The sequence below is a fragment of the Phoca vitulina genome, unplaced genomic scaffold (genome assembly GCF_004348235.1).
Source record: "Phoca vitulina isolate PV1807 unplaced genomic scaffold, GSC_HSeal_1.0 scaffold2, whole genome shotgun sequence".
Classification (NCBI taxonomy): Eukaryota; Metazoa; Chordata; class Mammalia; order Carnivora; family Phocidae; genus Phoca; species Phoca vitulina.
Window position 1 is genome coordinate 4,549,086 of NW_022589705.1, and position 122,037 is coordinate 4,671,122.

General features: G+C 49.5%; 1 protein-coding gene across 2 annotated transcripts; it reads left to right on the forward strand.

Annotated features, from left to right (window-relative positions):
- Positions 1-27,047: 27,047 nt before the first annotated feature.
- IGSF3 (immunoglobulin superfamily member 3) lies at positions 27,048-118,013 on the forward strand. Of its 2 annotated transcripts, XM_032420755.1 has the most exons (11): positions 27,048-27,188; positions 27,860-28,541; positions 79,173-79,550; positions 81,595-82,005; positions 86,298-86,687; positions 90,601-91,002; positions 94,448-94,852; positions 105,740-106,150; positions 108,811-109,218; positions 112,578-113,051; positions 114,810-118,013. In XM_032420755.1, exons 2-11 carry the CDS (start codon positions 28,499-28,501, stop codon positions 115,058-115,060), a joined length of 3,573 nt encoding a protein of 1,190 aa, XP_032276646.1. In that variant the 5' UTR covers positions 27,048-27,188; positions 27,860-28,498; the 3' UTR covers positions 115,061-118,013. The 2 variants fall into 2 exon arrangements, with proteins under 2 accessions (XP_032276646.1, XP_032276656.1); XM_032420765.1 differs by lacking the exon at positions 27,048-27,188 and having other exon boundaries at positions 27,568-28,541.
- Positions 118,014-122,037: the final 4,024 nt, after the last annotated feature.

Genomic DNA, 122,037 nt, shown 5'->3' on the forward strand with positions numbered 1-122,037 from the left:
GCACACCCCTTCCCCCGGGCCTCTGCACACTGCTGAGTGTAGCCTTCCCTAGGTACTGGTACGGGATGACACCAGGCCAGACCCAGCTGCTGGGCAAAGACCATAAACCCCAGCATTGGTCTTGGTGGATGTTAATGTGTCACTGAACACCATCGTACCAGATCCATGTGTTCGGGACAACAGCTGAACAGAGCCCACAAAAGCCTAATCTTCAGTGTACTGGGGCCTCCACTGGCAGATTGTGAAGACCCTGGGGGCAGAGCTTGATGTGCATACCTATTTGCAATGCACAATTTCCTTTTTTACACATTTAGTCTAAATTAAATTCGTTTTGGAATTCTCCAAGTTCTCGCTTAGTGACTTCTCTCCGCCTTACTTTACGTTCTAGGTACGTTTCCCCAGAACTGAAATCTACTCCCATCTTTAGCTCCCTGGCTGCCTCAGATTCCTGGAGAGGTCCTATCCCTCCACAGTTTGTTAGGATTAGTTAACTCCTTACTTCGCATTAATTAACTCCTTAACTGCTTGGAAATTAGCGAAAAAAAGTACAAATAAAATCTGCTCTTTTGCAAACAGGCAAATGTGGTTAGAACTTCCCATTCTCTCCTGTACCTCTAATACATGCACACACACACACACACACGTGCTCGCGCACACACACGTGCACTCACGCACACCGGTCCTGGCTGAGAGCAAAAAGCCCACCTCCCACCACCCCTTCTGCCGGCAGAAATGCTGGCATTCGTAAGCTGTCACTCTGAGGAAGACAGCAGCTGTGTTATTCTATGATTTATAGAACAGATTTGCATTTCCTTGCCTTTGAAGCTTGCCTATAATCTGCCACATAAATATTTGAAAGACAGGATGGTGGAAACAGACCTAAGCAGCTTAATCGAACACTTGGCAGGTAGAGGACTTGTGCTGGTGTTCATTTCAAACGCCCCCATTGCCCTAGGGCCTCTCGGTGTGTGTGTGTACAAAATTGAAATTCAATGTTTAAACCCAATCCTACAGTCAAAATCCCACTTGAAGGAAAGCCAGAAGAATGCCTGTCGGAAGACAGGCTTCATTTCATGTCTCGTCTCCTGGGCCAAAAGCCCAGCTGGCTTCCTTAAACTCTGTTCCAGGAAGTGGGAAGCAGGGAGCAAAAATGTCTCAGGCCCTCCAGAAGCCCACCTGTACACACAGGGTGATCTGGGCTCTGCCCTGCCCCACAGCAGCCCTGAGGCCACGGAGGTTGTAGGAACACCATCTCAGAGGCTAGCCAGAGCTTTGGTGGTCCCAGGAAACCAGAAGGTCCCAGTGGGGGAGCAAGGAAGCCTCCGATTTTCCATGTACCCACCCCACACAGCATTTCCTCAAATGTGGCACCGAGTGTGCCTTCTGGAGTTATTATAGGCTCATATCAGGTGGCCATCCTCACAGCACCCTTTAGCCTATTAAAAGCTCTAAGTTTTGCAGCAAAAACAACAATCTAAGTTTGCTTCACCTAATTAGGCAGAAAATACACATTTATTTTTCATGGCACTCCCGTTAACACACTATAGAATAAGGAGAAAATGGGAAATGATGCCATAATCTGATCCCATAAATACATGTTGATCCCCCTCTATGTGCTAGAAGGAAGAGCACCAAAGGTGGTCTTTGTCTTCAAGACAGACCAGGAGGGCCACTCATGGCTGAGGCTCCTTATCAGAGGTCGTACAAGTTGGAGGGGGGGCGGTGTATGGGGACTGAAGGAGGAGGTGTTCCAATCTAAAATGACCTTTCATAAAACTCTGAACCTGGGAGGGCAGAAGATCCAGTGAACAGAGACCCAGATTGAGAATCAGGAGACATGGGGAACCCTGCTCTGCTATGAGTTCTATGGCCCATGTCCTGGGCTCAACGGTTTTGCCTCTCTGGACCTTTGCTTTCTCATGTGCAAAATGAGCTAGTTGGTCTTGACCTCCACACTCCCTTTGGCACTACTATTCTATAGCAGGCTGGGGAGAGAGCTCAGATTTAGATACATGGGATGGTGGAGTGACCTCTTCTCCTACCCGCTCCCACCTGGACTTCTGGAGCTCCAGAGGAAGAACCTCACTGTGTCCGCAACTGGAGTTGCTTGCAGACTCAGGACAGGGAGAGGAGGGAGGTGGGGAGATTGGTGGCAAAAGTCAAACATGGAGCTCCCAGGACACGGCTCACCCTTAGAGAGAAAGGACTTGGAAGCACAGCCCCAAGTTAGAAGGAAGCAGGGGTCCCGGCTAGTGTGGTGACCTCCACCACAACCAGCCACCTAGAAGCCAGCAGACTGCTGGGGCATCTCACTAAACTCCCAGTCCCCCGGATGCTGAGCGACTGTGCTCTAAGGCCCTGGGGTATTGTCACATGGGGCAGGAACCTGTTCTCGTTCTTCAACTCTCCAGCAGGGTGCCAGGAACCAAAGGTCCAGGAAAGCCATGCAATTTGCAGACATGGGTGAGACATTCCCAGGGACTTGCAGAGAGGCTGTGGGCCTGAGAAACACTGAGCAGGTGTCGTGGGTGGGGTAGTGAGCCAGGGGCAATGTGAATCTGACCTCATCTGGGCCCCCTGTGAGCTTACTCTCCTTTCTCCAAAGCTTCAAAGAAAACCAAGACTTGAGCTAAGTCTGCTGACCGCATTCTGGGAAAATGGCTGCCTAGAAACAGGAGGGAAGGCAACCTGCCTTCAGAGGAAGCCTGATGAGCGTGCCTGGTGTCCCTGCTGACAGAGGAAGGAAGGAAGGAAGGAGGAAGACCTCTCTGCTCTCTGTGCTGGCCTGGCCAGGCTGGGATGCGCAGGGCTGGTTTGAACCTGGGACAGGTGTTTGCTGTAGACAAGGGGAGGAAAAAAGGGGAATGACCAGTCTCAAAAATGGAAGAAGAGTTGGGGACCCCATTCATCAGTCAATCCTTATGTCCACCCAGCAGCTAGGTTATAGAAAGGGGTTAGTGGTCGGGGGTGGAGGGGCGGAGATTACTATACCAACAGCCCAGAACACCAGCCCCCGGCCTTCTCAGAGCCTGGCAGAGCTGCCCTGCCCTACCCCCACAGGAAAGCGAAGCAGCTGGCCCAGCCTGCCATAATGGGGGAGCTACCAGGGAAAAACACATAAAGACACGCAGAGAAAGTTCCACGGTTACCTCGCCCCTCTCTTTCTATACTCCCGGGTAGATGTGGCAGAAGAAATGGCTGCTACCTAAACTAGGCAGTGCCCAAAGAAGCCTTTGACCCCATTAGTGTGTTCTTCATCAACGCCGTGGTGGCTTTTCCTCTCTTCACAGAGTTGAGCCCACAACTGAGCCCATTGTCCTGTGGACTCCACAGCTGTGCCTCTGACCTGGGGTGGGGCTGCAAGTCTGGGCAGGAGAGGCTCCGGGAAGCTAGAGTTGCTGCCAGTGATCTGTTTCCAGCCTGGGGCTGGAGCTGGGCTAGGTTCCAGGAGCAACTTTTGATCAGTCATTAAGCACAGACTTTGCTCTAGTCACACAGCCACCTCCTTCCCACCTCAGGGCCTTTGCACTTGCTGGTCCTTCTGCCTGAAATATTCTTCCTCCTAATCTTCACTTGACTTGTTCTCCATACTCCACCAAATGTTACCTTCTCAGAGAGGCCTTCCCTGACCACCCAGGTTAGTGTCACCCCTGTTCGCTCTCTACTCATTTCCTTTTTGACACTTAAAACAATCTGTAGTTATCCTGTTTATCTGTTTCTGTGTTCACTATCTCTTTCCCCCCAGAAATGTTAGTTCCTTTAGGGACAGGGTCTATGTTTCTTGTGCACGGCTTTTAGCACAAAGCCTAATGCAGGCTATGTACTTAGTAACTATCTACTGAATGAACAAATGAGCAAGCTGTGTGGTTGCTTATTCAAGATAACCTTACCCCCATGCTTTTCCCTTTGTAACAGAACCCCAAATTTTGGTTTTTTTTTTTTTTGTTTTTTGTTTTTTTTAAGATTTTATTTATTTATTTGACAGAGAGAGAGATAGCGAGAGCAGGAACACAAGCAGGGGGAGTGGGAGAGGGAGAAGCAGGCTTCCTGCCGAGCAGGGAGCCCGATGTGGGACTCGATCCCAGGACCCTGGGATCATGACCTGAGCCGAAGGCAGACGCTTAACAACTGAGCCACCCAGGCGCCCCAGAACCCCAAATTTTGTTTGGCAACCTGTCCTACTCATGACCGTGTGTTTTACTGAGCCATTCATAGTATTCCCTTTCCCTGTGCTCATAATTGGTTTCAGAAAGGACACACGACATAATCCTAGCCAGAACCATCAACAGAAGTCCACTGGGTCAGGGAAGGGGGTTCTTAAAGAGTTTTTCCCTTCATAAAAAGAGGAACAGGGGCGCCTGGGTGGCTCAGTCGTTAAGCATCTGCCTTCGGCTCAGGTCATGATCCCAGGGTCCTGGGATCGAGCCCCGCATAGGGCTCCCTGCTCGGCGGGAAGCCTGCTTCTCTCTCTCCCACTCCCTCTGCTTGTGTTCCCTCTTTCGCTGTGTCTCTCTCTGTCAAATAAATAAAATCTTAAAAAAAAAAAAAAAAAAAGAGGAACAGACATTGCCTTTTGATCTGGATACAATGCCTAGTACAGTTGAAGAAACTGGGTCATCGATGACATTACTGAGGAACTATACTTCTTGTTACCAGGCCTAAGAAGTGTCCTCATTAGTAAGCCATTGTGAGTTGTATCTTTTGTTACTTGCAGCCGAAGGCATCTGAACCATCGAGACTACAGCATTTGCTGTCCCTCGGTCTAGCGGCTGCCACTATGACTAAGACTGACAGAGAGAGCCTGACAATCCAGGGCACACCAGCCCAACAGAGGGGTATAGAAGGTGCCCCGGCAGAGCGGAAGGTCGGAGGAAGGAGTGCCTAAAAGCAGGGAGCTAGGAGGGTAACTGAGCAGTTTCACAAAAGAGATGGGACCTGAGCTGAGTCTTACACAGAAAGCAGGCGTTGTGCAGATAGACACACTGGTCAAGATTCTCTCAGACAGAGGAAACAACAACATCTCATGTTCCAGAGAAATAAAAGAGTAAGCAGGATCACCTGCTTATAAGCACCTGTGTGCACCAGGCACTGTGCTAAGTGATTTAACATACGTCCCCCCACCTCTAATCCTTAGGATATGCAAGCAGGTAAATACTGTTATCCCATTTTTTTTTAACATGGAAACCGAGGCTCCAAAGAGCTGTGACTTGTCCAAGGTCATATAGCTGGAGAGTGGCAGAGCCAGGCTTTGACCACAGACCATCTGGCTCCAGAGCCCACAATTTCCCTACCACTCCAGCCCTCGTATAGAAGTAGACCCTGTTTGGGAAGAAGACACCTGTAGACTGACCCAGTGTCCTGTGTGTGGAAGATAGCAGAGCTCCGTGAGCAGGAGAGAGATGCGTGTGAGCAGAGAGTCAGGAGAGCGTGTGCCCTGGGTGACGTGGTGGAGAGCTGCGTGGGTGATGGAGACAGGGGCAGGCGAGAGAGGATGTAGGTGGCCCGAAAACACCAATCTCTCTTGCACCGTGTTTATTTTAAATGGAATGACTGCCCTCTCTTACCCATTTCCTTTTGCGAGACCCTTCCAGCTAAATATTATCCTAAAAATTTATCAGCCCACAAATTTTTGTTAACCAGCCTGCTAGAAATGTTATACAGATGGCCAAATAAATAAAACCCATCAGTAGTTACGACTGGCCTCCCCGAAATGGTAACTGGCCTCGGGCTCACAGGAACTCGGCTTCGAGAAGTCGGCCTTAAATAATGAACAAGAAGATGAAACAAGCGTTGGGTCTCTGGGCACCGCGTGGCACTGTAAGTTGGCACCCCAGATCCCGCAGACGCCTTTGGTTTGCAAGCTCTCTTTCACAAAACCAGGGGTATGGCAGACACCCATCACCATAATAAAATAACGGCGCAAGCTAATTTCCCCAGGCTTCTATCTCAGCAGGGAAGGATATAATATTGCAAGCCGGCAGAAGCCACCCGAGTGGTGATACAGTGGTTCTGTTTTACATTACATTAAATGTTACTATTTCTGAAGGGAATATCTGTGGAGCACTGGTGTAACCCATAGCAACCAGCTAATAAATTGTAACTTACACTGCCTCAGCTTATTGTAGGGGTGGAGAACAGCAGGGGAAAAAAAACAAAAAACAAAAAAAAAGGCAAATACTGGCAAAAAAAAAAAACAAAAAACCCACCACATCTCCCCCCCCACTACCTCCTCTACACACACACACACACACACACACACCCCACACCACACCACACCACACCACACATACAGGTGCACCAGCATTCTCTAATGAAATTATTTCAGGTGAAGTGGGACAATTAGCAGCCAAGCTTTTAGAATTCTTCACCTTCATGTTTATATATATTCGATGCCTCTTTGAGAGCTCCGAAGGGGTATTCTAAATGCGGCTGGCCGGCGGCCCTGCCCTCCAGAAGGATGACCCTCTGCATCACTTCACAGCCTTTAGCGAGGGTGACAGTCTCAGAGTCAAGCCTGCACGTGGAATGGGGCCGCTGAGCTCACCTTTTCTCCTTCGGTCTGCAAATAGCTCTTGACTAATTGCTCCCATACTTCAAATTCACAGCAGGCTGGTGAGCCTTGCTCTTTGCTCCGCTGAGCTACTCTCTGGCCTCAGCCCCCATAGATTCCTCCCCTCCATTAACTCCTTGTTCCTCAGGCCCGTCTGTTTTTTACACAGTCCGTCCCTCCGAAACGTGGGCATGGATCCGGATTTACAGGAATTATTCATGGAGCACTTTGTGGCCTTGAGACAGTCTGTTCATCTGTTTGGGCTGATTAACCGTGCACACCCCCTATCTGTCTCTGTGAACAGTGCTAGACTTGAAATCGCTCCCGATTCTGAGATGCCCATCACTCAGCGGGCTTTTGAAGGAAACGACCAACACTTATGCCACCTGAGTAACTGTCCCTGGGCATTTTTCTTCTGTCTAGCCATGTCTGCTTCGGTCCAGAGGAGGGGAGTAAAGAGTGCACCCAGGCTCAGTTTCAAGGGGCTGGCTCTCCTTTCCTCCTACACTAGGAGAGTAACACTAGCCACAGAGATGCGTGGGACTTGGAATCGGGCACTCAGGATCAAGAACCTCCTGGGGCACTTACTAGCTGAGTGTCATTTGGAAAACTCATGCTGCTGCTGGGGACTTAATTTCCTTACCTGCAAGGCTAGGCCACTATGAGCATACTCAAGGGTGCGTTCAGCTGCGATGACAAAAAGCCCAGCTGGTGATGCTTTAAAGAGGAGGAAATACATTTTTGCACCTGGTAATGGCTAGGGCAGGTGGGAGACTCGGCTTCCGCTTCCCTGTGAGTCTCTCCTGGGGGGGGGGACGCTTTTATCCCCACGTTCCCCCCACCGGAGCGAGTCCCTCCACTGTTATGCTTGTTATGCTGTGCTGTAGTTTGCATGTCTGTCTACTCACTGGATCCGATCCCCCCTCTGGCTCAGCGCCTGGCGTGTGGTCAGGAAGAATGGACGGGTGAATGAATGAGTGAAGGATTCTAAGCCTCCTGCAGAAGGAAAAGGAAATTTGGGAAAAATAAAAAGCTATAATATGGGCAAAAATGCTGTGCCAACTGTAAGATGCTACAGAAGCATTAAGAAAGTTCTGAGTATTAATTATGACAGTCACGAAGCCTCCTGCTGTAGGAGCCACCTCTGGGATGCTGGTCTGAACTCGAAGGCCCACCCTGAGGGCAGTGGGAGAGTTTGCTGGGACAGTGGGAGAGAAATGGTTTTTCCAAGAAAAGCTGAGGCTTTTGGCCCCTAAGAACAAATAAACAAACAAACAAAAACACCCACAATGTAATTATTAATTACAGAGGTCAAAAGCTGTCTTTACAATGGAGAGATCTGAGGGACATTCCTTTAACCAAATAATGAAATTTGGCATCACAAACAATGAGATCAACTGGCCCTACAGCTTCTTGGTATGCGCAGTGGGAGGCCCACAACCCACCTATGTGGTATTTTTGTCTCCAACACTCAGCCTGAATATAATCACGAGGAAGCAACCAGCAATCCCAGATTGCAGGACATCCAAGAAGACAGCCAGCTGAACTCCTTAATACTGTCGGCGTCATTAAGACAAAGAAGTCAAGGCAGGGGACTCTCCTAGATTAATGGAGACTAAGATAAAGCAACCAAATTGCAACAAGTGAATTTGATTGGGTCCTGGATTACAGAAATGCTACAAAAACAAATTTTCAGATAATGAAACTACATATTGGATAATTCTGGTGCATCAATGTTAAATTTCTTCAGCTTGATGATGATATTTTAGGAATGTGTCTTTATTCTTAGTAGTTACATAGTGAAGTGACATGATGTCTGTAACTTACTTGGAAATGGTTTAAAAAAAAGTACACACACACACACACACAAATATACTCCTGTATACACACACACACACAGACAGAGACACACAGAGAAAAAGCAAATGTAGCAAAATGCTAACTAGTGCATCTAGGGGAGGAGCACATAAGTATTCATAACACTATTCTTTCAAGTTTTCTGTAGTTTTGAACGTTTTCCCTATAAAATCCTGGGGGAGAAGACATTGACAGACAGCATGAATATCCTATTTACTCACTTAGACACTATTCCAATTAGACGTTTACATTTTGTCCATTTTGATTCTCTCAGTTTTTATTATTATGCACTTGCCTTCCGACTTCTCTTACTTAGGCTAAATTAGAAGAATCAGGGTAGCATATGAGTCCACGCTCCTGTAAGGATGCATCGTGTTTTCAAAAGCATCATTTGGGCTCCTGCTATGTATTCCTACTGTGCCTCTTTCTCTCTCTCTGTCTCTGTCTCTCTCCTCCCCACCCCGACCCCGTCCCTTGTCTCCCCACCAGTGATCTCAAATGCTCCATGCATTTAGGTGACCTTGGTCCTTGCCCTTCGGCCCCGCATACCCTAGCTAAGACTTCCTTTGAGCCGAAGCAAGGAAAAGAGCATCGGTCACAGCCCCAACCCCCACCTCCCATAAGCACACACCTGAGACTTTGACAAAAAAGGACAGCGGGATTAAAATCTAGCTTTAGTTTATCCAGTCCATGATAGAGGTGGCATTTGGGGCAGAGTCTTGGTGGAGGAGGGGCTCAGAGTTGTGGAAGGCTGGGTCTGGCCCTGGCCGCCAAAATGTAGATCAGGCCAAGCCCAGGATGCTAGACCATCTGGCAGAGTTTCTAGAGAGGGCAGGTTCCTGCTGCTTACTGTCCCCGAAGCCAGAAAGGCCAGCCTGTCCCATTGACCATTGGCAAGGGGCCCTTTGCCTGCCTGAGTATCCAGTCCTGGCTGTGGTCACTTACCAGAGACACACACCTCTACAGTCTTTGGCCAACGTGTGACTTTATTGCTTCGCCTCCTCTAATACATGCCTTGCTCTCCCAGCAGGGCCAGACTTCTCCATAGGCAGAACCAGTGAGTCGGTTATGGTGACACAGAGGTCTTCTGGGACCTCACCTCACTGGATGCTGCCCAGATCTTCAGACAGTCTGGCCTGCCTTACTCACTAGGCATCACAGGCAAAGCACGTTAGGCCCCCAATACTTTTAGGGGCCCACAAAAATGTGTTAAGTTCTTTTAACATCACAAGGGGGGAAGGAACTATTAGGGATAAAGATTATATTCTTTTTTATGCCAACACAATCATAAAATATAATTTGTAATTTGTTTTGTAGAAAAGTCCCTGCCGCCCCCCCCCACCCAATGCCCTGGGGAAATGTGCCGAGGCCGTGGGAGGCCACAACGAAGCCCTGGGGTCTGGTTGGCTCTGCCCCTCCCTTGCCCCAAACCCAGGGTACCCGGATGCCTCAGGACCTCCCTCCCTGTTCCTTTTCTCTGTTTGTGGCACCTTCCCCAGCCTCTCTCCCAACTGCAGCTCTACGGTTCACATTTTCTGGAATCTGCAGCCAAATAGGACAATTCAATGCGAGGAGCTCTTCCCAAAACCGAATTTATACCAATGAGAGGACCATTCTTTTTTTCTTTCTAAAATGATGTACTTCTCCTTTCTTTTCCTTTTGGTACTAAAATGTCCTTCCATCTATAAAATTGCGGTAATGTCAGATGATATTTTGAGTGGCAAATATGTCACAAATTGTAGAAGTCGGTGACCGTCTGCTGGTCCAGCCTCGACCTCCACTTCTGTGAACATTGTCCTGGCTGTAAAACCCCACACTCTGACAAGTCCTGGCTTGGAAAACTTGAGTTGATCTTTCTTCCAGACTGATGTCTCGTGGCTCCTGCTCTGTGAAGCCCCCTCTGGCCCCAGGCTCTACACTCCGCTCTGCTCTATAAGGCCTATCACACTCACTTCCCCTTGTCCTGTTAGCATTTTCTCGTCCGCCCCCCCTCCACTAGCCATCTTCCTTCGGGAAGGCAAGACTTCGCCTTACTTCCTTGTGTCTCCTCCGCTTGGCACGGCGCCTGGCACCCGGTAACTGCTCAATCAATCTTTGTTGGATGAATGAAGAAATATACCAATTCCCAGAAAAAATTAAGTGAATGGATAGAATTTCTCCAGCTTTTAGTTTTTTTTTCCCTCTCTCTACATTTTTATTAAATCTTTGGCACCTGTTTTGCTTGTCCACTGGCCAGTGCTAGCAGATGACTGAAAGAATTAGCAAGTAGCAAATGAATATTAATGGGCCCAGACATAGCCGCCAGCAGTTAGTTTGACAGCTTGTTTTTTCTGTGGACAGGTGTTTGGGCTTATGGTTGTGGTTTTATATTGTGTGTCAGTGCCTGTAAATTTAATTAAATTTAACATTTCCAAGCAACTTAAGCATACAATAGCTAAATATGTAATTTTATGCTAAATCGGAGACTGTATTTGGACTTAAATATATCAATATTTCATGGTGATCTGCAAAGGGTACCATGACTGATAGGAACTCCGTTGTATGAAAAAAAATAGAGACCAGAGGATAGAGAACCGCTGTCCTGGTGCAAATTTGGGCTCTGGAGGCAGGTTTTAAGTGGAATGGGGGCTCTCAGTGGTTACAGGGAGCCTAAAACAAGGGGGCGGGATGCAGGAAGTAGGGGTGGAGAAATTTGTAGGAGGCCAAGGCTAATCACTGGTCCCTATTCCTCCCGCCCATCGCTTGGGCCTGAGAATGTAATTCTCTCTTGCTTATTCTTGCTGAAGCTTTAGGTGGGTCTATATGAGTGTGTGTGCATATTGAGGGCATGGCAAATAACTAAAACAGTTATTGTTGGGCAAATGAAGAAATGCCTTTGGTCCCTCTGCTAAAGCTGAATCTTCCCATGCTCAGCTCTGATAGTGTTACCGGCCTATTAAGAAACTCTCTCAGGGCTGCCGTTCCAAGCTGAGTGAACCCTAATTTATTGGCCTCTCAAATCCCGACCCGATGTAACTTTCCACCATTAAGCCCACCATCCTCTAGGCACGCTCTGCAAACCAGCTGAACTGAACTTACCATGTGGTTTTCCAGAACAGTCTACCTTCTGGCCTCTACCTTTGTTATCACAGTTCCCTACTTCCTACACCTGGGCAGTCCCCCACTCCATCTCCATCCCCCCACTTCCCACCTACTTTTCAAGACCCAGCTTACATTCTAATTCCTTGATGAGACTACTTCCATTTCCCCAAATGGATATTATCACTATTTCTCTGACCTCCTGTATCTTTTTTTCAAGGCACTTATGTTCTGCTCTTTAGAATAGTAATTTCTGTATTTTATTATCTCCAGTCCACAATCCAGACACACACAGATTTGTTATAGGACATTCACAGTAAAGGAGTTTTATTCATCGGGGTATAATACCATGCCTGGTACGTTGTTCTCATTTTATCTATATTGCACTGAATTGAATTTGTGTCCTCAATAAGGCCAAGCTGAATTCGGCATGCATTTTGCTGATAATCTGTGTATCAGAATTCTTCTAGTTGCAAATCACAGATGAACCAACAAAAAAGGGACATAGTCAACAAGGAAAATACATAATAATGTCACAAATACTAAGAAATCTGGAGGTAAGGAGGAGGCTCTGGGGTTGGGATCAGTGATTCAGTGATGTCATCAAAGGCCTACCTTCTCCAGTGTGTAGCCCCCCGCCCCCCCGCCCACTTAGACCCGGTCACAATGTGGCTGCTCAGATCTGGATTCTACACACACATACAACACTGGGGAGCAAAGAAAAGACATCATTCCTTCTACAATCCTCTTTTTATCATAAGGGAAAATCTTTTCCCAGAGACTGCCAGCAGACCTCTTCTACACATTATCGATTGGAATTGCAACACATGCACATGCCTAAAACAAGTGCTGACAAACAGAACAGAATTACCTTGATTGGCTCAGGTTAACCAAAATTCACAGCCTTGGTCCAGTAAAAAGTTCAGACCCTCCTAAGCACATGGCCGCCACGTCATTGCACAGACTTGGGTTCCATGTCAAGGTGGAAGTAAGTGGTGTCTTTGTCTATGCACAATAGTGCCAGTTAAAGTCGTTCTATATTATAGGCTGTTGTAAAGACGGGACGTGCCGGAACAGGAGTCCTGAGCTCTTGGGTAGTAATGGGTAGGATGGGAACCTTCACTTCCTACAGGGAGATAATAATGATTAATGCTAGCTACCATTCATTTCTATCCCCTTTCTCGCGCACCTTCCAATACTACCTCCCCCCCATCCTCAAGCTCAGCCAGTGATCCTGCTGAGAAAACCTAAGCAAAGACATTCTGTGTTCTTCTACCTACACCTACCCACCAACTTACGTCAGTGCCCACATATTCTGCCTTTCCTCCCACATTAAGTGTGCCCCATCCTTGCTCCACTTATACCCCAGTTCCCATTTCCTCTCACCTACTCGAGGGCATCATCCAGCAAATCTTTCTGTTTCCTGCACCACTTGATTTGCCTCTGTCTTCAAGATCATTCCCATCCATAAACAGCATGCTCCCAACCTTAAAACATCCCCTCGTGACTTCACATCCTTCTACCACTATGGATCCAGTTCTCTATTTTCCTTTGTAACAGAATCCCTCAAAAGGGTTACCCAGAGCTGTGACTAAACCCATTCAAGGCAACCAAGGATGTTCATTGCCTAACTCCAGTGTTTAGTTCTCAGTCCTCATTTTATTGCCTCCCTTAGCAGTATTTGACATAACTGGTTTCTTCTTTGTACCAGGAACACGCTCAGTAACTTGGTTCCCAGGATGTCTCACGTGGCTGGTTTTTCTCCTGTTGCACTCTCTGGGACTTCTCGGCCACCCTTGTAATTCCTCTTTCTTTCTAAATGTTGTGGTATCTGGGAGCTCAGTCCTTGGACTTCCCTGCCTCTACTCAACTCTCTGGTATCAGTACCATGGCTTTAACCATCATCTATATGCTGATGACTCCCGAGATGCGTTTTCAACCTGGACATATCACCTGGATGCTAGACTCAGACATCCAACTGCCTACTTGACATCCTAATCTGAATGTCCAGAAGACATCATCAAATGTAACATGATTGTAACAGTTATCTATCGGTGCAGAATAAACCCTAAAGCTTCAGGGCAATTTGGGCTGGGCTCAGGTGGAGGATTCGCCTGGCCTCGCCTCGGGTCATTCATGTGACTAATGTCCTCTGGAGGCTTTACTGTGACAGGATGGTTTAAGACGTCCTCATACACATCTGGCCATTAGCTGGAGCTATTGACCAGGACACTCTGGTTGTCCTCCATTGATAGCTACAGAGGACAGCCGGGGGTCCTTACATGGGGGTCCTTACATGGCTGAGGCAATGTTCTAAGAGGTCAAGCCCCCATACGCAAGTGCCAATGCATGACTTACTGGGTGCTGTGAAGGTAACAATTTCTCACAATGACCAGAACAGAATTCATAGCATCTACTCTCCCCACCCCCCCGATCTCCTCCAACTATAGTCTTTGCCATCTCAGTAAACAGCCATTCCATCCTTTTGATTGCTCAGGCCAAAAGCCTTAGAGGCACCCTGGAACTCCTTTCTTGTCACACTCCCCCTTAAATCCATCATTACACCCTGTTAGCAATTCCTTAAAAAACATATCCTGGGGGGCGCCTGGGTGGCTCAGTCGGTTAAGCGGCTGCCTTCGGCTCAGGTCATGATCCTGGGGTCCTCAGATCGAGCCCCACGTCCGGCTCCCTGCTCAGCGGAGAGCCTGCTTCTCCCTCTCCCTCTACCTGCCACTTTTGCCTACTTGTGCTCTCTCTCTATCTCTCTGTCAAATAAATAAATAAAATCTTTAAAAAAAAAACATATCCTGGGCGCCTGGGTGGCTCAGTCGGTTAAGCGACTGCCTTCGGCTCAGGTCATGATCCTGGAGTCCCGGGATCGAGTCCCGCATCGGGCTCCCTGCTCAGCGGGGGGTCTGCTTCTCCCTCTGACCCTCCTCCCTCTCGTGCTCTCTGTCTCTCATTCTCTCTCTCGCAAATAAATAAATAAAATCTTTAAAAAAAAATAAAAAAATAAAAATAAAAATAAAAAATAAATAAATAAATAAATAAAAAACATATCCTGAACCCAGCCACTTCTCACCACCCCGCTTTCTACCACAATCTCTCACCTGGATGATTGCAATGGCCCTTAGCTGGTTTCCCTACGGCCACTCTTGACCCCTGCAATCTGTTTTCAACACATCAGCCTGAGTATTATGTTAAAACATTAATCAGATTATATCACTCCTCTCCTTAAAAATCTCCAAGTTTTTTACAATGGCCATCAAGTTCCTACACGATTGTTCTCCCTGCTCCTACCCTCCCCTCCTACACACATACACCATTACCTCTCCGACCTCACTTCCAGCTACTCTCCCTTCCTCCCTCCCTCAGCTCCTCACCTCGCCTGCCTCCTCGATGCTTCTCACTTGGACCTGGTGCACTGCTGGCTCGGGGCCTTGGTACGTGCAGTTCCCTCTGCCCAGAACGTTCTTCCCTCAAACATCTGGGACCTGGCTCCTTTACCTTCTCTGGGTCTTTATTCAAACACCACAGCGGGGGAGGCGCCTGGGTGGCTCAGTCTGTTAAGCGTCTGCCTTCGGTTCCGGTCATGATGCTGGGGTCCTGGGATGGAGCCCCGTGGGGTCCTGGGATGGAGCCCCGTGTTAGGCTCCCTGCTCAGTGGGGATCTCCTTCTCCCTCTCCCTCTGCCTGCCACTCTCCCTGCCTGTGCTCTCTCTCTCTCTTTCTCTATCTCAAATAAATAAATAAAAAATCTTAAAAAAAAAAAAAAGAAACATCACAGAGGGGTTCTGACTGCTTTATTTAAAATCACAATCCCTCCTTCTGCGGCACAACTTTACCCCCGTCCAGGATTTCTTTTTCTCTTGGCGCTTTCCGTCACCCGATATACTATGCCCTTTACTTATTTACTTGTTTATTGTCTGCCTCCCCCTCCTAGAATGTGAACTCCCTGCAAGCAGGATTTCCTTTTTGCCTGTTTTGTTCACCCAGCTCCTGGAATAGAGCCTGGCATTTAGGAGGTGTTTAATTATATTTGTGAAGTGACTGAATTCATTGAGCACTGCCTGTGCACTCCAGACCTCACCCAGTTTATTCCCCTTGGATTCCCCACGCTAGCCCTACGCAAAAAGCCCTGCAATAGGTCCTCCTATGAAACAGGTGCAATTGTCACCATTTTGCAGGGGAGGAGACTGAGGCTGTTTGCTTAAATAAATGATCTGAGGTCCCGTAGCCAGGGAAAGGGGAAGTGTGGTTTCGAGCTCTTGACCAGCAAGCTAAACTGTCATCGCCTTCCTCGAGTTCTCTCGTGGCCGAGGGGCGGGCAGCTCGGGGGCCCTCCGGTCAGCATCTTCGCGTGGTGGGACTTCGGACTGCCTCGCTGGAGATGCGTTGCTGATCCAAATTCCTGCTTGTGAAGGAGAAGGAGGAGCAGGAAGAACGGGAAGAGAAGACAGTGAGGGAAGGGCCAGTGGTGGAGATGGTGGGGTCTGGAACTGTCCAGCTGCCTCCTGGGGTTACTGTGGGCGGCAGGACCCCCCGTAAAGCATCCCTGGGAAGAGGACTAGGGTGTGTTCCCCACCATGTCCCCCAGCTCATGGGTGCTCCTTTCAAAGCCTGCTAGGAAGTCTGTCCTCTTTCTCCTTCATGCTAACAACTGGATTCACAGGCTGAAAAGAAGTAGCCGTTGCAGATAACCTCATCTGCTCTCCGCCCCCAGGAGGCTTTGCTCATTGCCCTCCCCCCAGCTGGCCTCACCTCCCTCAGACCTGGGGCCCCGGCTCAGCAGTGGCTGGGACCCCCCGCACTACACAGGCCAAAATGGCTCTGCAGTGGGTGAGGAGGAACTGGGGCCCCTGGCTGACACTGGGCGGCCAGGAGCGGGCTGGGAGGGTCAGGGCTGAACGCCACCCGTTGGCCATTGTTGCAACAGAGACTACTTTGGTCTTGTGACTGACAGACGAATACACCTAGTTTTTTAAAAAAGGGTTGCTTTGTTGTTGTTGTTTTCTTAAACAGTCTAGGACCAAGACAGACAGCTGTGGTTGATAGTGTCTGGAGAAAAATAGAACTACTGTGTTTGGGTTATCATATGATAGCTCACAAAGAAAAGGGCTTTGTTCTATGATTGGTTTCTCTAGTCAATTAAACGTTTAATATCTGCCATGAGGTCCCTGCTGTTTAAGTAGAGATACTTCAGATATATTTGGCAGCCACATGCCTGCTTACTTAATGTAAGTTTCCATCTCTTTTCCTTTCTTTCTTCCTTCCTTCCTCCCTCTCTCCCTTCCTTCCTTCTGTCCTTTCTTCCTTGTTCTTTCTTTCTTTTTTTCTTTCTTTCTTTCTTTCTTTCTTTCTTTCTTTCTTTCTTTCTTTCTTTCTTTCTTTCTTTCCCTCTCTCTCCCCCCCACTTCTTTCTTTTTTCTTTTCTTTCCCTTCTACTCCTTCCTCCATTCCTTCCCCCTTCCCAATTGTCCTCCTTTGGTTCATCCTCTCTTTTCTCCCCTTTCTGCTCCTCTTCCGTGGATAGGAAATTATCCATGAGGAAAAGGAGGGAAGGATGAGGGGGTCACAGAAGTGTTGTAGAAATTACAAGTGAAAGAAGCCTGTCACCATCCATGTATTATATTCTGTGCTGGGAACTTAAGGCACACACGTGGCCTCCTACAGCTTGTTAGCTTCGTCCAAAGCATCCGGGGAGATGCTCTCTCTGATGAAGTCCCCAGGGCTCTGAGGTCTGGGCTGGGGTGGGACTCAGGGATCCCAGGGAGATGGGCTGCATTGTGGAGGGTGGAAGTTCCTTGCCAAGGACCTTTGCAGAGGGAACTAGAGGATGATCACTAATGAAGGCTCTTGGGTACAAGTAGAAACAAAAAACCTGCCCTCCTACTTGTTTATATGAACCATCTATCCAAAGCAGCTTGGTGTCTGCTACACCGGGGACTAAATTGCCCAGGGGAAGTCATGAAATACCCCCCATCCCCTGGTTGCTCGAGCTCCCTGGAGTCCAGGGCCTGGAGGTTCACTCCTTGGGCTTGAGGGTAGAGTCCAGGGCGTTCACTTAGCCTCACCTTCATTCATTCCATAAAGCTTTAGGTGAATGCCCGCTAGGCACCAGGCATAGTGTGGGGAGCAGAGGACACTGTTACGTCGGGAAGTTTCTGGCCCCAAGAAACCCACTAGGTAAACATACATGTAAACAAATAACCGAAATCAGTAAAAAAGCACTGCCCTAGAGTACTGTACTAAGCACAGAGCTTTCATTGATGATTAACTCAATGTGGGGAGGAGGAAAGCAGGGGGGAGGTGAGGAGGGGTACCATAGAGAAGCTGGTGCTTCAGTTGCTCCTACAAGAAGGCTGGAATTTTGCCAGGTTGATGGGTCGTGGAAGGAGACAAAGCATACCAGGCAGACTAACAGCATATATAAAGGCCCATCCGGAAAACCATAGGTAACCGGGTAAGACCAGATCGTAGTGGGAAGAATCAAGAGCTGAGAAAAGTTGGAGCAAGATCAAGGGTAGTCAAAGGCATGCTTGTAACCTATTCTAAGGAGTCTGAATCTTTCATAAGCAATTGGCAGCCCCGGAAGGGTCACATCTACACTTTAGGAAGATGTGCCCTTTAGAAGGACGGATGGACAGAGAGTGAGATCATCACCTGGGAGAGCAGGTGGGCAACCAGGACAATAGTCTAGAAAGAGGTACTGAAGCCTGAGCTAGGGCAGAGGCCACAGAAACAGAAGGGAACCAACAGCTTCAAAAGATGTGAAGAAGATAGAATTGGCAGCTCCAGTTACCAATTGGCCGTGGAAAGTGAGAAGTCTAAAATTAATCTGAAGGTTCTGGCTTATATGATTGAGTGAAAAGTGTTATCATTAATGGAGATAGGGAATTGAGGAGGAAAAAATAGATTCGAGGGAAAAATAATGAGCTGCGTTTGGGGCATGTTCAGTCGAAGGTCTGGTGACATCCAGGTAGAACATTTCAAAAAGCAGTTAGCTCTATAAGTGTAAAGTAAGGAAGGACTGGGCTGAAAGTTCCAGTAAGAGTGGTCCACTGAGAGAGAAATAGACACCGTGTGGTGTCGGGGGGAAATGGGGTCATACAGAGAGTATATTGGGGTGGGCAGCTATTCTGGCCTTTGTCTTATACCCTATGTCTAATCCAACAGGAAGAGTGGTCAGCTCACCCCTCACCGTACATCCTGAATCCACTTCTCGCCGCCTCCATCACCACCTCCTCGGGCAAAGCTTCCATCATCTCTCACCTGGGTTATGTAATAATCTACAAATTGGTCATCTTGTATCTGTTTTTGCTTGCCTATAGACTATTTCCTATACAACAGCCAGATGGGCCCTTTTAAAATGTAAATTAAGTCATGTCACTTTAATCTTCTAAACCACCCAGTGGTTTCCCCTGACACATGAAATAAAACCCAAATTCCCACAAGACTCAAGATCTGGCCTTTGCCTTCCTTTCTGAATTCACCTTCTACCTCCCTCTCCCTCATCACTCTGTTCCTGCCACACTGACTTTCTAGCTCTCAAACATGCCAAGCTTGTTCCTGCCCCAGGGCCTTTGCACCTGCCTGCAATGCTCTTCTCCTGGATCTTTCTACAGATTCAATTTCTCCGACAAAATTTTCAAGTTTGAATTCAAGTTTGTATTTCTTTGAACAGAGTAAGCATAGGTGCTCCATTGACTGTGTCAGATAACTCCAATATCTCAGGATTTTGTGGACCTGTTCCAGTTTTCTGGTGTTTCTGCTGGCTCTCACTCACCTTGTTTTATTTCCTGGTTATCTCTGGCTGTGTGCTGGAAATTTTCATTCTGGAATAATTTGAGGCCCAGGGTGATAGGCTTTTTCTCCTGAAAGGATTTTCATTTACTTCTGGAAGGTACCTAGTGCTACTCCCAGTCTGAACCCACTTTAAGCCAAGTTCTAGGCTCAAGGTCTTCAGATGACCTGAAGCCAGGTTGCATGTCTGAGTAAGAGCTAATTCTGGTTCACAGTTACCCCAAGGACATAGCTCTTGGAGGATCCCAGCTTTAGGTTCAGAGCCCTCCACCTTCTTCTCAGGCTCTGATGTTTGTCCCCTCACCCTCTGAGGCCGCCAAAAGCTCAGCTCCATTTTGCAGATATTTACTGCATATCCATAGATGTCCTCGGGACAACAATGGCTCTATGTGGTGGTCCTTCTCCTAGCTTCTGCCCAGTAATTCTGCACCACTTTAATAACTACCTTTGGCATTATTTAAATTTTGTCCGTGTATTTTCGTTGGCATTGGGAATATTGGTCGAAATTTCCAGGTCTGATGTGTTAACAAAAGCAGTCCCACTTGCCCCATTTCCTCCACGATTCAATTCCTCATTCAGATCTGTGTGCAACTTTCATTTCTTCAGAGAAGCCTTTCATGCCAATTCCATCGAAAATAGCCACCTCTATTCTTGCATTCTCTGCTTTATTGTTCTTTATAGTGCTTAATCACCATCGGATATTTGGTTGCATATTTATCTGCTTACTTGTTTATTGTCTGTCTCCCCAGCTAGAAGTTATTTACTCATTCATGCATCAAATATTTATTGCACGCATCCTATGTGCTAAGCATTATTCTAGACATTGGGCATGCACTAGAGAACAAGGCCGGTCAGATACCAACCCACAGGGGGCTTACGTTCTCATGGGGAAGACAAACAATAAACAGGAAAATAAACACAGAAAGTAAACTCCATGAGGATAGGAAGCTTGCCTGCTTTCTTTAGCACCTTGGGGTGTAGAACAGTGCTTTATGCTGACTGAATATTTGTTTTTTTTTTTAAAGGAAAAAAATCCTTGTCCCAATGTTATTTTTCTGTATTGTTTAATCCCTAGTGTTTCAACTGTATCGTTGGCTTGCTGCCTTTTCTCTTAAAGGATTAAAAAGACTTGTGTGTCAGCCTGGAAATAGAATCATCATCTACTATATTACGGTTACGGGGAAATATGTTCTGAGTTCCAAATAATTAACTTCCAAGTGAACTTTTGGAAACTGTCAGCTGGGCTCATATATATTTGGGTGAGATTTGCCAATGTCTCTGCACTCTTTTATAGAAAGAGGCAACACGCCAGCCAGATCAGGCTAGACAGCCCTGGCGATGAGTGGGATAACAGATGTCTCAGAAAGAGTGCCCTCACATCCAGAAGGCTCTCTTCTGTTATGAGCTCATGGGTGTTTGGATTCTTAGAATCTCAGATCCGTGGTGACACCTTCCACTGTGCAGGGGCAGAAGTTCTGTGATTGAACTCACATTTTTTTCACCAGAGGGGCCAAGCTCAATTCTTGAGAGTCCTCTACCTGGGCAACAGCATGGTTGAAAGTGGCAGCCAGCCCTGGCAGCCAGCCCCACCACCCTGGGACACTGAGAGAGAGCGAGGGATGGGGGGGTCAGCCAATCCAACTCAGAGAAGTCGCTCCGACATGACAGTGTCATGGCATTCAGCCTGAGCTCGAAATCTTTGCCTATGCACCTGCTCTAGGTTGGTCCATTCATTAGCAAGGGGAGGCAGCCCAGGGAGGAAGAGCACAGGTGGCGAGCCAGAGCTGAGTGTAGGAAGAATCAAATCTGAGGCTGTCGTTGGGTTAAAAAAAACCCCAAAAACCAAAAAACAACCAAATCAGGATTTGCTGAGATTTTGGGAAAGAAAATGGAGAGTAACAAAATGCTCAAGGTTTGGGCTGTGAAGGATGGGGAGCCTCTTGAGTGTGGTCAGGACTAAGTTCAGAAGGGAATATTGATGGAGAAATGAGCTCTTCGGATTCTTTTGAAGTGGGTGACAAACTATACAGTTGAGGGACCCATCAGAAGTGGGCTTGGAGCGAGGACATGGATCATGAATTTGTGAAAAATCTATCCCAAGATTTTGAGCTGGAAGAGCCCTTAAAAGTCATCTAGCAGGGGAGGGGAGGTGGCGTGGCAGCCATGCTGTTGTGAGTCTCTGTGTGTGCGCTCCACCCCCCGCAGCCATTACCTGCATGGTTCCAAGAAGGAGGAGGAGGAGAACCAGGAGGGTGGGGGGAAATTTTTTTAGTCATCTGGTTCAGTCTCACTCCAACGTTCAGAAACCAGATCTTCCAGATGGGGCCCGGGAATCTACTTTTCATGCTTCTGGAGTAATTCCTGCACAGCCACTTTGGGACCTTCTGACTACTCTCACCAACCTCACTTTACAGAATAAGAAACTTGGGTCCAGAGAGGTCAAAAGACACCATGAGCAGCAGAGCCCAGACGGAGAGCTAGAATTTCAGGCTCCTAGTTCCTTGCTTCTTATACTATGAGAAGTTCATAATCAGCCCAAACAATAGCCAGTGAGTACCGAGAACTAGTCCCAGGCATCTTGTTAAGTTCTTCCTGTATTTCAGCTCATTTAATCCTTGCAAGCTCCCTATGAAGGCAGGTGCTATCGTTATCCCCTGTTATAAACGAGGAACCCAGACGACAGGTGTAGTACCTTGACCAGAGTTAAGTGTCAGGGGCTCAGATCTGACCTCCTTCACCAGATGCCACCGTTCTCTGTCAGCCAGAGAGCAGGAGGATCAGCAAGCACAGCCCTGGGGCCTTGTGGAGGAGGAAGAATGTTAGCTCAGTAGATTCTTATGTCCCCCCTGGGATAAACCAGTCTTCAGAGTTCCAGGGGGGCAACTCCAGATCCTTCCCTGACGCCAGATGGCGCACCTCAGATTCTGAGCACCCACCTTGTGGGGAAGCCTTAGGGGTCTCCTCTACTCCCTTGCCACCTTGATCTTGAGATGTAAGAGTCAACTCTATTTTTTTTTTTTTAAAGACAGATGGTATCCTGTGTAAGCTATTCCTAGTCTTCAGCTCTGGGGATCCTCGCCCATGTAGGAGGGTAATCACCAACAAGAAAGCTTGCTATCCGAATTGTTTAGTGGCACGTTTAGCTCTGACTTGGCTGTTCTGTGGGGTAGGGAGGCTTTGCTCTTTCCACTTGGCATTTTGCGTACATTAAGGGCAATTAACACTGGTACTTGTGAGCACAAGGCGTCAAGCTATCTTTGGACAAAATGCCTTGCCCTCAACTTGTTTTCGGCTGACAAAAGAGAACTTGGCTAATGCCTTCTTTCCCCCCTAATTTTTAAAAACCGTAACTTTATGTCCCTTGTGGTTTTATATTAGCCTTTTGATTACAGCTCCAGTAGGTTTGGAGACCTCAAACTGATAGAACCACTTGGTCATATCTTATCTACAAATTTTGTGGTATTGTTCCCCCTACAGTGTTTATTTTGAAACACTAGCTTCCAATGGATAAAATTAGGGAAAATTGAATGAAAATCTGGATCTCCGGCTTTTCTTGAAAAGTGAGAAAACCAGGCAACCCTGGATCTTCGTTCCTGACTACAACTCTTTGCTGAAGCTGTGCTTCAGTCTGGCTTTATAGGCTTCTGAATTTAACTCCCCGGGGGAAGAAGATTAGGGAGTCTTCTAAAATGTCCAAGATATCCACCTGATCCCAGGCCAGTCCAGGAGAGGTTTCAACATTCCAACGTAAGTTGTTTTGAAGCAAGCTGCTAATGTTTAGCCCAGACACCAGATGCGTTTGCTGACTGGGGTCTTCTGTCCCCTCCTCTCCTTTGACGCTTCTCCTTCCCTTAAGACTCACTGTCTGTAGATGGTCTCCTGAAAGGGTCACCGTCATGCCACTGTTCAGCACTTCATTTAATGCTTTCTATGTCTGGAGGGCAGAGACATTCTTTCACTGTACAGGTGCGCCCCAGAGATATTGAGGTTAGGTTCCAGACCACTGCAATAAAGGGCATATTGCCAGAAAAATGAGTCAAATGAATTTTTTGGTTTCCCAGTGTCTATTGTAGTCTATTGTATTGTTGTAGTCTATTAAGTATGCAATTGCATGATGTCTAGAAAATAAGTGCTCACCTTAATTAAAAAATACTTTATTGCTAAAACATTCTAACCATCATCTGAGCTTTTAGCCAGTCATAATTACTGATCACAGATCACCATAACAAATATAATGAAAAAGTTTGAAATATCGTGAGAATTACCAAAATGGGAGTGACACAGAGACACAAAGTGAACAAAGGCTATTGGTAAAATGGCACCAAAAGACTTGCTCTGAGCAGGGTCGCCACAGATGTTCATTTTGTAAAAAACTGCAGTAGCTGCGAAACTCAATAAAGTGAATCGCAATAAAAGGAGGTATGCCTCTACTCTACTCTCCCTGCCCTGCAGTTAGCACAGCCCTTTGAAGATCTTAGATGGTCCATCCATGAGAAAATTAGAAAGATGCTATGCTAGGAACCAGCCATAGCATGTATGGGGTGATGATGGGGTCAAGGGTTGACAGACCATCCAAAAAGCTGCAAGGGGTCTAGGTGGTAGGAGGTGGGGTAGGTGGAGAAGTTTAAAAGGAGAAGGGATATTGAGTACAGGGTTCAAGGATGGAGGAAGTGGCCCAGGCGGAGGCCTGGGGACTAAACGCTTAGGAAGTGTGGTCTTGGATAAGAGGTCGGGCAATTTGTTGGGGTCAGAGAGCTCTGACACAGGCTGAGGTAGTTCTTCTTGCAGATCCCTTGACTCTCCTCTCTCTCTCCCTCTCCCTATCCAATTCTCCAGAACATTCTATTGAACATACTTTCAAAATGCTTCTAGACTCCACCCATATCTCACAACCTGTATCATTATCATCCTAGTCCTAGCCACAGTCATCTCTCACCCGCACAACTACAAGAGCCTCCTTTTCAGTGTCCCTCCTCCACTGGTACCTCCCGACGCTCTATCCTTCTTCTGCAGCCAGAGGGACCCAAACTGCCTGCTAGCCCATGAGGTCCTACAGGATTTGGCCTCTGTGACCTCTCTGATCACAGTTCTCCTCCTTTGCTCTCATGTCCCTTCAGGTACGCCAACACACCTTATAGTTTCTGAGCATGTTAAGGGACTTTGCACCTGCTGTTCCCTAAGCTTGAAACGCTCTACTTCCAGAAGTCTCCAAGGCTCACTCACTCCTTCTAATCAGGTGTCGTCTTCCCTGGTCACCCACCTAGAACAGAATACTCCTCCCCACCCCACACACAAGCACACGATTCCCTTCTCCCACTTTTCCTAAGAACACATGTCATGTTATGTTCTATATTTATTCGTTTCATTGTTGGCGTTTTCCACCAGAATAAGTGCCACGAGCGAGAGCAGAGACTTCTTAGCACATAGTATATGCTTAACAAATAAATGAAGGAGTCTAGCAGATAAGAAGTGAGAGATGCCAGAGTCAGGGTTGTCTTGGGGAAAAGAGGTAATATTTAACACACAAGAAGAGATTTTCCATATAACACTTGGTATAGTGATAAATATTTAATTCAATTCAATTCAGTTGAGGTATTTATAGTGCAATATGCAGACTGCAATGCCAAGAGACGTTTGGGATAAAGGTTAATTAAAGTACAGGTCCTGCCTGCAAGGAATTTATAGACAAGGAAGAGGGGCGAGGGCAAGTGAGACCCCTTAGTAACTTTTTTGTATCCCCCATAGCATGTTCTTCATTGCCTTGCCCACTGGGGGAGTGGGTAACTAACTTTTTTTTTTTTTAAAGTTAATTATCAGTATACTCCTTCCCGAAATCCTTTCATCACCATACCGTCCATTAGAGTGAAAAACATCTTACAAACCCACAGTCCCTTTCTGAGTTCTGAACTCCACACCTCGCCCCCCAATTGTTTTTTGAACATCTTTACTTCTATGACTCTTGGGTATCTCCAACTCAATACATCCAATCTCATCCTATGTTTCTTGATCTCAGTTTTTGAGGTGGAGCTGGCTTTTCTGCCCCATTCCTCACCTTCAACCTGGCATTCCATGGAGTCTACCTCCTGACGTCCAGGGGACCTGCTCATTTCTCTCCCTCCCTGTTGCTACTTCTGCGGTCCTGGTCACCGGATCTCTTGTCTAGATTTTCAGCAACACCCACTAACCTCCTGTGGAACTCCCCTCCCACCCATTTTCCACATCTAGGCCAGAGTGGTCTTTCTAAAATGTACATCTGAGAGCAGCACTGCCTTGCTTGGAATCTTCAGGGGCTTCACTATGGCCCTGGACTAAAGTCCATCCCTCCCCCCTTTTTGGGAGAGATTTTATTTATTTGTTAGAAAGAGAGAGCACAAGCAGGGAGAACAGCAGGCAGAGGGAGAAGCAGGCTCCCTGCTGAGCAAGGAGTCCCATGCGGGACTCGATCCCAGGACCCTGGGATCATGACCTTAGCCGAAGGCAGGCGCCCAACCGACTGAGCCACCCAGGGGGTCCCTAAAGTCCAAACCCCTTAACACACCATACAAAGCCCTCTAGGTTCTGGCACCAGATTTCTTCTCTGCTCTTTCTTGTTACTTTCCTACAGCCTAATTTGTGCCCAACAGAGATTTCTGGTCCTCTGACTACTCTCTCGTCCCTCTAGGTCTTGGAGGATACTGATTCAGGGTCTGGACTCAGTTACTCCTTGCCTCCCTCCTCTCCTTCCTCTGGAGCCTCCTTCTGCTCTTTTGGATTCTACCTAGTTTTCATTTCCTCTAAGAAGCCTTCCTGACACCTGACCTGATCTGACCAAATCCCTCCTCCTCATGTCCCAACCCCGAAACACAGGGTCCGGGTCCTAGCACCTGCTTCCTCAACACTTTGTTCTTTTCTTGCGGTACCTGTTTTATAGTCTCCCGACTAGACTGCAAACTCCAGGAGGGCAGGACAGTCTTGTTCTACCTTGGTTACCTTTTGACCGTTCCTACCCAGAAGGCATGTGTATTCATTAAGTATTTAATGGATGAAAATGCACTTGTTTGGGTAGGGCTGCTCCTCAAAAAATAATTATATCTTACATTTATGGAGTGCTTAAGATGGGGCAGGCTCCACTCTAAGTGCTTTGCAAGTGTGCCATGGACATCTCCCATAACCCTCTTTAGTAGGGGCGGGCTATTTCCCCATACAACAGATGGGGAAACTTAGGTACAGAGAGGTGAAATAACTCCACCAAGGTCGGCAGCAAGGACGTGGAAGAACCAGGGTTAGAACCCAGGCTGTGTCCAGAGTCCAATTTGGCCACAACTTCTAGGAAGTTCTGCTCTAGAATGAAGCACAATATGGGGTTCCACTACATGAACAGATTCAAATCTCCTGCTAAGGGCTTTGTTTTTGTTTTCTGGAGAGAGGACACGCTCCCTTGCTGCCCTCTTCAAGGCTCGTGGATCCTTTACTGGGCTTTGGGCGGGGCCTTGTGCTTCTTGCCCACGGCCCGGCAGCCTGCGTACAACGCCCTACTTAACTTTCAGGGCTGCCCAGCCACACGCCCCCTGTGCCCAGGTCCCGGGTGGCTCTTGCCCTCGGCAGGTGCGCCCGGGAGAGAACCTCGGCCCCCGCGTGCCCCCCACCCCCCAGCCCTCCGGGCCCGGCCGCGCGTCTCCGGGGGCGGGGGAAGGGGCGGGTCCGGGGGCGGGTCCTCTCGCCCAGGCCACCGCCCTCGCCCGGCGCGCGGCTCCACCGGGTGCTGCGGGCCGAGCTGGAGGGGCGGGGCCTCGGGAGGGGCCGGAGCGCGGCTGCCGGTGAGGCTGCGGGGGGAGAAGGAGAAGGCGGTGCGTCCCCAGAGGCGTGCGCTCGGACCGCCGGCCGCCGGACAGACGCACAGAGGGAGAGGGCCGGGGGCGAGGTCAGTATCCGGTGGGAGCGCGGGCGGCGCGCGGAGGGGCGGCGGCGCGGGCAGCCGGGAACCCGGGGCAGGGGGCGGGGAGGGCGGCGGCGGGCGCGGGGCCGGCTCCGCTCGGGGGTCGGGCCCGAGACCCTCCCCTTGGCTGGTCTGGCGCGCGGCGAGCGCGCCCCGGCAGCGGAAAGCGCAGCCGCCGCTCGCTTCTCCCACCGTCTCTTTTCTTTCCAATCAGCGAAAAATAAACACCCGGGAAGGTAAAACAATAGCGGGGCCACCTGGGACGCGGCGCGCGCGGAGCTCCCACGTTTGGGGCGGGGGCCGGAGGTGGAACGGGGAGTGGCGGCCCCACGGCGGAGCCCCCTCCCGCTGTGCCCCCGCGGAGGGTGGGGCTACCCGCGGCGCCGGGCTCGGCAGGAGGCGAAGGGAATTCCCTGGAGTGAGGCGTGTGGGCAAAGTATTGCAGGAACAATCGGGCTTCCCGCAATTGCCCTGCTGTGGGCAGGGAAACTGAGGCCGGGGCCAGTGTAGCGACTTGCCCAAGGTCAGAACGCACGGGTTGACTGTCCTGGTCCGGGAACGGGACCCAGGCGGCCAGCGCAGCCCAGCGCTCAGCCCCTCTCGGTTTTGCGGCGCTGGTGTTCGCCTTTGATACATCTCTGTTGTGTTTGTTTTAGAAATCTGCTGGCATTGTGGGACCGGCTTCGCTTCGGAGCCGCTGAACGCCAACTTGCTTCGTGTGTTCTGGGTAGGTGTGGGGCAGGTGGCAGCTCCGTGACCTACCGACATGGATGGAGACGGACTTTTTGATGAAGAAACCCAAACAGTCGGTGCCATTCCGGGGCGATTTAGCTGTCAGAGGTTTTGACAAAACCTGCCCTGTTCCCTTTGGGGAGTCCGAATGAGGGAGCTTACAGACACCTTCACTGGGAAGCCAAGGACATTTCTGTATAATCAGTGGATGAAAGGATTTTCTCAGACTCTTTTTTCCCTTCTCCTCGAGGATTAATTCACTGCAATCTACAATTCCAGTGGAAACCGCAAGGCACGGGATGTGGCAGAAGCCTAGAGGGCCTTCAGAATTGTTCTGGACCCTTCTTTTAGCATAGGGGAGTTCAACGCAAGCCACCGGCAGCCCTCGCTGCGCCCCCCCCCCCCAATCTCCTGATCTCTTCTCTTTAACGTGTTCTCATTTTTTGAGTTAAGTTCTGTTTCCAAAACTGTCCTCTGGAGCTATAAGTGGATTGCCAGAAATGAGAGATTAAGTGCAAGAGAAGAGGGAGCGTCCTGTGTTGTGTCTCTTCTCTGCTGCCGACATGAAGTGCTTTTTCCCAGTGCTGAGTTGTCTGGCTGTGCTGGGTAAGTGGATCTGCTTATCAGTGCGATCGATGGGCAAGTTTAACCTGCTGTTGGTTCCTGTAATTCCTTGTGGTTCTTTCCCATCAACACTTGGCTTTGGGGGACACCAGGACACCGCCAATGTGTATCACAGGTTGGAATAGGGTACCAAGAGGCCCATTTCTGACCCAGGAGGAACGGTGAGCTATTGTTTGGTGTCTTTAAGAAGGAGCATCTGCTGTCCTTGAAGTGTCTGCCCCCGGCCTTGCCTCGCGGTGAGATCCTCCCATCTGCATGTCGGTGGTTTAGGGGCTCCATGTGGCTTATAAACTTCAGTGTCTTCGCCTCTGTGTTGGTCCACCTTAATTCCTAACTTGAAGTGGCAACGTTATTCTTACTGTGGGGAAAGTTGGTTTAGTGGTCATGATGGTCATTTTTTGTTTTGTTTTGTTTTTGGGCAGGGGAGGAAGTAGGCATGAGTGGAATAGGGTGGTGAAGGGACCTACCTAAGTGGTCTGGAGACTAAAAATGTTTGAGGATACCCGTCTTATGACCCCTCACCAAGGAAACTCAGAGCATAGTTCCGGAGGAAGAGGGACTGGAGGAGGGGAAGCTGCTTGTGAGGGGATGTGTTCGGATTGGTTTTGGTGCCCCTACAGAAGGCCAGAATGCTTAGAGCAGGATGAAGAGCTATTGTCCCAAGAGGTAAACCCTTGACACCTGTCCTAGGGATTCTCTCCCCATTGCAGAGCCCCCCCCCCCTTTTGCCCATACTTTCTATGCCATTGAGCACCGTCTTATGTGTAGTATCTGAGGACACATCTTGGGTCTAGGATAAACTTCCTAGCCAGGATCTGATGCATCCTCTCTGTCCATCTCGTCAGACCTTGCACAGCAGCATGCCCTCTGACCTCTCTGTATGGTTCCGTCGTGGTTTCTTCCTGCGTGAAGAGGTCATCCCAGTTGCCTATGGAGTCTGCATTTCCGAGTCTAGATATTTTGCATTTACGGAGTTTATTCATGACCTGCTTCTCTTTAGAGAGATTGCTCTCATGCATTGTCCGTACCCTTGTAGGAGTTCACAGTTGGGTGGAAAGAACGGGTTTTGGAGTTCGAGAGCCTGATTCGAATCTCAGCCTCATGATCGCCATATGAACCTCAGCAAAAAAGGGATGATACCTCCAAGAGCCGTCTTGACAGTGAAAGGCTATGTAAGGTGTCCTAAATATCTTGACTGCTTTGAAAAATGTCTGGAACACATAGTAAATGTGTCCAGTCGGTGGTTCTCAAACTTGCGTGCATGTTGGAATCACTGGGGGAAGCTTCTAAAAAGTCCCGATCTCCAGGCAGCAACCCCAGCCAGACCAATTAAACCAGATTCTCTGGGAGGGTGACCCAGGCATCAGTCTTTCTGCTCTCACAGGTAATTCCAAGTGAAAGAACCAGTGTGTGAGTTCATTAGTGCCAGCCCTCCCCGCCCCAGCACACACGCAGACACCGGGTCCTGGGGCAGGTTAGTCAGTGTTGTGCCCACGTGTGGGTGAGGATACAGTGTCCCCGTGTCTCCCGTCTGTTCAGGCAGAGTTAAGAAGGCAGATAGCTCTCTGTGTGCCAGTCCTGAATATCCCGTTGATATTTGTTCATACTGTATTTGTCATTCACTTAGTGTCTGGGTTTAAATCAGTAATTAGTGATTCATGTGGATTCAAGAGGACAAACAAGGAAGGCCCTGGGGAGTCAGAGGAGGGTGGGATGGCTAAGGCCGGCTAGAGGGCTGGGTGGAAGGGTGGGGCCCAGGGCAGGAGAAGGAGCCACCGATGGCAAAACAAGGAAATGGGGACATTTGTGCCTTTTGTTTCTTCTGGCTGCTCTAGAAATGGGAGGCTTCCTGCAGGTCCCCCTGCTGTTCACCCTCTGGGCCACTCTGGAATGGAGCCTGGGCCCTGACTCTGTTCTCCTCCCTCCACTCCCAGCCTCCCTTATAAACAGGTGCCGGGGAGGAAAGGAGCATCAAGGTGGCGGTGCAGGGGAGTACTGGCAGCCCGCCAGACGTGGGTGAGGGGGGGAAGGTTTAGAAGTGCGGTGTGCCTGTTTTTTTGCCCCCCGCCCCCAAAGTCTCATCTGCTCCCATCACCTGGTAACTGTCAGCAGGGCAGGGAGGGGCTCTTGCTACTCTGCTGGTAACCTTGGAGAGCTGGGGGTGTCTGAGGAGGGAACAAAACCCAGGTTGGGGGTCTTATTTCCTGCTTGCAGTCTGGTGTGGGCTGATTCATGCGTCAGCATTCTTGCTGTGTAATGTAAATTATTGTGTAATGTGAATTTCAAAGAGCAAAGAATCCCAAGGTTTTATGCTCATGTGGGTCACACACCTAGAATCAAATTTTGTTTGTATAAAGTAGGATGAGGCAAAGTACTCTGCAAAGTGGTGCTGATGCAGCTGCTGCCAGCCTCCAGGAAGGGCAAATTTGAGGCAGAAAACCCTACAGTACACAAGGGTGTACCCAGGGTAGATCTCCCACATGCCAGCAACGCCCTCCACATCGCTGGACCTGTGTTTTCTGCTCCCTTCCTTTGCCAGCAGCGTCTGGGATTTGGATCAGGTTCCTCCTTTTCTGCCTGTTGGGTGCTGACTCCTGCCCTTGTCTTTGTCCTCCCCGAAGCCACAGTGACCACTGTGTCTTGTCTCTTCCTCTTGCAGCGCCGGGTGCCCCACCCGACTTGGGAGCCCTGGGCGGCCACGGCCACCCTTGTTCCAATTCCAGAGCCATCTGAAGCCCGGGCCCGGTTGAGCCACGAGGGTTAGTGAAGTCTCCACTGCTGAGAATGGGTGGAGCCAGAGGGGCAGAAGATGAGAGAGCGAGAGCCGGGGCTGGTGTGACCGTGGCATGAATGTGGCGTGTGTGTGAAAAAGGAGGGAATGAGGAGAGAGGGAGAGGTGGCCGGGACTGTGCCTGGCAGCAGCCTGCATGAGTGACAGTGACATGGAAAGATGACAGCAATGTGGGAGAGACAGCATAGGATTTGTGTCTGCAAGAACAGGAAGGGGGCAGTCGGGGAAAGAGGAATATAAACTTCAGGCCCATAGAGCACATTTCAGTTTTGCATATAGCCATGTGCCTCCTAGGCCAGTGCTGATGTTGCAAACAAGACGAAATAGCTTTAAAAGTGTTAGCCAGGGAAGATGTAGGAGACTGGGACATCTCTGGATCAGCACTGCTTAGAACCTGTAGCGGGCTCGTGAGCATTTGTGAGCCCCCCAGCGGCAGAGAATTTCACGTGTAGAGTTTGAGAAGCCTCTTGCTTGAATAGGATGGGACTGAGGCAGTGATCAGTTACCTCTCAGGGAGGAGGCCAGAGGCTTCTTCCGAAAGAGACTGAAGGGAACTTCGATGTTTTGATGAGAGTGAGCTCAGAGGCCGGACTCATGCTCAAAGGCAGAAGACAGAAGTGAAGCTGCTTGGGGCAGTCGGGGGAAGAGTTCTGAAGATCGTGATTTATGGGTGAACAAACACCGTCCCCACCAGTTGTCGCAGAGGTGGTACACTTTCCCTTTCCTGGGGACCATTTGACCGGGGTGCCGGAGAAGGGAATTCTTGTCAGGAGGACTAGACTGTCTAGGATGCCCTCCACCTGTGTGAATTATTGAGCCACCACTGTGCACCCAGGGCTGTGTTAGGACGCCCCTTTCCCCTGCATTTTGCATTGTAGTAAGAGAAGAACAGTAACGATACCACCTTTTCTAGCTCTGGCTTTTGCTGTGAAGCGAGCCCTGTCTCATTAAGTCCTCCAGATATACTCACTGGATAGAGGACTCCCATCATCACCTTTCTGTAGATGGAGATATCGAGGTCCCGGGAGTTTAAGGAACTTGCCTCAGGTAGACTACTGTACCTGCTGGATATGGTGCTCCACAGTGGTAGGGATCCAGGCCGCTTCTGTCTTGCCCCACGTGCCTGCCTCCATTCCCAAGGTCATGGCATGGTCCAAGATGGCTATGCTAGTCCCAGCCATCACGAAGGAGGTAAAGGATTGGCGAAGGGCAAGACCTCGCAATTTAAGGACATTTCCTGAAGGTTGCACACATCTCTTCTGCTTATATTCCCGTTGGCTACAACTTGAGTGCATGACCATACTTGGCCGCAAGGCAGGCTGAGAAATATCATCCTTAATTCTGAGTGTCCCGCTAAAAACTGAGGGTTCGGAGGAGAGAACAGATTTTGGAGGGACAGCAACGGGTTGCTGGCCGAGTGACAGAGCTAGTAAGTGACAGCACAGGGTTTTGAAGCCAAGGTCATTTGGTTCAAATCCTGTGTTCTTCCATCTCGCCAGCAGCCCCTCTGCGAGTGTGCGGCCCAGCCCCTCCCCGATAAGGGAGGGCACGAGCCAGATGAGCCAGCCATTGTTACAATGGGGAGCAACATAAATCCGCATACAATTACACAGGCAGTGTTGGGGTCTTAGCAATAGTGGCCGTAGTATTTTCAGAATGCTTATGTGCCCGTGACTGCTAGACCCTTTGCAGAGCAAAGCCCTTCCGTATGAAGGACCCTCTGTGTCGTGTTCACTGCTTAGCCCCAGAGCTCAGCCTCACGCCTGGCACAAAGTAAGTAGGTGTTCGGTTAATTTTTTGACGACTAAATGGTTTCTATATTGGCTCCCTTGACCAAGACAAGGAAACTCAAGGCTCAGGGAGTTTGAATCATTTTGCTCAAAGGACGAGCACTAGAGATTGGCAGAACCTGGATTTGAATCCAACTTGGACTCTAGAGCTTGTCCCTTTATGTCACCAAACAGGGGTTCTTAAACCTATTTTGGGCCCTGGATCCTTTGGGCAGTCTGGTGAAGCTTGTGGACCCTTTCTTTGGAGAACATTTTGAAATGCGCAAATAAAAATCCATCGACTAACAAAGGAAATCAATTATATTGAAATATAGTCATCAAAATATTAAACAAATTGATGATTATAGCAATATGCCTCTTTAGTAACGCATTAAATAACAAGCTCTAGCAGCAGGTCTAACCATTATTGTAATTACGGCATAGTGAGGCACGAAAACGGTATGTTGAGATATCTGTGTCAGCTGTGATGTGATATGAAAGCGTGTGTGATTTCTGTTGTGACAGAGTCACAGGTCCTGGAGACATCGTCATGATGGCTGCCTGCATTCATAATGAAACAGTCCGCATTCACAGAGAGGTTAGTTGAAAATAAAGGTGTAATTTTTTTTTTTTTTTCCCATTCAAGTTCACATAGCTCCTGAATTCTGTTCAGGGACCCCTGTGAAGTGCAAAGTAAAGTTCAGAGTAGGCGGGGGTTGCTGGGAAGACACTGTGTGAGAGGACTTCATTAGCTTTCAGAAATGGGCAGGGTTTCCGTGTGGGGAGGCATTCTATTCCCAGTAGAATCCTGATAGTGCAGAGGAGACAGCAGTCATAATGGTGGGAGAGTGGCCCTGTAGGGTCTGGAGAAATGACTGTCAGTGGTTTTAGGGCCCAGTTCACCTGGGATGATGAGGACGCAAAGAACCAGCTTAGACTGTAATGAGTTGGGGATTTGGGCTTAGACCGGGTCCCCAAGAGCCCAGGCAGACCACTTCCGCTGAGCCCTGGCCTGGAAACTGAATGAAGTGGCTCCGTTGCTGGCATCCCATGGTCCCTAGCCTCGTGCATCCTCCATTATGGCTCCTTGATTAATATTTTTAGGTTCCTTCGGGAGCTCTTCATTTGCCATGATTGGACACCTGTTTCTTTGCTGCTTGAAAGTGAGCACAGCTAACTCCTTGTAAAGGGTTGGTTTTTAATTTAGGGAAATTTAGGACACCTGTGCATGAATGCCCCCTGATTTTCAAAGAAATGAGTGGTTGCGTCAAAATCAAGCTTGCATTTGTAGAAAATCACATGTTGCCAAATTCCCTCATCAAGAACGCTTTATTAAGTGACTAATTGTGGGCCACAGTGGTGGGCACTTAACAAAGACCATGGCAATGAACCTCCCTTAACTGGAACCTTCAATTAAGTGGGATTTTGTTTTTATTTTTGAACTCCACTTTCCGAAAGGCGAAAATCACGAGATGTGGTAGCAAGGATTTATTCTAGAAATTAGCTTCCAGGCCACCATCCGTCCAGTCTCTACATCTTCCGCATCTATAATTATAGTAGCAGAAGAGAATGATGAGCCTCAGGGCACTGCAAGATCCTAAATCAAAGATTAAATTATATTAACTCTACTCAGGCTGGAAAGTGGTCAGATATATTTTAAAAACCTTTATAACAGGCTTTGTAATAACGAGAGTTGAAGCAAAGTTTCTGTCTAATCCTCTATTACCCCTTTAATTAAATTCACCTGAGTACGCTGTTCCCTGTCACCCAAGTGACCCAGGCTTTGCTGAATGTCCCTGTTTTCTAGGCGATGATCCTCTAAGGCCAGCAGTAAAGCAAACGGTAAATCACTTTGCACATGGACAGGAGGACAGTGGTATTATGTGCTCTCCAGAGGACAGGCGTCTTTGGGGGAAGGAGGGACTGGGCAAGTTTGTTCTTGTTTTCAGCTCAGCAGGAGTAGGGAGGGAACTCTGTGCAGGAGAAGGATGAGGCTGGAGTAGCTTGTGAGTGGTCAGTCTGGAAAGGCTTTCTGGTAGAGCTGCAACGGTAGGCATTTCTTAAGTAATAGGAGAGTGAGGTCCTGGCAGAACTGTGGGGCTGGAGGCCACCCTGGGCACCTTGGGGCTGCTTTGAGAAGGCTCCTCAAGGAGTGGAAAAGCCTGAGGGTCAGTGGCCGGGGCCTGAAGGAGCAGTCAGTTGGCATGAGGTCTGGGTATTTGGGCCCGAGACAGAAGGAGGATACCAGAGAGCTATAAGCGGGTGTCCTGGAGGACCCCTGGAGAAGTGGCCAGGGAGGGTAGGAGGCATTCCTGGAGGTGGGGGGTCTAGGGTGGAAGTGAAGGGGACCTGTTTCTGTAGCAAGGAAAGAGCTTTCGTGCATCAAAATATCGTCAGGGCAAAAACATTCTAACAAAATTGTGAACTCAAAGAAATGGGTGGCCTCTTCCCCTTGACTTTCAGGTCCCTAGGCCTTCCCTTTATTAAAATGGTGGTGGGGGGCGGAGGGGCTGGAGAATCTGATACCAGTTGTGTGTTCTTTCCCCAGACCTGATTCTTTGATGTATGGGAGCATGTTCAGGATTGCCTCCAATTGGCATTATTTTTGTGTATTTAATAGTGTTTTTGTTTTCCCATTCTCGAGTGCAGTCCGTGCCTCCTTTCTCTGGGTGACTTCTGAGAATACCCTCTTTGCCCTCAGGGCACTGGATCCCGGCCTGTGGCGTGCTGGTGACCAGAGACATGTCATGAGGCAGGCTGTTGACCTCCTTCTCATGGACCCCTTTTATTAACTTACCTTCCCTCAGGAGCCCCATCCATTTGAAATCTTCTGTCTCTCAGCATTAAGTAGTAATTAATCTGTTTTTACTACGTGGTAACCAGTATGATTGCTCGCTCTTGCTCTAGTGATGTAGTTCAGCTCTAAAGCAAAATGAATCTGGCACTCTGCATTGCCCATGACCCACAGGACATGCACGGCTTTACCGGGTAGGTACCTTAGCCCTGGATCTGCAGTGTAGGGGAAGTGGTGGTGGTGTTCGGTGTTTTGAAATGTCTGAGGCGGCCAGCTTTCCTACCCCACGTGTTACTTTAAGAGCCTCAGGGCACTTGGATAACCTAGCTGGTGTGTGCCCATTCGTTGATTGCGTCGGTGACCTTGATTGACTTTGCTAGGAAGGACTTTCAGTAGGAAGAGCGATAGGAGCCTGGACCTGAGCACCCAGCCAGTGCGGCAGGTCAGACCACACCTGCCCTGTCCAGGGACAACCTCCTCCTCTTTTGTTTTTTTTTTGAGACTTCCAGAGAAGTTTCACAACCGCTTAGATGTTATCAATCCCATCAATCTTAAATTTCACTGAAGACTTGATTGGAATTAACTCATAATTTAAAACAACAAAGTGCTTCGCAGTAAAGTGTTGTATAAAAGTAAGATCATGGGAGGGGCGCCTGGGTGGCTCAGTTGGTTAAGCGACTGCCTTTGGCTCAGGTCATGATCCTGGAGTCCCAGGATCGAGTCCCGCATCGGGCTCCCTGCTCAGCTGGGAGTCTGCTTCTCCCTCTCCCGCTACCCCCTCTTGTGCTCTCTCTCTTTCTCACTCTCTCTCTCAAATAAATAAATAAAAATCTTTAAAATAAAAAAAAAAAAAAGTAAGATCATGGGAGATTGGTTTCAATTTCAGATGGTAGCTTATATTTGTTTGCTTTGTTTTTTTGGATTTTAAGTCATTGACAGAGGTAACAGGGGAATGTAGTTGTGTTGTAAAAAATCCAGACAGTGCAGATGGAGAGTAAAATGTGAAAGCTTCCCTCTCTGCCCCATGCCCCTTATTAGTCTGATACATATTCTTTACAGTTTGATATATATTCTTCCAGATCTTTTTCTCTAATTTTTATGCATATATTCACACCAATATAGATTTTTTTTTTCTGACATAAATGGAATCATACAGAACATATTGTTCAACAACTTGATTTTAAAGGGGGTAATTTACCTCACTATTTTTTCAGGCTTAATTTTATGGTCATATCAGAACTGATTTGGTTATTTTATAGCTAGTCGAAACTAATTTGTGAAATCATTGGGGAGTAGTGAGCCTCATTCAATAGCTATATCATGGAATAATTTTGTCTTGCCATATCAAGAGCAAGAGTCATAATAAAAACACTAGCCTTAAATTTTAATGTACTTAATGAAAATAACTGAGTTGTTTATTCTGAGTATTTTCTCCCCAAACACATAAACTTAACAAATTAGGTACACATTTTGTTGACTGTTTTAGTTACAATTTCGAAATTATGTTGAATTCAAATGAAGCCTATTTAAAACTTGTTAAGAGGATAACCATAAATACTGGGTTTGGGGTCTAATTCAGTCAAGTTTCGTATTTGTTCATAGACTAGGGGAAAAAAAGAAGTTTGCCTGCATTTTCAATTCCCAAATGATTCTTCCATTTAGAATGAACTGGACTAGAGTAACCGCTGAGGTTGCCGGCTACCAGACATTTAAGACCTTAACCCAAAAGAGCCCTTTTTTTCCTCTAGTCCTGAAGAAGCAGCTATTTCTGTAAAAAAGATTATCATTTCAAAGTGTTGGGTTACCTCTCAGGTTCACTGGTATGACTTTCTTTAAATCCCTGGGAGCAAATGCAGGTTTCTTGGATCGGTCACCTTTAGACCTGATTTTTAAAAATGTTACCATTTTGAAGGGATGGTGGTTGGATTCACTTTTAACATAGTCGACCCTTCTTCAACATCAGTGTTTGACCTGCTCCTCCCCATCCCAAGACCACTGTTCTGCTAGAAACTACTTGCAATACTTTCCTAAGAAGACTTATCGTCTGTTCATTCAGCAAATATTCGAGTGCCGGCTCCAAGCCGCTCCTCGTTCGGTTACCTCACATAACCAAGAACTGAAAGGTAAAATCGTGAGAAACATTTTAAGAAGTCACAGGATCTGTATTTTTAATCTTAATAAATAGAAAGATTAATTAAAAACACTCTGACATGGGGGAACTCTTTTCTGTCCCTGAGGTATATCTTTTCTCTTACTGTTACTTAACATCTTTTCCTCCTGGTTTGTTCTCAGCTCTTCTTTAGCAGCTGTGAATTACACATACCCCCTCAGCCCTGACGAAGGCCTTTGAAGGAGTAAGACATGATGAATACCACTGATCGGGGGAGATTGGGGTGGGTGGCCCGGCGAGTGCAAATTCTTTCTTTTGAAAATACACAAATTTCCCAAGTCCTGGCTATGTGAAATGTCCTTATTAACTGCTGCGGATATTGTCTGTCTCTGGGAATTGGGAATTTTGTCCTTAGCTCTGAATTTCTCGGAAGCCAGAACAAAAGAGAAATAGAGCAGTCACATACTTCCCATCAGATCAGAGGCGGCATCCACACCAGACTTTCTCCTCAGGACCCTTTATGTGGGGGCCGTGGTGGTCCTAAGGTTGACATGTCTCCTACCTTATATTCTACATCCCTACTTCCCTACAGAGTGGCTCCCCTCAGGGAGCCTTGGGAGGGGAGCCTGTGGGGACAACTCAGGGCCCCCTCCAGTATTGGACCTGGGTTCCAGAAGCTGTTGCGTCCGCTCAGTGGGGTCCAGGCTCTTCCAGGCCCACACCTTGCCAAGTGCTGTCCCCTGACCCAGGGCTGCTACCCCTAAGCACTCATCCGATCGGTGCTTCCCCTTTCTCCACCAGTCCCCCAGGTCTCAGATTCCAGGCAGGTTGGAAGCTGCGCCCTGTGGGAGTCACTTCAGCTGGTAGTTGCTGCTCCCCAGAGCGTCTGGATGGAGCCATCCTTCTCCCTGCAAGCAGCACGTCTCAGAGGCCTTTCTGGTGTTCCTCATCGGCTTTGTTCTGTGGTGGTTTTGTGTTGGTTGGGAGTTGGCTGTTGGGGATTCTGCTTCCCAGATGGACACGTCTGTTAGTTTATCAGAGACTGGTAGGGGGAGTCATTCTAGGCTCATCCTGAATCTAGACCACCCTTTAGGACCTGGTTAGAGATGATTTGCTGAATAGTTTCTTAAGGTCTTCTGATATTTTAGTACCCAAGAAAGCATGCTGGACAGTTTTGTCATCTGTCTTCTAGTCTTTCATTACTAACAAGCAAGATCGCATCTGAGTGTCCTGCCCAGCCCTTTCTCCGTCCCTCTGTCAGAAGGGGCTGTGGCCCCCAGCTGGCTGTCCCGGCCCCTTTCTGGCTGGAGGAACAGCGTCTGTAACTCCTTTCTCACACGTATGAATCCAGCTCTTCTGAGCAGCTCCCCGCCGCCGGAGGACTTCCGGAATGGAGGAAGTAGATTGAGAACTCATGTACCTCTAGGCTTGAATGTATTTGAAGAGAATCCTTAGGGATCTCATGTGTAATCCTCTTCTCTTAAAGGGGAAGTATTCTGGAGGTGAGGAAAGGGCTGCCATAGGCCTGGGTTGGGTTGGGGGAGAGTGGAGGGACTGGAGAATGCCCCTCACAGAAGAGAAAGGGACTCTGGTATATGAGGTCTTTGTTTTAAAATGAAAACATGATGTAATACAAACACTTGCCTTTCCACTTTCACGCCCCACCACCACAGAAGAGCTGTAATTTCCCATATTTGGAATTTGGGGAGAGCCAGGCCTCATTTGAGGACAAGGCCAGATTCAATCTATGCTTTGGGGGAAAGTAAGTAAATATGAGAGCCTTGAGGGCTGCGGTATTTATGGTGAATCTGTGATTACTGCATGTACCTCCTTGTCATAATTTATTCAGCAGCCCCCGATGTCCTGGAGCTGGTGCTGTGCCCATCAGTAATCTGACTCTTGTTTTCTTCTGCATATTTTCCCTTTTGCGAATGTATAGGCATTCAGCTTTAATCAAGTAGGCTTTTACTCTGTCATCTGTAACGGGGATGACTGAAGTCATGTGGAGGATTTTAAGTAACTAATCTCTTAAGACATTCAGAGCATAATCTCCTCCAACTCCTGATCATCCTGCCTGCATCCGAGAGATTTGCGAGGTTCTGCAAAGGAGACAAGATGGGGGACTTTGGCATCCTTCGGAGAGACCGGGCGTCCTCCTTGCTGGCGACAGATTTTTGTTTGCTTTTGGCGTGGGGACAGGGCCTGCTGATCATTTGCCATGTCAAGAGAGTTTGAGATGCTCCATGAATGTGAGCAGTGTGTTGGTAAATCTCAGAGCCGGTGCAGAGGACAAGAGGCCAAACATGCATGAAGATGCCGTCCAAGCTCATTGATGTCTGTGCAGTGCGTCCGGGCCTGGCTCTCACAGAGAGGCTGCAAAATAGATAAGAGGTCCGTTGGTCAGTGCTGTTCACTGACATTTGTCATTCTGTTATAGCAGATCAATCAAAAGATCAGAGGTGGAGCTTCTAAAATTTCCATGTGCTTTGCTTAGAATTGGAATGTGACTTCATGTGTGCGTCATTTATTAGACTAAATTGGATTACAGTCACTCTTCAAATTGTCCTTTCTTGATTTGCTGTTTTCAACCCCTTTTGGAGATTAGCTCAGGTTCTTGCCATCAGAAGTGTCCTCCTGCAAAGGAATTTGGCGAATATTCCTGCAGGTGCAGACTTTGGTACTGTCTCTTCATGTGATGGTAGAATCCCTAAAAACGTAGACTAATGAGGAGAATTGGTTTGAATTAGTGAAATGTTTGAAGTACCAAATATTTTTCAAGAACTTCACTGTTAATACTTTTAAGTAAATACTGTAACTCAAATGAGGCTAATAGAGAGCCTAATAAAGATCCTTAGGGGATCCTGCTTTAGGAGAGAAATAAGAATGATTTGCAATTAGCGCACCAATTGTTTATGTAAATGGAGTTTCTGAAAAACTGGATTGTGCGTGGAAACAGTTTGTTCTCTTAAGTATTTTAAGTAGTCCCCATGAAACCCTGTGTATGTACGCTGCCAGTAGATTCTATGTGGTATAAAGACCTGTTTCGCAAAGACCTAATTCAGCCCTATTAGCAATATCAGAACTCCCAAGCTAGTCAAGTCCCTGATCTTACCCCCCGCCCAGTGCTGCCACAGCACCTGCACTTACCTATTTTAACATGAATTAATAAGTTTAGCAAATATCTAATATGTTCTGCCATGTGCTTGGCAGCGTGTTAGAAAAGACAACAGTCATCATCCTTGTGTAGCTTATAGGCTAGCAAAGAAGTCAAGCAGTACACAAATAAATACACATATAATTAATTACAATGGCAAAAATCTAGACGGTATATTACTTTTTAATGCATGATCTAATGCATTAGACTGTAAACTCCATGAGGACAGGAATTATGTCAGTGTTGTTGGCCATGGTGTCCCAAGCCCCTCCTTAGCCTGTTGCCTGGCACGGAGGAGATGCTGGATTGAGTTGTATGACATTGCCACATTTGTAGGTCAGCGACGGTTGAATATCAGCAGTGCCATAGGGGTCAATGTAAGAGTTGTTCTGTCAATACATATTGAATATTGAATACATATTATAATCCGTGAGCTTTTAGAGTACGCTGCATTAACACAGTTCTCTTGAGCCAAGGAGGAGCTGTAAAATTCCGAAGAGCCAAAACTCGCGGACCTGTGATGTCAGGGAGAGATGGTGCGTCAGTGGGACTTCGGAGCCCTGTGGTCTGTATATTTTCTGTGTAGTTCTTGGCACATTTCCCAGCCTCAGGGGGAGGCTTGTGTATTTGGGGCCTGGAGTGCCGTCCGTTGCCCAGAGACTCCGGGAGAGGGTGCTGGAAAGCTGAGATGAAGACAAAGATCTGAGTGGGGTGGCCCAAGAGGAATGAGGGACGAGAGACCCGTCGGAGCAAACAAAGGGGCCGTCTCTTTAGTCCAGAGGGAAGGCAGCCCTTGCTTTTACAGTGCAGACCTCACGTGTTCTCATAGTCACCAGATTGGTGGGTGCCCACGAAGTGCTCGGTTGCTTGCTAGGCACGGACAGCCTTCATTGTGAGCCTCCTTTGTGCCTGCCAGAGTGCGGGCTGATCTCGTAGATCACTGGCCCATTGGAGGCAAGGGTTGAACTGAGGAGAAGGCCCAGCTGGGCCCTGCTGGGAGAAGCGCAGGGCTCTGGCCCGAGGCCTACTCCCTATCTGTGGAACTGGGACTTGGGCCCAGCCGAGGGCTGGGACCAGAGCTTCCCAAACCTCCTCTGCTGAGTACTTTTTTTTTGCATCTGTTTGGATTTATTGGCCTTCTTTCCAGTTTCTCTGCACAAATGTCCAATTGTGCCACTCTATTATAATGCTCACTCTTTTCTCACACCCACAGGATAATTTCTAGTTCAGCTCAATTCCACGGCTTGTGGTTGAGCGTCTTATGTGCCAGCACAGGATGGGGTGGTGAGTTCGGGAAACACAAATGTGTGACGTTGGTCCCAGCCTATGGCAGACACTTGGTTGCCTCCACAACAGCTGTTCTTTTCTAGATGGCAGAGCCCTGATTTGGTTTGAAGGTCGTGTCTCTCTCCTGGTACTGCTCGAGGAAAAGTGACCCTGCTTTTGGCCTGAGTAAAAGCTGACCAGTCTAAGCCAGTCATGGAGGCCCATAGTGTAGACATGAGTGAGTGACAGAGTTGTGGCCAGTGAGGTATGAGGAGAAGTCTGCTGTGGCGATTCTGGGAAAAATGTCTTCTCTTAGAAGCCCAGAAGGAGGACAGCTCCTTCCACTGGATTCTTGGATATGAGGCAGCCATCCTGTCACCACGAGGAAAGTAAAGCTGTTGAGCCCTCAGAGGGGTGGAACCAGAGCCACTGAACACTGAGCAGGTCGACCTCCATACTTCCTGTCTTCACTGTTTCAGCCAGTTGACTTGATGTTTTCTGCTCCTTATAGTTGAGGGCAACCTGTATTAGACACTCCCTCAAAGGATTTATTCTTATAAAACAGTACAATTCAGCTGATCGTCAAAAGGCACACTCTTCAGAGCCAGTGCTGAGCCCTGGGGTAAGCCAGAAAGGAGAGAGCTCAGTGCATTGGTGGGCAAAGCCGGAGCGAGGCAATTGTGTTTGGAATGGATCCTGAGGTCGGATTAGGATTTGTGTGGGAAGAGCAGAAGGGCATTCCGAGCGGCGGACGGCATGAGCAGGCCTGCCGAGACAGGAGTGGACATGGCACTGTCAGAGAACAGTGAGATTATGTCCTGACTAATTCCACACGCAGATCCTAGAGCATGGCCAGCTGCAGGCATGCAGTGGAAAGGGTTGTGAGCAGGGGGGACGCTGGAAAGGGGACCCTGAGGGGCATGGGGAGGCAGCCATGTACCAGGTCGGTCAGCAGGGAAGGAAGACAGGAAGAGCTGAGTGGAATAATTCAGTTCCAGGTGGAGAGATTCGAGGTGAAAGGAGTAGGCAATGGAGGAAGATGTCAAAGGAAAATTGGAAAGGAATAAAATAACTGCTAAGAGAAGGGTTGATTAAATGTGGAGAAAAAGGGAAGTCTAGAAGCTGCCTCTAAGTGTTTGAGTGTGATGACTTGGGAAATGACATAAAATGGAAATTTGAAAGGGGGGATCAATTTTAGGACGATGCTGTCTGGTCTCTGTCACTGGGGTTTTGAGGTAATGGTGGACGATCTAAGTAATGGCACCTTGAATTCTTCTGAAAATATGGGTTCGGCCTTGGGAATGAAAGGCCAGGGCTTAAGATGATATGTCTGGGACAACACAGACCTGCACATACTCCTCCAGATTTGCAGTGTTGTGGGGTCATGTGACTAATCTTAGCCAATAAGACGGGTGAGGAAGTAACAGGTGTCATCTCCTGGTGAAGGCAGCTAAGAGCTGGTATTCCTGCATCCCCCCCCGGCCCCCCCCACAGCCCAGAGCATGCTTGGGGCCGAGGGGCAGGGGCGGTGGATATGGCCACAAGGGGAGGAGGGCCTCCTCCCAGCATCAGACTTCGCTCGCTCCACCTTTGCCTGGGAGATCGTCGTGGAAGCCAGATCTGCACTTGTAACAGGGTGGCATTGCTGACTGCTGTTTGTGTAGGGTTTGGCCTTCACGTTACAATTTTTTTTAAGATTCATTTATTTATGTGACAGAGAGAGTGCGAGAACACAGGCGGGGGAGGGGCCGAGGGAGAGTCAGGCTCCCCTCTGAGCAGGGCCCTGAGACCACGACCTTAAGCCTAAGGCAGACGCTTAGCTGACTGAGCCACCAGGCGCCCCTTCAGGTTCCATTTTAACACCGCCTTCTAACGTGGTTTGCTCAGGGGTCTGCGGTGAACGGGCTACAGCTTGCTGGCTGTCTCTCCTTCCACCTCTGGGGCCCTTAGTGTTCTTGGAGGGCGAGTTCACTTCGTGCTCCTGTCCCCCAAGGCCGTTTAGCTTTCCAGGGTAGGGGCTCCCTGCTCAGGAGCTGCGGTGGGGAGAAGGCTGCTCTCTCCACAGGTACCAGAAATGTCAAGCAGCTGGTACCCACTGGTGACCAGCTTCAGTGTCTCAGTCATCAGTGGGGCTAGACGTGGAGCCTTAGGAAGAAGGTCCAGACCTCCAGATTAGACTAAGCGCAAGGTGCCTTTTAATCTTTCCTGTTCTCAAAAGATTGAAAATGTACCTTTTCTTCAAGGCTCAGGAGTGTGGAGCTAGGCCCCTGGACGAGGCCACTCTTTGTTACAGCAGCGGGCTCATTTGGCCTGGCTGACTCACATTAGTTTCCTCAGGGCAGGGGCCGGGATGCGGTGCCGGGAGGCATTTGGCATCTGGTTTTCGTCAGGCAGCGAGTAAAAGTGCAGATGCCGAATCTGATCTTGCTTTAAACAAAGCAGAGTTAGTTGCAGGGGAAAGGCTTTTGTGAGGCGCCTCTCCTGCTCTGGGTGTGATCTCTGGTGTGTCCTGTTTCTCATCTAACTGAAAACTTTGAGCTCACAAATACCCAGAGGAAAACCCTTGAGGCAGGGGGGAGAGCCGCCATGGGCCCCTCGGAACCCCACCCCCTAGAAGTTTCCAGCTCCTCCTCAATTTGAAAACTTAAAGGCACTGGGGGGGGGGGGGGGTATTTCTCTGCCCAATGTTTTTTGTAATTTTTCCTCCTTTTCCAACAACGCAGAGGTGTCATAAATATTTGTCGGTGCCATTCTGTTCAAGGGCAGCCACTCTTGCTTTACCCGTTGCTCTCCCTGCTTCCTCTGACAGGCCTAGAAGGTCCAAGTGTTGTCCCAGGGGGAGGATGACACTGAAGCCATCTGTCAGCCTGGCCTTTCCCTTGTCCATCTGTCCTTCCAGTCACCCTTCCATCTGTCCACCCAGCCAACATTCGATAAGCATTTGTTACTGGGCCAGCAGTAGGATTTGGGGCAAGCTACTTAACTCTTCGAAGCTCCCATTTATTTCCTCACCCGTAAAACAATAGGAGCCACTCCTGGGGGTTAGTGTCAGAATGAAATGGGGCCACGGGAGGAGAGTACCGGCCATGTGCCTGGGGTCTGGTACATGCTTGGGAAACGGTAGTTGGCGCTCGGGGCCTGGGTGCCTCCCTGGTCAGCTGCCTGGCCGCAGGTTGCCTTGGACATGGGTGGCCCTTTGGAGATTGGATTTAGGCCACAGTACATAGTTGCTGAGCCATAAATGCGAGACCTTTGGACCACATTGTCGCATTCCTTGGGATATCTTGCTGTTCTTGTCTCAATCTTGGCGGGGCCACGGTCGCCTGGCTCCAGAAGTCTCCGAGTGTTGACCATGTATGTTGGCCTCAGAGTGTTGACTGGCCTTGGCGTCGTTTGAGGTTGAGCACGTCTCGGCCGCTCCGAGGGGGTTCCTCACCCCGTTGCTGGGGCGGCACTGCCTGGGTCTCGCTGGCCCGTCTGCCCCACCTTTTTTTCCGCCACCTGCCACACCGCTGCCTCTAAATGTTGCCTCCATACGACATGTGAGCCATTTTTACCTCCAGCCTTCTCCATCTGCTCAAGCTCCTGTTTCTGTCGGGGCCACTGTTCTCTTGCCTGTCCTTCAGGCTTCCCTTCATTTTGCCGCCTTTCCCAGGACTTTCGGGGAGCAGTGTTGATGTCATCTCATGCAGCATTGCTGGGTTTTCTGGAAAGAACCTGCATTGGCATTTGAGTGTAAGGGAATGGTAGAGGGTCCTGGGGAAGTGAGTCATTTGTCACCGGAGGGGGAGACACCTGCGTTACCTGGAGGAGGGACATGCTGGTCAGCTTACCAGGCTTTCCTGCTGGTGGCAACGGCTCGTGACCTGCGGCATCCACCGTTTGCTCCCCTACCTTCCTCTGTCGTCCCAACTTAGGTGTCGCCCTTCTCTTTCTCCACTGACAACTCACTTGCTTCTGCCTCTGGCACCGTTGGTGTCCTGTAAATACTCTTTAGTGGCCCCTTCCTGCCCTGTTCCTACTCTCCCCCCTGGTGACTTGAGGAAATTCTCGCCTTCGCTCTTTATGAGCCAAAAACCAACCCTGTCTTGGCTGGTAAGTGTATTGTGCCGGGAGGAACTTTTGAAGTAAAATGAGACACACTGAGGAACGGGCACCATTCGCTTCCAAGCCTCTTACAGTTCCTCGAAGTCTTATGGATCCGTCTTCTCTCTGACCCCACCCCCTAGAAGATTCTAGCTCCTCCTGAAGGTAATGATAAATAATGGCGTTTACCCAGAAGCCAGGCAGAGGAAGGCTCTGTCCTGGCGCCTGTGGGAAGTGCCGGGGAGTGGCTGAAGCTGGTGTTCCGTGTCGCAGAGCCCCAGGGTTCAAACAGCAGTGGGAACAAGCCACAGTGGGTTATAAAGGGGACTTTGTCCTGCTCAGGCTCGGCTCTGTGTTTAAGCCGGCGACGGGAGATGATGCAGTTGTGGGCAGGCTCTTGCCGCACGACCTCTCATTAAGGTAGAGGAAATGAGAGGCCTGGAGGCCCCAGCCAGGCTGGCCTTGCGCAAGACGGTCACCAGCAGTGCAGCCCTTGCCACCCCCTCCGCGCTGGCCTCGGTCCTCTCTTCTGCCCCCCAGCGGCCATAGCCGCGAGCTTCCCTCCGCCCGCGGTGCCCCACTGAGGCTGCAGCCCCCCTCCTTGTCTGGCCGGGCCCAGCCTTCGTCCCTGGCTCTCCCCAGGGGTTCAGTACTTCCCCGAGTCCTCCGGCGCATCCCTGACCCGGGCTGGCTGCAAGGTTTAGGGATCCGGAGCGTGGCTCCTTTGCACTGAGTTGGGAAGCACAAGGGGACGTTAATTGAACTCCCACGTCAGTCCAGGCTCCGTGCCTTCTCTCGCGTTCTCTGACTTCATCCCTACAGTTTCAGGTCTGAGGACTGTCGGGGCGCAGCAGGGTTCATGGGACTTCTCCAAGTCACGGCCCGCACGGGCCACTTCCTGCTGAGGAGCAGGACCCGAGCGTTGTTGTCATCTGCGTTATTGCGGTATCATTAACGTACAGCGGCACTAAGTGTTGAGTATGCTGTTCTCTGAGTGCTGACAGATGTAAACGTTTGTGTAAACCACCGTCACAACTAAGTAGAGACCCCTCCTATCAGCCTAGAAGGTTCCCTCCTCGCACCTCCAGGCGCCCGGCCCTGGCCCTGGTTTCTGTTACTACAGCGTTGCCCCGGCCGGACCGTGGGCCACACGGAATCCTACAGGGTGAAGCCTTTTGAATTTGGCTTGTCTCTCTCCACATAACGCTCTCCCAGTTCATTCATGTGGTTGTGTGGATCTCGTTTTTTGCTGAGCAGTATTCCGTGGTATGGATATATCACCGTTTGTGATGGGCAGAATGTCCCATGGCTGGACATTTGGGTTGTTTCCAGTTTGGGGCCATTATAAATAAAGCTGCTGTTTTGTGTGTAAGTCTCTGTATGGATATAGGCTTTCATTTGTCTTGGGTGAACACCAGGAGTGGGACTGCTGGGTCATACGGCGAGTGTACGTGTAACTTTTTAGGAAAGTGCCAGATTGTCTTCCCGAGTGACTCTGCTACCCCACAGTCCCACCAGCAGCGTACGAGGGGGACCTGACACCGTTGACTTCTAGTCTGGGGGCTTTCTGGTCATCCACCCTGTAGGGTCACTAGCTGCCGTGGGGTTAGTGATGCATAATCATGTTAACGCGGCCTGAGCTTATGCTTTCTCTTTACTTTTCTTTTTCTTTTTAAAGAGTTGTTTGCCTTTAAATTTATTCAGATTAGAGAGCCAATTCCAGAAACCCCAGGACCATTTTAGAAAACACATATTTAAGATTCTATTCTTCTAGAACCATCCTAGGTACAAAAATCAGTATCAGATAGCGTCTCCTGAGAAAAAGAACATAAATATTTATAGCATGAACATATATGTGTGTATGCATGTGTACGTGGATATGTATATGTACACATATGTATGAATGTGTGTATGTACTCACGCAGAGACACACATAAAGAGATTTGAATTTTGGAATTGTTCTTGTGGTTGTGGTGTTGGCAAGTTTGAAGTCTCTAGGGCAGGCCCACGTACTGGAAACTCAACAGGATTTTACCCTGTGGTCTGAGGCTTGATTTCTTCTTCACTAGGATAACTTTCATTTTTCCTCTTGCAGATCTCAGCCGAGTAGCTGAGACCCACCCATGTTCTCAAGGGTAAGATCCTCTAAAGTCAACGGATCATAGATGTGTTTGGTTCAATAACTGGTCGCTGTGGTGGCTAGGTTATAGTAACCAGTTACTGAGAGCCCGCCCTTTTAATGCAGGATTTCTAGAAAAGTCTTCACGTTTGGAGCCAGTTGAGGTTCTAGAAAAGTAGAGAGGTTTTCTCCAGATGGCCCCTGGGGACTCAGGGCAGCCTCCTTTTCTGATGGCTACCCCCACACAGACGTCCTCCTTTGCTGGCTTTCTTCTCTGCCATCACCTCTGTTCGTAATTTGAAGTTGGTCCTTAACAGGTGCCTAGTAACTCTGGTTTCTAGTACTTTCCAGGTAGATCCCTGATGTTTTGACAGCCCCAAATGGACAGGGGCGCTGTCAGATTACAGTTGGCCCAGGTAATGGGAGAAGGAGTTTGAGGAGCATGTGGTTGGGTTCACTTTTCTCTTTATTTGCGATGGCATTTCCTGTGTGGGGACCACTGACAGGTGTTCTTTGGCAGGGGTCCGGATGAAGGAAGCATGGGTCCTCTGCTCTAAGGCATGGTGTCACAGAGTGGAGCGCTGAGCCCAGAAGTGTGCCCTGCAACACACTGGCGGCCGAGCTACCTCACCAAATCTGGCCCCAGGTTTGGGGAGGGCAGAGATCAGCTGGGGAACCTGCCTGCTAGGCTGAAGAAAGTCCTGTGCTTGGAATGGGAAACCTTGGTTTCCTGCCCTTTCCCTGACTCCTGCTAACTTGATGACCTTGGGTGAATCATCAGACCTTTCTGGACTTCAGCTTCCTTACTGAGGAGTAGGAACAATGGTCTCTTTGTGCAGGGGGTTGGTCGGTCAGCCGCACCGTCCATGGGAAAGCTTCTTGTGTACACACATGGCGTCATGAGACTTGGCCTTGGCCTTGGCCACTGCCCCGAGAGAAGCCAAGCTAACACCGGGAAGCCACCTCCACCTCCTGCCCTCCGGGATCGCTGTGCCTGGAGCCCCTGGAGGACCAGGCGTGGATGGGTGTGACTGGGGCAGGCTGGCCCGGGGTGGTGTCAGCTGAGAAGGGCTGGCCTCTGAGCACGGGGCATGGAAAGTTCCTGCTTGCTCCCACAGATTGACAGTAATAAATGCACAAAAGAGGAGAGAGCCGCTGATGAGCAGCCAGGAGTCAAGGACACAAAGGACTGTCAGGGGAGTGAGTCAAGGTCCCTGAAGGTCACATGATGAGTGTCCATCCCAAATGGGATTTCTCGGTGATTCAGGGGTGTGAATACAAAAATAGCTGGATTCTAACCCCAAGGAGAATGGGTTAGAATTTAGGAGGGGGCAGCCTTGTGGGAGAGACAAGAGCACTGATACAGGAATTTGGAGACCTGAGTTCTCTGAGCCCCTTTGTCAGGAGCTAGCCATGTGACCTTGCACGGGGTGACCTCCATTTCCTTTTCTGTGACCGCGGGGGCAGGACGGCATGACCGCGCTCCAGAGTTTTCACATAGCATTCGGCGAATGAGGCCCCACAACCCCAGTGCTGCTCACTGTTCACACTGTGCTTTTCGGACTAAGACGTGCAGGCAGCTTCTGTTGTTACTGGGTGGTAAATCCCTGTGGTTAATGAAGAACCGCTTTAGGGGGCAGAGGTTGGTGGGGGAGTGGAGGCTGCTGGTGAAGGTGGGGGGGACGTGGGTTCCAGAGGTGGATTGATTTCAGGCAGCAGTATATAGAGGAACCTGAAAATGACTTCGCTAAGCAGTTTTTGCCAAGGGCTTGCTGGCAGGTGGCTCTGGTGGCCCCCTGCTGACAACTGCCACCCCGAGCTCCCGCGGCCCAGCGTGCGGTGATTGATGATGGTGCAGCAGAGCCTCTGCCCCCCGAGGGGCTCTGCCTGCTGCCCCCACGCCCTTGGGCTCGGGACACCTCTTCCCTGACAGCCCCGGAGCTCCAGCTCTAAACCACTGGCTCTGATTCTGGTTGAGGCTTTTCCTTTGCCACATTTTAAAAATTTATTTATTTGAGAGAGAGAGAATGAGAGAGAGAGAGTATGAGCCAGGGGAAGGGCAGAGAAGCAGACTCCCCGCCAAGCAGGGAGCCCAACACGGGACTCGATCCCAGGACCCTGGGATCATGACCTGAGCCGAAGGCAGACGCCTAACCGACTGAGCCACCCAGGCGCTCTTTTCCACATTTTCTTACCCACTTGAGTGAATGTGCTTCTTCCTCCCCATGTGACAGGAGTTTTTTTAGCCTTCTCCCTGGACAAGTTTTGCTCTGTCCCAAATCCCACTCTCTGTTTCTTTGAGGTTTATCTTTCACATCCCAGGCCTGGACCTCTTGCCCCTTAAGCAGGGGGATTCAGGTCCTCCCAGCCCTAGCTGCTTGGAAGCATCCAGAATTCTAAGATTCGTCGTCAAGACTACACTTTCACTCAGAAGTGTGCAATACGAGCACTTATTCTTACAGAAGTCACCCCAGACGTCAAAAACAGAAGCTTGAGGACCAATTTCTTGTCATTCTAAAGTTTTCCTTGTCCTAGATAATTCTTGCACATACTAAAAACGCATTTGGGAATATGAAAACAAATGAAATGTTCTGTATTTCAAAGGAAACTTTGATGGAACAACATCTTGAATGGTTTCTAATGGTGACTGTTGTATCCATAGTCCTTCCAAGTCTGGTAACATTCTTTCAGGTTGTGCAGGGTCATCAGGAACACTGACTGCATGAATACTGTTCCTAACTTTTCTGTCTTAAATTACAATAACACAATTCAAAAGGCCTTCTCCCGGCTTCCTTTTGCCCTCTGCTGCCCTTCCAGCTCTATGCTCTGCCCGCCCTGAGGGCTGCCCTCTGCCGTGATCCCTTGCTCTTGCTCTGTGGGCGTCCTTTGCTCTGGATATTGCTACTGCTTTTCCTTAGCTTAATTCTGTATTGCGGGAAACTGCAGATATATCCCCAAGTGGAGAGAATAGGATCACAAACCCCCACACACCCATCACCCAGTTCCAGCCATTATCAGCTCATCACCAGTCTTGTTTTATCTGCACCCTCATTCCCTTTCCTACCCTTCCTGTATTATTTTCCAGAAAACCCCAGGAACACTTACTATTTGCCCACGTGTTTTGGAAAACTCTTGTCCGTCAGGCTGCATTTATTAGTAATTTGTGTTTCCATTTAAAATTCATCTTCAGAATAACAAGGAGGTAACATTTTGTCCCCATCAGATTGGTGAAAATGTAATAGCCAGACAATGCCAGGGAGTTGACAAGGACCTGGAACAGAAGGAATATGTAAACCCTGACCTTGGGAATATAAGTTGGTGTCCCAGTGTTGCAGAGCGATTTGGGCAATGTGTAGCATGACTGGAGATACCCTTAGATGAACAATTACAAGAATATTTATTGTAGCGAAGAGTTGGAAACCACTTAAAAGTTCATCAACAGAAAAATGAATAGATAAAGTAAACATTCATACAAAAGACTGTGATATACAACAGTCAAAATGAGTGCACTGGAGTGACAGATGTGAACAGAGATTACTCTCAAAAATGGTCAAGTAAACATGATGCAAAGTGCATACAGTGATGCCATTTTAAACAATTTGGAAACGTGCAAAAACTCTATATTGTTATACATACGCAGTAGAAGCATAAAAACGCACAGGAGTGGTAAATGCTGAGTGCAGAATGTTGTTGTTTCGGGGGCGGGTGGGGCCTTGGTATGGGGAGCAGGGAAATTTGGACTTGGGCGGCGTCTGTGAGGCTTATTTTCTTGGAAAAAGGAATTTTAAGCAAGTGTGACAAAACATTAAGATTTGACAGTCTTGGATAGGCACGGCTATTTATTATTCTGTATACTCTTCTGTATGTTTCCAGTGCTTCTTCATTCAAAAATTAAATTTAAGAAACGTGTAATTATTTTTCATCTCCTGAGCTTGAGATGACCACTGGTGTCACATGATGTCGTTAGCATCCAGACTGAAGCTAAGACACTCATCCAGTCCTGAGAAAATGCGTATTTTGTCATCTGATGACAGTAGGTCATGGATCCCTTAAATTTAATAGATTTCCATGTATTTTCCAGACACTTATATTGACAGTTAGAAAAAGCCAAGTGATGAAACCCTAATGATTTGACTTAACAAGCTATAGAAGAAGCAATTACGTTGTACTTTCTTTCTCCTTTTGGAGAATGTAGGAACAGTGTGGAGAGAGGGGTGCAGGGGACCCCGTCCTTCCCTATATGTAGTCTGGTCCTAGATGTGGTTTCCTCCCTCTTATCTGTGGTTGGTTAACACCTGTCTCCACACCTGAGGCTTGCACCGGGGGAGGATAGATGGGCTCGGGGGAGGTGGGATTTGTATAACGAGGCCTAGGTGACTAGATGTATGCAGGATGAAGGGCCCATCTTTCCCAAAACACAAACCATGCAGACCTGGTCCCTACTTGTCCATCCACACCTGGGTTCATACTATCCTTCTAGCCAGGGCCCACAGCAGTCCTCCCGGTGAACTCCCACTTTGTCCTCTGGCCTTGCCTGTGTCCTGTCCTCGCGTGTGGATGAGTGCCTCCCCAGACCGATCCCTGGGCTGCCTGCCCAACTCCTGCTTACCTCCCAAGACTCAGATCAAGGGGACCTCCGTGAGATGCCCTCCCTGACTCCCCAGGCTGACCCCACCCTCCCGTGGTCCTTGCACAGGTAGCTCCTTGGCTGGCTGGTGCTTCATTCCATGCCTTTCCTGGACAGCAATGCAGGCGGAATGGTTCAGAGCACAAACTCCCTGTGTGGCCCTGGGCAGATGCCTTGATCTCTTGGCCCGACATTCATCTGCAGACAGGGATGAGAAAGGCACCCACCTCACATTGTTGCTGTGAGGGTTACATGTGCCACACACGAGGCGTTCAGAGCAGGGCCTGGCAAGACCCAGTGCTGAGAATTGCTGGTGCTGCCATTGTTACTTTTCCTTTTCCTCCCTCCTCCTTTCTTCCTTCTACCTTCCCTCCTTCCTCTTCCTTTGTGCTCACTGTTGTTCGCCCACCAACACAGCGAGATGGAAGACATCGTAAGCAGAGCCTCTTGGCGTGAGTGACGAATGGCAGGCTTGTGGGGGGAGGCGAATTCTGGAAGGACTAGGGGGAGATCGGACGGATGCGGGAGTGGGCCCATGCGGGAGTGGGCCCGGGATTTGGACGCCTTGACGACCAAGAGGAGGTGTTTAGACGAGAAGGGAGAGTGGAGCCACTGGAAATAACACATTTTCTTAAAATTTATTTGTATTTTTAATATGTGTGGAATGGCTTAGGATTTGGCATCAAATTGCATTTGTTGAGAATGCGTACTGTGGGTGCCAGCAAGAGGCGTGGTGACACGATGCACTTACGGACAGGACAGGAGCACGGAAGTCTTGTGCCCAAGCACCGCGTTCAGAGTTCTCTGGCTGCTTTAGGGTGTTGTGGGAGTCCGTCCTTGACCTTTCTGCATTCTTCTAGCGAGTTTTGATGAAGGTGAAGGTCATACTCTTTTAAAGTCACTGAAAGGACTTTAAAACAAGAGGAGACAGCATGTATGTTGGTTGGTAAGGAAGATAAAAAACGAGGCAGGCTGATGGTCTGCCTTCTGCTAGAATGGAACTGGGATAAAGGCGAGGTTTGGAATCCAGCTGTACAAGGGCAAGAGGGGGAGGCTGTGGGCAGGATGGCAGGTTGTAGTTGGGCAGGCGCCGACCGTGTGATGTGGCCACCAGACAGAGCTGTCTTGTCTGCACTGAAAGAAATTTGGTGTCTAGAGCCAGGGTGCTGGTCAGACCACAGGTGGGGGGCAGTGTGGGGTTCTGGGCAACACATCTGGAGGGACAGGGACAACCTGGAGCCTGTTTGTGAGAAATAGGGAAAAGAACTGAATCCGTGTCAAGCGTGCAGCCATGAAAGGTCTCGGGCTGTCCAGCCTGCAGAGGAGAAGCTGCAAAGCTTCTAGATGGCAAGCTCCTTGAGCGTCAGGATGGTCGCTGTGCATCTCTCTGTAGCTTTAGTGCCTGTTTCAGTGTTTGGTGCCTAGAATGTGCTCAGTTATTACCCACCGAAGGGGTAAATAAGAGACTGGGCTCATCCTATGTTCAGGACCCCTGAGCCCCATTTCAGTTCCAAGTAAAGAAGAGCTTTCTAACAGAGCTTCCCGACCTGAGCTGGCATCCGTGGAGATGAGCCGCAGGTATGGGGAGTCAGTAGCCAGTGGGCCCCAAGAATCATTCTTTACATCCCTGAGTCAGGACTTTTTGTGGAGGGAAGGAAAAGGAGTGGGTAAGAATCTGTGCTGGCTGAGGGTGGCCAGGAACAAGTAGGTTTGTAAATGAATCTATTGGCAACTTAGAAACGCACCCCCTCCCCCAGACAATGCTTTTTATAATTTCTGGTTAAAATGCCCTAATTTGAAATAACATCGAGTAGAATTTAAGTTAATAGCGTGAATCGCAGTCCCATTTGCTCAGCTCCATGGCCCAGATCTGCAGAGCCATTTGTCACAGTTTGTTTTAAAGCCAGGAAGAAAAACTCCTGGCCGCTGTCCAGAACTCCTTGTGGAGATGCTGTCTTTGGAACATGGAAGGGGTGGGTGGTGAGAAAGCTGGGGTGGGGCAGAAGGAGGGCCAGGTGTGGGGAGGCAAGGGACGGGGTTCCACTTGCTGGCTTGCTGGTGACCTTGGCTGAGTCCCGCAGCCTCTCAGTCCCCCGTGCCTGGTGGAGAGGAGCCCCGGCAGACCGCACCTTCTCCAGGTCAGCGAGCTTTCCTTCTTTCATTCATTCAGCCGATACTTTGAGTTCCTCTTGGGTACCAGGCACCATTCTAGGAGCTGGGAATCCAGTGGTGCCAATACTTTCCTAGTTTTAAGACCTAGGATGCGAAGAACGGCATCCTCCATACTAGAGAGCAGCGTTTCTTCCAGGCGTGAGAACCACGTGCATGCAGACTGTTGTGAGCTCGGGAAAAGTCATCAGCAGGCTTCCTCCTGGTGTGCTTGAGGCCTGAGAGGGGGCAAGGAGGGCCAACTCAGAAGTACATGGAAATCAGGCTGTGGAGATTTGGAGAGCTGAACAGATGCCCCTGAAAGCACCTCTGAGCACAGAAGGAACCGGAAAGCGGGTGTGGGGAAGGTGGTTATGGAGTGGGGCTGTCTGCAGGGCAGGGACCCACTTTGCTGGAGGAGGCTGAGGGGGCTTCAGCTGGGGTAGGGGGAGTGAGGCTCCTGTGGGGAGGGTTGTTCTTTGGAGTGGAGGTGCACTGGGAAAGGTGGTTCCAGGAGAATGAGCGATCGATTCATGCCACGCATGTCCTGGGCACCTGCCGCTGAAGTGCAGAGGGGCCCACAGAGCTGGGGTACGGTGGGGCTCTGACTTCGGCTGCCTGGAAGCCAGCGGGGCAGACGAGTGTGGAAATGTCCCTCCATGGTGCAGCGGGGGCACACCGCACAAGAGTGTGGGAGTAGCTGCCCCAGAGGGCGAGGAGGGCCTCCCAGCAGAGATGACAAATGGGCTGGGCTTTCAGGAGGGACTCGGAGTGGGCTGGGTGTGCGGCAGAGGAAGAGCCATTCCAGGGAAGGGCTTTGGAGTCTTCGGAGTTTGCCTTCATGTTGTGTGTGGAGGCAGAGAGAGACCCCCATCACCAGGCGTTGGTCATTTGATTCTTGGAACGATGGGGGATATATGCTTCAGTGCCCAAAAAGAGGGTGGCTATCACAGTGTTCGAGGCTGAGAATTCTTTGTGCTTAAGCTGCCACAAGTCTTTTCTGGAACACCGTGGGTGGAAAACAAAAAATAGTCCTTCCTGCTCTGTGTGTGGGGAGTTGGAGGGCTGAGGGCTGGGAGGCGGCTGGCGGGCCAGGTGCAGAGCCTGGCAGGTGGATGGAGGTGTGGCTGCAGGACGGGGCCGGGAGGGGCTGACAGTGACTGGGAGTAAACGGGATTTAGGGGCAGTCCGTGGGCCATCCACTGCCGTCCACAGTCGAGGGAGGAGAGAAGAGCAAGGACCACTGTCTGCCAGGAAGAGAGCTGAGGAAGGCAGACATCAGTGGGGATTGTTTGGGAGGAATAGTCAAATATGGGCAGATACAATAAATTTATTTAAACAAGTTTCTGGAATCGACGGCTTGACTCAAGGGCTTAGCCAAGCTCTGTGCCTTAAAACCAGGAAGTGGGAACCTGAAGTGAGTTTGAGATGGGGTCTAGACCTTGGGGCTTCTGTTGTTGAGAGGCAGGTTATCCGTTATCTAGAGCTTTTCAACCAACCACCCTAATCTTAGTGGCTTACAAGAATAATCCTTTTATTCTCTCTCGGGAATCCTGTAGGCCGGGACTTCAGGAAGGGTTTGGCCCGTGCTTCTGGCGTGTGTCCGTGCGACTGCTGGCTGGGGCCCCAGGAGGGGGAGCAGGGGGTGGGGGCCAGCACGCTGGGGGCTGGCGTGGCTTCCTCAGAGTATGGCGGGTTCAGTGCGGTCAGGCTGCTTTCTTGGCTCCTAGGGCTCCCAGTGAGTGTCCTGGAAGAGGCAGGCGGAGGGAAGCCTTTCATGACCTAGCCTCGAAGTCACTTGTGTGGCTGTGGTAGTCAGAAGCCCTCCCAGACTCAAGGGGAGGTCGGGATCGCATCTCTCCATGGGAGGCGTGTCAGAGTCAGGCGAGCAGAGCACGTGGGATGGGAGGGGGCTTCGCAGCCAACTTTGGGTAACACTTGCTCAGGTGGGGAAGTGGCAAGAACAGTTGAACTCCCCAACAGTGCCATAGCGATGTTAGAGGCCAGTGGGGGGGGTTGGCAGCTGTGGTCTGGCAGGCAGCCCACAATACTGGGCACGCAGGGGAGGAGGCAGCGGGTGATTGAGGCGATGGAGGAGGAACGCCAGAGCTGTTCTGGGCCTGAAGCTGCTGTGGGGGCAGGGCGGGAGGGAGGACCAGAGGGACGTGCGTTTGGCCAGAAGCACGTGGCTCTAGTTGATGAGTTGTTTTCTTCACTGTCTTGAGCCCTCCCCCCACCTTCCCCTTAGCTTTCTAAACGACACTTAATTAGCAGAAATTTTAAGTAATCTTAGTCTTTTTTATTGTCTCCAGATTTTACTTTGGCATAGCATGCATTTTTATTCATTTACTTTTGAATAAGCGAATAGATGCACGTGTCTAATTTAAGAAGATACAAAAGGATGTAGACAGTGGAAATTAAGTCTGCTCCTCACCCCGTCCCCCCAGAGACCACCGCTGTTGCAGTGCACTGAGTATTCTCCCCTGCCTGGGGCCGCGGTAATGCTGACTGAGGGCTCCTGCTCTCTGGTCTGGCGCTGAGGCTCTTCCCCAGCTGGTTCCTCCCCTCCAGACGGACCCACCCACCTTCACCAGAAGGCCTGGCCTGTGAACTCAGGGTCAGCCTCAGCCTGGGGCTGTGTTCAGGCTTTTCTGAGCCGGTGATGTTGCTTCTAATTCAAGTCAGATTCATTCCACGTTGGTTCTTCATTTCTGCTTTGTGTGGTTTCTAAGTGTTCTTTTACTCCCAAGATCATGATTTCTGATTTTTTTTGTTGTTGTTTTGTCAGTTACACGTACATTTCCCTGGCAGAGGGAAATATATACAGGTGGGGGAGGCCAAGGGCTTTGAATTTTGGTATCACAGAATCACACAAACTTGGAGCTGAAAAGGGACTTTATGGATTGTCTAGGTGTTTTCCCTTTTTTGTTTGTTTTGGTTAAAAAAAATTTTTTTTTTTTTTGTATGTAGGGAATTCAGCCCTAGAGGGGAAACAGAGATTGTCTAAAGTCCTCCCTGTGCCAAAAAAAACACAAACCTCCCACAAAACCAGCTCTGCTTTACTTCCTGGGATGGATGCTGACCCACAGAGACCCCGAGTCCCTGGTGCAGGTGGTGGGAAGTACCTGATCCAGCTCTGGACAGGAATGCTTGAACCCGGGAGATTCCAAATGGTTTGAGCGTGAGACCTTGGCACTGTGCCCAGGCCTGGAGGCACTTCTTAGCTGGCCTTCAAAGGGACAGATTGCAGCTGAACCCTGTGCAGTACCTGAACACAGCTCGTTGACACCAAAGGCTGTGTCTCTGCAGTGCGCAGCATCGATCCATAGCATTAGAAGCTATTTTTTCTCTCTGAGTGTCCACAGAATTCATTACTTTACAATGAGCCTGTCAGGGAGAGCTGTCGTGAAGAAACTCTCCACTCAGGTCCCCATGTCTCATCCTTCTGGAATTTTGCCTTAGCAAGTAAATCAAATGCTCTGTAAACACACTGATGTCACCAGCCCCACGCATGGGGATTTAAAACTTGTTCAGGGCCCCTTTATATCTGTCGCCTCGCCTGTGCCTGGCTGCAGCCTGTTACTTTTCTGGATTTGGCTGGAGGTTTTGTGAAAAGGTTTTTTGGGGTTTTAAAAAAAGATTTTATTTATTTATTTTAGAGAGCACGTGGGTGCGAGCAGGGGGAGGGGCAGAGGGAGAGAGAATCTCAAGCCGACTCTGTGCTGAGGGCAGAGCCCAACATACACGGGGCCGGGGCTCGATCCCATGACCCTGAGATCATGACCTGAGCTGAAACCAAGAGCCGGACGCTTAACTGACTGAGCCACCCTGGCGCCCCCGTAAAAAGGTTTTAAACAGCAGCTCCTTTCCCCCTGAAAAGCACCCCATGCGCTGGGTCCTGGCTCCACAGGTATGGTGAGTTCATCCCGCCAGACAAGGGGAGCTCTAAGTTAATGAGTACCATCTTTCTTCTCCCTCTTAGAGCATAGATATCCTTTACAATCCTTGTGAGTTTGGGGAGACAGAAAGATATGGCTGAAAAGGGATCGCTGGGCAGGATTAAGCATGAATCCTTCAGCATTCACGTCCCTATTTGCTCCTTCTGGGTTTGCTTTCTTCCCTGCCTCTGAGGGCCCCTCATTGAGTGTGTTGCGTGCTTAATTACTCCACAGTTATCTTGAAAGTGGTTTCTGAGATGCTGTTTAAATCCTGGCGAGGTTGTTGCCTTTCGATGGCACTCTGCTGTGCCGAGGGGCGCTGGCAGCCCCCTGCCCCCCACCACAAACAGATCCATGGCTCATCTGGCTGTATACACAAAAGGCAACTGATAACTCCTCTTATCAGCACTGGGTACGTTGGAGACCTTTGGGGATGGTCCGCGTTTTCTGGTTTTGATTACCACGTAACTATTTTAAATGTGCAGCCCTAGCAAAGTGATAACCTTCACAGCCATGTCATCAGGGCTTTCATTAATGGGATCATTTTCTATTCTGAATGTCAGTTGTCTCTCTCCTCTCTTTTCTCAATCAAGCCTGCATTGATTGAGTTGTGCACGTCTGGAATCCTTGACTGCCTTCCAGGAACAGGCTCTGCTCTTGGTGACTTCTGCTGTGTCTGGACCTTCGTGGTAATGATGCCCATTTGGGAGCTGCGGGGTCTGCAGCTGATGGGGGTTTTGAGGAGGACTGAGTGCCAGGTATTTGGGAGCAGTCTTGAATTAACTATCTTCTGGCAACTTTCTCAAATTGATCGATGGCTTATTTTGGGCTTTGAGGCACCTCCCATCTGAGTGTTTGCCATCCATCAGCTGTGTGACTGTTCTCTGCTCCCTCTGTCCTGCAGAGGGTTGTTGGAGGAGGTGATTTCTAGCTGCAAGTGGCAGGGTGGTCTGGGGAGTTGGACGGGCCCAGGGGAATGGACTCTCAGTCCGATGATGACCTTTTCAACTTTCCCCCAAACCTGCCTCCTCTGTCTTTGTTTTGCACACCCACCCCGTCGCCCAGATCTGGGAGTTGCTCTGGACGGCTCCCTGGACACTCCTTTGGGCTCTTGACCACATTTACTTAGCATCTCTTTTTCCAGACTGCCTCCCTTCACCTCCTGGGATCTGCTCCAGTTGGGTTCTCAGTGGCACTCTTCTGGATCATTGCAAGGATCTTCTGCTAGGACCCCTTCCCCATCATTCCTGCCAGAACCACCTTCCCAAGACATGATTCGGAATATACATACTCTTGTGTACACCCCTCAGTGGCTCTTCACTGCCCTTGGAGCAAAGCCTCTTTAGCATGGCGCCCGAGCCCCACCTGATCTGCCCTGCGGCTGCTTCATCTCCGTCTGACCCCTCTGCGTGCCCGCACCCGTGGGCCCTCCAGCTCCCCCCGGTAGCTCTGTGTGGACGCGGGCTGCTCTGGGCTGAGGGCCTGGTCGTGTCCTTCCAGCCTCACCAAGCAGGAATGTCCGCTCGTCCTAATTAAAACTGGCACCAGGAAGCTCTGTTCTCCGAAGCTCTCCCGACTCCCCACAGTTAGCAGGGACCGCTTGCCCCGTGCCCCCCACGTGTCCTTCGCCGTGCTGCTAGCCCTTCTGCCTTTGTTTACACGTCTGTCTCCCACTCCTCCACGGCTAGGATGGGGGTCTTGTAGCTCATCAGCCTGACACGGGGCCCGGCGAAGGAGAAGCACCGTCCATAGTTGTGGAGTGGATGAAAAAGGAGCATGGGGTCCTGGCTCCACATTCACCGTGGCACTTAATTTCTCTGAGCCTCCATTTGCTCACGCCATCTGTACAATGGGGACAGCATACTTTTCTTGCAAGGTGGTTGTGAAGTTCAGATGAGAGGACACTTAGTGGAACCCGCTAGTATGGGGCAGATTTGACCAGCACCAGGGGTTTCACAGGTACTCCGTCCTCGTGGCCCTTTTCGGATGGCAGGTGCAGAGAAGCATCAGTGTCAGATGAGGTATCTCATGACCACCTCGTGTCTTTTGTCTCCTTTCCCAGAGGGCTTCTCCTCACCCCTCTAGTTGGGAGGGTGTGTCTGGGGGGGTGCCTTCAGCATTTGGGCCGGGGTTTGCCTCCAGGGGGCAGAGGCTTTTGAACCCTCCCTGTGCCTTGTGGGACCATTCAGCCAATGTTCAGAATCCCAGTCCTGAAATCTCTGTTCCTCAAGGCTTCTCCAGGGCCCTTGCTGGTGCGGCCACCCTCGCTCCCAGTGGGGAATCGCGGACAGCCGTGGGTTGTGGGGCGCGTCCTTGGCCCTGGGTAAGCCAGAGACAGCCTGCATGGTAATGCCTGAACTTCTGTCTTCTCAGGACTCCCCCCAGCCAGCTGTCACTCAGGGGCCTTCTCTGTACCCTGGAGGGACAGTTGTCACCAGGGCTCATGGTCTCCATTCGTGCTGCACGGGGGCATCCGGTTGGAAGAAACAAGAGAAGAGATGCGTACAAGGGCTCGGAACGGATCAACATGGGATTGAAAGTTTAATAACTCGGAAAATAAGGAGTTTTAGCGAAGTGGCTAAATAGCTTAAAAAAAAAAAAAGATGATGATGAGGTCAAACCTGTTCAACCAGGCCCTTGAGCAAGTACCAAGCTCAAATAGAGGGCAACTGATTAACCATGTGACGTCACACCGGCCAGGTCACCTGGCCAGCCTGGCCCTGGCCGATTTTGCCATCTAGTCTCTCTCAGCCCTTCCCTTTCCCCTCCCCCACCTCACATAGGCCACTTAGACACCCCTTCCCCCCCCCCCCCCGTCTCCCCTGCTCACACAACCTCGGACTCATCTGCACAAAAACCTTCACTCCTCTCTGACTCCTTTTCTGGGGGGTGCGGAGGAAGGTGGTCTGAGAAATACTTTGTGACCATTTGTCCTCATTCCAAGAGTAATCTGTGCAGAGTGCAGAATGCTTAGGAAACACGACACACAAAGAAAACCAGTCACTTATACCCTCCTGTCCTTCAGCATTTCCTGCATGTTAGCCCGGTACTTTCCCCACACATATTGTAGTGGGGTGAGTGGTTCTTGACAAAAATACTTGCAAACCCCTTTAGAGCCTTTTTCTCCTTTAACTTAGTAAGAGGCTTCCAACATTTTTAGGTGTTTATAATATTTAGCTCTGTGATTTTCGATGGCTGTGTAATATTTCCCCATCTTGGAGAAGGGCTGTCATTTCCGCCATAGAGCCTTGCTGGGTGGACCTCTCCCTGCTTCTGCGAACCCCCATCCCCACCCCCCGTGTGCTGCTCCTGGTGCTGCCACCCTTTGGAAGGCCCCTCTGCTCTCCCCCAGCGCAGCCCTGCATACCTCCCAGGGCTGTGTTCCAAACTCCCCAGTTCTTGTCTCTGGGTTGCTGCAGAGTTGTGTTTTATGTGTTCCTGCCCCCCAGTAAGAAGAAGCAGAGGACTTGCTGCTCACTACCTGGTGACAGTCATGCTCAAAGCATGTTCCTTGAATTAAATTGGAAAATGATGCATCCCCAGGGCTGCCCACAGAGGAGGGCATGGTGCAGGAGACTGAACCACCAACAATGAAAGTCAAAGCTTGAGAGAGAAGGAATGGCCGTGAATTATTGTGATAGAGGTGACGGGGGCTCGGGAAAATCCTTAGAGGTGGTGTCTGTGCACTTGACTATTAATTTTTAGTTGAGTGTGGATGTTGGTTCTTTATTAGTGTGCTGGACATATTTCAGGGTGCCTGGCTACTCACACTTGAAGCAGGGGGTGGCCCCCTCCCCCATGGTCCCTGCCGCCTTGTCGGCAGCAGGGACCAAGGGGACAGTGGTTGTATGCCAAATAATGGGATGCAGAAGCCCATCTGGATGGGGTGAAATGTGTATCCTACACGACCCTCCAAATCCACAACTGAGCCTTGGAGGTTGCTGTCTGGGGCACTTGTACCGAGAGCCATAGTGGGGAGTTGCAGGTGAATGCACAGGTAAGGGAGGCATATGTGAGCTGAGTTGTTGGAGCACAGAAGCTTTGGCCAAGTAAAGGAAGCCCATCCTTGAAGAGAGGAGTGCAGCCTACCTGAGGAAGTCGTCTAGGTCACGTGGGTTTCCAGTTCTGGGACTTCCAAGGTCTATGACCCATACTCTTGGGTTGCTTTGAACTTCCACAGTGTCACTTGTCATACATCCTCCACCCCACACACATACACTCTTGAGCTAGTCGAATGGGCCCCTGAGCTCAAATCCTTGTGATTATCCGGCTAACGTCCAAGAGGATGGCCCACACGTGTAGGGGGTTGGTCATGGTCAGGAGGATGGTCATCTCTGCTGCCAGCCCATCTGCTTCCTTTACTGTCCTGCAAAGCCAGCCTGGCTCCCAGAGAAAGGTGCCTGAGCACCTCTGGAACCAAAGGTGGGTGTTCTGGGCTTTTCCTCACTTTGGAGAAGTGGGCCCTTGGAGCCTGCTGCACTTGTTAGCTCATTGGCTCATCCATCGATAATGTTTACTGAAGTGTCTGACAGGCCCCAAGCACTGAGCTCAGGGCATGCACAGATAGTAACAGAGTTCCTCAGTGTCTAGAGATTCCCACTGGGAGTCACAGCGTGGCCTCCACGAGGCCGAGAGAGCACAGGGAGAAGGCTGTGGTCTTGGGTGGAGCTGGGAGAAGAGCATTAGTGGTTTATACAAGGAGTGCTCGCTGAGGGGGAGCTGGAGGGGCTGCACCAGGAGAAGGAAACTGCTCTGAGGCCCGTCTGAAGACCACCCATTCAAAACCTGTGCATGCCTTGGCAGCTGGGCAGCCCCCATGTCTTATGTGTGTCTATATGTGTCTGTGGCCTTGGCATTGGAAGACAGAACGGGAAGGGGGTGGACATTGTGTCGAGGGCCTCGGCAGACCTCTCATGAGCTTCCTGAAGCCGTGGCCTCTGGTTCCCACCCAGGTCGTGGTCTTATTCCTGAGGCACTGGACAAGGCCCTCGAGGTCTTCTGCGTTCCTTGCTGCCCCAGCGAGCTGATATCCTTCCTAATGCCACCCTGAGGAGCCCTTCTGGCATTTTTCGGGAAGGACCTGGGCTTAGCATCCTCTTTCTGGGGCCACGAGAACATCAAGGGAGACACAGACAGGAAGCCTGCCAGCTTCTAGGAGGATGAACCAGAGGACAGGGTGTGATGGGGGAACCAAGGAGGTGTTATCTTGCCCCACATGGAGATGGTGGTGACGGCCAGTAAAGAGACTGTTTGGAGATCCAGCAGATGCCTCTCAATCAGTCTGAGAACTTGGTGAAACTGGGCATCCCGGGTCTAGAAGTGCCCCCTTCAAGGGTGTTAGCAGCAACAGTTACGAAATGCACGCTGGTGAGGAGGAGCAGGCCTTTGCTGGTTCTGAGCGAGGGTCCTTTTACTGGAACTCACGCAAAGCTTGTGGTTCCTAGGCCACCAGACTTGGCAGGGGAACTGTGCCATGAAGTTGCCCTCTTATTAAAAACAATCTGCCTGACAGTCCATTTCTGTTATCTTTGAAACCGGATGGAAGGAAAACAGTGGTCAGTAGATCTAGGGTAATTACAGGGAGAGCATTTACAGGCAAGTAATCTGATTCCGTCTTTTAATTTTTTTTCTCCTCCAGAAAATAGAAGGCAGATTCTGGTACTTCTATTCAATTATAAGCATTTTCCACTGGATATGCTGCCTTTGGTCCTGGTGGAGTTGGGAAAAGGGTCTGTTACCTTAGCCATGAGCACGGTAGGGTCAGGGCAGGCTGCAGGGCGCCCCCATGTGCCTTTCCAGATGCTTCCATGCTGTGCCAACTTTAGGATGGGGGTGAGGGGGCCCCAGGTGAGTATGAGAGGGTAGGGGGGACTCTGGGACGTTAGCCCTGCCTTTTCTGGAAAGGGAGTGGAGGGCCATGGCGAGGGGTGAGTGCCAGGAGAGGGGGCACTGAGGAAGAAGAGCAGGGAGATACGGTCTTGGGGGCTGGTCCTAGTGCCAAGCATGTCATGGGTGGAAGAGCCCTGGACATCCTAGAAGTGCTCAGGTCTCCCCTATGGGTTAAATGGTTAAGGAGAGAGAAGCTAGGGGATTGTACAAATTTGGGCGAGGAGAGGACAAAGACGTACTGTTCCCAGACAGAGAACAGGTGCCGAATTCAGGTTCAGCTGCTCGCTGCTCAAAAACCAATACTTGACAGACAAAGGATGGTGGGAAAGGAAAGCTTGCTTTCTTCAGGAAGCTGGCAGCCTGGGAAGGTGGTGGGCTAATGTCTCGAAGACCATCTTCCCCATCTAGGTGAGGCTGGAAGGGTTTAAAGGGGAAGGGAGGGGAGCACGTGAGCAGGAGAAGCAGATGCCCTGGCGGTTCGTCCGAGGTGGACGTGACCCTGAACAGAGTTGCTGGCATCTGGGGCCGCTGTTTTCATGTAGTCAGACCTTATCTTCTGGGAGAGTCTGGTCCTTCGCTCCTCAAGGCCTCTGGTCTGCAGATCTCAAAGTAGGTTAGTTCTGCTCTAGACCAAGGGACTTAGGTCAGCAATCGAGGAGTCATAAGCTGGAAGCAGGTTATCCCTTGAGACCCATTGGAGTGCTGTTCTAGTGGTAGGCATGTGCAAAGAGAAGGACATGTTGGTTATAGCAAAACGTTTAGAAATCCTGTAAATATCCATCTATAGGGGAACAAATAAACTGCGGTGTAATCCCAGGAGGGGATACCATATAGCTGTATAAAAGGAAAGAACTAGAATTATATTTAATCTCAAAAACATCGAGGAGCAAAACCAAGGAATGTGTCTGTATGGAACCCCAAAGTGTTTATATAAAAAAGTGGGGACTGATACTTTCAATGATTATACACACACACACACACACACACACACACAGGTGTGTGTGTATCTGTATGTACGTGGATTTTTAAGAAAAGTCTGGAGTGGTATATCCCTAAATCATAGCAGTGCCAGTCTTTGGGGAGTTGAGGAGGGGAAGCAGGATGATGGCTGGTAGTCGGAAGAGATTGAAGGCTTATAATATTTTCATTAACATTTGTTTTAAATATTCTAATTGAAGTAAATATTAGAATGTTTAAAGTATTTTTGAAGTCGTAGTTCAGCAGCGTTCTAAGGTGGCGGCTTCAGCATTTAGGACCGAGTAAATGAGGCTGCAGCTGGAGGGCAGGGACCCAGCCCAGGGGCTCGCTCCCTGGGAGTCCTACCCTAGGCAGACAGCGAGGAAGCCTCGTCATGACTCAGCAGGACACATGTCATGGAGATCAAAGTCGGTTTGGGGTGAAGTGAGTCATTGTGTTTGCCATCTTCTTTGCTGGTTCTGTAGCGGGTAGTCATACCTCCTTAGAAGTAGCATCAATAATTTAACATTAACTAATCATCATCTTTAGACAAGCTCTATTTTAGGTACCACTGGGGAATTAAACCAAAAAAAAAAAAAAAAAAAGAGAGAGAGAGAGAAGGAATGAGTGATATTTTTGTCCTTGAACTTAAAACCAGGCCAGGCCCTCATCTTGTCTCACTTGACTATTAATTCGGTCTCCCTGCTTCCATTCTTGCCCTCTGCTCTGTCCTCCACCCACCTCCAGAATGAGGACTCAAAAACACAAATCTGATCTGTGTCCTCACTTTTCCTCTGCTGGCCTCTTTCTCAGCTCCCCCTGTCCCAGAGGAGAGGTTTGACTTTATCCGTGTGCCTTTCGGTGCCCTTTCCCACCTGGCAGAGTCCTGTACCCTCCAGTCATGTGACCAGAGCCCATGGCAACCTTCTTGCTGGTCCTGGAACGACACTATCGTGTTTTTGTGTGGCACTTACTTCCCCGCCCATCCTTCAAGACCCAATTCAAATGCCCCTACTTCTGTGAAGCCTGTTTGTACCTTTCTCCTTCTTTTTTTTTTTTAAGATTTTATTTATCTGTTTGAGAGAGAGAGCAGCAGCAGAGGGAGAAGCAGGCTTCCCGCTGAGGAGGGAGCCCGATGTGTGACTCGATCCCAGGACCCTGGGATCATGACCTGAGCCAAAGGCAGACACTTAACGACTGAGCCACCCAGGCGCCCTACCTTTCTCCTTCTGAGGGATCTTAATCTTTTCACTTTGCACCTCACTGCCGTCACCTTCTGTTATATAATAATGATCAGTTATGTGCATTTCCTTTGGGATTGTCCGCTTAGCATGCAACCATGTCTTATTAATCTCTCCCTCAGTTTGTGAAGGGCCCCCCTTCATATAATAGGTACTCAGAAACCTTTGGTTGAAAGCGTAGCCTATGTCCCAGTTATCTTTGCCCTGTAACCAATTACTCCAAAACTCAGTTGCTTAGAACAACCATTTTATTACGCTCGTGGAACCTGTGGGTCCGGCACTGGGGCGGGCATCGTGGGGGTGGCTTCTCTCTGTTCCCCAGTGTTTGGGGGCTCAGCTGGGAAGATTCAAGGCTGGGAGGCTGCTTGTGGCTGAGCAGTGCGATGATGGCCCCCTCCCCGGGGCCCGTCCATGTGCCTTGGGCTTCCTCCCAGCACGGCAGCCTCAGGACCCTTGGAGTTCTTCCGTGGTATTAGAGCAGATGCTGTATCACTTGTGTATGACCTGACCCTGACGTCCACAGGGTCACAAGCCCGCCCAGGTCCCAAGGGGGGGGGGATTAAAGCCCACCCCCGATGGCAAGGTCACACTGAGGAAGAGCACCCGGGACAGGAGGTGTTGTTGAGCTGTGTTTGGGAAATACACCTTGTCATGGTGTGGGGGAGAAATTGGTTTCACAGCTAGAGCTAACATCACTTCCTACTGCAGGTCCTCCTGCAGCTGGTGGCTTCCTGCCTGTTGAGCACTTACGATGGGCCACGCGCTGAGAGTCTTCAAGGAAGAACTCATTTAATCCTTCAGCAACCAGCTGAAGATTAAATCACTTCACAGATGAGGATGCTGAGGCACAGAGAGGCTCAGTATTACCAGCTGAGGTCTCACAACCCCGCCTGTGCTGTGTAAGGTCAAGGAGGGAGAAAAGTCTGGAATTAGCTGCACCCTTCAGATCTGCTGCTGGGTTGTGGCACCGCACGAACGCACGGGAGTCAGAGGCTGTTTCAGGGGATATTTTTAGTGGAAATAAGGACCGAGATACAGGCCTTTGTGCCCATGGTCTTGGGAAGCAGGGCAGACCGCTGTCCTGGCTCTGTAGATTCCGTGTGTGCGCGCGTGCACCTTGGTTAGGCTGCCTCTAGGGGGCGGTGACACTGACCTAGCGGGACCTTCTCTGTGAAGGTGCTTTGGGTGGTGTGGGTGTCTCCAGCCTGGCTTCATTGACTGCCTTCCCCCACCCTTTGCTTCAGGTTCTGCTTCTGTAAAGTGAAGACACTAAGAATATACCTCCTGGGGTTGCTGTGAGCGTTGACATTCGTTAATCCACATGATGCCCTTGAACGGTGCCTGGTACCTGATCGGGGTCCCACAGGTGCTGGCTGTTGTTGGCAAGGGCCAAGCTCTGTGTCTGTCTGTCCCCTGGTCCAGAAGGAGATCGCACAGAGATTCTTTTAGCTCGTGCCACTCTTGTCCTCCGTTGGCTGAAGGCTAAAAAGTGGGGATCTTCAGACATTGTCCCTGGAGTCGCCTCCCTGACTGCTCTCTCTCGGGAACTTACGTTCTGGGGAGCTTTTGGCCCAGTCTCCACCCCGCAGAGGGTCTGTTTGGCATTTTAAACTTGAGGCCATATATTCCCCACGATAGTCGTCAGGATCAGGTTGGCAAGAAAAGCCAGTCCGTGGTTTATCCTCACTTAGCGCTGATGTTCCCCTAGCACATTCAGCATGCGCCACAGACTAAGAAAAGTATTAGTCACGTTCTTTTTTCTGGAGAAAGTGGCTTAACCCCAAGGGCATCTCCTTGTCTGGTCATTGTGGCTCTAATGACGTCACCTTCCTTTCGTGGTGTGAGGATTAAATGAGATGGTGTACGCCAGCAGTGAGGCTAGTGTCTGGCACCCTAAAGTGCTAATCATTATCATCCTTTATCTGCATTTTAAAAACAACACATACTTGCCTGTTTAAAATAATGGGAGGGGCGCCTGGGTGGCTCAGTTGTTAAGCGTCTGCCTTCGGCTCAGGTCATGGTCCCAGGGTCTTGGGATCGAGGCCCACATCGGGCTCCCTGCTCAGTGGGAAACCTGCTTCTCCCTCTCCTACTCCCCCTGCGTGTGTTCCCTATCTCGCTGTGTCTCTATCTGTCAAATAAGTAAATAAAATCTTTAAAAAATAAATAAATAAATAAATAAATAAAATAATGGGAGAATAAAAAGGAAAGAGAAGGCGAGAGTCACCCATATTCTCAGCACTCAAAGATTCAGCCCAGGATCGTTGTTTTCTGGGGTCAGTTTTCTAGGTATAGTATTTTTTTAAACATAATTTTACTACCTATGCAGTTTTGCATTTTTAGCCAAAAGTTAAATGTCGATGTTCCTTTTACACTCTTGTACTTACAAAGATTTTTTTTCGTGGTTTTAGATTATCTCATGTTGGCAGAAATAAAATGAAATCTTGAAATGTTCATTGGATGGCTTTCACAATACTATTTGATCTCTGGGGTTACAACCTGTGAGATCGAGATATGGTGCATTACGTTATTCCCATTGTATGGATAAAGAAGTATGCCAGCATGGCGGAGTTGCTTGTAGAATTTGTACCAGCTGGGTGCGGAGGGAGCTTTGACGATTGTAGAGGCCACAACTGGAAGAGCACAAGTGGAGTGGTGAGCTAGGTCCTTTGACACTTTGACATGCTCAGTCATGCATCTTGAACGTAGCAGTTGGATCCTTTGCCTAGAGATGTGGGTTCCCTGAGCCCAGGCGTATTCCAAAAAATGCATAAGAAGCTAGTTTTCACAGGCACAGTGACCCCTCCTGCTCACTAACTCCTGAATCATACTACCCCTAGCCAGTTTCATCTGGGAACAAAGGAGAAAGAGCGTCCTTGGACATGCATTGTCTTGAAAAACTAGTTAAGGGATAGATACTGTTGTGTTAGTTTATGTGACTAGAAACTGTCACAACAAAATCTAAAAGGACCTGGCCAGTCCTAATGATCATGCACTGTCTAAAGCAATATTCTTAATTCTTTTTCTGGGCCTTGAATTGCTTTCCAGAATCTTTTTAAAATTTATGGACCTCTTTTCTAGAAAACACATAACATGGGCAGGGAACACAATTTTTCATTAAATCTTAGGACTCACAGGTGTTGGTCAAATACTGGTGTAAAACAAAGTACCCCCAAACTTCAGGCTGAAAACAGCAATAAATTCTTCTCAATTTTATTGTAAACCTAAAATTGTTCTAAAAAAAAATCATAGTCTTGGGCGCCTGGGTGGCTCAGTTGGTTAAGCGACTGCCTTCGGCTCAGGTCATGATCCTGGAGTCCCAGGATCGAGTCCCACATCGGGTTCCCTGCTTAGTGGGGAGTCTGCTTCTCCCTCTGACACTCCCCCCTCCTGTGCTCTCTCTCTCTCATTCTCTCTCAAATAAATTAAAAAATAAAAAAATAAAAAAATAAAAAAATCATAGTCTTAAAAAAAGATTTTGATTGGAGAAGCTGTGTGCGCTCTGTGAAAGCAATAATTACTGCAGTTGTCAATAAAATTCTTAAAATGATACAAAAAGTCAAAAAAACACAAAAAATAACAGCAAACATTATCTCATACAGTTTCCATGCATCAGGAATCCAGGAGCATCTTACCTCTGGTGGCTCTGAGGCTGTGGCTCCCGACGGGGTACAGTCATCTTGGCTGGGCCTGGAGGACCCACTTCCAGTGTGGCCCAGTTACATGCTGGTGTTGGCGGGAGGCCTCAGGTAGACCTGCCCAGAGGGCTGCTTAGATGTCCTCCTCACATGGTGTATGTGGTCCCAGAGAGCAAGGCAGAAACCCTGGTGTCTTTTTATGGCCTAGCCTTGGAAGTCCTACTCCAGCATTTCTGCATTTCCAGTCAGTGCAGAGGGCAAGGTATGGAGGGTAACCTCCTTGTCCTCTCCAGTCATACCACCCTCCCTGCACATTGACCCGGGGGTTTTCCTAACCCTGTCATTTAGGGTTTTTATATGGGGGTTTTATTACATAGGCATGGTTCATTAAATCATTGGCCATTGGTGATTGAACTCAATCTCTTGCCCCTATCTCCTCCCTGGAGTGTGTGGGGTGGGGTTGAAAATTTCAACCCTCTAAGCTGGGCCAGCTGCTGTCTTGAAACTGTCTAAAGGCCTGCCTTAAATCATTAGCATAACTCCTTTGGGGCCAAAAGGGCTCTTTATGAATGACAAAAGACATTGCCATCCCTTAGGAAATTCCAAGGGTTTTACAAGCTCTGGGCCAGGAACTAGGGACAAAGACCAAATACATATTTTTTTTATTCTACCATATTAGTCAATACAGAAGACATTTTATACAGCAGTCATACATTATTTTTATTTTTGGTTAAATTTATTTCCTACTTAATATGACTCGTACATACTCTTTGCAGAGGACAAGGGTGGGGAGGAGTAAAAGATAAAGAAGAACATAAAAATCACTTGCCATCCTATTACCCAGTATTTTCTCTCTGTACTTTTTTAGGTTTACAACAAAATCGAGAGGAAGATACAGAAATTTCCTGTACACCCCTGCCTCCACTCATAAATAGCCTCATGCATTATCCACACCACTCATCAGAGTCGTACATTGGTTACCCGGGATGAACCTGCGTTGACACATTATGATGTGTCACCTGAAGTCCATAGTTCACCCTAGGGTTCACTCTTCCTGTGGTACACAGGATAAATGTATAATAAAATGTGTTCATCATTACAGTATCGTACAGAGTATTTTCATCGCCCTAAAAATCCTCTGTGCTCTGCCTGTTCATCTCCCCACCCGCTGCAACCCCTGATCTTTCTGTTGTCTCTGTAGTTTGGCCTTTTCTGGAATGTCACATGGTTGGAAGCATATAATGTGTAGCCTTTTTTGATTGGCTTCTTTCACTTAATAGTATGTATTTAAAGTTCCTTCATGTCTTTTCATGGTTTGAAAGGTCATTTCTTTTTAGTGCTGAAATCTATTCTGTGGTCTGGATGTACCACAGTTTGTTGATCTCTACTGAAGGCCATCTTGATTGCTTCCAACTTTTGACAATTATGAATAAAGCTGATATCAACATTCATGTGCTGGTTTTTGTAGAAACAAAAGTTTTCAACACCTTTGGGTAGTACTACGAGTACAGTTGCTGGATCATATGGTATGGGTGTGCTTAGTTTTGTTAGAAACCCCCAAACTGTCTTCCAGAGTGGCTATACTGTTTTGCCTCCCACTAGCAATGAATGAGAGTTCTTGCTGTACGTCCTCTCCAGCATTTGGTGTTGTCAGTGTTCCAGATTTTGGCCTCTCTTACAGGCATGTAGTGGTATCTTTTTGTTGTTTTCATTTCTGTTTTCCTGGTGAGTTAACATGGAGCAGCCTTTCATATGCTTACTTGCCATCTGATACCTTCTTTGGTGAGGTGTCTCTTAAGGTCTTTGGCCCATTTTTTAATCAGGTTTTTTTCTTATTTTTGAGTTTTAAAAGTTCATTGTATATTTTGGGTAACAGTCCTTTATCAGATGTGTCTTTTGCAAATATTTTCTCCCAGTCAGTGGCTTGTCTTCTAATTCCTCTTGATTTTGTCTTTCACAGAGCAGAAGTTTAATTTTAACGAAACTTATCCATTATTTCTTTCCTGGATCATACCTTTAGTGTTGTATCTGAGAGGGCATCACTATACCCAAGCTCACCTAGGCTTCCTCCTATGTTATATTCTAGGAGTTTTATGGTTCTGCATATTACGTTTAGGTCTGTGATTCCTTCTGAGTTAGTTTTTGTGAAGGGAATAAGGTCTGTGTCTAGATTCGGGTTTTTTGCTTATTTGTTTTTTTTGCATGTGATTGTACAGTTATGTGAGCATTATTTGTTGAAGAGACTATCTCTGCGCCATTGGATTGGATTTGCCCCTTTGTCAAAGATCAGTTAACTGTATTTATGGGGGTCTATTTCTGGGGACTCCTTTTTGCTCCATTGATCTATTTGTCCTTTCTTTCTCCAATACCATGCTGTTTTCATTACTTTATAGGAAGTCTTGGAGTTGGGTAGCTTTAGCCCTTCAACTTTGTTCTCCTCTTTCAATATAGTGTTGGCTATTCTGGGTCTTTTGCCTCTCTGATAAACTTTAGAATCAGTTTGTTGATGTATACAAATAACTTACTGTGATTTTGATTGGAATTGCATTCAATCTATAGATAAAGTTGGGAAGAACTGATATCTTGACAATATTGAGTCCTTTTATCCAAGAACATTGAATTTTTCTCCATTTGTTTAGTTCTTTGATTTTGTTCATCAGTTTTGTAGCTTTCCTCCATATATACTTTCTGTATATTTTGTTACATTTCTACTATTTCATTTTGGGGAGTACTAATGTAAATGGTTTTGTGTTTTCAAAATTTCAAATTCCATTTGTTCCAGAGTTGGTTTGTTTTTTTAGTCAATCCCCTTAGGTTTTTTATATAGACAATCATGTCATCTGTGAACAAAGACAGTTTTCCTTCCCAACCTGTGTACCTTTTATTTTCCTTTTCTTGCCTTATTGCATTAGCGAGGACTTCCAAATATGATATTGAAAAGAAGTAGTAAGAGGGAAGATACTTGCATTGTACCTGGTCTTAGTGGGAAAGCTTTGAGTTTCTGACCATTAAGTCTGATGTTAGCTATAAGTTTTTCGTAGATACTCTTTATCAAGTTGGAAAAATTCCCCTCTGTTCCTAGTTTACCAAGACTTTCTATGATGAATAGTTGTTGGATTTTGTCAAATGCTTTTCCTGCTTCTCTTGATAAGATCATGTAATTTTTCTTTTTTAGCCTATTGAAGTGATAGATTACATTGATTGATTTTTAAATATTGAACAAGCCTTGCATACCTGGGATAAACCCTACATGGTCTTGGTATATAATTCTTTCTGTAAATTGTTGGATTTGATTTGCTAATACTTCGTTGAGGATTTTTGCATCTGTGCTCATAAGGGATATTGGTCTGTTTTTTTCTTATAATGTCTTTGTCTAGTTTGAGTAGTAGGTTTGTGCTGGTCTCACAGAATGAGTTAGGAAGTGTTCCATCTCCTTCTGTTTTCTAAAAGAAATTGTAGAGAGTTGGTATACTTTTCTCCTTAAATGTTCAATAGAATTTGTTCATCTGGGCCTGGTGCTTTCTGCTTTGGAAGGTTATTAATTATTGAGTCAATTTCTTTTATAAGTATAGGTCTATTGAAATCATCTATTTGTTGTGTGAGTTTTCACAGATTGTGTCTTTCAAGAAATTGATCAATTTCACCTAGGTTATCGAATTTGTAGGCACAGAGTTGTTCATAGGATTCCTTTATTATCCTTTTAATTTTCATGGGCCCTGTGGTGATGTCTTCTCTTTCATTTTTGATATTAGATAATTTGTGTCCTTTCTCTTTTTTCTTAGTCATCCTGGCTAGGGGCTTATTGATTTTATTGATCTATTCAAAGAATAGCTTTTGATTTTGATGATTTTCTCTATTGATTTCCTAGTTTCAATTTCAATGATTTCTGCTCTGATTCTTGTGATTTCTTCTGCTTACTTTGGACTTAATTTGCTTTTCCTTTTCTGTTTTCCTAAGGTGGAAACTTAGATTACTGATTTGAGATCTTTCTTCTTTTCTAATATATGCTTTTGACTTTATGAATTTTCCTCTAAGCACTGTTTTGCCTGTATATCACACATTTTGGTAAGTCGTGCTTTCATTTTCATTTAATTCAAAATATTTTTAAATATTTCTTGAGATTTCTTCTGTGATCCGGGTGTTCTTTAGAAGTGTGTTGTTTAATACCCACATGTTTGGGGATTTTCCAGTTATTTTTCTGTTACAGATTTCTAGTTTAATTCCATTGTGGTCTGCGAGCAGACATTGTGTGATTTCTAGTCTTTTAAATTTGCTAAGGTGTGTGTTATGGCCCAGAATGCGGTCTGTTTTGGTGAATGTTCCATGCGAGCTTGAGAAGAATGTGTACTCTGCTGCTGTTGGATGAAGTGGTCAACAGATGTCCGTTATGCTCAGTTGATTGATGGTGTTGTTGAGTTCAACTATGTCCTTACTTATTTTCTGCTTCTTGGAGCAGTCCATTTCTCATAGAGAGGTATTGAAGTCACCAGCTCTGCTAGTGGATTCATCTGTTTCTCCTTGCAGTTCTATCAGTTTTTGCCTCATCTAGTATGGTGCTCTGTTGTTAATGTGCACACATGTTAAGAATTGTTATGTCTTTGTGGAGAATTATGTAATGTCTTTCATCATCAGTGATAACTTTTTTTTACTTTGAAATCCACTCTATCTGAGATTAATTGAGCTACTCCTGTTTTCTTTTGATTGGTGTTTACATGGTATATTTTTTTCCATCCATTTACCTTTAATCCATATGCGTCTTTATATTTAGAGTGGATTTCTTGTAGATATGATATAGTTGGGTCGTGTGTTTTGGTCCACTCTAAAAATCTCTGTCTTTTAATTGGCATGTTTAGACCATTGATTGACATTTAGAGGGATTCCTGATATAGTTGGATTAGTATCTACTATACACATTACTATTTTGTATTTGTTGCCCTTGTTCTTTGCTCTTATTTTTGTCTTCCACTCTTTTTCTGCCTTTTGTGTCCAGTCCTTTTTATGTGGTTATATATGATCCTGTGTATATTTGTTTTTTTCTTTTTAAATTACAGAAGTGATGTGTACTTATTGCAAAGTAATTTAAAAAGTATAGGAATGTCTAAACTGAAAAAAAGTAATAATAATAAAAAAGTCCCTGCCCGGGAGGAGTCTTCTGTTGTAGGCTGAGAAGGGAGATGGAAGGGGCCGTGAGGCCAGGGGATGCCTTGGCCAGGTAGGGGACCTGGGTCTCTTTGAATACATAGCACTGTCTCGGAAAATGAGGGGCAGTGCCAGGAATAGGAAATGTGGACGGTGGGGTGTAGAAAGGGAATTAAACTGAGAAGAAAAAGGTAATTTTTACTTCTGTGTTAGGGTCCATTCCCTAAGAATGGCATTGTTTTCAGGGGTCAAAGGCCCTTTGTGGGGCAGGAAAGAAATGAAGGAGATATCGAATGAATAGGTGCAGCTGAATGTGTGTGGTTCAAGTCCAGTCCGGTGTTTATTTATTTATTTGTTTGACAGGGCTGTTTATAACCTGCTTCTGGCTTGGACAAGTCATTTTGACCTTGATGCCCTGGCTCATTGAGGCCACTTAACGCTGTTTACTTTTCAGGGGGTGATGTGTGTGATCTGACAGTCAAGCGCTTTCGTAAGGTCTGTGAGGAGAATGCAGGCTGGCTCAGCCCCGGGTTGCCTCACAATAGCCAGGATCTGACGGGGCCTCCGCTGCACCCATTCACTAGAGAAGAATGAAACGCTCTTGACCCAAATTCGTGGAGAGTCTTTGCAGAAGGAAGGAGCTTAAAGCTACCGAGAGCTTTAAGTTAGGAGACGTTCTCTAAAATTTGGACACCTGGTTGCCAGTATGTAGAGACCCGTGAAAGCAGCAGTTGTCGACCCCGCCATGCGTTTGAATTTTTAGAAATGCTGATGCCCAGGCTGCACCCCAGACCAGTTACAGCAGGTGGGGGCCAGGCCCGGCTATGTTGTAAAGCTCCCGGGGTGATTCCAGTGTGGATCCAAGGTGGAGAGGTAGTGCCTTGAAGAAGCTGGCTCCTCCTGACTTGCCTCTAGTAGCCTTCCTGGAGGCGGGGGACGAGGGGTTGTGGCTTTTGTGTCACAATACACGGAAATACGAAGAGACCTAAATGTTATGCATGTAGTTAAATTGTTTTCAGAGTTCTGTGTTTCTAGAGTAGTGTAAACATTTGATTCAGAATGTCACCATATAGATATTTTAAGTTGTCATAGACAGAGTACACAGTCAAAACGCTATACACCAAATTTCCACAGACTGAAAATAACTAATGAGCTGTCTTCTCAGTGACTCTCGATGTAGTAATGAATGCTGTCAACCAGGATGGATCAATGAAATTCACATACCACTTTGATCTGTTGATTTGGTTCGCACCGTTCATTTGTTCAGTTCCCGGTTTCTGCTCATGAAGCCAGGATGGGGTTCCGGGTAAGATTTTGATTGGGAGAAAAGGTTCCCCATGAATTACAGGCCTTTCCTTGTAGGGTCTCTGGTGAAGTCTGTCGTCTGGTAGATGAGGCCCGAACACTGCCCACCTCCCCCAAGCTGCAGCCCCGGACTGGCGCTAGAGCTACATCCCGCTAGTCCTTGAGCTGTCCTGGCTGTTCACCAGCTGGATCTCCGACAGACAGGTTTACATTAGGGCAGCTGCAATTCCTTTTTGGAGAGGGAGAGGGAAAGCTTTCATGGATGGTGGAAGTGGGCTGCAGCTGTGGGTGGAGGTGGGTGGCCCAGAGATGCTGTCATTGTCAAGAGGCCCTTGGAATGTCCTGGGGTGATGCCTGGCCAGAGCTGTGGATCCAGAGCTGCAGAATGTTCCATCCAGGAGGGGTTTTTAGCTAGCAGCCCTATACTGAAGAGTAATTGTGGGCTAGACCCTGTGGCAGGGGCTTTGCAGATGTTATCTTACGGAATCTTTTTGATAACTCTGTGATGCACACATTATGATTATCCCCGTCTTACAGATGAGGAAACTGAGGCTCAGAGAGGGTTAAGTAACTTAGCCAAGATCGCAGCTAGTAAGTGACAAAGCCAGCCCTGATGTATGTGCTGGTCCACTCCCAAGCCTTCTTAGAAATCATTTTACAGATGAAGAGATCAAGATCCAGAAAGGAAAAGCAACCTGTCCAAGATGACACAGCCAGTCCCAGTTGCTGGCAGAGCTGTGGCTGGAACTCACGTGCCCCTTGCGCCTCACTGGCGTGCCCAGCCACTGCTGAGGGGAAGGAAGGCCATGGGGGTGTGCCCCCTTCTCCCTGCTCCAGGGCTCAGGCTGTAGGCATGGAATGAGAAATGAAACTCATCATATTTCCTCGCTCCTGAGTCTGTGGGGGAGACCGTGTTAAGAAGAACACGGAGAAGGCGGGCAGAGGCTACCCCAGAGCAGCATAGCCCAGTCAGAAGGCAGGGGGACTGGTGGGGAATCAGAGCCACCATCCCGAAGGGCGGGTCTACACTGTCAGTCCCCCACCCCCCCATTGCCAGTGTGCGGGCATCTGGGCAGCAGGGCTATGCTTCGGCCCTGCACGTACTTCCACATTCGTGTGCACTCAGCTTAAAGCTGCAGTCGCCTGCAGGAGCTCGGCTCTGCCCACCCCCCCGCCCCCAATACGGAGGGTGCAGCACCAAAGCGAGGGCCCCAGGATTACCTCCGACCTACAGGCCCAGACTGCAGGACGGTTGCTTTTATTTGTTTTCATTGGAATGGGTGTCGAGGATTCAACGTTTCATGCTCATTTTATTAAAAACTTTATAAACGGCATTAATAAATAGATATAAAACTGCTACACAAATGACAGAGGGACTAAATGAAATTCCCTAGGGTTCAGCCGTTGAATAAGTAACAGAACCGCGACTTTGCATGGTCAGATTTCCACACATGCAAATTAGGGACAGAGCTTTACTGCAGAGTGTTTTAATTAATATTTATAAATCACAGAGCACCTCAGAAGGGGCCAGCAAGCTATTTATATGATCATGTCATACAAATCACAAACCCTTTCGAAGATCGCTGCCTACTCTGCATTTTGGTCTGAGAAGTAAGCGAGCATGTCTGTGTGTCCCCCACAGGTGTAGTGTCGGCACAGCGACATGTCGCCGTCCAGGAAGGACCCCTGTACCGCACGGAGGGCTCCCACATCACCATCTGGTGCAACGTGAGTGGCTACCAGGGGCCGTCCGAGCAGAATTTCCAGTGGTCCATTTACCTGCCATCAGCCCCAGAGCGCGAGGTCCAAATCGTCAGCACGGTGGACTCTTCCTTCCCTTATGCCATCTACACCCAGCGAGTCCGCGGGGGGAAGATCTATGTGGAGAGAGTGCAGGGGAACTCAGCCTTGCTGCACATCACCGACCTCCAGGCCCGGGATGCCGGGGAGTATGAGTGCCACACGCCCAACACGGATGAGCGGTACTTTGGGAGTTACAGTGCCAAGATGAACCTAGTGGGTAAGGAGATGACGTTTCCCATGGCCAGTGTCCCGCCCCAGTAAGTCCACTCGGGCTGCTATGCCCAAATACCGCAGCCTGGCTGGCTGAAACCACAAGTGTTTATTTCTTATAGTTCTGGAGGCTGGAAGCCCAAGGTCAAGGTGGCAGGCACAGTTGGTTCTGGTGAGGGCCCTCTTCTGGGTTGCCAACTTGTGATTTCTCATTGTGTCCTCCCATGGCAGAAAGGGAATGAGAGAGCTCACTGAGGTCCCTTTATAAGGGCACTAATCCCATTCACAAGGGCTCCCCCTCCATGACCTCATCACCTCCCAGAGGCCTCACCTCCAAACACCGTTGGGGGGGTGGGGGAGGAAAGATGAGGATTTACCATATGGATTGTGGGGGAGGGGAGGAAATAAACACCGAGTCCAGATCACTGAGTCACTTCTTTTTTAGTGCAACTTTATTTGACTTAAAAAACAAAAACAAAAACAAAACAAAAAAAAATCCAAAGCTCCCCAGATATCTTAGTGGTTAACCGGTAGCATGAGTGAACAAAGGTTGTGGGTTCATTTGTAAATAATAGAAGGCTGAGGCTAAAACTTATGAAAGATCGAGTGCAGGTGTCAAGAATTCAGAGGTTAACTGACCCTGTAGCTGGCGAAAGGGGATATGAAAATAGAAGGCAGGGACATTTGTGGTTGATGATCTGTCTGAAGAAAGGACGAAGATGGAGCATATGACATCAGCTAGCAGAGAAGCGAAACTGCTGGGCAGTGGAGGGGCTCTGAGACCCCTGGGGCGCTGCTGAATCAGGAAGCAAATGCACCTGCAGGTCCTTCCTTGCTCACACCCGGAGCCCGCCCCTAGATCCTTTGGCTGCATGAGTAAGGAATTATGCACCAGCCCTCTCCCTTGGCCCTCGTGCTCCCTGAGTGATGGAGGGAGTTGGCAGGAGGGGAGGGGACAGATTTCAGTGTGGACGGCCATGGGCCACCACGCTTGCTGACGTGAAGGGTCAATGATATCAAGGCTGTTCTGTTTTCTGCCCACATCTTAATTTTCCCACATCTGTTTTTCTGCCTACATCTTAATTTCCAGTTTTTATTATCACAATTATGCTTGGAAATTATGACGTGAGCAGAAAAACAGAACAGCCTTGATATTGTTGACCCTCCATGTGGGTGAACATTGCAGCCCAGTGCTGTCCACACTGAAATCCCCCCCTCCCCACCCCACGCCAAACTTGCTTTTCGTTTCTCTCGGTCTGCATCCCATGAGGAGGCCTGTGAGAACCCAGGCCTGAGATCACGCACTGAGAAAAGACAGCACTGGTTGTGACTGGGGTGTCCCCATCACACCCCATCAGGCCGAGAAGGGGGGTGTTTAGTCTCCAGAGTACATTTCTGACCAAGGCGCCATGGTGCAATACCCGAACTGAGGCTTCCTTCCAGCGCTGACCACTCTGACACATGCATTGTAGGAAAATTCAACCCGCCAGACAATTGAGGATGTTGTTGCTTCCCTCTACCAAAGATTTTTTTTTTTTTACAACATAGCTTTGCTAGAGGATTGCATTGCTGAAGTGAGTTGGGCGGGGGGACACGTGGGGGTGGGGCCGTGAAAGGGGAGGAAGTCAGCAAGGTGCACAGACACATAAAACTGCAACTTCTAGGAACGATTTCCTTTTGAAGATCGGTCAGAAGCCAAGTGAAAGTATCTTGACGCAGTACCAAAATGAACAACAAAATCTCATTTGGCCTAAAAGAGAATTCTTTTTTACATGGTATTTTCAGGGAGTTCATTTACTGTGGGAAACAAAATACATCCTACCTGTTATCCAAGTGTTATTAAAATACCAAACAGGTAAGTGTAAGTGCCAAAAAATTGCAGTCCAAATCCCAGCAGGCAACTCCTTCTGTTTCTGTGCCATCCGGGGTCGCCCGTGGCCTCACGGTGACTGTTGAAGGCCGTGGGGGGTGGGTGGCTAGCCCCCTCCCCGCCGCGAGGGTGAGCTTCTGTGGCTTTGTGACCGGGCACCTGGGACATTTCTGTGTTGCAGTGATCCCCGACACCCTGCAGACCACGGCCGTGCCCCAGACTCTGCACAAAGTGGAGCAGGACCCCCTGGAGCTCACGTGTGAGGTGGCCACGGAGACGCTCCAGCACAGCCACCTGTCTGTGGCCTGGCTCCGGCAGCGAGGGGGCGAGAAGCCCGCGGAGGTCATTTCCCTGAGCCGAGACTTCGTGCTGCACTCCAGCAGCGAGTACGCCCAGAGGCAGAGCCTGGGGGAGGTGCGGCTGGACAAGCTGGGGAGCACCACCTTCCGCCTCACCGTCTTCCACCTGCAGCCCTCCGACCAGGGCGAGTTCTACTGTGAGGCCGCCGAGTGGATCCAGGACCCGGACGGCTCGTGGTATGCCATGACCCGAAAGCGTTCCGAGGGAACCGTGGTCAACGTCCAGCCCACGGGTCAGTCTCTCTCTTGTGCCCGCTCTCTACCTGGTGGTGAGGGTTGTCCGACGCCGGGAGGGTGTGCAGACTTCTTCTCTGGTGACCTCTGAGGGTACTAGGAATGTAGAGGGAGCCTAACTAAGATCTGACCTTCTAGTGAGTCTTGGAGAGGAGCAGGCCAGACCAAATCTGGCTTACAGGCATGGTTTCTTGGACCCACGTGGAATTTTATATTTTTTCTTGAATTACAAATTCATTTTAAAAAATTAGGAGATTTCACATAAACCATTTGTATCTGATGAACTGGGTTCACAGTGGCTGTCCCCTTTGATGACGTTACCTGTTTCAGGGACCAGTCCTGTTTCATTTGTAGAAGACATTTGAGATTATGAGCCTTCCATCAGAGGTTTGAAATTATGATCTAGGGACACTTTGGCTTAAATTATTATTTTTTATATTAACACTATGTCTTAAGATATGTGGTGTTTTATAATTTCCAAAATACTTTATCACGTATTACTTCAGGGTCCCTCAGAAGGTCTGCGAGGTAAGTCGGCGGTGGGGCAGATGCCGAGGGCAGTTGCTTTATGGTCGGGCCCTGGGAGGAGTCACAGGGCGGGTTGTCAAGGCCAGCCTGGCGAGTATCGACTTTCTCGGGTGAAAGACCTGGAAAAGGGGTTCCCTGAGGAGGCTGAGTGACATGTTTATAGCTGGGGTGAGAAGATGGTGGCACCATGGGCTGAGATCTTCCCTGACTCCTTGTATTATTCCCCCGCAATCTCTGACTGCCCCGTGCCCCCGAGTGCAGCCAGGCTCCAGATCAGAGCTGACCCCTGTTGCTGGCTGCCTCGGCTGGTCAGGGGCAGGCTCTCCACGAGCCTTCAGTGCCCTGGCTTTGGTCGTTGTGTCATCATCGAGGTGCAGTAAGTGGCCCAAGAACCTTCCTGTGTTGTTCCTCACCTCTACTGAGGGGCTACCGTTGGAGGTGTGGTTTGTGGGAGATGAGCTGCAGTACAGGGGGGTCTCCTCTTCAGGACCTGACCTTGACCTCACTGTCCCTTTTGCTACATACAGTCAGGGGTCCTGGTCTTCTCCCACTTGTTCTTGTGTCCTTCTAGAGCAGTGCTTCCAACTTACCTAACGGTACAGATTCCTGAATCAGGCTCCTGGGGTGGGGCTGGGGGGCCTGGGAAGCTGGATTTCCAGTACACATCCCAAGTGATTCTTCCACTGCCCACATTGTCCAGCACAGCTCTGCAGGTAATAGGGCAGAAGGGATTCTCTGGACATCTGATGGGCTTTTCTGAGAAGGGGCGGCTCCCAGAAAGAGAGCACTTTATCTGCTCTGTCGGGCCCAGAGCAGTTAGCAGCTTCTGGATCTTCCAGTACTAAGACATCTAGGGAAGGCACTTCATCTTTATCCTTTCCCTTTCTGGTTGGCTTTACGATCAGCTTCAGAAGTCTGGACCAAATTTTGAATCTTAATGCTTTCAAAGTAGGTGGCATCAGTTAATCTTCTTTATTTTAATCTTACCAATTTGGGATTAGGACTTTCTGAATTTGCCCAGCAAATGTATTCAGACTAAGCCAGCAAAGGGAAAACTAGATATAAAAAAAAAATAAAGTGGATGACTTTACTCTGTGCCCCCGCGCTTTTCAGGTTCGACAGTTGCAGCCCCATCTTGAGGCCCTTCCCTTAGTTCCTTTTGGTAAACACTCAGTAAGTCTCTGCCGCAGTGAAGGTCTGGCGAGAGCCACTGGGGATTCCGAGATGAACAGCTCTTGGGGCCTGCGTTCCAGGAAGGGGCAGCTGTGAAGGCTGGTGGCTAAGTGGGGCGTGCTGAGGTTTGTGATGCTGCTGTCTGGACAGTGCCCTGGGACACAGTGACTAGGAAGTGCTCTTGCCACCTGAAGTTTTCTCTGGATGGGAGAGTGAAGGCAAATCCAGGAAAAGCAGCGAATTTGCTAAGTGGAGCTGAGTCTGAAGCTTGAGGAGACAGCAGAGGGACAAGCATAAGGGCACAAAAAGGTGTCCTGTGTTTGGCCAGCAGAGAGGAGTCCGGCGTGGGCAGAGGTTGAGTCCCGGAAATGAGTGACGAGAGGAGGAAGGAGAGGAGGTCTGAAGCCCCACGTGCTGGAGTGTGGAGCTCGGCCTTGATTCCATAGACCCAGTGTTTGCAAGCTGTCCTTCTTGGGATCTTAAGAGCACTTCAGAGGCCTGCCAGGAGGTCCTGGAGGAAGGCATGCTGAGGGCCACAGCGTTCCCTCGCTTGCCTCAACCAAATGTTTTCTATATTGGGCAACAAAAGATTTTGCATGGAGAAACTGCCCTTTCCCCTGCCCCCTCCAAGGAATGTTTGAAAATCACTGTTGCAGACAATGGGAGGGGGAAATAGAGATTTTACAGCAAGGAGTGACACAATGAGGTCTGGGTTCTAGAAGGAGAACACCACGGAGGCCAGCAGGAGGTTGATGAAGCAGGTCGATCCTGCGGTGGAGAGCCCAGGTAGGAGAGAGCTGTCAGGCCAGGGCGGGTTGGTGGTAGTGCCTGGAAAGCAGGCCAGGGGGTGTTAGAGACGGAAGAATGGGGAGCACCACCACGGAACGGGAACCTACCTACCGGGCGCCCTGAGGCCAGGGCTCTGGGCGGTTCCTTGCATCGGGGTAGGGAGAGAGGGGGAAGGAAAGGTATCAAGAGCGTGCCAAGTCCTGCTTCAAAGCCTCTGCTTCCCCACTGGTGGCAGCCCTGGTTGTCTTTTTCTACTGTTTTTGTCAATTTTAGTCAAGGAGTCCATCCTTCATGCAGAATCTTACAGAGATGCTCAGTCATAAAGCACTGTCCGTGCTGAACCCGGGAGGGATGAGGGCCGGGGGGAAGCCCATGGGGTAGTCATTGCAAAGGGCCCTGGACAACAGCAGGTCTCAGTGAGAAAGAGAGAGAAACCTAGCGGTCAGTCAAGCAAGAGGAGAAACAGGAAGGAAGGCATCATGGAACCCAAGGGCGGAGAACGGGTCCAGAAACCTGCTTGAGAGAAGCCTTTGGTGTGATGGCGGAGGTGGGGATGGGCGGATCATTGGTGACATTTGCTAAGTCAGTGAAGTGTGGGAGAAGGGCCAGAAGCCAAACTTCAGGGAGCTGAAGAGTGAGGGGGCATTGGAAAAAGCATAAAGCAATTTCTAGAGGTTTAATTGGGTATCATCACCAAGGACCAGTTGCTCTACAGGAAGGAGGTGGTTCGCTGTAAATCTTGGGTCTTCAACCTGGGCATGGGAAGGCTTCACCAAGCCATTGGGGATCGTCCCATGAGAGTAGAAGAGTCTCTGGCTGCCACAAGTAGAAAGCCACAGTGGTAGTCAGCCTAACTGAGGAAATGGAAAGTTCTGAGGTCTCGGGCACCCATTTGCATGTCTTCCATGCCATTTATGTGGAAGGGGTGCTTTTTTTTTTTTTTTTTATATCATTGATGTCAAGTGACTATAATTGGGTTTACCACAGAGCCCCTGTCTGGCAGATAATACAGGCACAGTTCCCTGTGGGTGTGTTCCTCTAGGCTAGGGTGGCAGAGCGAAACCCATTCCTTTCAACTCCTGCCTCGTAGGACTGGCCTTTGGGGAATGGGAAACTGAGGCAGCAGCTGTCCCCTTCCTTCTCGAGATTTGATCTGACAGGTGGTGACTGGTGGAGAGACATTTGCTTTCACTTTGCCTGCGGAATTTTGTTAGAGATTGTCTTACCTGTGTCTTATTTCCAGTGTGCACATGGGGCTGGAGAACATATCTCAATTATAGGTACATTTTTGAGTATTTCTTAGCATTGGGGTCAGCGCCTAGGCCACCGTGTAACTTTGTCTCTCACGTCTCAGTGGGGGTGGGTCCTACCACATCTGCAGAAAACGTTTGTAGTCCTGTTGCTTAAATGGAGTTCCGGGAGTATAGGTCAGGGCTAGACCTGGGTAAGTGATGTCAGGAATGATATTCCTTATTGACCTCTGGGGGTCTAATCCAGGGCATCACAGGCTGCAAACAGAGCCCTCTCTGTCCCAACTGGGATGGCAAGCCCCTTAGACTGCCTGGGTCTAGCTACCTTTGAGTTCGCTCTGTGGCATTCAGGAGTTTCTCTAGTCCTCAGATCCCCTGGGCATGGGTTGGATTTTTCTCCCAAGACAAGTGGGGAGGTGCCTTCCCTGTGGTTAGCACTACACAGAAGGCACGGGTAGTGGGAATTTGCTGATACAGTTGGGATGGGGGGGGGTGAGGGGTGGGGTCCGCATTCACCCAGAATGCATCCGTTTTGTTATTTGTTTTCTTAGACAAAGAGTTCACTGTTCGGCTGGAAACAGAGAAGCGGCTGTACACGGTGGGTGAGCAGGTGGAGTTCAGATGCATCCTGGAGGCTCAGAACGTTCCTGACCGTTACTTTGCCGTCTCCTGGGCCTTCAACAGCTCACTCATTGCCAGCATGGGGCCTAACGCCGTGCCGGTCCTCAACAGTGAATTCGCCCATCGGGAAGCCAGGGGCCAGCTGAAAGTGGCTAAAGAGAGCGACGGTGTCTTTGTGCTGAAGATCTACCACCTCCGCCAGGAAGACAGCGGGAAATACAACTGTCGTGTGACAGAGAGAGAGAAAACGGTCACCGGGGAGTTCATCGACAAGGAGAGCAAGCGGCCCAAGAACATCCCCATCATAGTCCTCCCCATCAGTAAGTAGAGAGACATGCTGCCGCCTTCTCCTCCCCCTGGTCTGGTCTGTAGCTGGCATCATTGAAGAGAAGTCGGGGGGACAGATGAGCTGTGTGGGCAGAGGGGAGGGCAGGGCTCGTGGAACTCAAGGGTTCCATCAACGCTGGCAGAGAAATCCGTTAATCTCTCTCCCTTCTCTGGCTCGCCTGCCCACACTTAGCAACCCCCCCAGTCATGCAGAGCATTGGGGTGTGTTTGCAGGCTGGAAGGGGCATCCCAGAGCCGAGTGTTAACAGCCCTCTATAAACGCCAGCTGTGCCAGCTCAGCTTGGAGGAAAATCAGGAATCCAGGAATGGCTGTTTGCTCCCACGTGGGAATTAAATGCCCAGAAGTGGGCAGATGCCTACCTTGAAATCTCACGAGGGTTGGTGTTTTATGGGAGAATGTTCAATCATAAAGCACGTTATTTAAAAAGATTTGCTGTCTGGGGTTTTTGGGCATAAGGGTTGCCATTTCCCTAAGGGTCTCTTCCCTATTGAAATTGTGTTTTCAAAAGTCAGTGGGTGGGACCTCTCCTGTCTTCCTGGAGCATAGCCGTCCTCTTAAAGCTTAGCGGGTTTCCGAGGCTATCTATGGCTGGGCTCCTGTCTCCACAGAAGCTGGCCTTGTCTGGGTGGAGAGCGGTTGTGGCTGGGGACTCGGGGCACTCCCTGAGTTTGCTCCTACTGGGTTTACTCATCCCCTAGATTCAGGATGTTATTAACATCTCAGTTCTCTTCATAGTTCTGTTTTTAGTAAAAAGAGAATTAAAGCGTATCATGCCCTGATTTTAAACAAGACAGTGAAGTTTTTAAACTAACCTTTAACCTTTTCTCAGCTGCTCAAACTGTTCTTTCCCTTAGCCTTGTAAAGGTTACCTCTACGTTTTGATTTACACTTTTACATTTTTAATATAGTTCTCCTCAAGCGAGAAGGAAAAATTAGACATAGGGGTGTTTTGCCACTTCTTTCTTTTCTCACCAACAGGATTCCTTTCTTTCGCACTTACTTATTTATTTTTTGAAATCTCTCACACACACCTAATTATCTCAAAATTATTTTGTTTCTTAGACTTTTTTCAAAATTTTCCTTGCAATGCCTAGCATGGTGCTTTGCGTAGGGTAGGTGCTTGCTGAGTATTTGTAGAGTTGAAATTGTTGAATTGAATGCCCACTCTCTTGACTGTTTTCTGTCGGTTTGTGCTTGCCTTAACCACGGACTCTCTCCTTTTAAATCTGCAACTAATTCCTCGTTGTTTTGTAAGGATCCAGTGAAGGGCAGCCACGCTGTTTTACTCCCCTAGATCTTTTGTACTTTAGAGATGTCCCCCCACCCCTTCCAAGAACTTGTTTGATGATCTGTGGCCTGCTGTATTGCTTTTCCAGCAGATAACTGGGTAGTTAAAGTCCCTCAGCACCACCAGATCCTGCCCCAAGGCCACTTGGGTAAGTCTACCAAAGTACAATGATCACATCGGGAATGGTGATAATACCTTGGATTTTAATGGCGCTTTTCCTTCTAAGAGCCCAAGTACTTCTGCATAGATCACTTCTTTCTCTGCTCCCACCCCTGAAATCCCCGTAGAGGCCCAAATCATATCCATCCCATGAATGGAGAAGCGAGAGCACCATGCAGAGAAGTGGCCCAGCCAGTTCCGTTAGTGGTTGAGCGTGCGTGGCATTAGGAACATTCGCTTCTCACTCCAGATCCACTGCTCTGCGCTTAGCCTGTGCTGCATCGCCCACCTCCTAATTGGAAATTTCACTGGCACCCATGCAGTCAGATTCTCAGTAGTCTGTCCTAGTTTTCGCTTAATCCAGAGAGTTTTAAATTGTCGGCTGCCTTTTTCTCAGGCCCGGGGACGCTCGGATCTAGTCTTAACAGGCAAGGCTACACCGGGTCTGTATCTGCCTTTGCCCAGTCCTCCGGCCTGGTTTCTCTTCTCAGGGGTCCGCATCTGCCCCTGCGGTTCTTCCAAGCTGGCTCGAGCAGCAGAGCCCCAAGCAGCAGCCCCCATCGTAACCCAGCCAGGGCTTCTGGAAGAGTTCACTGGGGCGACAGTAGGGAATGGCAGGGACGCCCTGCACGTCATTCTTCTGCCGGAGGCAAGCGAAGGGATTTTTTTATCCCTCGATGCGGAGTTGTCCTTTCGATTCCCCACATGGAACGATCATACTGGGGATGAGTCCGTAACCTAAAGAGGAATTAGTAACGAGGATGATAATGAGACATAATTATCTCCTCCAATACTGTCACTGTCGTGACCCCAAGAAGTAGGAACTCTTAGTGCCTCCGTTTTGCACATGAGAAATGGAAGCATGGGGAGGTTAAGGAAGAGCCCCAAGATTACAGAATTAGGAAGCAGTAAAACCTGGGCCTAGAGCCCAGGTCTGCCTGCCTCCAAATCCATGCTTTTAGCCTCTTAGTGCTGTAGATGGTGGCTAAGCAGGAGCCTCCTCACCTCCAGAAATCATCTTGGTATGGCTCCCGGGGGGGTTGCCCTCCTGGGAAAATTCCTCTTTCCCACCCTGTCCAGACGGATTTTTCACGTGGAACAAGCCAGTGCAGAATGGATAGCAGGCATTCTCAACATAGCACGAACTACCTGCCGGGGCTCGGTGCTCATCTTTGTCTGTTTCTGCCTGTGGGAGAAATACAGGGGAGAAGAGATCGATTCGATTGTATGGTTATGGGTGTCTGCTGGTACCCCCTCCGTGATTGGGTATGCCTCTGAATCTGGGATTTGATTTAATTGATTGATTTTAAATTGCTGTGTTTCATGTGGGTGGTACCCAGAAAATTGAAGCCGAATTAGTTATGGTACTTTGTATTCTTGTGCGTTTTTTAAAACTCAGTATAGATAATTACACAAAATAATGTACGCATAATTAAGGCAGATTCGAACATCCAGGGTGTTTATCAAAACAAAAGTTATTGGCAATTGTAAGTTAATCATGATCATGGTGACCACCTTTTGGAAACCTCCTGTGTGTTAGGTGATTTATATACATTGTCTTGTTTCCTTTTTAATCTTTAAAAAACTGCACAATATAAATACCACCATCCCTATCTTATAGAAGAAGGCACGTAGAGTTGAAATAATTCGATTGAGTGACGTCATGGAGCTAAGTGAGTAGCAAAGGAGCCAAGGGAGTGAGTGGATCCTTAGCCCAGAGTTTGACTGGCAGGAGGTTTTAAGGTCGAAGCAGTGGAACCAGGGCTGAATGTGGGCGGCAGGATGGAGAGCCGGTGGCCTTGGTATGTTCCTCTGCTTGATGAAAAGGATGAGCGCTTACTCCCCACCCCTCTGTGAAATGAGATGCCTGTGCCATTATTACCCGCACCCAAGCAAGCTCATGTTTCTCTTCCAAGTACTTCCCATCATTTTTGGGCTGCTTGCTAATATTGCCCTGAAGAGCTCTAAGGGCACATTACGGACGTTCAGCGTTTACTTGCCTGCCGTAGCACTGAACGGCGGGAAGATTGAGGTGAAATAGAATTCCCGAGTCACTCAGCTTACTGAAACTCCTGAGCTGAAGAATCCTTGAACCCTAGCTGAACAGATTCTCTGATAAATGCCTCTATGCCCCAAGTGTAAGGTCATCGTGTTGTGTTTCTTAGGTTCTGATGCGGTCTCAGGTCTTAGACCCTCCTTATCCACACTTTATCCTGGTACCCAGCAAAGGGCCTCCAAGGTTACGGATCTTAAAATCCTGGGGAGCAGTGCCCAGAACCAGCCAGGGTTGCGACAGTGAGTGTCAGAGGGCTTTTATCCTCCAAGGGAACGGCACCTGCATAGCATGACCTCTGCACCCGTTCTCCTTTTTACGTCTGCGGGGAGGGTGCAGGAGGGGCCAGAAAGCCGCAGTGTGGTGCTCTGTCCCTCTTCCCAGAGAGCAGCATCTCCGTGGAGGTGGCCAGCAACGCCAGCGTCATCCTGGAGGGTGAGAACCTGCACTTCTCCTGCAGCATCCGCATGGCGGGCCGGCCGCAGGGCCGCTTCTCGGTCGTCTGGCAGCTCGTGGACCGGCAGAACCGCCGTAGCAATATCATGTGGCTAGACCGGGACGGCACCGTCCAGCCCGGCGCGTCCTACTGGGAGCGCAGCAGCTTTGGGGGCGTCCAGATGGAGCAGGTGCAGCCCAACTCGTTCAGCCTGGGCATCTTCAACAGCAGGAAGGAGGATGAGGGCCAGTACGAATGCCACGTGACCGAATGGGTGCGGGCTGTGGACGGCGAGTGGCAGATCGTCGGGGAGCGCCGGGCCAGCACCCCCATCTCCATCACGGCTCTCGGTAAGTAAGCATCTGGTGGTCTTTCTTTTCTTTTTTTTTTTTTTAAGATTTTATTTATTTGAGAGAGAGAGAGAGAGCACAGAGGGAGAGAGAGAAGCAGTCTCCCCACCGAGCAGGGAGCCCGATGCGGGGCTCGATCCCAGGACCCCGAGATCATGACCTGAGCCAAAGGCAGACACTTAACCGACAGCCACCCAGGCGCCCCCAGAATCTGGTAGTCTTTCTGTGGGGCTGTGGGGAGACTGCTTCCCTGTCAAGAACCTTATCCCGACTTTTATCAGAGTCCTGGCAGGAAACGGATGGCACCTTCTGAAAGATTTAACTGAAGGGACCGTTACCGAAGTGCAGGTAGGGTTGACGGGGCAGGGGTGCACGGTGGGGCCCCTGGGGACTGGTGGCAGCTGGGAGGCGCTCACTATTTCTGTGTCCGCGTGGTAGGCGTGAAGTTAGAAGAATTCTGGTCAGGGGAGCGAGGCCACCCCCAGGAGTGGTGGCCCCAAGTGGAGGGATGTGGTCACTGCCAAAACTGGCCCCCCAGAGCAGAGCCTCTCTCGCCTGCCCCCAGGCTCTCCTGCTCTGCAGCGCAGGGCAGACAAGGGTAGAAAATCCCCCTTTCACCAATTTATTTAGCATTTTCTATGTTCCTGGCTGAGTCTAATCGTCCCTTAAGCTTAATCGTCCCTTTGAATTTTCACCTAGCCAAGAGCTAAACCCGATTTTACAAGGAAACTGAGTGAGACGGCTTAACTCATTTGCCCAGGACTACAGCTTTTAAATGACAGACCCAGAATCTGGACCAGGGAAGGCAGGAGTCTCTCAAATTTTTTTTTCAAAGCCTGTGCTTTTGTCTCGTCCTCCGTAAGTCACCTCCTTAGGAAAGCCACTTCCTCATTAGGATGAAATTAAAAGATACCTTGAGATTTGCTAAAACCAGAGAATTAGATTTGCTTCTCACGGGGCAGTTAAGGAGGCTTCTATCAATGTTTATCTGCCTAATATAATAAGTATATTAAATTGTAAAAGGCCAGTCTGCTGCCTGTTTTCTTGTTAGGTCTTCCTGTTTATCAGGACAGCTGTGATATCAGTTGTCCTCAGTGGCTTTGTGTCCCACTCCCTGGGACCGTGTTGTCCACTCTCCTCATAGGTAGAGCTGGTGGTGCTTTTAGACACAGTCCCGTAAAGATGGCAGCCCCAGCTGCTTTTGCCCTCAACAGAGTACTCTATCCTCCCCGCCCAAGATTAGAATTACACATTTTTTTTCTAAAAGCTTAATCCCCAAGATTGGTCCTGCTTCTTGCAGTCATCGTATTGCTCAGATTTCTGTCTGTGGAAGCTTCGTCCACTGGTTGAGTTTGCCACCCGGCTCAGTCAGCACCAGTGTGGACCTGGGGATGGCACCTGTGGGGAAGCGTCTGGCTGTCCGTTCACGGGCATTCTTCGCATACTGTGAGGTTAGGGACGTCCAAGGAGTGGTTAGCATTCATCAGGAGCGCTTCTCTAGAGGTCACCTCACAGAATCCGCTAATCCCCTGAGATTTTTCCTCCTCACCATAGGTCTGTGGTTCCCACAGTCAGGGTCACCAGGGGCTCTGACCTGGGATTCTGGGGCTTGGTTCTGCTTCCCTGTTCTCTACCCCTGGGGCGCCTCTGGCCAAAGCCATAATCAGGGCAGCCCAAGGGATATGGCAGGGAGAGTGGAGGGCACCGTGGCTTCAGGTTGCCTGTGACCCACACGAGTTTTCATATTGGTGCAGTTAACATATGGCTCGCTCTCAGCAGGCGCCCCGGGGCGATAACAGGTGGGTACCTCCTCCATCTACCCCTGGACCATCGTGATCATTCAGTTAGAGTAAGCCGGCTGCTCCGTGCACCATGATCATGGCGTGTGCTCTGTCAGGTCTGGACAGAGTCCCTTGCTTGGAGAAGCTCTCTCCCCTTCGGGTGTTGAGGCCAGGAACCCTTGGTGTGTGTCCTCTCCCCGAGGTCCTATGTTCCACCACCCTCAGGGCAATGTATACTGCATGCAGGGGTCTGAGTGACCATCACAACCACTTCAGGCTTAAGGATGGGTCTCTGGCTCTTAACTTTTTTTATTTTAAGGATACATAAAGATAGCTTATGAAATCCAAATTAAGGATCCAGAGTTTTCAGCAAATTATGCCGACCTATTTGCTGACTTAACCTCCCTACACAAAACCAAAAGATTCATTCTGTGCCTGGTCTTTTACCCACAGAATTTAAAGTACTTTCCTTTATGTGTATTTTGTTTCTTCAGCTAACGACGTATTTAACAAAACATGGCATGGGCCGGGTACTATTCCATGCCAAGTATGTTGCAAATATTAACTCATTTCATCCCCACAAGGACCCATTTTACGGATGGGGAAATAGAGGCAGAGAGAAGTGAAGTAACTTGCTCACTGTCACACAGCTAGAAAGTGTCACAGTCGGGCATCAGGCTCAAGGGTCTGTGCCTTTAACCACTTCCCGTGGGTAACGCCACCTGATAAGAGCCCTGACTGCCATCGACAAGCAGCTTGACCGTGGGCAATTTATATAACCTCTCCGTGCCTCTGCCTCGTCCCTAAGAAACGGATGGTGCTCCTTCTTGTCCTACAAGGTCATTTTGAGGACTTGGTGAAGTGTGGCATGAGCACGGCAGTTGGCACCATGCCTGGCACACGGCGCTCAGTAAGTCCCAGTTTTATGAGCAGAACCAATGTATTAATATTAAGTAGTGTTTCAAGGTGAAGGAACTCAGGTAACCCCCGCTGAGGAGTTGGTATCAGGGATTGGTCAGCTGCCTGTCCATAAGGAGTACTGTGACGGCAGAAGCCCACCTCACCCCAGGTCCCCACCTGCTCAAGGTCAGGCCACCTGCTGTGGCTTCCTCACTGCCCATCTCCCCTGGATTTCACAAGGAAAGTGGAAAAAGGATGGGTGAGCAAGCCTCCACTGGGAACATGGGACACGTCCTCCCATCTGCCTCCCCCTTCTCCAGCCCCAATGCGCTGCGGACCAGACAGAGGAGGTGTCGGGGCTGGGGGCTGTGTCCACCTTGCAGGCAATGAATGAAGTTGGCTTGGGGGCTTTTTTCTCCTATTTTAGCATGGGATCCCAAGACTTCTGGGAATGGCTCTGCCTATAAACCTCACTCCCTGGGAGGGGGCTGTTGGGAGGCAGATCGACATGAAGGTTTCATTGGGAAGGATTTGCTTAGTGCTGCTCAAGGAGAATTGCGTCTGGCCTCTGTCTGTGGGGTCTTGTGATCTTCTGGGCTCGTGCTTCCATGTGAGAGCTAAAGTAACCCTGGCCTGGGCATCAAGAGAGACCCAGAGCCTTGGCTCTGCTCCGCTAGCTTTGCCAGTAGCCCCATCACTGCGGCACGCTGCCCTGAGAAAGCCAGGTGTCTCCCCTAGCTGGAGTCTCTCTGCTCTCCCTCCAGAAACAGGCTTTGCGGTCACAGCCATCTCCCGCACGCCGGGCGTGACCTACAGCGACTCCTTTGACCTGCAGTGCATCATCAAACCCCATTACCCGGCCAGAGTCCCCGTGTCGGTGACGTGGCGGTTCCAGCCGGTAGGCACCCTCGAGTTCCATGACCTGGTGACCTTCACCCGGGACGGAGGGGTCCAGTGGGGGGACAGGTCCTCCAGCTTCCGAACTCGAACGGCCATCGAGAAGGCCGAGTCGAGCAACAACGTGCGCCTGAGCATCAGCCGAGCCAGTGACACGGAGGCGGGCAAGTACCAGTGCGTGGCCGAGCTGTGGAGGAGGAATTACAACAACACCTGGACGCGGCTGGCCGAGCGGACCTCCAACCTGCTGGAGATCAGGGTGCTGCAGCCAGGTCAGGGGCTGGGCGCGGGGGCGGGGCGGGGGGTGCTGGGTCGTGGGCGCGTGCCCTGGGTGCCAGGCTTGCAGGGACGGAGGGGGCCATCGAGCGCTCGGCCGGCCTGCTTTCTCCGCCTGGAGAAATTTCAAATCTGGAGGTGGCTGCAAGATTGCCATTCGCTGGCCTGGCTGGTCAGTGGCTGACTACTGCATTTGTTTTCTCCCTCGGGTTGGTTGGTGTTGTTGTTTTTGAACCATTCGAGGATCAGTGGCAGCGGTCGGGTCTCCTGCTTCTCAGTCCTTCAGCGGGCGCCTCCTAAGAACGAGGACCCTCTCCTGTCCAACCAGGACACCGCTGTCGGGCCTGGGGAACTCACCACCCTTGCGGGACGTTACCAGCATTTCCCCCATTGTCCCTATAATGTCCTTTGTAGTTTTTCTTCTTCTTCTTTTTTTTTTTTCTTCCGAACCAGGATCCAATCAGGGATTACAAACCACTTTTAATCGTCATGTCTTTTTAGACTCATCTCCTGTAATCCTTGAGACAGTAGGCGTGGAGGAGGGACGTCCCCTGTTGGCCGATAAAGAATGTTGAACGTGAGAAGGAACATGGGAGGCACTTACTGAGTATCTCCCTCGTGGCAGGTGCTTAGGGTCCCTGGTTTTATGATGATTTCACAACAAACTCAGGGAAGATTCCACGACTAGCCCAGGGTCGCCTAGCTGGTAAAGGGTGGAGGGAGGGTTTGAACCTCTTGTGTGCCTTTCTCCCATGCCCTTTCCTGTGGGGGGAAGAGAGGAGCAGGACACTCTGCAACCGCTCCTTCATTGGACCCTTTTCCTAAGTATATGTGCTTTTATGGTGTCCCCGGTGTCTGTCCCCCCTCCTGCTTGGTTGGAAGCTGGTGGAAGGTGGAGCCCAGGCTGCAGGTCCTGTTTAGCTGCCGCCGCCGCCAGACCCCCAAACAAGAGAGCACAGGCACCCACTCGGTGAAGGGAGGTGGGGATGAGAAGTGACTCCGCAAAGACGTTTTTCTGACTTTGTGACCTGCCCACTTTGCAAAGATGGTTTGAACACCTGGCAAAGAGGATTTTTCTGCCCACTCACAGCCGTAGTTCGTGTCCAACCTGGTCTGCTCCACCACATCATATGGTCACAGTGGTGTTGTCTGAACTTTTATCCTTGGCCTCTTCTAACCCCATAAAAGCCCTGTTCTGCACCAGAGTTTGGGACAAGCAAGTTGTATAAATGATGGGAAGGGGTTCCTTGGTCAATTACAGCCTAAGCCTGGGCAACAACAAGCTCAGGGTAGACGCTGTGCTGCTTAAGTGGATTTTTGGGTTAATGGAGGGTTAACCAGAGACCCCATTTTGTGTGACCTCTTGTTGTGGAAATGCCGAGGGACACACTCGCCTGCCTCACTGACTAGGACGTTCTGATTGTAATTGCACATTTTGTGGTCTCCTCTGGCCCTCAAGGTCGGGTTGTGAGCCACGGTGCCTGTCACATGGTTCTGCAGCTGTAGAAGGTAGGCTTAGCACTGACCCCAGGACCTTGCCTGACATTGCCTTTTTGAATCAGTTCCTCATACTTGCTTGTTTCCATCCCTATCTGGAATCTAAGGCTGGAGTACATAAGGGAAGGCTTAGGAATTAGCTCATCGAAGTTCAAGTTATTTGGATTCTGATTGATTTGTGGGGTTACTAAAGAGAATAAGGGATATAAATGTGTTAAGTACCTCTCGGGTGCCGGGCTTTGTGCTTACTAGCACCTATGTTTTTCTTAAAAATTCATCCAGCAGTGAAACAAGGTAGATGTTTGTATCCCCGTGTGGTTTCTCTGCGAAGAAACCCAGGCTCCCGTTGCTTAGGAGGCACGATGTGGCAAACCAGCTTGTCAAGTGGAAAACCGAGATGGCAGCTGCTGGTGGGCCTTGGTCTCCTCGACTTGCGGAGTTCTCTCCATTTTCCATCACACCATCTCATTCCTCCTGGGTGGAAAATGTAGCTGGAGAGCTAGGGGGTGAGGATCTGCTCTGAGGACCGTCTCGGGTCTTTGTGGCTTGTGCTGAATTGGTTTGTGCTTTCACTGTTGAGAGAGAAGGAGCTGCACTGGTGCGGGAGCCTTGGGAGGGGCTGTTGGTCACGTGGCCGGTGCTCAGAGGTGAGCAGGAATGCACCCCAGAGGCCCTCTGGAGGCTGCAGGGAGCCTGGGTGGGTGCTGGGGCCGCACGCCACCGCCCGGGGAGTGGCTGACGCACCAGGGAGAGTGCATCCCTCTTAATGTTACCATCTCTCCTCTGTTAAACATTTATGCACTTAGCCCTTCGTCTTTCCCAAAGAGCTTCATGCTCGTTTTTCCTTTTTTCCCCCACACACTCCCGGTTGGTGCTGCGCCTTCATAGGGGGGAAGTAGAAGTGGAAAATACGGGGGCTGACTGTGTCAGACACTCGGCGTGTGTGATCTCATGTTGTCTTCACCCGCTAACCTGGGAGGAGGCTCTTGCTGTCCCACTTTCTCAAAGAAGTAACTGAGGCTCAGAGAAGTTCTGACTTGCCCAAGTCAAGGAAGTGGTGGGTGGGGGGTGAGGGTTGGGATTTGAACCCACGTGTGCCTTGTTAAAAAGCAGTGGGGTTGGATGACGAAAGGGGGACTTTGACTTTCTTTAAGGCCATATAGTTGGAGATTATGCTTTCTGCATTCAGTTAACAGCCTTATTAATGGAAGAAGTTTCTCTTTGGAGCTTGCTGGCATGGCGGAGTCTCAGCCCGGGTGGTTGTAGTAGTAAGAACAGTAACAACGACACGGCAGCTAATCTTTATGGAGCATTTCTTGTGTGTCCGTCACCATCCTGAATGCTTTATACGCAATAGCTTACTTGGTTCTTACAATACCAGCTTTCACCCATTTTATAGACGAGAACACTGACACAGACCTTAAATAAATTATCTAATGATCCATAATAAGAGGCAGAAGCAAGATTTAAATCCAGACAGGTAGTCTGGCTCCAGAACCCAAGCTCTTAATTTTATTATATTGCATATTTTCGAGACGAATATATATATATATATATATATATATATATATATATATATATATATAATTTTTTTTTTTTTTCTTCTCAGGAATCCTCTTTGGTACCAGGTACTTTTATTTGACCTCTCTTCTCTCTGGTTTACCATCCTTGATTTCCTGACACCTATTAGCAAATACTTAAATTTGTTTTTTTCAAGTTGGGGTCACGAGGTACCCGTAGAGGTTCCGGTCTGCTAATGGTGTAGGAGTTTAATTTATGCCTCCTCTAACTCCCGTTTCTTCAAACTTCTGCCACAAGATGGCTCCTAAGATTTGGGGATACTAGAGCTCAGAACCAGTGCTGGCTTCTCTTCTTTCTGCTCTCCCTCCATTCCTTGCCCCTCAAAACAGGGCTTCTTATCCCTGCTCTGGTGTTTTCCCTAGGAGCGTCCCCCACCACCTGCCCCCACCGGCCCTTTTAAGAATATTTTGTCAAATATTCTTATTCCAACAGAATCACAGAGAAACCCAGGGACTGTTGGCTCTCTCGTGCTGGTCCACGTATCAGCCTTTCACTGCTCATGTCACCTGCTCCCAAAGGGCTCTGTGTGATCTGTGCCCCAGGCCAGTCCTTGCTGGGGCCACCTGCTGACCTGACCACATCACAGGTGTTTGATGCATTAAAATCTCTGGCTGGATGGCACGATTGATTGATTGTGGATCTATTAGTGACCATTCTTTTTACCTACTTCCTGCTCCATCTGCACGTCCCCAAGGAAATCTTCAAGGAATGCCATCACTCCCATTTTGTTGATTTAGCTTAGCCTGACTCCCATCGATCACAGGGGGTGACCCCCAAGGGCCTTTAGGCAAGACTTTAAGCCAGTTCAACATATTCGGTTCTTCGCTCTTAATCAATTCTTTTTTCTTTTAATTTCCAAGCATCACGTTGCTTCCTTCTGATTTTCTTTAGCACCAAAAAACACCCTCCAATTACATATCCCTAAATACAGAAGCAATAAGGGAAATGTCAGCACTCATTTTCCAAATGTTTATGACCCTCTCTTGGTCTGGCTATTAAATATTGCACATTTGGATTGACAAAGCAATAAACAAGCTTCCAAGAGGAGAGTCTCCGGTGTAGAAAGCCGACTTGTCAGTGGGTGTATTCTGCTGGGATTTTACTGATGGGTAGTCAGGATGAATATTTAATACCCTGTGGATGCCGCCAAATCTGTTTTCTCCAATTTCTTATTGCTGACCTGGCAGATTGGGAGGGCTGAGCGCTTTTTTTTTTTTTTTTTTTGACTTGCATGGGTCCAGGGCATGTGAACAGTGGCTGTCCTTGTCACAGTCTGGTGAGTGACAGCCCGCCTCATCCTAAGTGGGATTGGCCCCTACTTTCTTTTAGGAGAACCTGGGGTTCATTCTCCTCGCATGCCGAGTGCATGTGGCTTCTGCCTGCTGAGTGCTCAGAGACAGTGAGCAGGAGTGCCAGAGCCCTAGGGGAGTCCCCAGCCCTCCCGCACCTCCTCAGGCCCCGTTGTCATGGTGACGCCAGGTGCACCTGTTTGCAGTCAGCGCAGAAGGGTCACTGCTCTGTCTGCAGACAGGTAAGACAGACAGGGCATGTCTGCGTTACTCCTAATTAGCTGTTTCCACTTCCAAACTTTTGCTCCTTTCTCCTCAGTCCTCGCTCCCACTGCCTTCTGCAAGCATGTTTGAGCACCTACTGTGTGCCAGGTTCCATGCTGGGTGCTGCAGCTGCAGGCAGGGCTGTGTCCCCGTTCCTGCCTGGCAGGCTGTCCTGCGGCTTGGGAAGGCGGAAGCTCGGGGAAGAGTCACAAGGGTGGTGGGAGAGCCGGCTTGGGGGATGTGCCCGAGGAGGGAATCGGGTGGCGTGGGCGTGGGCAGCGGGACAGTCCAGGCTTGGAACAGAGTGTACAGAGAATATCATGGAGGGAGGAAGCAGCACGCATGTTTTGATATGACTGAAGCATCGGGTCAGGGAGGGCTCTGGCCCCAGGTATGTTGGCGAGGGCCAGGGGAGCCCCTTTTATTTATTTTTTATTATTATGTTAATCACCATACATTACATCATTAGTTTTTGATGTAGTGTTCCATGATTCATTGTTTGTGTATAACATCCAATGCTCCATGCACAACGTGCCCTCTTTAATACCCATCACCAGGCTAACCCATCCTCCCACCCCCCTCCCCTCTAGAACCCTCAGTTCAGGGGAGCCCCTTTTAGACACCACAGCGTGGAGGGTCATCATATGTGCTGGTTAAAGCAAGGATAGACTAGGCCGCCTGGGTTTGAATCTGGGCTCTACCACTTATCAGCCGTGTGACCTTGGCCAGTATCTCTAAAACTGGGGGTAATGATACTTATTTCATAGATCTGGTGGGGAGCAAGTAGTCAATATTTATGAAGTGCTTACAACAGTGCTCAGCACATAGAAAGGCATCTATAATTTGTTAAATAAGACATTTTTCTCTAAACTGAGCAATCAGGAGTTCTGCTCATGCTCAGATCATATAATCCTTTTTATAACAATTTAGAATAGTCCCTTTACTACTATTAAAATGAAATTCCTAGACAGTATAACATTCCTACTCACATAATCTTTAAAAATTGTTACAGTGCCCTCATTGTGGAATAAAGGATGAATTTTTTAAAAAGTAGTTCATAACACAGTGATGTGTTGTAACACGTCCGTGCTCAGGGACAGCTATCCTGGGCAGCCACCCTGCTGCCCTGTCCCTAGAAGTACCGACTGAGCATCAGGCCCCTCTGCCCAAGCGGCGCTTCTGTCCCCTACACGCTTTCCGAAATCCTGAGCAGCTCTTGCAGCAATGCCAAACAAAACAAAGGAAAACCCTCCCTTCATTTCCCTGGTATATATTAAAACCATGCAAAATTAAAAAAAAAAAAAATATTGTGGTGATAGTAAAATGGAAGTAGGTTCTGGGCTCAGGGACAGAGTTTTCCCCCACATGAATGTCATTTGAAAGTCATGCAGGACCCGAGGCAGAGGTTTGTTGCATGGAGCCATCCCAGACCTGGGTTTATATCTATCGCTGGCTCTCATCCACAGAACACCCCCCGCCCCCACTTCCAATCAATGCGACAAGGAAAGACCTGCCCACAGATTTCCCTGGTGTCCCTGGGGGCATCGCTGCCCTGCTGAAAACTGCTGTCCTGAGGAGCCACAAGCAGGCCCTAAGCTGGGAGCAGCGAGCTCCTGTTTGCGGCTTAGGAAGCTCCCCCTGGTGCGGGCGGGGGCTGGAGAGCTCCCGTGCAGGCTGAGTGTAAGGCTGGGCAGAGCTTCTAGGGGCTCAACTAGGGCATGACCGTGGGGAGAGCGAAGAGCACGGGCTTGGGGTGTAGGGACTGTAGGGTGTAGTAGCTGCTTGACTAGCAGGTGTCTTTGCCGTCTCCTCTGAGAGAGGGTGGGACGGACACACACACACACACACACACACACACACACACACACATACACACATACACACACACACACCACACACCCCCCCATTCATTCCTCCCCCGTAGCTTTCCCTTCTTGGCAGACTTGCTTCCCTCAACCTGACAGACGTCTGCTGTCCAGCCACTGGCCCCCCTCTTTGCCTCACTCTTCTGATCACTGTCACATGTCTTTAGTAAAGCACAGTGTTCCTTCTCTCTCCTCTCCTCCTTCACTGCCTGAGTCTCCTCACTGTCCTCTGGCTCTGTGCACCCCCTGCACAGAAGCTGCTCCATCCTGGGTTACCCGCGGCCGCCTCAGCACCACACCTGTGGCTTCTCAAACTCCCGTGTGCCTCCGACTTCGCTGGAGGGCTCAGGAAACTGCCCCTCGCTGCCCCCCCCCCACAGCTTTGTGACTCGGTGGTCTCAGCCAGTCCCCAGGGGATGCTGATGCTGGAGGGCCCCGGAGGGCCCCCTGAGAACCGTGGATGGGCAGCGGCTGGTACGTGCTCCAGGCCCCTTGCAGTGCAGCGGACGCGTACCTTTCTGACTTCATCTGCAGGACTGACCACTTGCTCTCCCCGAATGTGGTGCACAGAGCAGTTCCCACCTTTGCTTCCCTGTCCCCTCTCTCGTGGGTGCCCTCTCGCTCCCCTCCTGTGCCTGGGCAACACCTACTCACTTGTTTTTCAAGGGCTGAGGTCCGACATTACACACTTTGTGAAATGTGCAGTCCCTCCCGTCGCAGTCAGGATTCAGCGCCTCTCCTTTATCTTCCCATACCTCCAAGAGATCAGTCGCCTCTTTATTCAGTCATCCGTTTCTTAATTTGTTTAGCAAATGGTTGGGTCACAGTCCCTGCCCTTCAGATGCTTATAATTTCATAGGAAAGAAAAGGCCTTTAAAAAATGAACCTCAACGTGAGGCGGCCTGTAAGAGCTCTCGCAGGGTATAAGAGAATCGTTACTGATGGAAGAAAGGAGTTCTGGGGGGGGGGGGGGCGCACAAAGCAGGGTCTGCAGGATTGGGGGAGTTGGCCGGTGAAGCCACTGCTCCCCCCTGCTGCCGAGTCCCCCCAGATGCCTCTCACCACCCGCTATGCGCTGTCTTCGCTGTAATGCAGCAGCCTCTCCCAGAATGCCACACCCATGATCCCGCCCGATGAGAGGCCTAGGAAGGGAACTCTCCAGATGCACAAAGAAAGGGCCCGTCCCTCAAACCGGGCACGGCCTGGCTCCAGGAGCCTGAGGCGCGCCCTGGAGGCAGCACCAGCGTGAGCCTGAACCTGAGCCTGAGCCTGTGCTAGCAGGTGGGGCCTTGCCAGGCAGCCTCTCTTCCTGCCCCTTCCTCCCGCTGACTCACTGTTGGGGATTAACCCAGCCTCCGCCCCTGGCTTTCCTATGACCTGTGTGCGGTTGCCCTCCCTAAATCCATTCCTTCACAGGGGCCCTGTCCAGGGATTCTCAGGCTCTAAGGTGCGCAGGAATCACCCAGGGATCTTGTTGTTAGAGGCAGATTCTGAGTCAGTGGGTGGGGGGTGGGTCGGGGAGTCTGCCTTTCTCACGGGTTCCCAGGTGACGCCGGGCCTGGGCCAGGGGCTGCACGTTTAGTAGTAAGTTGGTCACTTAGTTTGACAGTTCTGGATTTCATGGTGTGCTTTGCATGTGGCACCGAACCCAGAGACCAAAATGAAATGGAAATAGTAAAAATGTATTGCACGTTTATGTTATACCAGACTCTGTGCTAAACTCTTTCTATAGACTGTTGCATTTAGCCACCACAACACTGCTATGAGGTGTTGTCATCATGTAGATGAAAATTCCTCCAGTCCTAAAGTGGGCTGTGTCCCGTTTGTCGTCGTCTCCCACTACCCACCCCCCCCACCTCAGCCTCTACGGAGGAGGATGGTGTAAGCATGCTTCACAAGGCCCAGGGCAGTACTGGTCAGGACTCGTGAGATCTTCCTAAGTAGGCATGGGGGCTGCCAGCTCTCCTGGGCTTCAGGCAAGGCCCTCCCTGCCCTTGAGATGGGGGAGGAAATTCCAAGCGCAGAATAGGAGCTGACCCCTTGCCCACCTGTCAGGCAGGCACCAAATTTCAAAACTGCCTCTCTTTCAAGCTTTTCAACACTTCACAATATTTTGACATGGGAAGGAAAGAAAAAATGGAAATGCTTTAAAACATCTTTCTTCTTTGGATTCTTGTTTCCAGACCACGTGACTGAATTGAGGCTTAGTCATAGGATTTCAGTTTAACATATGCAGTTACTATAGCAATTGAGGTTTCCTTAGTAACAGTTGCAAAAATAATACAGCCCCAATTAATAATACATTTTAAAGCTCTTTCTACTCCACACTGAACAACCCAGTTTTTTGGACAAGAACCAGATAATTCAGGTGGTATCATTTGTGCTGATATAGATATCATTTGCATGTGGTGAATTGGGTTGGAAGGGAATGAAAAGGGAGCTGGTTGTTTCAAGTGTTGTAGGAATCAGATCTGAAAAGTCGACTGGCAAGCTAAGTGCATCTAGTTTGCAGAGCTGGGAAGCTTACTGGTAAACCCTGCCCTGGATTCCCGTGTGCCCTGGAGGACTTTGTCTGTTTGAAGAAGGGAGAAGGCAGGGGACTGGGCTTGTTCACAAGAAAGATGAAAAGAAGGGTGGGGCATGGGACGTAGGATTTCTCTCTCATGTTGGTGTGTTTGTTTGTTGTTTTTTTACAGAGAGGGGAAGAGTGGGTGGGGGAAAGAGGGGCAGAGGGAGAGGAAGAGAGAGAATCTTAAGCAGACTCCAAGCCCAGTGAGGAGCCCTTCACTGGGCTTGATCTCATGACCCTGAGATCATGACCTGAGCCAAAATCAAGAGTCAGACGCTCGACCCACTGAGCCACCCAGGCGCCCCTCATATTGGTGTGTTCTTGATGGCTTGGGAAGGTCTGTGGGAATGTGAATTCAGCAGTCATTTGTGAGGAGTGTCTCCTGACTCACCACTGAGTTACTTGTTCTTAGAGTTGCTTTTGCAGTAATGGCATTGGGTATCAGATCCCGCCATCCCTTGGCTTGCTGAATCCTCTCTGCCATCCAGAATGTTTATCTGTGTGTGACCAAGGTGTCCAAATGACTGTCTGGGGCTTTCAGAAATTTCAGTTGGGGTGTGAAAAGCTGCTTTCACTGTTAGCTCCCTAGGAGGAACTTGGAGCTGCATCTTTTTCCTTCTTTAAAAAACTTTTTTAGTAGGGGGACAATAGTGGGTAGGGGAGAAGCACAGCCAGGTATAATAAGGATGGAGTGGGTATGATCCCAGGTTACCTTCATAAGATATATTTCCTTAGACCTTGGCTTCTTGCCACCTTAAAGGTGAGCCCAGTCATTGATTAGCAGGTAGGGTGGCACTCTGGAGTCTGTCCTCCCTCTGGTTTTGGAGCAGGGTGACACTCTGGAGTCTGTCCTCCCTCTGGTTTTGGAGCAGGGTGGCGAGGGGAAGGACACTGGAGTTAATCTGTTCTGTCCCATTGCTCGCCACTTTCCTCTCAGCCTCCTCCCTCTCTCTGCCCCAGGAAGATCACCCCTAGCAATCCTTTCAATACCTGCTACCGTTATTTCTCTGGCATGCTCTCCCCCATATATCCCAGCAGATATTCGAGTACTTTCTGAAGCCCAGGCACCGTGCCAGGCTCTGGGGGGTGCCGCAATGAGAACGTCCACTAGGCATGATGGTGGTGTTCTTTGGGGTATCCCCGGCACTTAGCATCAGGAGGGGCACACTCGAAATATTTGCAGACTTCCAGAAAAAAGGTTGATCTCTGCCCTCAAGGTGCTCACAGACTAGGGTGGAAGAGAGACTAAGGAAAAAGAGTCGGAAGATATGTAGAGGGTGCTGATGCTAGCAGTGAGAGGGTCTGCCGGCCCAGGGTGGGAAGGAAGAAGGGGGTGGAAAGACGAGTGCACAGAAGGGCCAGAGGGGAGATGGTGGAAGGAGACAGGCAGAGAGGACAGCTGAGCAGAAACCAGAGCTCAGAGAGGAGGTGCAGGGGGACTGGGGGCGAGATGGGGGGGGCTGGAGGGGTGAGTCGTGGAGATGAGCCAGGACAGTTGGGCGAGAGCCAGATCCTGGGGGACTTTGTACTGTGAAAAGGAATTATTTTTTCCTTATAAGCTATAAGCAGTTGGGAGCCATTAAACTTTCTAAGCAGGGAAGTGATTGGGCAGATCTGAGTTTTCGCAGAGTCCCCTGGAGGCTGCATGATAGGAGGGGAGGCAGGGAGGAGGCAGGTGGAGGGATGTTGGGGTGAAGCCGGCTCCGTGCCGCCTCCCTCATGCTGAGCCCCGCTTCGGGGGAAGCCTGGCCGCACTCAGTCCCCCGGGAGCTGTGTGGGGCTCCGCTGCTGAACTGCCCCACCCCCTTTCCTCTGCAGTGACCAAGTTGCAGGTGAGCAAGTCGAAGAGGACCCTCACCCTGGTGGAAAACAGGCCCATCCAGCTGAGCTGCTCCGTCAAGTCTCAGACCAGCCAGAACTCGCACTTCGCCGTGCTGTGGTACGTCCACAAGCCCTCCGATGCCGACGGCAAGCTCATCCTGAAGACCACCCACAGCTCGGCCTTTGAGTACGGCACCTATGCCGAGGAGGAGGGCCTGCGAGCCAGGCTCCAGTTCGAGAGGCACGTGTCCGGGGGCTTGTTCAGCCTCACGGTGCAGAGGGCCGAGGTCAGCGACAGCGGCAGCTACTACTGCCACGTGGAGGAGTGGTTGCTGAGCCCCAACTACGCCTGGTACAAGCTGGCCGAGGAGGTTTCGGGGCGCACGGAAGTCACAGTGAAGCAGCCAGGTAAGGACCCAGGGTGCGGCCGTCCTGGGCTAGCGGCTTTCGTGCAGACAGACTGCCCGGGCGGGGGGCGGCGGGGCTCTGTGGGCCCCACGCTGGGGTGGGTGCAGGCGTGCAGACCCTCACCCTAGTGCCGTGCGGACTGCTGGCTTTGCCTCGGGCGCGTCCTGGTGCTGTAGGGCCAACTCAGGAAAGCACCCTCCACTCTGCCGTTGGGGACAGCATCTTCCTCACCAGGTGGTGCCCCAAGGGGTGGCTGTGCTGGGCAGGAGGCCGCGAGGCAGGGTCCCTGGGGGCTCCCGCATCTCCTCCTGGGTTTGCAGGTTGCACCCTGGATCTCGGGCTGGTGCCGGCTCCATACCCAGCATTCTCGCCTGGAAGGCACTTTCTGGTCTCCCTCGTCTGCTCGCCTTTCTTCCTTACCACCCATTTCAGCCCCCCCGGGCAGGGGGGAGCCCTTCCTATCTCCAGAGCGGACCACCCCTCGGCCCTGTCTCAGAGCCTGTGGGTGCAGGCCTCATTCTGCTCCCCGACAGACCAGGGGTGGCGCCTGACCTCTGTAAGCACGCTTCCTACCTCCGCAGGACTCCGTTCCATCCACTGCAGGGCAGCCCTACTCGTTGAAAAACCCTCCTCCACGTAATTCCCCTCCAGGTTTTAGATCTGCCCCTGGAACAACCGAGAATAAGTTTGGGTCATATCTTTTCATGCGTGAAGGGGGCCCCTGTCAGTCTCCCCTTCTCCTTGTTAAAGAGCTCTAGTTCTTTGAACTCCCCACACGATGTGGCCTTTAGCTCCCTCTCCATCCCTCATTCCTACATGGCCTACAATCTATTGTGCTATCCTGTCCTTCCTGATGGGCTGGGGGTGCTCTGTTGTATTGCTAAGACTGCCCCGCTGCAGGCTTCTCAGCACCTCGGTGACACTTATGTGAACCGTTCTGCGGGTGCATTGCCCAGGAAGCTCTGGTCTGCATTATCCCTCTTGGTTTTTCCAGAGACCTCAAGCCAGTCCTTGGGGCTTTTGAAAACTGACAGTTGTCATTTGGCCCACAGATGTTCTTTTAGGTTTCTGTTCTTCCTGTATGTTTTCAGTTTTGGTCACTTTCTCTGCTGGGAGGACATGATCCCCCACCCACCTTGAGTTCCGCCTTAGTTGCCATTCATCCTTTGCCTTTGCTCATTTGTGCAGAAACTAAGAGATTCTCTGTGGATCCTAAATTTATCAAGGGAATTTCCCCATCTGAGACTACAGACTTCCAGCGAGCTAACTGGGCCAACACACAGGGCTGCACGGATGTTTGTCAAAACACATTTAGTGAGATCTCTGTTTGTGGGAATACTAACACTGTAAACAGGAAACTCACAGGACATTGATTAAAACAACACATCCCTCCTTTTCAGTGATTTTTTTCGTTTCGTTGTTTTTTTCTTCCCCTGCTTCTAGTTCTTTTTCTCTACGCACCACCCCTCTCCTTCTTTTCCTGATGAGAAAGAATATGCTTATAGAGCTTTTGGAAAACACACAAAAAGAGAAGAAAATAATCTTTCAACCCAAAGACAACCAGAGTTAATATCTTCATACATACACACGCACATGCACATATATGTATATGTATATTTTCGGGAGACTGGTTATTTAAAAATTTTTTTAAGGATTTTATTTATTAGAGAGAGGGGGTGAGCGAGGGGAGGGCCAGAGGGAGAGAGAGAATCTCAAGCAGACTGCGCTGAATGTGGAGCCCAACTCGGGGCTCGGTCTCATGACTTAGAGATCATGACCTGAGCCAAAACCAAGAGTTGGCCACTTTACCAAATGAGCCACCCAGGCACCCGTTTTTTCTGTTATTTTAATTTTTTGACCTTTTAATTACAGAAGTTACTGCATTGCATGGTAAAACATTCCGACAGTTTTGAAGTGTAAAAAAAGTAAAAAGTGCTCTGTGCATGGCCCTCCCCCCCTCCTCGGGTATCACTCAGGAAGTGTCCTTCGCCAGGTGCTTGTATGCTTTTACAGTTTTGTGGGTTTTTGACCTCCCCCCCCGGTCCAGATAGGCTCATCAGGACCTTTTATGAAATTACACGCATGTCGTCAGGGCATACCATCATTAGGGACACTTTTTTCTCTGGAGGAGAATCTGATTGGCTGAGTTTTCAAGTCACAGGTTCTATCAATACCAGGCTTCTCTTTACTAAGGTCAGATCTGTTCTGTTCCCACCTTGAGAGGGAACCCGAGAAAGTAAGAACTGCAATTCGTAAGGCCAACTTGGGAACATATTTAACTGTCTCATCTGCAGTTCTTTTTGTGGTGGACGGTCCAGCATATTCTAGTCATCATGTGGTCAGTTTTCAAAATTCGCTCTTGGTTCGAAAGGGGGTCTCACCTTGTCCTTTTCTGCCTGGCCCTTCCCAGCCGGCCCTTCTGGTCAACCATAGGCTCATGGGCTGCTCTCATTTGGGTGTGGAGTCCTCTGTACCTCATGCTTGTTCCCTCCTATGCTCTGAACCGATGAGATAGAAATGGGGGAACCGCTGTTACCATGAACTGCTCGCAATCCATGCACTCAGACGCATGATCAGGGGACTCAGAATGTACGTGGAAAGGGTGCATGTGGGTGGCCTGTCCTTCCATGAGGCTAATATGTCTTTCCTCGCCTTTCTAGATAGCCGCCTGAGGCTCAGCCAAGCGCAGGGGAACCTGTCGGTCCTGGAGACGCAGCAGGTGCAGCTGGAGTGTGTGGTGCTGAACCGCACCAGCGCGGCCTCCCAGCTTGTGGTGGAGTGGTTTGTGTGGAAGCCCAACCACCCGGAACGGGAGACCGTGGCCCGCCTGAGCCGCGAGGCTACCTTCCACTATGGGGAACAGGCGGCCAAAAACAACCTGAAGGGGCGGCTGCATTTGGAGAGCCCTTCCCCCGGTGTGTACCGGCTCTTCATCCAGAACGTGGCAGTGCAGGACAGTGGGACCTACAGCTGCCGCGTGGAGGAGTGGCTGCCCAGTCCCAGCGGCGTGTGGTATAAGCGGGCAGAGGACACTGCCGGGCAGATGGCTGTGACCATCATGCGGCCAGGTGAGGGTTAATGTCCCCAGGCTGTCACTGCTCTGCGTATTTCCCCTCCAAGTGTCATACTTTATGCGCTGCACAAAATGAGTGTATTAATACATTGTTTGCAGTTAAATTTATGAGCATTTACATTTTGCATTTGCATTCAGGATTGTCTCACATTTTTTTTCCCCTCGTGAAAGGAAAATGGCACATCTGGCTTTGGCCTAAAGTGATTCTGTTTCTTAACCAGAATAGCATTTTTCGATTAATTGTTGCAGAACATAGAGTATTTTCTTTTTAAGGTACATTCCGATTCAGAAGGTGGTGGATATGCAAAAATCTTGAAACAGTAGCCATGTGGTTTAAAAAAAATTAAGCCTGTGGATTTACAGTGGAAAAGAATTGATTCACATGCTTTAAATAGAAAGAGCATGCTTTAAATAGGAAGAGATGAAATTCAATCTCATTTCCTAATAATTTTGTTGGTACCAGTCACTGCTCTGTGTGGCCTTTCTTGTCTTTGTTGTCGTTTCTAAAGTTGCTAAATGCACATAATTACTCGGTAGAATTACGGTTACTCATTTCAACCCGTAATGAAAGCAGAGGTAAGCCGGATTCCTGGGTCCCCTGCGACATCACATCCTCGTCCATCCTAGTCCCAGCAAAAAGTCAGTGGTCCCCCGGAGGTCATGGAGCAGAAATGAACTGGTGGCCTGCGTCGGTGTGAGCGCTTTGTCTTGTTCGTTTCCCACGCATCCCGGCGTTCCGATCTGTGGTCTGTTGGAAGTGTCCGTCACGTTTGCACGTCTCACGAGAGCGGCTCTTTTCGTGGGTGGAGCCTCGCAGCTGTGCCTGCCCCATGTGTCACAGAACACACTTCAGGACTGAATACGCCCTTTGTTCCGGGAAAGGCGCATTATCTCACTGCTCTGTGTCTTGCCTACACTGGATGGGAAATCACCTCTGCTTTGAGTTACTCATAGTTCCCATGAGCTTTTGTTTTTTTTCCTTTTACCGTGCCTAGAAACTGCTGCGTGTCTTCTCCCAAAGGTGAAATTGTAGAGAGGTGGCAGCTGAGCACTCTTCTTCCCCAACACCCACCCATGTGCGCATCCCTACACTAGGGCTGCAGGGAGACTGGGGCGCGGGGCGGGGTTGGCAGACATTTAGGGAGCACCGGCGGCATTCCTGCCTAACATACAGAGAGGAGGCATAAGCGGACTTTCTTGGGACTTATACCTGAAACAGGAAAGAGTGCTAAAGTCTGCACAGGGAGGTGGTTTGGCCTATTCTAGAAGGGGACAGACACGGGCAACCAAATTCGTACAGAGATATGTTAAAGGTGGGGGCGTGGACAGGTGGACATTAGTTTCATTCAAAAAACTTGCATTGAGTCATTACTGCAGACGAGGCACTGGAAGGAGCCAGGAAATTTAAATTAAAACTCAAATGCTTAAATAGCAAGCATTCAGGGGCGCCTGGGTGGTGCTGTCAGTTAAGCACCGACTCTTGGTTTCAGCTCAGGGTTGTGAGATCAAGCCCTGCATCGGGCTCCACGCTCAGCGCAGAGTCTGCTGGAGATTCTCCCTCTCCCTCTGCCCCTCCTGCTTGTGCTCTCTCTCTCTCTAAAATAAATAAATCTTTAGATTGTAAGTATTCAGACAAGAAGAAAACAAAGGGAGAGTAGATGGGGAAGAGGCCCTTCCGAGGAACTAAATGTCCAGTGGTCTCTGATCGTCTTGCCATTTTGGGTGTATTGCGTCTTATTGGCCAGCCACTAGGAGCTTTAGGATACCACTGTGGTAGACTCTGCAGAGCAAAGGTGCCCTAGACTGCTCCTTGATCTGCAGTATTTCTCTCTGATGGCTCTGGGGTTACAGTTAGCCATGCTCTCTGGAAGTATCAGCTGATGAGCCAAGGAGCGTGAGTCGCCTATGAACGGATATTCTGCGCCCTGCCACCTTGCCCTCCAGCGTGTTCTCCCCCATGGGAGCTGGGCTGAGGCGCTGTTCCCGCCACCTGTAGCCGGTTCCCGAGGCTTTCTGTGCCAGCGATGCAAACCAAGATTCTAGATGGGCCATGGGGGGTGTGGAGGGGCTTGGCAGAGCCCCACAAAGGTGGGGGAACCCCCAGCTTTGTGTTCACCTTTGAGCAACATTAAGCCAATTCATTGAAAGCCCAGGACAGTACTTGGGAAATGCTCCTATTTGGTCTTCATCCAAGCAGAATCCGATTTGGTATCTCTACTTTTGTTACCATTATGTTGGCATCTTTTATGAGCATTTCATAAACAGAGCCAAACAGGCCATTTAGGAGGTAGGGAATGGATTATTTGTTTAGTACCTACCCCATTGAGCCAGAAAAAAAAAGGGGGGGTGCACAGCAAAATCAAGAAACAGATTATGGCTGCCTGGTGCTGTCTGAAGTGTGACTCCCCTGCTTGGTACCTTTCCCTGGCCGTTTTGTGTCTCCCGTCTCCATCGGAAGGATGCTGTCCGTGTCATCCTTCTGGGGGCTCTGTGCTCAGGGCGAGGGGCCCTTTCAGGTCTCGGGCTTGAGTCCTTGGAGATTACTTACCTCCTCGGGTTCACTGTGGTATAGATAATGGTCCACATGCACACAGTTTGAACTCAGAAGCTGAGGGGTGAATGAATTTCCCAGGGCTGCCACAACAAATTAGTACCAACTTCATAGCTTAAAACAACAACAGTTTATTCTCTGACAGTTCTGGAGGCTAGAAGTCTAGAAGCAAGTTGTCAGCAGAGCCAGGCTCCCCCTGAAGCTTCTAGGGAAGAATCCTTCCTTGGCTTTTCCGGCGTCTCGTGGCCCCAAGTGTCCCCTGGCTTGTGGCTGCATTGCTTCAAATTCTGCCTCTATGTCCTTTCTGTGTGTCCCCTTGTCTTCCTATCAGGACACCAGTCATTGGATTAGGGCCCACCCTAAATCCAGGGTGAGTTCGTTACAGCTGCAAAGACCCTATTTCTAATCAAGGTCACATTCTGAGGGTCCAGATAGACATGAATTTTTAGGGGGACCCTTCAGCCCCTGCAAGAGGTTACAGTGAAAATAAGTGTCCCTTCCTCCCCAGATTCCCATAAGCAGCCGTACTACCAGCTTCTTGTGAATTCTTCTGCGGATATTCGATGCAAATATAATGTGTCGGAATAAAACATATTTTCTTCTGCACACAGTGACTTGTAGGGTACCCAGTGTTCTATAGCCTAGCGATCTTTCTAGAGATTCTCCTTCCATTTTGCTTTCAATAGGTGTGTGTTGTATATAACTATGTTACTAGAGTGTATCTGGTGACGGACATGCAGATTGTTGTGAGCAAAGAAGTTAAAACAGCCTCTTTTTCCTTTTTTGCCCCTCGCCTCCCCCAGATGCTGCCCTGCAGGTGGACATGGTGGTCCCCAATGCCACAGTGTCCGAGAAGGCAGGTTTCCAGCTGGACTGCAGCATTGTTTCTCGGTCAAGTCAGGACTCCCGCTTTGCCGTGGCCTGGTACTCCCTGAGGACTAAAGCTGGAGGGGAAAGGGACGGCCCTGGCCTGGGCGAACAGGAGGAGGAAGGGGACGAGGAGGAGGAGGAGGAGGAGGACCCAATGGAGCGGACGGCCCTGCTGAGCGTGGGCCCAGATGCCGTCTTTGGCCCAGAAGGCAGCCCCTGGGAGGGCAGGCTTCGCTTCCAGAGGCTCTCCCCGTTGCTCTATCGGCTCACCGTGCTGCAGGCAAGCCCCCAGGACACGGGGAACTACTCCTGCCGAGTGGAGGAGTGGCTGCCCAGCCCTCAGAAGGAATGGTACCGGCTGACAGAGGAGGAGTCGGCCCCCATCGGCATCCGGGTTCTGGACACAAGTGAGTTTGCCCAGGTTGCAGGGGAAGGTTGTCTCTGTTGGTTCCAACCGTTGGTTCCAGTGGTCTGGAAGAATAAAATCAGAGCTCGATTATGGGTTAATAAGCAGTTTTCCCACTTGTCATAGGCATTTCGACTTTGCCATGCCAGTTCGTATAGTTGACCCTCAATTGAGGATAGGAGTTAAAGTGAGAACATACCATCCAGTAATCTTCCTAATCAACTCGATGTTCCACCAGATTCTATTTTAGTGAGATTTCATTATCCAAGTATCTTGTGAGATGTTACGGTGTCGCTCTTTAGAATATCCAGCTTAGTCCTACTTTAGCCAGTTAGCGTGTTTCAGACTCAGAAGGAGGACAAAAAATGAAGCCCGAGTGCGTCGCTGCTCTGTTTTTCTCAAGTTCCTGGCTCGTGTGTATTTTGGAGGGTGACTTGGAGGTTGAGCTGGATTCTGCATGATTGGCTGGGATGACCGGTGATACTGCAGGGCCCTGCTCACCATCAGTGGCTACTCCAGAAAGGTCCAGAGCTCAGAATTCTCATCACATCAAGAGACTCCATGGCCAGAGACTGGAAGAAATAATTGCTGACCTAAATGATTTTTTCTCACAAGGCACTCTTTTAAGTTGCCCTTCTGTCAAAGTGTGGCATAGAGCAGACTGAAGATGGCATTTGTCACCGTAAACTTGGCCTGCAATGCAGAAATAAAAAATCTGCTGGAAACTGTAACCTCTTTTCCGTTTCAGCCAAAACATTTTACCGGGTAAATTGATTTGAGGTTTCTCGTTTTATCAGCTTTTTCTTTTCTTTGACTACCTCCTGTTTAGGAGATGGAACCATATGAAATTGAAGTTTTGTAGGTCAAAAGTGGGTGACTATCAGCAATTTCATATACTTTGGAAATCTAATAAGTGTAAGTGCATGTTGAATATTCTTAATAATACTGAGCAACAGCTATGCAGTAGAAATGAAAGCAGAGAAAAGCCTAAATCATACTCAGACACCCTAACAGTCTACTGAATAACCCAAAAGTACAAGCGAAGGTGTTTAGACCACATTTTATCTGCCCACTGTGGATGTCCCTATTTAAGTTTCGTAGTACATAGAGGTCATCCAGCAGCCTTATTTTCCAGAGAAAATGGAAGGTCTCCTGCTGAGGTCTCCCACGCCAGAGCAGACCTCGACTGGGTCTGGGGTGTGGGGGGAGCGGGTTTCATTCCCTTCCATATCCAGGAATAACTAGCACTGAATTCACTGTGGACATTTGTAAATGGTCCATAATGGCATTTCAATTGATAATGTTAAGCAAGTAAGCATCATTTCTGGTAAAACTGCTCTCAGAAGCTGGCGGGGGGAGAGAACGGGTCCCATCCAAAGAAGGACGTTTGGAGCAGAACTGAGTGCATAGGGACATGTGAAGTATCACCAGACAGGCAGTGCGGACTGGGGTGGTCAGCTGCTCCACCATCTAGATGCAGTTGGGTTCACAATCAATAAACTGTATTTGATTCTATGGCTCTCCAAGCACAGTACTGGCTCCCCGCGGGAGACGGAGGCATTGCTTTGAATGAACTTCAGCTGGGAATCGGAAGAGGCGCTGCTGTGTGAACAGGGCTAGGGGGGTGGTCTCCCCTCCCTTAGCAGCAGCCGGGGAAAGACAGGGTGGGGGCGGGAGTTGGGTTGGGCTGGGCGAGGGCTTCGGGAACGAGGGCCGGCGGTCCAGGCTCCCAGCCCTCACGGTCTTGCCTCTGTTCCAGGTTCCACCCTGCAGTCCATCATCTGCTCCAATGACGCGCTCTTCTACTTTGTCTTCTTCTACCCTTTCCCCATCTTCGGCATCCTCATCATCACCATCCTATTGGTACGCTTCAAGAGCCGGAACTCCAGCAAGAACTCGGATGGGAAGAATGGGGTGCCCCTGTTGTGGATCAAAGAGCCACACCTCAACTACTCCCCCACTTGCCTGGAGCCCCCTGTGCTCAGTATCCACCCAGGAGCCATAGACTAAGGGGAGCCCAGCGGACCTCAGCCACAGAGGAGCTGAGACTCTCCCTTCCTGCCTCTTGCTCTGCGATCGCTCAGCAGACAGCACCCAACCTCTGGAGTGCTCTTGCCCGAAAACTGTCAGACTTGAGAAGTGTTCAAAGTCCCCGATCAGTCACAGAGACAGACTGCCTCTCAGTGGCAGTCCTGGTTGGTTAGCTGTTTTGGAGCAGATGTCCTTATCCTGCAGAACTAGGCTCCTTGTTTCTGTTTCCGGTAATGTAGTGAGTAGCTCCAGGTGCCGTGTCTACTCACTGATTTATATAGTATTCTCATATAGATGTGACAGGGGTTCTTATTCTTTGTAATGGACTCTTTTTAAATCCCTTTGGTTTACCCTTTTTGGATTCCGTAACGTGACGGACGAATTTCTCTTTAAGGTACCACTGATGGCAAAAGGAGGGATGAACTTTATGGCGCAAAGGAATCTCTTCCAAGACTTATTGTTTTTGCGTACTTGAAAATGCTACCCACGGATCAGAACACACCCAAACGTTTTCTACTTTCTTAACGAGACTCGAAAATTATGTGTAGTGTGGGCCCAATTTGTATCTTATCTTTTCCCTCAGCTGGAGTGGTTGGAACCACTTTGTAGTAGTCAAGATGAAAGCATTGAATTTTGCTTCAAAGAACTGTGTACGTACAACAGAAATCCTGCATAACCCCATTAGGAGTAGATGGTGCCTGACCAGCCTGTCAGGGAGGCAAAGAATAGGCTTCATCCCAAAAAAACCCCCACAAAAACAAAAAACCCACTTTGTTGGAGAATAAGTCAGAAGCTCCAAACAGCACACACTTTGCCAGCTAAAGTGGGCAACACACTGCTTTTAGCAGCTACTGACTTTCAGATTGATCAGAGCCAGTGATTAGGGAAGGAAGGACAAAAGGCTAGTTGTTGGCTTGATCTGTTCTGCACCAGATGTCTCTAACTGATAACTGTGAGTGGGGGGGCTTCCATTTTAAGGTGCTTTGCCAAACTCTTAAGGGAAAGTGGCCAGGGAGCCTGAAAAGGGGACAGTGCTGAGCTGACCACAGGGGGCCCAAGCAGCTACCCACAGGACACCACGTACCTGGAGGGCACGGGGCGGGCTGAGCGCTAAGCTCCCGCAGGGGTCAGTGGTGGGATGGGGTGGTTTCCAGAGCCTGACCTTGGAGACCAGGGGAGGTATAACTGCCACGCTGGAGGTATGAAGACTAGGTTTTTCTTCTTCCCTCCGGGTAGATTTTCCTCAAAGAGAACGGTGTCTTTCTTATTCACCATTTCTGTCTGCGTGGGTCTTACTGCCATGAGAATATCTGCCCCGGAGAGGTCCAGACACGGCCCTTTTGTGAACCATTCAGACGACCTAGTCTCAGCGGGAAGTCATCACATGGCTGTGTGGGTCTTTGCCTTCCCCTTTCTTAGATCTTGTTTGTGGTTTCAGGCGATTTGGTTGTTCATTGTTATGGTGGCTTTTCATTCGAATGCCCACTGAAGCCCAGCAGAGCCAGTGTCACCCTGTTCCTTTACACTATGGGGCAACGTGCTTGGCTCCCCTGGCTCCCCTGGCTTCCCTGGCACGCCGTCGTGGGTTACAAGTGTTGCCTTTTGCGCACTCCATGGGAGGCGTGCTCATGCCCTGGCGCTTCTCTGTTTTGCTGGTCAAGAGCGCCATCTCCTTTCCTCTTAAACTTGCATCTTGACTCCCCAGGGAATTCCCAGTTTAGAAAAAGCCACCAGGGATTCTGGAGCTAAGTCTAACCAGAGAGATGATTGTTCTGAGGCTGAACAGACGCCCCGGGAGGCCAGGTGGGTGCCGATCCGTGTTGGGGTCCGTGGGGGTGCTCATCGGATGCTCTGCTGTTGCGTAGTTGAGGGGAAGCAAGACCACCGACAGGCTTGTGGAGACCTGCCTCCCTTTCTTGCGCCCGCACCAGTGCTCTCCTCTGAGACCGTGTGCAGGCAGCCACCTGCATCCCTCTGTTGCCTCATGTGCTCACTCCCATTTATCACGTGGACTGCATCAGCGCCTCGGACGTAGAGTCCACCTGCTCGGCCGTGAGGGAAGAAGGCAGTCCTTTGCCCCGTTTCTTCCTTTCCGGCGCCGGGGCTTTCGGTGGAAAATTGGCCCCTAATTTGTAGCCTGAGTCAATGAGGGAAGATGACTTACTTTCCTCCGTGAGAAGGGGAAGATGCCAGAGGGCCGGCCGGGACTGGGCGTGTGAGGACTAAGAAGAGCTGACTTTGCATTGGTTCACAGCTATAGAAAAGTAGGTAATGCACGGAATTAAATATGTGAAGCAGTTGCAGGAAATTTGAAAGGAAGAAAAGAAACCGAAGCCAGTATTTTAACAATTGGGTTTTTTTTTTTTTTTGTCCCCGTGTATTTTCTATTGGGCTGGGGGATACCATCAAAGGGTGAGCTTTGCAACTTTCTGTGAAAATCCCCAGGACCTTGTTTGGCCATTTCTATGGAAATGTGGTGTCAGATGAGTGGTAATGGTGCCCTCCAGTGGCTGGAGACCTCATTGTACACGGCCTACAGGAGTTCTAGGCCATGGACCAGGAGAGGAAAACTACCAGATGTACTCTTGACTTATCTACAGCTACAATGTTGCATTCATGAAAAACTACCCGGTGCTAGGCCCATCCCAGGACATGGATATGACCACACCCTCCTCCATCAGGGGGTCTCTGTAGCAGGTTTTCGTATTCTTTTCAAACAATGGTTTCTCTGCGTTTATTGTTGAAAAAACAGGTAGGGTAAGGAAACTACCCATGCATGATGTAGAGAGCTGTTGATCTGTTTTTGGTTTGTTTTTTTTGTTTGTTTTGGGTTTTTTTTTGGTTTTTGGTTTTTTTTTTTAAAGGAGAACTATTTGTAAAATGTTGCACTAAAATGTTTTATATACACTTCAGAGACCTGTAGTAAATTATGTTGAAAATATGGCTGTTTGCAGTTACTGGAGCCCACTGTCCTTCTTTCTCTTAACCAGCCTCTCTCTGTGAAACCGCCCTGGGAGCGTGGAGTTCTGCCTCTGGCATTGTGTTGGCCTGCTAGGCTCAAGGGTCAAGAATTGCAGCCTTTATTACCCCACCCTGCCCCCAGCCTAAAGAGTGCCTTTGTACAAATGATGGGGGAAACAAAACAAAACAAAACAAAAAAGGCTTTACCAAGACACTTTACTGCCATCTGCTGAAGATGAATCATAGTAAATGTACACAACTACCCTGACTGTCAAGGCCATGCTTCCCCCAGATCTGTGCACACACCACACACCTGGAGGCCTGATAGGCAGGTTCAGAAGGCAGAGCTCCTTAACCAGCTTTCCTTTTTAGGGGGACAGGACAGGAAGGGGTGGGAGGAGACTGATGGAGAAGGAGCGCAGGAACAGGGAATAACCTTCCCCTTGGCTACGGAGGGCCTCCGCAGCAAGACCACACCACCTTTCCCAAACGATGGAGTGTTGTCCCGACCTGGACTTGTCAGCAAGCATTTTCCAGGATACAGGAACCGCACAGGAGCTGTGTCTTCCTGCTCAGGGTGCCTTCCTGCACAGCACGCCAGTCCACGTTCCCCGCGTCCCTCGAACGCTGGCGTGGTACGGAGGAGTTGGCCACTTCTGCAAAATGAGAATGATAGAATGATTAAAACCACAGCAGTGATACATGATCTGTAATTCTTTACATTGCACAGAATATGCAAAAGAAATATGAAGGTAAAAAGCAGAGGGAGGCGCTTCCTTTTCTCTTTAAAAATCCAAACCTTTCAGAGGCTTTAATCTGTGCTTTCCTCTGCTCTGCAGCCGCATCTGCTGCATCCTTATCAACTTCTTGCAGCTGCTGGCCTGGCCAGGAGTTGAAATGGGATTGTTTATCCCTTGGGTACCCAGAATGCTTCCATGTTATATCTTAACGTTCTACTTTTGCCTAATTTTTCTCCCAAATGCTTTCTGCCAGGGAACATTTTTTTAAAAGTCTTTTTTTTTTTTTTAAGATTTTATTTATTTATTTGACAGAGCAAGAGAGCGCAAGCTGGGGGAACAGTAGGAGGGTGAGGGAGAAGCAGGCTCCCCTCCAAGCAGGGAGCCCGATGCGGGGCTCAATCCCAGGACCCTGGGATCATGACCTGAGCCGAAGGCAGACGCTTAACCATCTGAGCCACCCAGGTGCCCCTGCCAGGGAACATTTTAAAAAGGGAAATGGAGTATTGTGGAAGAAGATTACCCATCTACGCCTTTGGTGCAAATCTGCCCAGTGTTTATATAAGGGAAATGGATGTACATTTCCACAAGAGGCAGGGACAATTTCCATGTATGCAAGATTAGGAGCAGTGTTTTGCTCAGCTCATCCTGGGATTTCTAAGCTTCCTGGGGGTAGTTCCAAGGTTGGCAAAAACTAGAGCCAGAGTACCAGAGAGGGACATGCTAGGAAGAGTAGCTACCTCCGGCCACGTGAGCAGGTTGGATGAGCCCTCCTTTCTTACCTCTGGTTCATGATTTTCTACAGTGACAAGCAGATAAGACTGGACCTCAATACTGGCCACAGGATGAAAAATACATCCACTCTCTTTTGGGGGCAAGTCTTCAGTATACGAAGAGAGCCTTTTTGGCCCATTGCCTAACTCAGGTCCACTTTTCCGAGCCACTTTTGACTCATAAAGTCTGCTGGACCATGCATAGAAGCTCCTCTAAAAATGCTTGGTAGAAGGGAGTACCTGGCTGGCTCAGCCAGTAGGGCATGTGACTCTTAATCTTGGGGTTTTGGGTTCGAGCCCCACGTTGGGTGTGATGTAAATATTTCAAAAAAATTGCTTGACAGAAGCCCAGCATTTCTCTTACTGAAAAAGCTGGCACTGCTCGTTGGTCTTGGTCAGAGGAGCATCTAACCAAAGAAGACCTAACAAATCATTCCTCACCCAAAGGCTGGAGACCATGACCTGAGGCATACTTCCCGCCCCACGTGACTGGGCAGAACTTTCCCCAGCCATGCTGGGCTGACCGTGCCTGCTGGCTAGTCCAATCAGTAGCATGGCTGCCTATCCAAAAGTTGCACCCTGTTCCTGTATGAGAAGGTAAGAGTGGCTCTTTAGATTTAACTTCAGTTGGACTCCCAGTTCTGCCCCTTACTGTGTGTCCTTGGGCAAGTCATTTACCTTCTCTGAGTCTCCGTTTCCTCATCTTTGAAAATAGGGAGAGCAAGAAGATTAAAATAATTCGGGTAATGCACTTTAACACAAGGCCTGGCTTGGTAAGTGCTCAGCAGATGTTTGCTGTTCTATCACTTCTCAGTTCAAAAACGTTGAGAGGCTCTCCAGTGTCTAAAAGTTTGACCCCATCCTACCTTTCTCAGTTGGCCTGAGTTCCCACCAGCTCCGGACAGAACAGAAACTTGATTTTCTCACATTTTGTGCTATACACTTCACCTGCCTCATGTTCTCAATATCTACAAATGGTAGGGAAGGTTTTAAGGTAAGAGGCTTCCCGGTACATGACATTGGTCCCAGAAATTTCACTGACAGAAATACCTTTTAAGATTTAAGGTATTTTTTTTTTAAAGTAGGCTCCCCACCCAGCGTGGAGCCCAACACAGGGCTTGAACTCACAACCCTGAGATAAAGACCTGAGCTGAGATCAAGAGTCAGGTGCTTGACTGAGCCACCCAAGGGGCCCCTAGATACCTTTTAAGACTTATGCCTGGGGGCGCCTGGGTGGCTCAGTCGTTAAGCGTCTGCCTTCGGCTCAGGTCATGATCCCAGAGTCCTGGGATCGAGCCCCACATCGGGCTCCCTGCTCCGTGGGAGGCCTGCTTCTCCCTCTCCCACTCCCCCGCTTGTGTTCCCTCTCTCACTGTGTCTCTCTGTCAAATAAATAAATAAATCTTTAAAAAAAAAAAAAAACCTTATGCCTGACTTAAGAACTAATGAATTCTTACAGTACAGTTCAACTGTCTTGAGTGGTTTTGTGATCCTCACTTGAGGAGGATGGAGATGACCACAACAATAAAGCACATTTCCACTCAGTTTCACAACTGACACGTTGATGTTTATAAGGACAGCAAGGTGTCCTGTTCACCTGAAGAGCTTCAGAGTTCCCTTAGCTCCCACAGCTGGGCAGGGGCAGTTCATGTGCTTCCCTCTGAAAGGGGGCAGACAGGGAAGCCACGTGAGGAGCTGGTTCTGCGAGTCATTTGGTCTGGGGTCAGATTGAAGGGAGAACAAGCCCGTCAAGAAGACTAACCACTAGGGGGCGCCTCAGTGGCGCGGTCGGTCAAGCCGCTGCCTTTGGCTCAGGTCCTGGGATGGAGCCCCAAGTCCCGCTCCCTGCTCAGCGGGGAGTCTGCTTTTCCCTCTGCCCCTCCCCCGGCTCGTTCTCTCTCTCTCTCTCTCTCAAACAAACAAATAAATAATAAATAATCTATCTTAAAAAAAAAAAAAGACTAACCACCAGCCCGGAGTGTTCCAGGTGCCTTTCGCAGCTGGGGCGGGAGGTTTCAGAGGAGGCCGAAGAGTGAGGGGGCGACCAGACCTGACTCCTTAGCCTAAGGGAAAGTCCACAGCTGAGATGGAGGAAGAGGAAAACAAAGAGGAAACTGAGAAGGGAGAAACCCAAGGCTAGAAGTCCCAGCTCCGGGGAAAGAGAGGGTTGGGGGTGGGGGTGGCAGGCTTAAGGAAAACGTGGTCTGAACTTGACTGAGACCGGCGGGACCGGCTGCACCAGGTAACCCCGCACGTTCTAGCAGTTGCCCACAATGTCCCGTTTCCTTTTGTTTAGCATGTTGCTGCTGCTGGAAAACGCTGAAGGAAGTGCTTCGGAGCCTCCCAGTCCTTCGGCAGAGTTCTTCTGTCACCGTAGGGTCAAGCCGAGTGGGACGCAGCTTTGCGGGCGGGGGGGGGGGGTTGGCCACAGCTTCCCCTCCCTCCTCCCCGACACCCCCAGTTACGGAGTTGCCTCCGTCACGTC

Bases quoted from the DNA above. Each gene is read 5' to 3' on its own strand.
- IGSF3 (XM_032420755.1), top strand. From the start codon at position 28,499: ATGAAGTGCTTTTTCCCAGTGCTGAGTTGTCTGGCTGTGCTGG. The intron at 79,551-81,594 runs GTAAGGAGATGA...TCTGTGTTGCAG, and splicing joins TGCCAAGATGAACCTAGTGG to TGATCCCCGACACCCTGCAG. The intron at 86,688-90,600 runs GTAAGTAGAGAG...CCCTCTTCCCAG, and splicing joins CATCATAGTCCTCCCCATCA to AGAGCAGCATCTCCGTGGAG.